This window comes from Sorex fumeus, unplaced genomic scaffold (assembly GCF_029834395.1).
Source record: "Sorex fumeus unplaced genomic scaffold, SorFum_2.1 ptg000047l, whole genome shotgun sequence".
NCBI classification, from domain to species: domain Eukaryota; kingdom Metazoa; phylum Chordata; class Mammalia; order Eulipotyphla; family Soricidae; genus Sorex; species Sorex fumeus.
The window spans coordinates 42,744,026-42,887,568 of NW_026606104.1; the positions used below are offsets into that span (position 1 = coordinate 42,744,026).

The 143,543-nt window shown below is 48.3% G+C and overlaps 1 protein-coding gene and 1 non-coding gene across 2 annotated transcripts; both read left to right on the top strand.

The window, feature by feature from the left end:
• The first annotated feature begins 39,562 nt into the window (after positions 1-39,562).
• On the top strand, positions 39,563-80,613 carry RPS6KA1 (ribosomal protein S6 kinase A1). Its single transcript, XM_056122666.1, has 22 exons — positions 39,563-39,811; positions 48,724-48,768; positions 56,066-56,182; positions 56,443-56,524; positions 57,494-57,574; positions 57,933-58,012; positions 60,094-60,200; positions 60,964-61,001; positions 61,354-61,496; positions 62,071-62,141; positions 62,454-62,542; positions 63,437-63,501; positions 63,660-63,762; positions 65,201-65,331; positions 66,384-66,509; positions 67,150-67,239; positions 67,622-67,780; positions 77,672-77,833; positions 78,013-78,089; positions 78,237-78,354; positions 78,993-79,130; positions 79,602-80,613. Exons 1-22 carry the CDS (start codon positions 39,749-39,751, stop codon positions 79,722-79,724), a joined length of 2,208 nt encoding a protein of 735 aa, XP_055978641.1. The 5' UTR covers positions 39,563-39,748; the 3' UTR covers positions 79,725-80,613.
• On the top strand, positions 69,121-69,259 carry LOC130032240 (small nucleolar RNA SNORA29). The gene has a single exon (XR_008793790.1). It is a non-coding gene; the product is annotated as a small nucleolar RNA SNORA29 (small nucleolar RNA).
• Positions 80,614-143,543: the final 62,930 nt, after the last annotated feature.

Sequence of the window (143,543 nt, forward strand, 5' to 3'; positions counted from 1 at the left end):
ATTAAGCAATTTTTTTAATGTTTATCTGAGGGGCTGGAGCAATAGCACAGCAGGTAGGGCATTTGCCTTGCACACGGCCGACCCAGGTTTGATTCCCAGCATCCCGTATGGTCCCCCGAGCACCGCCAGGAGTGATTCCTGAGTGTATGAACCAGGAGTAACGCCTGTGCATTGCTGGGTGTGACCCAAAAATGCAAAAAAAAAAGTATCTGAAAGGCTGTAGGGAAAACAATGAATACTGAATGGTCTTGATAGTGAGATTCATTTGTCAAGCTGTAATCCTGAAAAGTAAACCAATGGTACCTCAAAAAACAATGAGTGGTACCAGAAGGGCTGGAGAGCTAGTGCAGCGGGAAAAGTTGGAGTAACTCTTAGCACCACCAAGGTGACACCCCAAAAGGATGACACCTGACATCTCAGAGGGCTAGTGTTCGTGACTTGTTTGTGAAGGGCCTGGGTTTACCCCAGCCCCCAAGGTTCTCCCTGCCAATGCCCCAGCACTGTTAGGAGCAGCACCAAGGCAGCATGCCTGGAGTAGCCTCTGAGCACTGCGAGCTGTGACCACCACTTAGCTTCTCCCCCAAATGATAAGGACAGATAATATGCTTAGTGTCATTGCTGACATGAACATAAAAGAACGTAGAATAATAGAACAATGGGCTTCCTACCCACAAGCTTTTTTCTACCTCAGCTCAAAGAGTCTCCAGTAAAGTATAAGATACTTCAGCTTTTTATAGACTTATTTTTGCCTTTTGGACTACACTTGAGTATGCGAAAGAGCTCTCCCAACCTTGGTGCTCAGGCGGCTGATGTGGTGCTGATATCAAACTCAAGCCTATGTGCAAAGCCTGTCCTTCAGTCTGTTGAGTTCTTGTTTGCTGTTTTGTTTTGGGGCTACAGCCAGTAATGCTCAGGGGTAGCTCCTTGCTCTGCACTCAGGAATTACTTATGGTGCTCAGGGAACCATATGGGGTGCTGGGAAACGAGCCTCAGTTGGCTGCATTCAAGGCAAGCATCCTACCCACTGTACTATTGCTCCAGCTCCTAGAGAGCTTTTTTTTTTTAAATGGGAGTGGGAGACAATGTTCATACAGAGGATTTTTCTCCTTGAGAAGTCCTGGGTTAAGATGGTTCTAAGAACCATGGTGGTTCTTTCTAAACTAGCTTTGCTGACGGCTTGCCTCCAAGTCAGTTTGATGTATTCATAATGTTCAGAAACAAAAGATATACTTCTCTCTTTTTTCCCCCTTTGAAGAATAATGAATCTTCCCAGCAGCCCTCAGTAGCTGGACTTTGGCAGAAATGCACTCCCTGACAATCATGGCAGAGAGAACCACAATTTAGTATTCTTAGTATTCTGCCAAAATGATTGAAGTTAAATGGAGCAATGGTGACAGAGGAAAGGGGCAGTTGAGTGGACAGTCTCAGTACCACCTAAACTCCATGTCTCCATGACTCACCTGGTTCCAGCAAGGAGTTTGGTGCTGGAAGCTCTGTTGTTTGAGATCCCAATGTCAGAGTGGGCAGTCAATGATTTAAAGCATGTGGATGCAAGCACCAAAATACAAGTGTGAAGTCCCCTGCAAGCACTGCAGTGATAAGATGTACCAACACTGAGGCCAAAAGTGTGACTCCCAGTGAGCACATGTGAGCAACACTTCGACACACCCCCCTCCCTCCCAGCAAACAATACAACCATAATATTCCAGGAGTACCACAACCAAAGGATTGTCAGGGATGGAGAGATTGTACAGCAGTTAGGGTATTTGCCTTGCAAGGAATCAACCTGGGTTTGATCCCCAGTACCCCTTTATGGTCCTCTGGGCCCCTGCAGGTGTGATCCCTGAGCATAGAATCAGGAATAAGACCCAAACACTATCAGGTGTGGCCCCCATCAAATTAAGCATATAATTCAGTGGTTTCTAGTATATTCACATTGTGTATTTCACTGCTAATTCGAGAATGATCATTCCAAAATGAAAGCCTAAACCTTTTATCCTGTCTCCCTATCCGTCTTCCCAGATCACCTGCTTCTTGTCTCTGGGCAGTTAATCGTGGAAGTGGCTATCTAAAGGGCATTTCACTTAGCACATTTTCAAGTCATGTGTTGAGTATCTCACTCCTTTTATTGCCAAGTATCTATAGACGGAGCATCCCACATTTTATTCATCATTTGATGAATGTTGGGCTGTTTCCACTGATTGATGTAAATAGTGCTACCACTGGACAAGAGAGAGAGCTCAAAGGGCTGAGTACATTCACATTTGATGCCAGAGATTAAAAACAGGGTTGCTGCATGCACTCCAGCTCTCTGAGCAATATCCCTGGTCCCCCTTCCCACTCCCCCACCTTTTTTTTAATGGACAAATACCAAATTGCCCGAATCGTATTTGCTATGCTTTTTTTTTTCACCTCAGTGCTAATAAAGTGTTTATAAGATCTCAATCAGTATGAATCACTGTGGGTAAAGGAAGCAGAAACTCCCTAGAAATGTATTTTTGTTTTTCGCTTTTTATGATCTGGGGGCCACACTCAATGGTTCTTGGTGGCTATTCATGTTTGATGCTCAGAAGTTTCTCCTGATGGCTTTTGAGTGACCATATGATGCCAGAGATCAAACCTTGAACTCCCACATGCAAAGCACATACTCCAACCTTTTGATCTCCTCCTCAAACACCCGGAAATAATTTTTCTCCAAATCAATACATTTAGAAACTTCATAAAATTTCTTAGAATGAGGGCTGGAAAGATAGTGGACAGGGCACTTGTCTTACATTCAACTGACTTGGTTTCAAGCACCCTATGTGGGTCCCAGACTTCCACCTGGAGTGATTCCTGAGCACAGAGCCAGGATTAAACCCTGAGCACCACTGGGTGTGACCCCAAAACAAAAAAATTAGCACTATTTACCTCAGGGGCTACTCCTGATTCTGTGCTCAGAGGGTCACTGGTGGTGCTGGGGAACGAGATACAGTACCCAGACTGAACGGGAGTAGCCCTCACACAAAACAAGTGCTGTAAACCTGTCCAGTCTCTCCGGCACTGTCAAATTCTTAAGAATTTTCAGCACTGGGGCTGGAGCAATAGCACAGCGGGTAGGGCGTCTACCTTGCACGCGGCCGACTCGGGTTTGATTCCCAGCATCCCTTATGGTCCCCTGAGCACCACCAGGGATAATTCCTGAGTGCAGAGCCAGGAGTAACCCCTGTGCATCGCCAGGTGTGACCCAAAAAGAAAGAAAAAAAAAAAGAAGAAGAATTTTCAGCACTGAAGAGATAACAGGATGAACACATGCTTTGCATGCAAGAGGTCCAGATTTGATCCCAGGTTTCATTAAGAAACTGCATGCTTCCCTGAGCACCACCAGGAGCAACCTCTGAATACAGAGCCAAGGATAGCCCCTGAGCAATGCTGTGTTTGTCCAAAATATAATAGTACAAATTCTCTTGTTTTTGGGCTACACAATGTGCAGGGTTTACTCCTGGATCTGCACTCAGGAATTATTCAGTGCTTGAAGGACCACATGGAATGCCAGGAATTGAGTCCAGATCAAGTGTGTGTGAAGCAAATGCTCTACCCGCTGTACTATCCCTCTAGCCCTTTGTTCACTTTTTTTATTGGGTATAATTGACAGTGTATAATGATCTTATATTAGTATCCATTGCCAAATGTTCACAATAAGTAGTTCTTTGCCACAGAATTATAAGAAATTTTTTTACAAGGAGAATTTGGGTGGAACTTGGGAGAGCTGAACCTAATAATGCTTGGCAGTCACTCCCAGAGGTGATGGGGGCCATGAGGCACCAGGAATTAAACACAGAGCTTCACACATTCAAGGCAAGTGTTCTGCCACTGAGGTACATCCCCATCCCGGCCACAGTGAGATCTTGTAAGAATACTCTCTTGGCAACGTTCTAGTATACAATATAGTACTATCAACTGGTCACCATCTTGTACATTACATCCCCATGACATTTATTTTAACTGGGGCTTATAAAATGACTTCTACGTCTTATGTGTTCCACCTATGCTTAACTTTCTATTTGATGGGACAAGGGATTTGGGCCACAATCAGAGATGCTCAGGGATTACTCCTGATTCTGTGCTCAGAGGTCACTCCTGGAGGAGCTTGGGAAATAATATATGTTGCCAAAAATTCAAACTGGGGGTTTGAAGCAATATTACAGTGGGTAGGGCGTTTGTCTTGCACACAGCCGACCCTGGTTTAATGCCTGGATACCCATCAGTAGTAATTCCTGAGTGCAGAGCCAGAAGTAATCTCTGAGCATCACTGGGTTTTACCCCCTTCAAAAAAAAAAAAGATTCAAACTGGGGTTGGCTATCTACCAGGCAAGTATCTTACCTTCAGTATTATCTCTATTCCTCTTCATTTATTTAATAGTTTCCTTTGACTCATCAACTTTTTTATTTGGGATGTTCAATTTTTTGGGAGGGTTCACACCTGGCAATGCACAGGGGTTACTCCTGGCTCTGCACTCAGCAATTACTCCTGGCGGTGCTCAGGGGACCATATGGGATGCTGGGATTTGAACCCAGGTCGGCCGCGTGCAAGGCAAACGCTCTACCTGCTGTGCTATCACTCCAGCCCCAGATGTTCAATTTTTAAACTTCATGTTACATATGCTTTTGGAATTACATCTTTTTAAAAAAAATTTTTGTTTGGTTTTATTTTGGGGGTTAAACCCATTTGTGCTCCAGAGCCATTCCTGGCTTTGTGGACTCAATGCTTGGGGGATCATGCAGTGCCAGGGATTGGGATTTGAGCCAGGGTCAGCAGGATGCAAGAAGAGCCTTAAGGGGCTGGAGTGATAGCACAGCGGGTAGGGAGTTTGCCTTGCACGTGGCCAACCCGGGTTTAATTCCCAGCATCCCATGTGGTCTCCCGAGCACCACCAGGAGTAATACCTGAGTGCCTGAACCAGGAACAACCCCTGTACAACGCTGGGTATGACCCAAAAAAACGAAAAAAGAAGAGCCTTAAGTTCTACTAGCTCTCGAGCCTCAATACATTCCCAACAAGTGTCAAAATCTTGGTAACTTTACTTAAAAAGAAGTATTTTTCATTTTTTGTTATGGAGAATTTAAAATATGTGCAAAAGTAGAATAATGTAACAATTGCAATGCACGGGACATATGCTTCAGCAATTATCAGACTCCTGGCTAGTCTTGCTTCATCTTTGCCACTGTCTACTTAATTCCAACCCATAATCCATGTGGGATCATTTTACTCAGAAACATTTTGGTATAGATTTTCAATGATACCCTCCTTTCCCCCCAAAGTTATCTGATTTTGTTGCTTTTTATTTTTTTCTGGTGGAGAAGGAACACCCAGCAATACTCAGGGGTCACTCCTGACTCTGCATTCAGGAACCACTGCTGGTGGTGCTCAGGGGACCATATAAGATACAAACGTGAGTCGGCCGCATGCAAGGCAAGTGCCTTACCTGCTGGACTATTGCTCTGGCCCCCAACGTTATCTGATTGAATGAGAACTCACAGAGGGTCCATGTGTGCAGTTTGACTGCATATGTCTTTGAGCGTATAGTTCCTCTTTACCTGATACCTAGTCCGCCTTTGGCTCTGGCTTGGTAGACTGGAGTTTAACAGGTTAGTCACAGGAGAAATGGGGCCCTTTAGGGTTGGTCTTCTAGCACATGTTCTCCCTTGAACGTGTATGTCACTGTGTATATATATATATTTTTTTCTTTGGGTCACACCCAGCAATGCTCGGGGATTATTCCTGGCTCTGAGCTCAGGAATTACTCCTGGCGGTGCTTGGGGGACCATATAGGATGCCGGGGATGAACCCAGGTCAGCTGCGTGCAAGGCAAACACCCTACCCTCTGTACTATTGCTCCGGCCCCACTGCTTATTTCTTTTTGTTTGCTTATTTCCATTCTGTAGAAGCCTGTATTCTTTCTTGAACACATATTTTCTTTCTTTTTCTTCTATCCCATTTTCCTAAGCAAGTTTTGTTCAATAAATGCTATCTTGCAGCGGTTAAAGCATTTGCCTTGCAGCTGACCTGGTTCAATCCCCGGCATCCCATATGGTTCACCAACCATTGCCAGGAGTGATTCCCGAGTGCAGAACCAGGAGGAGAAATCCTTGAGGGTCGCCAGTGTGGCCCCAAAACCCCAAAAAAAGCTATCTTGTATAAAAAACAAAAAGTGCCTTTTCATTTCCAGATAAAACCTGTAGAGATAGTGGGCGGATTGATAATACAGAACTTAGGGTGCTTGCCTTACACGTGGCCAACCAGTCTGATCTCCCACATCCCTTATGTCTCCTGAGTACTGCCAGAGTAATTCCTGAGTGCAGAGTCAGGAGTAATCCCTAATTAGGAATCTCTGGGTATGGCCCCAAAACAAAACACAAAAACTGCAGGGCATAGGACCCAGGGATATGGTTCAGTGGGTTCAATCTCTTATATCACATATCTCCACCTCCCCGGCAACAGCAGGTCTGTTCCTGTTGACCCCTTGAGCATTGTTACAGAGAACCTATCCTTCCCCCCCAACAGAGATAAGTTCTGGTTTTTTTTTTTTTTTGTCTTTTTGGGTCACACCCAGGCGATGCTCATGGGTTACTCCTGGCTCTGCACTCAGGAACTACTCCTGGTGGTGCTTGGGGGACCATATGGCATATGGGATGCTGGGAATTGAACCTGGGTCAGCTGCGTACAAGGCAAATGCCCTACCTGCTGTACTATCACTCCAGCTCCCAAAGATAAGTTCTTGGGCTAGGAAGATAGAGTTCAACAAGTTGGAGAGCATTCTTTGCTTGCAGGAGGCCAAGGCTTGATTCCCAGCACTGCAAGGTTCTCCCAAACATTAATAAGAATGACTTGAAGTATAGAGCCAGGTAACAGCCACTGGCATTGCCTAGTGTGTTCTAAAAAACAACCAAAAAAAAAAGTCTAGTTCTTTGAATTTTTAGTGCTAAGATTGCTTTGTGCTAAGTGCATGATATATATCATATCATTTATAACAATACACAAGCCACTGAGAGGGACTCGAGAGATAGTACAGTGGGTAGGGTTCTGTGTTGCATGCAGCCAACCCAGGTTTGGTCCCTGGCATCCCATGTTTCCCCAAGCACTGCCAGGGGTAATACCCAAATGCAGGAATAACTCCTGAGAATTGCCAGGTATGGCCCAAAACCTAAAATAAAATAAAAAGGAAGGGCCGGAGTGATAGTATAGCAGGTAGGGCATTTGCCTTGCACACTGCTGACCTGGGTTCGATCCCCAGCATCCCATATGGTCCCCCAAGCACCGCCAGGAGTAGTTCCTAAGTGCAGAGCCAGGAGTAATCCCTGAGCATCACTGGGTGTGACCCAAAATTTTTTAAAAGATTGAAAAAATAAAAGGAATGCCAAGGGGTGAGAGAGATAGTACAGCGGGTAGGGCGCTTACTTTGCATGGGGCCCACCTAGGTTGGATTCCTGGAACCCCATATGTTCCCCAAGCACAGCAGGTATCACTCCTTCACAGAGTATGGAGTAAGCCTTGAGAACTACCAGTGGTGGCCCGAAAACAAACAAGTCATTCAAACATGCAAACAAGTAGTCCAACAGGCTTCATGAAAGTTTTGGGGGTTCCTTGAAATGTTTATATTGTACCTCAAATTTTTGTTGTTGTTGTTTTTTAGGGGGAGTGTTACGCCTGGCAATGCTCAGGAGTTACTTCTGGCTCTGCACTCAGGAATCACTCCCGGTGGTGCTCAGGGGACCATACGGGATGCCAGGGATTGAACCCGGGTCTCCAGCATGCAAGGTATTACTCATTGTACTATTGCTCCAACCTCAACTTTGTACTTCAATCTTAAGCAGCATCTTTGCTGTGATGGGCTCAAAGTCCTTTTAGCTCACTGGTCAGTTTTTGTCCTAGGCCGCCTACGAAGCTCTTATCCCTCGCTAGTATTTCTCCATTTTAATTTTGTTTTGTTTTGGCCACGCCCAGCAGTGCATAGGGCTTATTTCTGGCTCTGCTCTCAGGGATCACTCCTGGCAGGGCTCAATGGGACCATATGTAGTGGTGGGATTCAAACTTACAAGTACCTTACCCACTGTACTCAGCAACCAGTACTCCCCAGTTTGAAATTCAAATTCTATGTCAGTTCCCTAAGTCAGACTCATCGCTAACAGTAGGGCCTTTGCTGTGCAGGGCCCACATGCAGGGTGGCAGCTGAGCTACGATAAAGGCCGCAGACAGCTCAGTTACAGGCAACAAATATGGTTTGGGGGCGGGGTTTCTCTCTGCATAAGTGAAACCATGTTTAGTCCTGCTTGTTTTACTCCCTCTCCAGCACAGACATCTTCCAGATCACCAGGAAAAACAGCTAAATCTTGCTGACAACTGAACTTGGGCTGCACAATATGCTGGCCCAAACTCATGTAACTCAACTACTAAGAAGTGACTGGTACTGATCAACTGAAACTTTCTATTGAAAAAATTAGATAGATTTAGGGGCTGGATGATAGCACAGTGGGTAGAGTGCTTGCCTTGCATCTGGGTGACCCGGATTTGATCACTAGCACTATGGTCTCCTACGCCTGCCAGGGATGATCCCTGAGCACCCCTGGGTGTTCAAACAAACAAAAGGATGTTTTGGATAGATTTAAACTTAAAAATAAAAATATCTAAAAAATAAATAAATAAATAAAAATATCTGTAAGAACAACTTTGAATTTATTTTTTGTTGGTTTGGTTTGGTTTTTGAGTCATATTGATGGTACTCAGGGCTTATTCCTGATTCTGCTACTCAGGGGATCACTCCTGGTGGTGCTGGACCCTACAAAACTGGAACCTCCATCTGCCACGTGCGAGACAAGTGCCTACCTGCTGAACTATCTCTCTAGCCCCAGCCCCTTTTTTTTTTTTGTTAAATTTATTTATTGAATCACCATGAGAAATGTTACAAAGATTTCAGGTTTAAGTCTAGGTCATACAATAATCAAACACCCTTCCCTTCGCCAGTAATTATTTTTCAATACCAAGAACCCCAGTATACCCTCTCCACCCCTCCTGATGCCTGTGAGGTAGATGATTTCTACTTAACTCTCTTTCTACATTGGTTACATTCATTGTTTTGACAAAAGATGCACCAGTGTTATTTGGAATTTCCCCCCCAACAATCAGAACTGCTGAAAAGGCATTGTGAACTAATTTGTTTTCTATTGCTGGTTATGAAAACCATATGAGGTTGCATGGCCGCTATTGCGGCCGTGCGATTTTGGATTTCTGATATTTTACTAATTAAGTCTGGAGGGATTTCTGACAAGAGCCGGATAATTACGAGATTGATTTCTGTACCTCTGGTACCATGGCCGTGCCAGAGAGCCACTTGTGGGGGGCAACTCATGGCCTTGGCATGTCGTGAAGGACCAGCTGGTTCCGACCCCCATCCCATGAGGCTGCAGTTGTCCTGTCACCGCCAGCTCATACCTGGCTTTCCAATAAGCTCTGAGGCGGCAGCCACCATGCTGCTGGGGGAGCAACCTTAATTTTTGATAGAACTGAACATTTTTGTTTTCATTTTCTTCCCTTCCCGTTTTTTGGGCTATTGTTGCAATTACAAGAGTCTCACTTGGTGGTGCTCCCCAGGGTGGCTAGGAGATAATACTAGCTGGGCTCCCACACATTTGGTTGTGGTGTGCAGGAGACACACCTTTGTAGTGGTGTTGATCTCAAATGGCCGTAGTGCTGGCATTGTGCTCAGATATGCCCGGATCAGATCAGAGCCTCATGCCTGTAACGCAAGTGCTGCCGGCAGACAGGTCAGTGACCCAGAGCTAGCAGGCTACACCTGTCCATGCTGGGGTGTAACCATGTAGTGCTAGGGCTTGAACTCCCTACATGAACTCCTACATGCTAGGCATGTGCTCTATCACTAGAGCTATCTCCCTGGCACCTAAGTTTTTTTCAAGGCAGGGGCATTGGGGCTGAAGACCCAAGAGAGTTCAGGGCCTACTCCTGACTCTGTATTCAAGACTCACTCCTAGTGGTACTTAGGGGACCATATAGGATGCTGGAGATCGAATCCAGAATGGCTACACACAATTTCTACTGTACTATCTCTCTGGTCTCCTAATAATTTGTTTTTTTCTTTTTGAGTCACACCCAGCAATGCTCATGGGTCACTCTGCACTCAGAAATCTCTCCTGGCTTTGCTTGGGGGACCATATGGAATTCTGGGGATCAAACCTGGGTTGGCCATGTGCAAGGCAAATGCCCTACCTGCTATACTATCTCTCTAGCTCCTAAGAATTTATTTTTAACTCAGGTGTAATTCCTGAGTGAAGAGCCAGGAGCAAGCTCTGAGCACTGCTGTGTGTGGCCACCACCTTCAAAAGTAATTATTATTTTTTTAAATTCTCTGTGCCTACCTCTCTGGAGATGATTTTGGAAGCTGAAGTGACCATGGCTAGGAGGGAAGCAGTAGTTTAGGGTCATCAAGGTTCTGAGCCTTGGTGAGTGGATGAATGGTGGGGGGGGCGGGGGGAGGCGTGGTTTGAGCTTAGATAAAGTGATCAGTGTTGACAGTCCGAGAGGCCGTCAGGTCCCTGTGAGGGGGCCTAGGGGAAAGAATGGAACATCAGCTCTGTTTCAGGCTCACCCCTCCTCCTGCATGACCCTCCTTGATACCTGGCTTCAGCCTCATCCAGTGTCGGGGCTAGAGTGATAGTACAGCAGGTAGGACACTTGCCTTGCACAGCTGACCTGGGTTCAATCCTCAGGATCCCATAATGGTCCCGAGCTCACCAGGAGTGACTCTTGAGCACAGAGCCAGGAGTAACCCCTGAGTATCATCGGGTGTGACCTAAAAACTGAAAAACAAAAGATAACTTCACCCAGTATTGCCAGGTTCCCACCAGACACCCCAGCCTGCAAGGCTGAGCAAGGCAGGCAAGGCCTGCCCACTGCCATCCAGGAACCTCTTCCTCTCACTTCCCCAGGAGTCCTTGAGGATATTTGTGAGGATAGTTGTGTGTGTGGCAGGCACTTCTCTCTTACCTCCTCACATTTGGTGACAGAGCCCAGATTTTAAAGTCATGGGTTCACATGACTCCCTGCAAGGAGCTGATCAGGGAGCTAGGGCTGAGTCTGCTCTAACTCTGAAATCGACTCTGCACTGCACCCCAAAGCTAAACAGGCAGGCAGGGGTGGGTGTGTTGGGGGAGAATGAGTGCCATGAGTAAGCCCTGAGCATTGCCAGGTGTGGCCAAAACAAAACAAAAACAAGAAACAAAAGCCCATCTCCAGGGCAACACCTCCAGGAAGCCTTCCCAGATACGCTCACCAGGTGTGATCAGCCCCCTGGCACAGGACAGAATGTACCTCCTTAGCTAAAGTTACAGATATTGCCAAGGTCACAGCCAGCCAGGGTTCAGCACTAAGCAAAGGCCAGGGCTGGTTTACTTGACGAAGTTAACAATACTGAGACCCCTGAGAAGGTCCTCCTGCCTCTCAGAACCTTTTGTCCTCGCCTTTCTGCACCAGCTACTCCCTCCCAAGTTGCTGCCACACCACAAACCACAGCCCCAAGACCCCTTTCAAGGCCCTCTCTGTCCCACCGTCTCTGTGAGATGTGCACTCACTTTAATTTAGTTCGTTTAACAGTTACTGTAAAAGTGACTATTATGAAAAAGATCACTGCTTGTGAGTTGCTAAAAGAGCTGATTATATAACTTCTCATCAAGAACTTTTGTGGGTGGGGGCTGGAGCTATAGTACAGCGGGTAGGGCGTTTGCCTTGCATGTGGCCGACCTGGGTTCAATTCTCAGCATCTCATATGGTTCCCCGAGCATCGCCAGGAGTAATTCCTGAGTGCATGAGCCAGGAGTAACCCTGTGCATCACTGGGTGTGACCCAAAAAGAAAAAGAAAAACAAAACAAAAAAAACTTTTGCGGGGTAACCCCCGAGCATCGCTGGGTGTGGCCCCCACAAAAAAAAAAAGAAATAAAATGCAATCACAACTGATGGATGTTAACTAAGCTTGCCACTGTGTTTGCTGCACAATGTGCATACATAATACATGATTAGGTTGTACATTAAAATGCACTGGAATGCATATGTTAGTTATCCACGTAGATATACAGTGCTAAATTTCAGTCAAAACCAAATTATTACGTTTTAGAGATTAGAAAGGTAGCTCAAATAGCTGAACATATCCTTCATATGTGGAGGTCCAGGTTTGATCCACAGTACTGAGTACCACAGGGAATGACCTGGTGTGAACAATAAACAAAATATTCAAGCTTGTTCTTGAACCCTTTTCTGTCTGGTAGTCCTGGGCCAGGTGCTAGGAAAACCATGGCAAACAGCCTCCACCCCTGGCATGAAGCACTTGCTCTCTGGGGTAACTGGACACTAAAGGGGGCTCTCCTAATGTCTGCCCACCTGCAGAGTGAGCTAAGAGTTCTGCAAAGGAGACAGAGCATAAGGCCGGGAGATAGCCCAAGGGCTGGAGCACATGCTTTATAGATTGGAACCCAGGACTGAGCCCCTCTACCACATGGTCCCCAGAGAGCTGCCAGGAATAGCTCCTAAGCACTGCTGGGTATCCCTCCACCACTAAATAAAAAGACCAGGATGCAAGAACTAGACTGTGGCTTCCTGAAACTGAGGAGGGGGTGAGGTGGAGCGGGGTGAGGCAGAGGGAACTTATGGAGCAGTGGAGAGCAGAGAGAGAGCAGAGTTGGGTGTGAGCAAGAAAAGACAGAAGGGTGCAGTGAAGACCTGCTCATTCTCTTCCCAGACCCACATTCCCTGTCTCCCACTCCCAGCCCAGCCTCTGAGATTTACCCTGTGAGAAGAAACCTGAAGATATGCTCCTGGCCTCTTCCTCCCACTCCACATTCATTCACAAACACTGGCAGTGTCTCTGCAAGTCTCTGGCATTCAGCTGTAAACATACTGACATGCAGCATGGAACAGAGCGGGCCTGTGCTCTTCCGTGGTGTCTCTAATCGCTGGGTGTCCTAATGGCTCCCTCTCGCTCTACATTCGTCACCTGCCAATCCCCCACATACGCCTTGACCTTTAAGGGGCTTTCCTCAACTCTGGCTTGTTTTTCTCTCATCTCTCTTCTATACATCCGGGGTCAAGGTAATAGCAAAACGGGTGGAGCATGTGCTCTGCATGAGGGAGTCCTGGGTGTGGTCCCCAGTACTGCCAGGAGTGACCCCAGCACCCACTTAGGGGTAACCCCAAGTACCCCAAACCAAAACCAAACAAGGACACATCTCTCTGTCTCTGTTTCTCTCTCTCTCTCTCTGCAATACCAGGAATCAAATCCAAAGGCACATATGAACAAGGCAGGTACTCTACTGCTCAGTCCTATCCCCAGCCCCAAAACTGAATTTCTTAAGTGTGAGTCATGAGGACTGTTCTAGTTTTGGCCTCAGGTTCCCTCCATGGTAGCTCTTGGCATTCTGAAATGATTCATCAGCACTCTGCTTCAGGTAAAAATGAAAGCTCTGAATGTATGGCCAATTGCACATCCATAGTCCTTCCTCAAACCACCGGAATTACAGTCTAGATATTTTGTTTAAGCACTCTAAGATGAGGACCATGAGGCATGAGATGAGATTTTGGAAACAGGAAAGCACATGATCACACAGTGACTCTAGTAGTCTCAGGCTACAAAACTGTAGCCTGAGCTGGATGTGAGGAGGAACAGAACCAAACCATAATCATCAAAGACACCCCCAAACACCCAATCACTTGGGTTTTTCTGGAGGGGGCCACACCCAACATGCTCAGGGCTTATTCCTGACTCTGTGTTCAGGAATCGCTCCTCAAGGGGTTTGGGGGATCATGTTCACATGGTGCTAGGGGTCAAATCTCAGTCAGTCACATGCAAGGCAGGAACTCTACTTGCTGAATTATCTTTCCAGGCTCTCAATTACCTGCAAGTGGGAGTGGGATGTGAAATGAGGCAGTATTGGAAGCTGTTTCAAGAGCAGAAATGTTAGGTCCATGAATTCCTTCTTGACCCCGTAGGAGACTGAGAGACTGAAGTTTAGTCCTGCACCAGGGTCACTGTTACAGGAAGCACAGGAACTATGTGAGGAGAGATTTCCCCCAAACCCAGGAGACAAAATGCCTTCAACAAAATGGGGGCTGTGTTGAGGACAGATCCTACCCCCAACTCTGCTTCCCAATTTTGTACTCCCAGAAAGTAAGTTGGCATGTAGGCAGCAGGGATTCTCTCTCTCTCTCTCTCTCTCTCTCTCTCTCTCTCTCTCTCTCTCTCTCTCTCTTTCTCTTTCTCTCCTTCTCTCTGTTTTTTGGGGCTATACCTGGCAAAGCTCAGAGATTACTCCTGACTCTCTTCAGGGAACACTCCTGGAGGTGCTCAGAGGATGATATGGAATGCTGGGGATAAACACAGGTTGGCTGTATTCAGGGTATGTGCCTTACTTGCTGTACTATCTCTCCAGCCCCTGGGCAGCAACTTTCTTGATGGGAACCTGAGTGAGAAGAGGAAAGGCCTGCCACGGGCAACTTCAGAGTGGTTAGTAATCACAGTGCATCTGTGCTGCAAGAACAGGATGTCACTGGGAAAAGAAACTGCAACAACAACAAAAGCCCTGTGGATGAAAACTCAGTGGAGAGTTTTGAAGACATAGTACAGCCGATAAGGTGCTTGCCTCCCACGTAGCCATCCTAGATTCGATCCTTGGCACCCCATAGGTATCTCTGAGCCATGCTAGGAGTGATCCCTGAACACAGAGTCAGGAGTAAGCCCTGAGCACTGCCAGGTGTGGCCCATAAATGAGGGGGGGGGGGGAGGGGTTTAATGTAAGGATTGAGGGAAAGACAAATTTGTTTTTATTTTTGCTTTTTGGGTCACACCCAGTGATGCTCAGAGGTTACTCCTGGTTCTGCATTCAGTAATTACTCCTGGCAGCACTGGGGGACCATATGGGATGCTGGGAATCGAACCTGGGTTGGCCGCGTGCAAGGCAAACACCCTACCTGCTGTGCTATCGTTCCAGCCCCAGAAAGACAAATTTGTTTTGGGGTCTTCTGAGTTATGACAAATGGGGTCTTCTCTAGCCCATGACTACCAAGTGTATGCAAACTCTAGATCTGAAGTGTGATCCTCAAGCATGTGTGCAGGCATCACAACTGAGTGTGTGGGCATTGCCACCAAGAGTATGTGATCTCTTGTTAATGCAACAAAGGAGAAAAGCAAGGGAAAGGGAAATGGATATAAAAGAAAAAGGATGGAGGTAGGGCGAGAATAGGATGGAGGGCCATTGGGAATGAGATGGCAGTGGGAGGGGTCACTGTAGAGGGATGTGGACACGCTGGTGGAAGCTGTAGTGCTGAAACATTTAATGCATGAAACAATATACCATTAACGGTACTGTAAACCATGGCACTTAAAATAAATTTTCTTTTTAATTTTTCGCCCACACCCAGCAGTGCTCAGGTATTACTACTGGCTCTGTGCTCAGAGGTCATTACTGGCGGGCTCAGGGGACTATATAGGATGCCAGGGATTGAACCTGGCTGGCTGTGTATTTGGGAAGCACCCTACCTCTGTACTATCGCTGCCCTTTTGCTGAGGTGAAACCGTGGGACAGGCAGCGGCGGGAGAGGGCAGTGTGGCCCCCATAGTGGCTTAGATTTGTTTCTCTGTCCTAAATCCTTACACGATATAGAGCCTTAGGAATGGTTCTCAAATGTGGATGAACTACCTAAAGAAACTTCGCTAATGTTGGATCAGCTAAAGCCACAGATGACTGTGAGATAGCCTTGGAAAATAAGACTTGGATTCCAAAAATCTATGTCTATAAATAAGGGCCTGCGGGAAAGGGCTAGAACTACCTTGCTTGCCTTGCTTCTGTGAGGCCAAGGGTTCAATCTAAAAAAGGTATGAAAAGAAGAAAGAAAAGAAGGGAGGGGAGAGGAAAGAAAGACAGGAAGGAGGAGGAGAAGGGAAGAAAGAGGAGATTAGATTCCCAGTCCAGAGGAGAGGGATTCCCAGTGTTGCTCAGAGTTTATTCCTGGCTCTGAGCCTGGGGAGTCACTCCTGGCAGCCTCGAGGGACCATATGAGGTGCCACAGATCAAACCCGGGTCAGCTACATGCAAGGCAAACTCTACCCCCTATACGATCACTTTGGTCCTAGAGATTTCTTTCTATTTGTTTTGGAGCTACATTCAGCAGTGCTCAGGGATTACTCCTGGCTCTGCACTAAAGAATTACTCTTGATGGGCTTGGGGAACCATATAGGATGCTGGAGGCCAACCTGGGTTGGCCACATGCAAGGCAAACACCCTACCCAAGGTACTATTGCTCCGGCCCTATTTTTAATGTTTTAAGGAAATCTCTAGGGTCAGAGGCCAGAACAATAGTAGAGTGAGTAGGACATTTGCCTTGAACATGGCCGACCCAGGTTCGATCCCTGGCATCCCAATCGAGCCTGCCAGTCCTGAGTCCAGAGTCAGGAGTAAGCCCTGAGCATCGCCAGGTGTGGTCCCCTAAACCCAAATAAATAAATAATAGACAGGGCAGGAGGCAACAAGAGAATATAACAGGTAAAGTCCTTCTTTGCATATGGCAGGGAGACTTAGGTTCAAGCCCCAGTACTCCATAGGATCTCCCGGGCATCATGAGGAATAAATCCTGAGCACTACTGGGTGTGCCCCCCACCAAAACCAAACAACACCAAAACCAAACAAACTTCTTGGATCCTAACACAGAACTGATTTGAAAGTACCTTCGGAACAGAGAAAGGGATGGAAAATGGTGGGGGGTTGAAGTTGGGAAGTGTTCAAAGGACTGTGGTTGAAGGGTACTGGTACTTCACTGATGGATATGGTATGTAACATATTTCTGAAGAAGTGTGAAATTGTACCACTAAAACATATACAGTCTTGTAAATCAACATTACCTCAATTTGAAAATTAAGATACTGGGCTGGAGAGGCAGTATGTAGATCCTCAAGCACTGCCAGTGGTCACATCTGAGCATAGAGCCAGGAATAGCTACTGAGCACTGCCAGTTATGCCTGGCACAACACATTCCCCCCTCTCTGCCAAGAAAGCAAAAAATGAAGGGGCCAAAGAGGTGGTATAGAAGTTAACTCACTTGTCTTGCATGTACCAACCTCGGCTGGACCCAACACACCACAGGAGTGATTCCTGAGTATAGAATCAGGAATAAGCCCTGCCCTGAGCACTTCCACTTGTGGATTAAAACCATTCACCAAAAACAATTCTGTTATTTAGATATTGTGGAGATGCATATAAACATAGTGGCCAAAAGAAATGGATGGGAGGGCCAGAGTGGATCCCTGCATCACATCTGGTCCCTGGAGCCCACCAGGATGATCACTGAGTGCAGAGACAGGAGTCAATCCTGAGCACTGCTGGGTGTGGCCCTCCAAAACACAAAAGAAATGCATGGGAATAGTCCAGGATGGACTCAAAAGGCTAAGTATATGCTTTGTATACAGGAGGCCTATGTTTGATCCCTGGCTTTGCATGGTTCCTTGAGCACCAGTAGGTGTGGTTCCCCACCCCCCAAAAAGACTTGGAGGAGTCAGGATATGCAATAAGGATGCCTGCCTGCTTCCAAACTAAATTTCCTTTTTTTTTTTTTTTAACTTTTGGGAGTCACAGTTGCTCAGTTTACTTCTGGCTTTGAACTTAGGGATCATTCTTGCATTCTTGGCAGCTCAAGGGACTGACTAGATTGGGGTGTCGGGGATAGAACCAAAGCAGCCCTAAACATGAACTTTTAATTAAAAACCTAGCATATAGTAAGCTCTTTTTAATACTATGTTATTTTAGCCAACAGGATCCTTGGATAAGAGAGGACCTACACTGCTTGTTATTTTCCATCTTAGTATGCGTTTCATGTAGTAGATGCTTAGAAACCATGTTGGAGGCCTAGTTTTTCTGGGAGGGATCATCCTGGGGGGAGGGGCCCTGCAGGGTGGTACCACACCCCACAGCAGGGAGTGCTCAGGAACTTGGGAGGGAGTACTTTTTTTGCTGGCTTTTTTTTTTTCTAATTTTGGGTCCACACCCGCGTGTCTGTGGACCACACCATGCAGGGCACGGAACCAGGTCTCCTGATTGTACAATATGCACTCTAGCCCGTTGAGCTATGTTTCCGGTACCCTGTCTTTCTTCTCACATGACTCCTTGAACAAGATGGGGGTGGAGGCAGGGTGTGTTCAGGCCCAGGTTCCACGCGGTCCAGAACAGGAGTCACGAGGGCCAGAGGAAGCCCCGGCCACCGGTCCGCCGTCTCCATGGCAATCGCAACCCTACACTGAGAGCCTAGTTGGCTAGGAAACCAGGTCCCACCCCCAGCCCTAATGTCTCCGGGCGCTGCTCCTTCCGGTCACACGGTGGCTACGCAGAGCCGAGCTCCGCGCCACCTGGAGGCGCAGGGAGCTCCGGGGAGGCTGCACCTCTCAGGGCTGGGCCTTCTGAGTCCCGCTCCCCACTCCCCGCAGGGCAGCTCACAGCATCCAGGGCGGAGATTGGTCGCTCCTACAGGCCCACCTCACTACCTCCAGCTGCGCCATGATTCCCGGCTCACATGACCCGTTCTCCACCCGCTACTCAAGAGGTGGCAAACATGCCGTCAATCCATCTTACTGCACATGGCAGGTGCCCCGCCCGGCCGCACTCGGACTCAGGCCACAGTCGCCCCGGTTCTCACGGAGCTTCTGCTCTCGGGAGAGCCGGCCTGTGGGAGAGGGGGTCGGGTCAGCGGCCCTCGCCGTCTCGACCCCAGGCCTTCTCTGTTCTTCGCTTACGCCTGCAGGCCCGCGCCTCACTCCAGCTACGCCGAGCGCAGCCCCGACCCGCGTCCCTAACACTCGGTGCACGCGCCCCAGGGGCTGCCGCGCGGGAGGGCGAGCGCGCGCAGAAGGGGGTGCCTGGAAGGCCCCCGGGGGGCGACGGAGCACGCGCGGGCACGTGCCGGGGGCGGGGCCGGGCGGGCCGGGGCGGGGTCGGCGGGCCTCTGAGGTACGCGCGGCGCGCGCGGGCTGCCGGGAGCGGGGACTACGCGGAAATGAGGCTGGGGCGGCGCGGGACGGGGAGTGGGGGGTGACAGGGGGGGTGCGCCGGCAACTTGGGACCCAGAGTTGAGAGGGCTGCCGCCTGCTGGGGGTTGAACTCGAGGCTCGAAAGCCTGAAAAGGCCGCCGCGGGTTGGGGAAAACGAGGCAGCATCCCCGCCCACTTTGCGGGCCCGGCTTCTTGGAATCGGCCCGGAAGTCCCGGGACTATCTGGGCTCGATCTGAAGGCGAAGGATTTTTCTAGAGATGCGCAGATAGGGACTGCGAGGGGGGCATTTGCTCATTTCCCCCCACAATCCAGAAGCTGCTCAGGCTTGTCCCGCAAATGTTTGGGCAGTCCGCCGGGCCCCACCCGGTGGACCCGGCTCGACCCTGCCGTTTCCTCAGTCTTCCTTCAGCTTCACCTCAGCAAGGCTGGCGGAGGAGTGTCTCGGGGATTTGCAGGGCTGCTCTTGTTTTGATTCTACTTCTCTGGGTGTTAGAGGCCGCCCCTCACTGTTGCATGTTTGTGGGAGAGGACACTTGGAGAGGATGGGGGAGCTGGAAGCCCCTCAGATCTGGGTGTAACGCCCAGCCCTGTTCCCCATAAGCCTGCAGTGCGCCGCCGGCTGAAGCGCACTGCTCTGTGGTATTGAGGTGCAGCCCGCTGGAAGCTTTTGCTTCCTGCTAAACTGTGTTCTGCTGTTGAGCCTGAACACAATGGTTGACCCTTGTTACCTCCGCGCCATTATTATTTTTATTTATTTATTTATTTTGTGGTGCCAGTGATGAATCCAGGGCCTCACACTTGAAAGACAAGTGTTGTTCTTGCCTTAACTACATCTCTGTCCCCATAACATTTTCCTTTATGTCAAAAGTGAGGGATCCCTCATTTTTAATGAGTTCCTAGTGTGAACATTCTTTTCTCTGTAAAAAAGAGGGATACCTCATTTTTTAATAGTTCATAGTATTCCAGAATATAGTGCCCTCTTTATTTAGTTCTCTACTTATAGTTTATGCCTATATTTGTAAGACTAAGGGTTTTTTAAACATTTTTTTGAAGTAAAAATCAGGTTTTATTTGGAAGTTATGAGGAAGAGAGGGAAAGAGAGAACAAGAACATGGGCTTCACCAGAGTGGAGAGGTAGTCCCAGTACACATCACAGCATTAAAGTATGATGGTGGGCTGGAGCGATAGCACAGCGGTTGGGCGTTTGCCTTGCACGTGGTGGACCCGGGTTCAATTCCCAGCATCCCATATGGTCCCCCAAGCTGGGTTCGATCCCCAGCAGCCCATATAGTCCCCTGAGCACCTCCAGGAGTAATAGTAATTCCTGAGTGCATGAGCCAGGAATAATCCCTGTGCAATGCCGGATGTGACCCAAAAAGCAAAAAATTATATATATATATATATATATATAAAGGTATGAAAGTGCATATCTCAAGAGGGGAGACACATGTACTCAGACACCACATGCATTCTGCAGCAACAGATAGGCACAGGGAGCGCATTGGCTTAGGCAGTATATCCACTGGTATTTTAATTTTTATTTAAATTTATTTTGCCTTTTGGGTCACACCCAGTAATGGTCAGGGCTTACTCCCGGGTCTAAACTCAGAAATCACTCCTGGTGGTGCTCTGAGACCATATGGGATGCTGGGTATGGAAACTGGGTCATACGCGTGCAAGACAACCACCCAACCTGTTGTACTATTGCTTTGACCCCTGTGCTTTTTATTTAAAATGATAAGTAGTCTATGTATTTTATTGTTGTTGTTGTTGTTCTGTGGCCACATGCAGCAGTGCTCAGAGCAGACTCCTGACTCTTATGCCCAGAGATCACTCCTGGTGCGTCTTGGAGGACCTTATGGGGTGTTGGGGATTGAAACTGGGAAAGCTGTGTGCAAGTGCCCTTCCTACTGTACCGTTGATCTGCCTCAAGTGGTATGTGTTTATTGTTAAAATTTTAAAAATAAGATACTGACTAAGGCAAAATAAAGTTCATGTTTGAGATTGGAGAGAATTCAAAGGGCTGAACTCTGTTTTGTATGCAAGAGGACTGGATTCAAACTTTGGCACTTCCTGGAGTGACCCCAGAGCACTGTCAGGTGTGGCTCAAACCCTTGGACAAAAAAAAAATTACCATATTCCTACTACTAGCTAAAGATTGCTCCTTTATTTTATAAACTATGTTTCTTTCATGGAATGCTTACTGTATGCCAGATACTGTCACTGTCCTGTCCTCCCGTTGTTCATCGATTTGCTCAAGCGGGCCCAGTAACATCTCCATTGGAGACTTTGTTGTCACTGTGTTTGGCATATCGAATACATCACGGGTAGCTTGCCAGGCTCTCCGAGAGGGGCGGAGGAACTGAACTCAGGTCGACCATGTTGGCTGCATGCAAGGCAAACGCCCTACCGCTGTGCTATCACTCTAGCCCAGATACTATGCAAGTAATTCAAAGAACAGCAATCTGAGGTTTATAGAAATCTTTCCAGTGAAGTTTGCCCAAGGTTGCATAGCTCAGAAGCTGCAGGACCAGGACCTAGTCTTTCTCTGATGCCAAGGGCTCTGCTGGCCTCTTACTGTTAACATTAGAGAGTATTTTCTTCCAATCTTTTTTTTTCTATGCAACAGGACAAATACTCCCATGTGAATATTTATGGGCATGCCTCCACCCCACATCCCATACTAAGGAGTCTTTGTATTGAGGGCAGAGGGAAAGGAATTGATCTAAGCAAAAGTGTGGTAGGACCCAGAAGAATTTCCTCCCAGGCCCACTCAGGAAAGCTGCCCCTAGGGAGAGGGAGAGGCGTGAGCTAGCAAATTGATTTGGGGTGGTGAGGAATATTGGGAAAAAAGAAAAAGAAGCCAGGAATCTGGCTCTGTGGTGAAGTACATGCCTCACATGTGCAAGATCCTTGGTTCAGTCCCTGTGCCACAAAGTGAGAAAGAGAGGAAGAGAGATTTGGGGAGCTTTGGGGAAGAGAAAATTTAGGAGAATTTTGGTATAATGTTCTGCAGCCATGAGGTGAGCTATATGGACCTTTGGTAGCGGCCTCCACCAGACCTTTGGAAATATTTATTTTTTGGGGCTGGAGAGTTAGGAAGCTGTTAAGACACTTGCATCCCAATTTGAATCCCTGGAACCACATGTGGTTCTCTTAGCACCTCCAGGAGGGACCCCTGAGCACAAAACCAGGACTAAGTCCTGAGCACAATTGTGTGTAAACCCCAAACAAAAACAAATAAGGCTTGTTTCCTGTCAGTGCATTTTGAAGCTGAATCAATTCTTTTGGATGAGTAGAATTGTTTAAAAAAAGACCAACTTGTTTTAGGTTCATATAATTTTTAAAATATTTATCTCAGAATCATATAATATTTTTCCTTCTGGGAGAATAGAATCATTCTCTGCCCAACTCACTAGGTTCTCCTCCAACTTGAATACGTTTTCCCTCTTTCTTCATACCCCCATCTATGAGCTCTACCCCTCTGCCTCTTTCCCCACCTTCTGTTGGCCCCTATTCTTTGCTAGAGCTATATTAGAGCCCAGATCAGAACAGAGGACCTAGTAGGCCATATTTCAATTTGAATTTGTACTATAAGAATCTATTTGAGGGCGGTGCTCAGGGAACCATATGGGATGCTGGAAATCGAACCCAGGTCAGCCTGTGTGCAAGGCAAACGCCCTACCTGCTGTGCTATTGCTCCAGCCCCCAGTTCATTTATTCTTGTAGGTCATTTATTCTTGAGTGTCCTGTCCAGTCTGATCATTTTATTCAGTTTCAAGAACGAGAGGGAAACCACTCCCAGCCCTTTCGGCTGGCCTTTGGGGTAGAGTTCATTGAGCAGTTCTCAAGGCCTCGATTTCGAGGCGCTGATCTCTGCCAATTCCCCGTGAACAGACACACATGGGGGGCCCCAGTAAAATGTGGGGGGCTCCTGCCCAGGGCTTCAGTCAGACGGTGTTGGGATTGTGTGTGCTCGTCCGCACGGTGTCCCTATAACCATCGGCTCCATTTCTTGGACACAGCACAATGCTGCATTTCGTTTTTGTTCAGCCTCCTCTGGATTACCACGTCTACAGTTGGAGGTCCAGAAGGTCACGTCAGCCTAAGAGGAATCTTTGAGGAAAAAAAGCCTAGTGAGGGAAATTCAAGATACTTAATCTCCTTGGCTATAAAAGTTCACTTTTTAAAATTCATTTATTTATTTATTTATTAGCTTTTTGTGTCATACCTGGCAACGCTCAGGAATTACTCCTGGCTCTGCACTCAGGAATTTCCCTGGCGGTGCTCAGGGGACGATATGGGATGCTGGGAATCGAACCTAAGTCAGCCACCTGCAAGGCAAATGCCCTTCTTGCTTTACTACTGCTCCAGCTCAAAAGTAATAATGTTCTTACAGGCATTTGTGTGTGTGTGTGTGTGTGTGTGTGTGTGTGTGTTCATGTAGAATCCAAGTTTTCTTAATAAAAGTGCTTAAAAAAAAAAAAAGAATCTATTTGATTCAAGAAACTGCAGGTTTGTTGGTTTTATAAATCTCTTGGAGTCAAACAGAGCACTGTGCATCAGTGATCAATCCCAAAGGAGGGAGAAGCTTGCACCAATTACCCGACCCAGGGGAAGACATGAAACCCTTCTCCCCATGCAGAATCTGAGTCACCCAGGAAAATATTGTAAACCCAACAATCAGCTTATATACCAAAGACCTAGCAGGTCAGCACCAGTTATAGGTAGGGGTCTCTAGGGCATGGCCCCATAGTTCTCTTATTGACTGCCTTAGGCCTTTCAACTCTGCTCACTCTCCTTGTGTACCAGTGGACCCTATTTCCTCTGGGAGCCAGCAGTTGACTTGGCCAGAGGCCATATGACATACACTTTCAGCAGAGATAAAAAAGGCCTTTTTGGACTTGAAACAAGGAAAGCATTTGCAGACAAGGTGAGGAGCCTAGGCCTAGGAGTTCTTTATCTCTTTATCTCTTGGTCAGGAAGTGGTACAGGCCTGGGGCCACTCTTGTTTGTTAAGTGAGGGTCAGACACAGGCTTGAGACTGCCTTTCTAAATACTTAGTAACTTTTTTTGTTGTTGTTGTCGTTGTTTGGGGGCTAAACTGGGTGGTAGGTGGTGATGGGGGCCATCCCCAGCTCTGTTTTGGGTGGTCCTCCTAGATGCTCTCAGGGGACCAAGCAGTTCTGGAAATCCAACCAGAGTTGGTCCCAAAGCAAGTACCTTGTCCTCTGTCTTATCTTTCCAGCCCTAGCTATCATAACTTATATTCCTCTTTTCTTTGCTAAGTAACTCAGACCTTCCTATTTTTTTGAACTGTATTTTCTTCTTGTTTCAATTTTCTAAATTTCAAAGTTACATAATTTTAGTTTTAAAATCCTCATGGGGCCAGAGAGAGAACAGAGTTTGTTAAGGCGCTTGTCTTATATTCTACCCACCCAAATTTGATCCTCTACACCACATATGGTCCCCCAACACTGTCAGAAGTGATCTCTGAGCACTGCCAGGTTTGATCTACAAACCAAACATATAACTTTATATTATGGAAAATTTAAAACTTAACTAAGAGTAAAGAGAATGTAATAAATTGCTTGAGAAATTATCAACATATGCCAGTCTTATTTCATTTACCTCCTCACTTTCTCTCTTTGGAGCAGAGGTTCACAAACTTATTTGGCTTATTTTCTCCTATTCAGAAAAAAAAAAGATCACTCAGCACTCCCTTGAAAATCTACCTCCTCCACCTCCTCTTTTTTTTAGCTTTTGGGCCAGGTCCTGCATGCTCCCATCTGGAAGGCATGGTCACTCTTGATACTGCTGGGGTGGTGCTGTGATCAAAATAGGGACTCCTACATGCTAAGCATGCGCTCAGCCTGTGGAGCCAACTCACAGGCCTGAAATCCACCTTCTTTATGCAAACAATATGCACTGTTGCACTGTCCTCCCTTTGTTCATGATTTGCTCGATTGGGCACAGTAACATCTCCATTGTGAGACTTGTTACCGTGTTTGGCATATTGAATATGTCACGGGTAGTTTGCCAGGCTTTGCCATGCGGACGAGATACTCTCAGCAGCTTGCCAGGCTCTCTAAGAGGGGCGAAGAAATCAAACCTGGGTTGGCCAGGTCAGCCTTGTGCAAGGCAAATACACTACCTGTTGTGCTATCGCTCCAGCCCGCAAACAATATACCCCCCCCAATTATACTTGTGACTAATATCATCTGCCTGGATTCCTGTCACCCGGTGGTCAGGACTGCACACTTGGGAAACACTTGAAGTCTGGACTATTGGAAAGAATGTAATTTCAGCATGCAACTTTTTGTTGTTGTTGTTAGTGAAACACCATGAGGTGCAGTTGTAGACTTACAAACTTTCGTGCTTGGGTTTCAGTTATACAACGATTGAGTACCCATCCCTCCATCAGTGCCCATTCTCCACCACCAATGATCCTAGTAGCCCTCCCACCCCCACACCCATCCCCCCCACCCCACCCCATCTCTGTGGCAGGGTATTTCCTTTTGCTCACTCTTTCCTTCAGGGTCTTGTAGTTTGCGTTAGAGGTATTGAGTGGCCATCGTGTTCCGTCTATAGTCTACTTTCAGCAAGCGTCTTGCTTGCATCCCGAGCGAGTCCTCCAAACATCTTTTACTTGGACAGCACACAACTTTTTAAAAAATGTTTGTTTGTTTGTTTTTAAAATTAAGGCACCATGGTTTACAAAGTTTTTCCTAATAGAGTTGTTTTAGGAATACAATTTTCCAACACCAATCCCACCACTGCTGTCTCTCTTCCTCCACCAATGTACCCAGCTTCTCCCCCACTTCCCAGTTTGCCCCCTTGGCATTACTTGCTCCAACAAAACTTGAAGAAATAGCAAATGTAATTATCAGAAGAATAAATCAAATAAAGTCAATTTGTGGAGTCAGAGCAATAGCACAGTGGATAGGGCCTTTTCCTTGCATGTGACCAACCCGGGTTCTATCACTAGCATCCCGTATGGTCCCCTGAGCAATGCCAGGAGTAATTCCTGAGTGCAGAGCCAGATGATTGATTACTAAGTGATTTAAACAATATAAACAAGATGTTAATTTATTATTGAAAATCTATAAAATCTCTTAGCAAACTAGGAGTAAACACAACATCTCAATCTAGAACAAGCAAGTATGCACCATTAGTAAATGTCATACTCAATGCCACATGTCGGGAAGCTTGTCCTGTTCTTTACAGAAGCTCTTTTTTTGTGGGGGAAGGGGGCTCAGCCAATGGAGCTCAGGGATTACTCCTTACTGTGTGCTCAGGAGTCACTCCTGGTGGGTTTGGGGGGACCATATGGTGTGCTGAGGATCAAACCCTGGTTGCTGCCTGTAACACAAGTGCCCTATCTGCTATACTATCTCCAATTCAACTCATATGTTTTTGTGCTTTGCTGATGATCTCTGCTATTTCTTCTTTGAACTCACTGAACACCCTCATCACGGTGTCACTACAAACATTATCTGAGCATTTACAGGTGGTTGTTTTGTGTCTTCAGTGATTTTGTTTTCACTCATTGAGCTTGGTGAGCTTCTGCATGTTTTCCCTATTGGTTTTCTAGTGTTCTTGCTGTGCTGGCAGTGAGTATTTGTAGTTAAATCCCCTGGAAGATGCTGAGGGATTAGGCTGGGGTTGTTCTCTTTCTTCTCTGCCCGGCTTCATCAAATGACAGGAAGAATGACTGTGAGCAGCCTGTTATCTGTTGAATAGATCTGTCATGCAGCTCCATCAGTGGCCTTGTGCTTCAGGAGATGTGGTGTGGTCTCGTTTACATGGTGCAGGTTGAGTGTGGAGGCTACTAGGACCTAGCCAGTAGGGAGGGGCTCTGCCTTCCGGTCTAGATTAGGTCTAGTGATATCAGCTGAAGGCAGCCTCACCTGGAATGGAGGAGCAACAAGCAGAAGGAACAAGTGAAATACAGAGTTATTATTTATTTGAAAGGGGGGTGTTGAAGTACACCCAGCAATGCTCAGGAACTATTCCTGGTTCTGTGCTTAGGAGTGACCCATGGTGGTGCTCAGGAAACCGTATGTGAATTTGAACCAAGGTTGTCTGCATGCAAGTCAAGTGCCTCACTTCCAGTACTATCTCTCCAGCTCTATTATTTATATATTTTATTATTTTTCAATGGGCTGGAGCGATAGCACAGCGGGTAGGGCGTTTGCCTTGCATGCGGCCGACCCGGGCGACCCAGGTTTGATTCCTCCAGCCCTCTCAGAGAGCCTGGCAAGCTACCGAGAGTATCTCCCCTGCACAGCAATGACTGGCAAGCTAGCTGTGACGTATTCAATATGTCAAACACAGTAACAAGTCTCACAATGGAGACATTACTGGGCCTGCTTGAGCAAATCAATGAACAATGGGAGTACAGTGCTACAGTGCTATTATTTTTCAAACAGAACCACAACAGTTTGTTTTTGTTTGTTTGATTTTTGGGCCACATTTGGTGTGCTCAGGGCTTACTCTTGGCTCTGTGCTCAAGGACCTCTCCTGGTGGGGCTCAGGTGACCATATAGGGTAACAGGGATCAAACCTGGATCAATTGTGTTCAAGGCAAGCTCCCTACCAGCTGTTCTATCTCTCTAATACTCAGAACCACAATTGTACTATCATACCTAACACAAAATTAATGCAACTTTCTTAAAATCTAGTTCATATTTAGATTCCTTTAATCATTAGTTTGTTTAAATCAGGATGCATGTAAGGTGACACTTTCAATTGGTTGATAGGATTCATTAATATTTGGCAGGGGGTGAGGGGGCTCCTCCAATGCTGTGAGGAGTCCTGAGGGACCACTCCTGGTGATACTAGGTCAATAGACCAGACAGTTCAATTCTTAGTCCAGGATGTGGTGTTGCCTGACCCTGCAGGCTGGAGGCCACCATGGCACCCCAGTGGTGCTCAGAGGTCTTGAGTAAGTTTATCTTGAACAGTCGCACTTTCTTTTTTTCTGTTATTTATTCTAAATGAAAATATTTGTCCTATAAAATTTCTGTATTCCAGATTTGACTGTTTTTCTAGGTATATAGCTTAACTCAGTGGCCATAAACCATGGGTCTACAGAGTGACATTGGTCCACAGGTCGAGGAAGGTTGAAAAACACTGGTCTTGGGTCAGAGCAATAATATAGTGGATAGGGCCCTTGCCTTATTCTCGGAACCCCAAATGGTCCTCTGACCACTGACAGGAGTGATCCCTGAGCATAGAGCCAGGAGTAAGCCCTAAGCACACTGGGGTGGCCCAAAAAACAAAGCAAAAAAGAAAGAGGGGGTAGAGAGAGGAATAGGGAGAGGGGGGAGAGGGTGAGAGAGGAGAGAGAGAGAGAGAGAGAGACAGAGAGAGAGAAAGACAGAGAGAGAGAGAACAGAACAGTGGTGTATTGCCTTGGTTATAACTGCTGGTCATTGTGCAGGACAGGTGACAGTCCATAGAGTTAAAAGGTTGAAGAATGCTGATTTCTCTTTCTTTCTGTTTCCAGTATCTTGAAGCTCATTTTGAGTCAGGTTCAGCATTTTTGGAGGAATTCCTTCCTGGCAGTGGTGCTGGGTACTAATTTATAGGTCACATCTGCGGCTTATAACATTGAGTTGTGACATTTTCATTGGTTCACCTAAGAGTTAAGGGCTCTTAGTCCTCTCTCCTCACTATAAAATTCCATGTTGACTTTTTATCTATTTGCTTTAGCATTCACTATGATCCATTGCTTTATTAGATGTCACAAAAACAATGACTTTGTAATTCTTTCATTGTGTTCGCATTCATTAGCTGCAATTTTTCCACAAAAAACTTTCCTCATTTGCAACTTGATTTTCCTAGAATACAGTTTATACAGGAAAGACAGGGTAAATGCTTAATATTCAGCTTATATTATTGTTTTTGTGGTATTAGGGGTTGAACCCAGGGCTACACGCATCTGTGACATGTGCTTTTGCCATTGAGTTATGTCCCTGGTCCTCATTAATATATGTTTATAATCCTTCCTGGAACAAAGTCTTAAATAAAGAGGGGGTGGAGTGATAGTACAGCAGATAGTGCACTTGCCTGCTAGTCAGCTACTTCTGGTTCAATCCCCAGCACTCCATACCATCCCCATAGTCTCACCAGGAGTGATCCCTGAGTGCAGTGTCAGGAATAAACCCTGAGCATAGTCAGGTGTGGCTCCCAAACCAAGACAATAAAAATAAATTAAAATATTGCAGACTGAGCAGTGGAAAGCAAAGACCATAGGTCTTGGACTCAGACAGAATCCTTACTCTGCATTAGCTGTGTGATCTGGTGGGATCCTTCTGATCTTCCTTAACTGCAAACTGGGGTTACTGATGACTAGCTTCCCCAATTTCAAGGAGTTCCTCCAATAGGAAGTTGTAGAGTATCTGGAGAATGCAGATATGTGCAAAGAAGAGAATCGAAGCCTTTTGAAAAGCACCTAATGCAAGGCTGGCATGGAGCAGGTATTTCTGACAACCTGAGCTCAGCTCTTGGGGAGCCTGAGGTCAGCATTACCCTTAATGAAAATAATTTTAGAGCTGGAGCAATAGTTCAATAAGCCAAGTGCTTACTGAGCATTCAGGGGGTCTGGATTCCATCCCTGGCATACTGTGTAGTTTCCCCAAGCACCACACGAAGTAACTTGGGATCCTGAACTGGGAGTAGCATTTCCCCTACCCCCCCCCACCCCCGCCACACACACACACACACTAGATGAATTTAACCAGGGATAGATAACTCTGTCCTCACCCCAAGCAAGTCCCAAGGAGTAAGTGAGTGAGGGGCTCTAGGGAGGAAGCAATGCTGGCTGGATTTCTCTGCTCTCAGGTCAGGAGTGGTGAACTGAAGATGGACACACCTGTCAGGTGAACGACATCAGCTCCCAAGCTCCAGCTTCTCAGCTGGAAGATGGAGTTCTCAAGGCTCTTGGGAGGACCGCGGGAGTCAGGAACGTGGACATGTCCACTGTCAGGCCTGTCATCAAGATGTGCTTAGAAAGTGAGAGGGAACTTAGGTCTGTATCTGGGGACTCCCTGAGTTCTTATTAGAAGTAAGGTCACAACCAATTATCTTTATTGGTGAGGGGATTTTTGAGACTTGGTTTGAAGCCTGTCTTTTTTACAAAGGGGCCATGTGGTTTTATTTTATTTTATTTTATTTTATTTTATATTTTGTGGGAGGTGGGGTGGTTTGGGCCACATCCAGCAGTTTTTGGGGGTTACTTCTGACTCTTTGCTCAGGGATCACTCTTGGCAGGCTCTGGGGAACCAATGAGGTGCCTAGGGTCCAACCCAGGTCATCTGCCTGTAAGGCAAGTACTTTACCTGCAAAGGGGCCATGTAGACTGGGTAAGGCTTTTCCTCTTTGGGACTTCAAATGAGAGGTCCTATTGGAATGTCCTAGTAGACAGGGAGTGAGATGGGCAAGAAGTTTAATAATAGAAGTTGTTGGGGACTGTGGTCAGCTCTACCACTAATAACTATTCAAATAATACATTTAGTCTCTGTGCTTACAAATTTTTTGAAGGGTGAAGGATTTGGGCCAGACCCAGCAGTGTTCAGGGCTTATTCCTGGCGCTATGCTAAAAAATCACTCCTAGTGTTGTTCAGGGGAGCATATGTGGGGCTAAGGATTGAACCTGGATCAGCTGCCTGCAAAGCAGGCGCCTTTCTCACAGTAATTTCTCTCTAGCCTCTGTGCTTTATTACTTAAAGTATTAAGGACCGCACCCAGCAGTGCCCAGCAATGACACTCAGGGCTACACCAGCAAGTGCTCTGAGTGCCATATGGTGCCAGGGATCAAACATAGGGTCCTACACATGGCAGGCATGTGCCCTACTGTTTGTGCTATCATTCTGATTGTGTGCTTACTTTTCTTATCTGTAAAATGGGGGTAATTATTGCACTTAACTATTGTATTTAATTATTGCAATTAACTTATGAGTTAAATGAGTGAGGACGGCACCAGATGTTAACAAAGGATTGTTTTCAGTGTATAAAAGGGGCACCAAAAATCACAAGATATTTTTTTTGGTGCTGAGGATTGAACACCAAGCCTTATATATGTAAAGCAGGTGATAATATTTTAATGTATAATTTCAAAAAGTTGCTAAAATATCTAGGCTGAAACACAATGTCAAGAGTTTTTATTTATTAAAATTAGTTATCCATTACAGTGGGTAGGGCATTTGCCTTGTACGTGATTGACCCTGGTTTGATCCCCAGCATCCCATATGGTACCCCAAGTAATGCCAGGAGTAATTCCTCAATACAGAGGCAGGGGTAACCCCTGAGTATCACTAGGTGTGATTCAAAATCACAAAGAAAACACACACACACACACACACAAAATTTATCCAGTGGGCTGGAGCAATAATAAAGTGGGCAAGGTGTTGGCTTACACATGGCTGAATCAGGTTTGATTCCCAACACCCCAATGCCCACCAGGTGTGATCCCTGAGCACCACCGGGTATCACCCGCAACAAAACAAAAATATTTATCCAAAGGTTTGGTCTCTTGAGCACTGCCAGAAGTCACTCCTGGGCACAGAGTCCCCAAACCTTTTTTGTCTTTTTGGAATTGAACCAGGATTAGTCAAAGGGGCCTCATGTAGGGCAAGTGCCCTCCCTTTTCCTGGCTCTGTGCTTGGATTCCGTGAACCCAGAGGCAGGGGCTGATCTTAATGCTCTTTTCATCTCTGTTGCTCTGTTGCTCTGTTGCCTGCTTCAAGGAGCACCCCACCCCTTCCCCCAGCTGGGGAAAATGGCTGAAGCAGGAGCAGGGTGTGAGGACATGTGACGCGCCAGCTGGCTGCTGCCCTCAGAAGCACCGTGAAATCACCTTCCCTGCTTTTTAACCTCCCCCAAAGAGAATGTCAGTCCTCTCAAGCCAGGATTGACAAACAGTTTCCCTAAAGAGCCAGCAAGCAGGGCTAGAGAAGTGGCTTAGTGGTAGAGCACATGCCCCCTATGTGTGAGGCCCAGGGTTGGATCCCCTGCACCGGAGTGAAAAAGAGAAAAGCAAACAGAGTCAGCTAGGGAATATTTTAGGCTTGGCAGGCCATATGGTCTCTGTTGCACTGCCTCGGTTCGGCTGTTGGAGTGCGAAAGCAGCCCTAGACCATACGTAAACGGAGTGTGGCCGTGTTCCAATAAAACTTTATTTATGGATACAGAACTATGAATCCAATATTTTCATTTTCATATGTCATAAAATAGTCTTTTGAGTTTTTCAATTAATCAAACATATGAAAACCATTCTCCAATCCCCAAGAGCTAGTTTGTCTTACGGGCTGCAGTTCTCCTTCCTTACCCTAGAGGGCAGAATTTCTCTCTCTCTCTCTCTCTCTCTCTCTCTCTCTCTCTCTCTCTCTCTCTCTCTCTCTCTCTCTCTCTCTCCCTCCCTCTCTCTCTCTGCCTCTCTCTCTGTCTCTCTCTCTCTCTTCCCCCCTCATCTCCTCTCTCTCTCTGTCTCTCTGTCTCTGTCTGTCTCTGTCTCTCTGTCTCTCTGTCTCTCTCTCTTCCCCCCTCCTCTTCTCTCTCTCTCTCTCTCTCTCTCTCTCTCTCTCTCTCTCTCTCTCTGTCACCTGCCCTGCCAGCCTCCAGGTTCATGGAAGACACCAATTCTCTAGTAGCCCCGACACTGTTCCCTGCACATTCCTGCTCTTCTTCTCCCAGACCACATCCTTAGAAGCCCTTGTTCTTTTCCAGCATTGGTTGGATCACATGACCACACGCAGGAGTGCTCCGGGGGCTCTGCAGGGCCAGGGATTGAACTAAGGGACTTGAATGTGCTCTAGCACTTGACACTTGAACTATTTCCCTGGACCTTCTTTGCCCTCATTTTTACAGTTTTTGTTTTAGGTTCACACCAGTGCTGCCCGGGGACTAAGCGGTGCTGGGGATCAAACCTGGGCTTCTGGCATGCAAAGCACGTATCAGCCCTTTGAGCTATCTGGCCTCATTCTTTGCTGACCTTGTGATCACTCTCATGGGAATTCCTTGAAACCACAACCTCTTCACACATCTCACACCAATGGAAAGTCACCATGACCGCTTTCCCCCAGCTGTCTCCTGTCCACCCCCTCCTTGACAAGAGGAAGAGTGTGGAAGGAAGAGTTTATGACTGTTGCTGCTGATTTTACTGAACACCTATCATGTGCTAAGTTTTATTGCCTGATCTCACTTAATCTCTTTTTGTTGTTGTTTTGTGCTTATTCTTTAAAAAATTTTTTTTTAGTTTAATCACTGTGAGATATACAGTTACAAAATTGTCCATGATTGGGTTTCAGTCATATAATGTTCCAACATCCATCCCTTCACCAGTGTACATTTCCCACCACAACCAATGTCCCAAATTTCCTCTGACCCCTCAAAACCCCTTTTGGGTTGATGCTTGTTTTGTTGATTTGTTTTGGAGCCACACCCAGTGATGCTTAGGAGCTTGAGGGTCACTCCTATCAATGTTTGGGGGGCCATATGGTGGCAGGAGTTGAACACATACCTCCTGAATGCAAAGCATGCATTCCAGGGTGTTGAGCTATCTCTCTGGCCCCACGTTTAATAATCCTAATCACCTCTTATTTATGGATGTGTAAACTGAGGCTCAGTGTTAACTGACATGCTCTTCTAGAAGTGGCAGAGCTGAGGATGGAGCCCAGACTGCTGCGGTTCCATTCATAAGCATATCTTGGAGTTCTGAAATAGGCTAGATGTGTCTATGTCTGTGTCTAGGAGCACAAGAACCTATCATGGAGCTTTGTCCCAGTCAAGAAACAAACAACAGGGGCCAGAACGGTAGTACAGTGGTTAGGGCATTTTTCTTGCACACAGCCAACCTGGGTTCGATACCTGGCATCTCATATGTCCCCTGAGCACTGTTAGGAGTAATTCCTGAGTACAGAGCCAGGAGTAACTCCTGAGCATCACCAGGTGTGGGAAAAAAAAAAGGAAAAAAATCAAAAAATAGCGGGGTGGAGAGAGTACAGTGAGTAAGGTGCTTACCTGACATGCAGCTGATCTGGGTTCAATTCCCAGCAGCCCTTAAGGTTCTCTTTGAGCCCTGCCAGGAGTGATCCCTGAGTCCAGAGCCAGGAGTACGCCCTGAGCACAGCCAGACATTGCCCCAAAACAAAACAAAAAGATTCCAGAGGTGACTGCATTGAGGGGGAACTCTTTTAGGTAGGGACAGTCCTTTCCAAGAGGAGAATTTGTCTGAGCAGATGTGTGTTGGTTGCCCTTATCCTGTTCCACATGTTACCTGGAGATATGTGTACCAAGATCCTCTCCTACTGAAAAGCCAAGAAAGAATCACAGATTCTTTGGGGGCAAAGACAGTAGAGGGATGATGTTGGACAAATCGCTTAGTCTCTTTGGGTACCTACTCTGTGCCAGGCAGGGGTCAGCTTCCAGGAAGACAGTGAAGAGACAAGGTCCAGCTGATGCCTTTGCAGGGCTTACCATCTAAGTAAAGAACATGTTTATTTATGTTCATCAGTTACATAAACTGGTAAAGGTAACCTTGAGAGGTGCATATACAGTATGAGCATATAAAATAGGAGGTAAAGGAAAGTGTCCTGGAGGAAGTAATTATGGAGATCTGCTGACCTGAGGAAGAGGGAACACAGACCATAGAAGGTGCAAAAAAGGCCCTTGGCTGATGGAGGAGACCTAGTGTGGCTGGATTTTAGAGAGAAATGGAAAAGCCTTAGTTCCAGCAGTACTCAGTGCTTTACACTCTGGGACCACTCCTTCCAGATTCAGGGGATCATAGGTGGTCCTGGGAAGGCTGAGTGTAAGGCAGGAGCTCTACCTGCTATACTATGGCTCCTGCCCAGGAAAGGGAAAAAGCTTTGAACTGAGGCTGCAGCAGTAGCAGACAGAATTTTATTTTATTTTATTTTACTTTATTTTATTTTCCTTTTTGGGTCACACCCAGTGGTGCTCAGTGCTAACTCCTAGCTCTGCATTCAGGGTTCACTCTTGGCAGGATTTGGGGAACAATATGTGGTGCTGGGGATCAAATCACGGTCAGCTGAGTGCAAGTCAAGCGCTCTAACCATTGTACTATCACTCTGACCCCTCAAACAGAAGTTTGAAGGCTGTGGTTTGTTGTCTAAATCTCTCTTTTGAGTAATTGCTATCCTAGACTGACAGGCAAGCTGACCGCCCGTATCCTGTCTCCCCCCACATCCCCACCCAGTTCCTTGTACCCTTTTCTAGCATGACCCACTGCCATTCTAATGTTCCAGGGAGAGAGGATACAGGAAGTGAGGCATTCACAGAACAGCACAATCACTACTCAGTCCTTCAGTTCAGATGATGCACTTCAGAGGGAATCCTTTCCTGTCTGAGCGGAAGGAAGAGGACAAGGGGCCCTGGGGAGGGGGCAGGCTGAAGGCCAACTCACTCCTGAGTTCTCCTCACCTCCTGTGCCCCTCCCCCACCCCTCCCCCTCCCTCCCTGGTTCTTTGCTTTCATTCTCTGCATTCTCTGGGTCTCAGAGTCCCTTCCTAAATCTGACTTCAGTCTGGCTTGCAGCCAGATATTTGGCATTAGTGTGCAATGTTTTCTCAGCTTGAGTGGGATTAATTAGCAAATCAAACCATAACATACCAGAGGGCAGGCCAGAGAGATAGTGCTTGCCTGTGGCTGACCCAGTTCTCTATACTACATATGGTCCCCTGAGCACCACCAGGAATGAACACTGAACACAGAGCCAGGAGTAAGCCCTGAGCATAGCTGGGTGTGGCCCAAATGCAGCATTCCCAGTTAAATGGTGGTGTTAGGGAGGTGGGGGTGGTGGTGGTGCTTTTCAAGCAGTTTCAGGGGACCCCCCCTCCCGGCCAATTCTCAGTCTAGTTAATGTAAAGCCTCAAAGATGCGATGCTGCTCAGGCCTGGTGGTGGCAGGGATTACCTGGACAACCTCAGCGGTGCTTAATGAGCTCCAGGGTCACACCCAGTGATGTTTGGAAGCCTCTAGTGCTTTGCCCAGCGACTCTCTGGAGAATATGTAGTGCAGGGATTGAACTGGTGTCAGCCATATGGAAAGCATGCACGTGGACTTCTGTACTATTTTTCTGGTCCTCTAGTTATTTTGTGGATTTGGAGTGATTCCTAGGCCGGCTCAGTGGGTGCTTGTGGTACTAGGGGTGGGACCCTGGCCTCATACAAAGCACATGTTCCAGACCATGGAACTATCGTTCTGGCTCCCCATATAACTTTGAATTTCAGAGAAAGAGTTTTTTTGTTTTCTTATCTATGTCCACATATATGATAGCCCTGAGCTCCATTTATGTGGACACCACAGACTGGTTCTAGGCAACTAAAGTGGGATATTCTAATGCTGATCTTAATACAGGCTGTCAATTTCGATCAAAGATGCCTTGGGTTTAGCCCTCATCAGAGAGGGGCAGAGCAGTGGTTTTCAATATTTTTACACTGGTTTACAGTGTAAAATCCGGGCCTGACTGTGAAGGTTGTCTTTCATCTCTGCCATTTTCTAGCTGTGACCCTCAAGGAACCTAGAGAATGTGATGCTTAACTTCTCAGACTTTGGTTTCCTCATCTGTGAACTGCAGCTAACTGTACCTACATCGTCAGCTGGTATGAGGACGAAATAAGATGATGCAGGTAATTCATTTGTGGGGTATAAAACAACAACAACAAAATATGAGACTAATAGTCAAAGACAATAAAAATGAGGGCCAGGAGAATTGGTCCAAGATAGGAAGCTTGTCACAAGTGAGGGGAGAAGGGAGTGCAGTTAAGACAGAGAAGGGACCACTATAACAATGAGAGTTGGAAATGGCCACTCTGGACAAGAACTGTTGCTGAAAGGAAGTGATATGATAACCCTTCAGTAACAGTATTGCAAACCACAGTGCCTAAGAGGGAAAAAAAGGAGGGAGGAAGGCGGGAGGGGGGGTGAGGAGAGAGAGAGAGACAGAGAGAGACAGAGAGAGAGATTGCTATAGAGGCATAGAGACAGGCTGGGGTGGGAGTATGGGGCAGAAGAGAAACTGGGGACCTTGGTGGGAAATGTACACTGGTGAATGGACGGGTGTTGGAACATTGTATGCTTGAAACCCAATCATGAACAACTTTGTAATTGTATGTCTCAAGGTGATTCAATTAAAAAAAAATAGATGATGTAGGTTAAGTGCCTAGCACAGCACCTGGCCCACAGTGTTAGGTTAATGTTCAATCACTTAATCACATCAAACTCCGCATGGGCAGGAGCTTTAATCTGTTGCTCTATCCTCTATGTTTAAAGTCTGATTTATAGTACATGCTTAGGAAGAGAACCTGGCATGTAATAACTAGTCAAACATTGTTTTTCTTTTAGCTTTTTGGGTCATACCTGACAATGCTCAAGGGTTACTCCTGGCTCTACACTTAGCAATTACTCTTGGCGGTGCTCAGGGAACCATATGGGATATCAGGATTGTACTCTGGTTGGCCATGTGCAAGGCAAGCACCCTACCCACTTTACTTTCTCTCCAGCCCCCCGACATTTATTGAATTAAAATAAATTTAGTCCTTGGCATAAGTCTGATTTATCATATTGTAATTCCTTCTGTAGGGGAATTATAGTAGTGTGAGAGCTACTCCTGGCCCAGTGCTGGGATATCCTCCTGGTGGTTCTCTGGGGTTCGTGCTGTGCCAGGGATTCAAAGCAGAGACTCCTGGGAAAAATGGCTTAGTCCACTGTGCTATCTCAGATCCTGTAATTCCTCTTTTACTGATAAGAAAACAGGTTTAGAGACTTTACATGAATTTCCAAATATTATGGAAATGGCATTGCTTCTATTTAAATCCAGATTTGCTGGCTTCCTAGTCTTTCCCATTCAAAACTCAATCCATTTCTTCAGCTGCAGTGCTACACTGGAAAATCATAAAACAAGGGGAGCACTTAGCTTTAGAAGAATGCTTATCTACTGTTTTTCTCCCCCTTGGTTTTTGGCTATGCTCAGCACTTACTCATGTCTCTGCACCAGGGATCACTCTTGGTGGGCTCAGGGAAGCATATGGGGTACTGGGATTGAACCTGGGTTGACCACGTGCAAGGCAAGTGCCTTACTCAGTGTGCTATCTCTCCAGCTCCCCACTGTGATTTTTAATTTTATTTTTTGTTTGTATTTTTGGACCATACCGGGCAGTGCTAAGGGTTATTCCTGGCTTTGCATGCGGGAATTATGCCTGGCGCTGCTCAGGGGACCATATGGGATGCTGGGGATTGAACCCTGGTCAGCCAGGTGCAAGGCAAATGCCCTGCCTGCTCTACTAGCTCTCTCCAGTCCCTCAACTTTTTTTGCTGTTTGTGGGCCACACCCAGTGCTGCTCAAGGGTAACTTCTAGCTCTGCTCTCAGGGATTACTCCTGGCAGGCTTGAACCACCTTATGTGTTTCTTGGGATTGAAACTAGGTTGCCTGTGTGCAAGGCAAACACCCTACCAGCTGTACTATCACTCCAGCCCCTCTTGAGGCTGTTTTATGATTTGTAAACAAGTTGGTGGTGATTCAAGGAAATCAGTTATTGATGGAACAGAGACCTTGCCTTAAGAACAGCTTTGCAATAACTTTGCAAAGGTTATTCTTTGGCCATTCTTCCCCACCCATGAAACTCACAGTTCATCTTTCCCCTCCTCCATGTGTGAGGGGAAAGATGGACCACACCTGAATCTCCTGAAGCCTCTTTAGATGGAGGCTAAATCTCGGAGTGGGTGGGAAGAGTCTCGGGCTTTTACTCCAAGTGCAACCCAAGCTTTGTCCATCATGGAAGCTTGGCTCAGAGGGGGGCACAACCCCCAACTGAGCCTATAGCTGAGAATTCGCTTAAAAGGACAGACAGCAAAAATTTGGTATTAGGACACCACTGGGGCTGGCGATGGGGAAATGGGTTCTTACGGGGGTCACAGCATCATCGTACCTGGGACTGGGACATCGAGATTGTACCTGGGGTCTTATGATGGGACTGAGCTACTGAGATCTCCAAGAGAATCCCTGTGTTCACTCCCCTAGGGGAGATCCCTCGGTCCTAGAGAGATGTGGGTCCGAGGAGAGTGAGGCCCAGGCTCCTTTCAAGCCTTGGCTTGGGTCAGGCAGGCCCTTGGGCAGCCTGTGTATGGTTGAGGGTGGATGGAGGATGGAAATTGGGGAGTGGATAAGGGGAACCGGGGGCTACCCTCCCACTGGCGGTAGAAGGAAGGTCTGGTCAGGATTCCGAACAAGCTGAATGGGGGAGAAGGGTGGTTCTGGCGTGATCCGTCGTAGTCGGGGACCAGCACTGGGAGAAGCAGCCCAGAGGACTTCTGCGCGGAGCGAGAGGTGGGGCCAGGGATTCGCAGGGGAGGCGGCGCCTGCGCTCCCCGCGCCGCGGGGCCGGGGGTCCGCGCCGGGAAAGCCGCGCCGCGGGGGCTGGGGCGGGGCCTAGGCGGGTCCGCCCCCGCGCAGGTAGCCAATGGGCGCGGCGGCGCCGGGTGACGGAGGGAGCCGGAGTGCTAGTGCCGCGGCGGCGGCGGACGGCCCAGCCCGAGCCCGAGGGTCTGGGGGTGGCGTGGGGGCGCGGCGACGCGGAGCCGGGGACCCCGGGATCTGCAAGGCGGCGCGGCCCGGGTCGCCGGAGCAGTGCGGGCGGCCCGGCGGCGGCGCGATGCCTCTCGCCCAGCTCAACGAGCCCTGGCCGCTCATGGAGCTGGTGCCACTGGACCCGGAGGTGAGTGAGCGGGGCGGGGGCCGGACGCCGGAGAACCCGGGTCCCCACCGGCGCGGGGCGGGGCGGCCCGCGGGGCTGCAGTAGCCGGGGCGGGCGCCCTCCAGGGCGCGAGTGTCCTCCGATCTCTCGCCAGATCTCCGGCTCCACCCCCCTCTGCCCGGGTGTATGCGCGCGAGGGACAGTTCCGCCAGGCGTCCAGAATCCCCCCTCCCTTGGCTGGGAAGAGAGGGTCCCGCGGGGCGCTCACATCTGGCCCCCCCTTAGCCTGTCCACCTAGGACCCTTACCGGCGGCGGTCGGAGCTTCCTCCATTAGCACAGACGGGCAGAGCTGGGGTGCCCAGCTCCTGGGACTCTACGGAAGATTGGATCCCGGGGATCCTGGGATCCCCCTTCTCCATGATGTCTCGCAATGCCCAACCTCAGCAACTCTCCTCTTGCCGCGGACCCTGGAAGGACTGATCCTCTCGACCTTTAGCAGTTGTGGAATGTGGGGTGACACCTCCCAGTCTGGATTGGAAGCTCTTGGTTTTTCTTTGGCCTGAGGCTAGGGCCAGAGGAAACCTGTGTCCCCTGACTGTAGACTTGGAAGAGCGGGTAGGGAGAAGATCCTTGGATTTGGGGAAGAGAATTACTCCCAGGGAGGGAAGACCGGGAACGACCTCTTTGCTGCTTCCCTTCTGTACAGGCTCCCATAGGAAGGACTGGAGGCCCCTGCGGAGTTTGGCCTCTGCCAGCCTAGTGGCTCCCAGAGCAGCGCCTGCCCTCCTCTGAGGATTTCTGTGGTGCCCAGTCCTTAGTTAGCTTACAGTAGACCAGCCCTTCCTGTGCCCTTTGATCCCCAGGGTCAAGGTCAGGTCCCAGAACCCTTAGGTTGAAAACTTTCCCTTTCAGTTCATGCAAGTAAGGAGGCAGGTAATGCCCGCGTGCACAGGGGCGTGTGTGTCTGTGTGTGCACCAGTGCTGCAGGGAAGAGAGGTATTCAGGGAGGTTATTCAGGGAGGCTCTCAGTTGGCCTGGGGGCCAGGGTGGTTTTCCCCAGCCTTAGCCCCCAGCTCCTGCCTAGGGTGCCCTCCTTTACCTTCTCTTACCTGGGCAGTCATCAGGGTCCTGCCTCCCAGGCCACAGGTTGAGCTATTAGAGAACCTGGGTCCCCGGCAGCCAGGTCATGCTTCCCCTTTAAAGGATTGGCCAGTGCTGGCTATTGGAGGGTGGGCACGGTAGGATTAGGTAACCAACCTGAAGGCACAATTTGGAGTAAATTGCTCTGGGATCCCTGCCATGGGGTTTTTACAGTCTCTGCTCAGCTTGGAGGTTCTCTCGCTGACTCACCCTGGAGGTGAGGAACACTGCCCCCTGCAGCCCCAGCCCTCCCCCCCCCTCCCCAAGAATGGGGGCACTAGGCTGGAGTGAGCAAGCTCGGAGGTGGAGTTCTTGCCCTTCCACACCCCTACCACTTCCACCTCCACTTGACTCAGACCTTACCTTGGGCTGGGTTAGTGAGAACAGAGCAGGCGCTTGGTGCCCAGTCCAAGGCATGCTACCACTTCCTGCTTCCCTTTGGGCCACCTGAGGCCGGGGCCTGCTTAACCAGAGGCTCTGGGAATGGAAAAACTCAGTTTGGTTTGGAGTGCTGTGCACCTGAACTCTGAGAGGGGAAAGCTGGCTTCTCTAAGATGAAGGTAGGAGGCTGAATTTCTCTAGGCGCATCTCCTGGGAAGTCCTGTGTGACCCACAGTCAGCCCTCAGCCTCTCTGATTATGTTTCTCTGGTGACCAGGACTAGGTTTTAGCTTCATGGGCCTGGGTACTGCAGCCATACTCTTCCTCTCTGTGAGGGTGCCAGGCGACTGGGTGTTATTGTTTGGGTAACAGGAGCCACAGGGCAGCCAGGGTGCCGGTTGGGCTGTTCTCACTGGAGAACAGGGCCTCGCTGTTCTTAGCCCAGGTGACATGTAAGTGATACAGCAGCCTGACCTGCAGGTACAGGCACTGCCGCTGGCTCCTGGTTGGGCAGGAGGCAGGCCAGAGGCTGCTAGGGACATTTGGCAGAGACCTGGGATCTGGACTGCCCTGTCCTCCCCATGACACCCCTGAAAATGGACTGCTGGGAGGCAGGGCCTGGCCTGGCCCAGGGTGGGGCCAGGTAGAGTAAACCCGTTGGGACTGTGGGAAAGGCAGAGGGTTCTGCAATGGACCTTCCTTGGCACTGCTAGAGCATAATCGTGTGCCAGGCCCAGCCCTCCGGGTATAGTACTTTATTCTCTGCCAGCCACCTTGCTTCACCTGTGGCACCATATCAGAATAAAATTCTCCAATTTCTTAAAGGAGGAATTATTACCCCCATTTTTAGCAGGGACAGCCTTTTTCAGAGAGAGCTGACCCATGAGGTAACTCCAGGATGGGGACCAGATCACTTCCTGAGAGTCTTCCACTAAGTGAGAAAGAGGAGGCTGGGTCAGATGGGCCCTGGTGGAAGGTACTCCAAGAGAGGCTCCGGATATTGGCACTCTCCTCAGCCCGCAGGGCCCCTGTCCAGCCGTTGCTGAGGGCCGGTGGTGCCAACTGACACTGGCACCTGTCCCCAGCCTCCAGCAGTGTGGCGCTGCCAATGCTGGGCTCCAAACCCAGCTCCTGGGGCTGCTTCCTGCCTTCAGGGCATGTGTCATCTTGTCCATCTGTGGCCCTTCCTGGGACAGAGCTGCTTGGGTGGGAAGGCAGGTTGCCTGTTAGAACCCAACACTGACCTCTGAGTGACAGACACAGAGGTCCCTGTCTGGGGGCAGCAAGGAGGGTGTGGTTCTTCCATCATCACTCTGTAGGAGCATCAGTGTCCTCTTTTGTTCATTCACTTCTTAGCTAACGTGTGTGGTGCATTTATTGTATGATAAGTACAGTTCCCAGCAACAGGGTGCAGCTGTGAACAAGACAGACCTTATGATATCCAGGAGAAAAACTGAGCATCAGAGGGGATGGGGCAGACCCAAGTCTGAATGAGTGACTGGAGAGTGAAAGTGAAATCTTTTGTCATGGCTCCACAGCTCTTGTCCTACTGCGTGTGCCCCAGGCAGGCTTGAGCAGGGCCTCTTAGACTCTTCCCACTCAAGACATTTTTTGTGTGAAATTTTTTTTTTCGGTCACATCTGGCGATGCACAGAGGTTACTCCTGGCTCATGCACTCAGGAATTACTCCTGGCGGTGCTCGAGGGACCATATGGGATGCTGGGAATCAAACCTGGGTTGGCCTTGTGCAAATGCCCTACCCGCTGTGCTGTCGCTCCAGTCCCTGTGCAAAAAATTTTTAATGCAACCCTAGGTGTATACAATAGGTATATAGAGGCCAGAGAGATAGTACAGCAGGTAAGGTGCTTACCTTGCATATCGCAGACCTGGGTTTGATCCTTGGCACCATGTATGGTCCTGTAGTACTGCTAGGAGTGATCCCTGAGCACCACTGGGTATGGTCCAATCCCCTTTCTTCCAAAAAATATAATAGGTATACAGGTCCAGGGAGATCACTCAACAATTTGGAGCACATGATTTGATGCAAGATTTTATCCCTGCACACAGCCTCTGTGTATATGCTGGAGCAATAGCAGAGCAGGTAAGGCGTTTGTCTTGCAAGTGGCCGACATGGCCGACCTGGTTTCGATTCCTCCACTCCCCTTGGAGAGCCTGGCAAGCTACTGAGAGTATCTCTCCTGCATTGCAAAGCTGGCAAGCTCCCTGTGACATATACAATATGCTAAAAACAGTAACAACAAGTCTAGCAATTTGTTGAGACGTTACTGGAGCAAATTGATGAGCAGCGGGAGGACAATGCTACAGTGCAGTGCTACATGGTCTCCTGAGTACCACCAGGAGCAGCCCCAAGCACCACTAAGTGTGCACCTCCCAAAAAGTATACAAATTAAGTGTTAACAAAAGTTATACTTTTATCTTATTTTTGTTGTTGCTGTTTGGGTTTTAGGCTATCTATAAGCCTTACTCCTGGCTCTGTGAACTTCTGGCTGTGTTTAGAGGATCCTGTGCCAGGGATCAGATTAGCCCATACGTTTATTTTATTAAGAAATTAAAAATTCTGGGACTCGAACGATAGTACAGTGAGTAGGGCATTTGCCTTGCATGTGACTGACCTAGATTTGAACCCTGCCATCCTGTATGATCCCCTGAATACTGCCAGAAGTAATTCTTGAGTGCAGAACCAGGAGTAAGCCTTGAGCATTGCTGGGTGTCACCCCAAAATAAACAAAACAAACAAAAAAAGAAATGAAAAATTCTATGGCTTGGGTGATAGTTCAGCGGGTAGGGCACTTGCCTCACATGCGGCCAATCTGGGTTCAATCCCTGGCATCCTATATGGTTCTCCAAGCCTGTTAGGAATGATCCCTGAGCGGAGAGCCAGGAATAAGCCCTAAGCACTGCTAGGTGTGGCCCCAAAACAAAAACAAAACAAGAAATTTTTAAAAATTTGTTTTATTAAAAATTTTCCCATACAAAAAAAATTCCTACACATTTATTTGCAAGCATATTTTTTGCAGCTCCCACATTCAGTCATTGAACCCGATATGGGTCATGACCCCACTCTTAAAGAAGCTAGGGGCTAAAGGGCAGGCAGTTCTGTCTCTACAGGAGACTTAATTGTTCTTTCTTTTTATTTTTAATTTCTTTTGTTGTTTGGCTCAAACCCAGCAGTGCTTACTCCTGGCTCAGTGCTCAGGACTTACTCCTGGCAGGGATTAGGGGACTGTATGTGGTGCCAGGGATTGAACCCAGATCTGCGTTCAAGATAAGCATCCTATATCTTGTACTGTTTCTCTAGCCTGTAACTCTGGCGGGGGCACTCTGTAGTGTTTATGCATTCCAGATCTTTCTCCAGGGTTCCTCTGCACTTTAGAGACCTTATGTATCAGTTCTTAAGAAGTGTGGGCTTGGGTCAGAGCAATAGCACAGCGGGTAGGGCGTTTGCCTTGCATGTGGCCGACCCGGGTTCAATCCCCAGCATCCCATATGGTCCCCCAAGCATGGCCAGGAGTAATTCCTGAGTGCAGAGGCAGGAGTGACCCCTGAGCATCGCTGGGTGTGACCCAAAAAGAAAAAAAAAGTGTGGGCTTCTGGGAGGATGACACCCAAGCTGGAGCCCCTGGGACTGGAAGTAGCGAGACGGTCCTGCAGGGTCACTGTGAATTATCCAGTCTCTTCACCAGTACACTCCCCTCTCTGGGTGCTCTGCTGTTCACCTCCACTCCTTAGGGATTTAAGCTTGAAGCCTTTTGACTTTGGGGTGATGGCACATATCTGTCATCTGCTGAGGGACCTCAGGTATCCCTTTACTCCCAGAGCCTCACCTGGACATCTGAAATGATAAGACTTGCTCTGGCATCCCTGCCCTTTGCTGGGTTGAACTTTCTTTCTTTCTTTCTTTCTTTCTTTCTTTCTTTCTTTCTTTCTTTCTTCCTTCCTTCCTTCCTTCCTTCCTTCCTTCCTTTCTTTCTCTCCCTCTCTCTTTCTTTCTTTCTTTTGTTTTTTTTGGGTCACACCCAGCAATGCACAGGAGTTATTCCTGGCTTTGCACTCAGGAATATGGGAGGCTGGGAATTGAACCCGGGTCAGCTACGTGCAAGGCAAATGCCCTACCCCGTGTACTATCGTTCCAGCCCCTGGGTTGAACTTTCTTTTTTTTTTTTTTGCTTTTTGGGTCACACCCGGCAATGCTCAGGGGTTACTCCTGGCTCATGCACTCAGGAATCACTCCTGGCGGTGCTCGGGGGACCATATGGGATGCTGGGAATCGAACCTGTATCGGCCATGTTGGCTGCATGCAAGGCAAATGCCCTACCCGCTGTGCTATCGCTCCAGCCCCCTGGGTTGAACTTTCTTTTGCCAAACTCTCTGTAGGGCCCTGAGCTGGCCCTGGCCCAAGGACATGATGAAGGACAAGTCACGGCCTGTGGTTGGCTCAATGCTGTAGGGGCCAGAAGGAAGAAATAGACTTGAGACTGTTTGGACCAAGGAGGGAACATTTGGGATTGAGTCCTGCAAGATGACCAAGAGTTTGCCAGAGGACCAAGACCAAAAGGACTTTCTGGGTTGAAAGACAATACACATGCCTAGGGATACGAATATGTTTTCCGTTCAGGGTCTCTGGGGTTTCAGAGGAACTCAAGAATAGGACCTGAAAACCAGAGAGATAGTATTGTAGACAAGACCCTTGCCTTGCACGCAGGGGGGTCCAGTTAGATCCCCGTTTCTGCATATGGCTCCCTGAATAACTCCAGGATACTAGATAGGGCAGGAATAGGCCTTGAGCACTCCTCCTCCCAGAAGAATAGGGTCTAGTAACAGTAATGGCCACTGTTTGTGGATCAGTTACCTGTGGGTAACAGCTTTGTAACTGTGTGTCTCACGATGATTCAATTTAAAGAACTTAACTGCAGGTCTCAATTTTTATTTTCTGTTTATATTTTTATTTTATTATTATTATATCATTTGGTTTGGGGCCACCCTAGAGGGCCTTATCCTGGCTCTGTGCTCAAGGACCTCTGTGGGGTTGGGCACCCACAAGTGATTTCTGGAATCAAATACAGTTTGGATTTGCATGCTTTTTAATTGCCCTACACAATGTACTATCACTCCAACCCTTATTTTATTATTCTTTAAAAGTTTATTTATTGGGGTCAGAGAGATAGCACAGAGGGTAAGGCACTTGTGTGTGGCTGATTTGGGCTCAGTCCCCAGCACCTCATTTTGTTCCCCTGAGCTTGCCTGAGTGATCCTTGAGTGCAGAGCCAGGAGTAAGCCCTAAAACAAACAAGTTTATTTACAAATTTACTTATTTGGAATCTAGGACTTCACTTTCAGGGTTTACTCCTGGCTCTGTGCCTAGGGTCACTCCTGGTGGGGCTTGGGGGACCATGTTTGGGGACTCTACCAGAACTAGCCACATTCAAGTCAAGCACCTTAACCCTGGTACTACCTTTCCAGCCCCTGACTGTATATTTTTTTAGAGATCTTATTTTATTTTTTTCCTTGGAACCCTCTCCAGAGTTACATTGCTTTTATCCCATCTCACAGTGAGAAAACTGAGACTCAGAAATGAAGTTACCTTCTCAGGGTCATGTAGTGGTAGAAGCTAGAATCAGAAGCTACATGGTCAAGTTCCATAAGCCTCATTCTTAATCATCTGGGCAGAGGGAGGTGGCAGTCTTGTGTGCGATGCCCAGTTCCTCGGTTCTGCAGTGGGAATCCATGGCCATATCTGGGGTCTGGGACCTAGAAAGTTCTCATGGAGGAGCATATGAGTATGGGCAGAGAGAGTCAATTACTCAAGTGCAAGGATCACAGTTGAATGTGAGGAGGATAAGGCTGGGTTGGGGGGTTGGGGTGTGAGTTACTGTGACTGTGATGAGAATGTTGAGTCTAGAATGGGGCTGGAGCAATAGCATAGTAAGGCATTTGCCTTGCATGTGGCTGACCTGGGTTCGATCTCAGGCACTCCATATGGTCCCCCAAGCCCCTCTAGGAGTGATCCCTGAGCACAGAACAAGTAAGTCTTGAGCACGGCTGGGTGTGGCCCAAATACAAACAGAAAAAAAAGAGTCTGGAATGCTGGAGGTGGACCTCAAATCTACAGATGCATACCGCCTGTGTTCCCCAACTTAGCCCAACTTACCTCCAGGCCTGATCCTCTTGGCCCTGACTGGTGTGTGTGCCCACAGAACACTGGTCCTGGTGCAGGATTAGGGGCATTAAAGGGGGCAGGATGTCCTGGGGACATGTCCAGGGGCAGGGAGGTTATGTAATGGACAGAGCACAGCTGTGTCTGCTGCTGCCAGCAAAGCCACAGCTGCCCTGTGGACCCAGAGCCTGCTCCAAAGTTCAGCCCTGCCCTAGGCTGGCTCGTCCTGCTCACTGCAAACCTGCTGTGTGCCTCACACACCCCTGCTTCAGTTTCCCCGGGCCTAGTTTGGCCACCTTCTGTTACCCTGAAAGGCCCAGAGCTGGGCAGCCCTCAGTTTCCCCGGGGGAATATATTCCAGTGCCCACTGGAGGGTGCAGTCTGGAGCTGGAGAAAGCAGGATGCCCAGAGGCGGATCCGGAGCCATCTTCCCCTTTGCACACAGTTGGGGTGTGGGTTTCTCAGCAGTCTCTGGGAGCATCTCCTGGGTGTCACATACCAGAATTTGAGTCTCTGATATCAGTTGCATGATCTCAGGGACTATGGACACAGCCTTTCTGACCCTCAGTTTCCTTTTCAGCCAGTGGGGCCGGAGCTTACCTCCTGGCTCAGGAGGGTTTAATGGGACCACAAGTGTGAGTCACTGATTCCAGCACTTGGCATGTGGCAGGGGCTCAGGGGAGGACACCTGCTAGCCCCAGCCCTAAGCTTTGTCCTCCTGTGCTCCCCATAGAGGAAGGACAGGCTCATTTGGAAATGTCCTGCAAAGGTGACTCGTGGCTCTGTGAAGGAGAGCAGTGATTCTGCATAGCATGGGTAAGGGAGGGTCCCAGAGAGGGCAGAGCAGAGCAAGAGACTTCCCTGGTCCTGGTTCCTTCCACCCATGCAGCAGCTCTGGGAGGTGAGTGTAGCCTCCCTTTTTACTGTTCAGTATACTGAGTCCTCCTGCAGTTGACCAGTCGGCACAAAGTCGAGCAGTTTGTTTAGCCCTTCCCCCTGGGATGAAGTGGGCATTTGAACTGACTCTTTGGAGAGGAGGTGCTTGCCTGCAGAGAGCAGGGTGGGAGGGCTGGGAGATGCTGTGGCTGGAGGTTGAGGGGACACACCTAATCTTCCTGCCTCCAGGGCCTCCCTGCTGTTGGGTACAGCCATGACTGGGTTCCCAGGGGTTTGTCTTTGCTCTGTCCCGTGCTGGTGAGTTCTGACAGTGCTCCCCAAACCCTCTTCTCTTTTCCAGAATGGACAGGCCTCAGGAGAAGAGGCTGGACTTCAGCAAGACAAGGTGAGGAGCTGGACCAACTTCCCGGGTTGGGGCTGTTTTTCTGGGCCTGGAGGAGGGAGGCATGACCTTGTCTGCATATGAGGGCCCTGGCCTCCTGCCCCTTTGCCCAGCCTAGCCTTCCTCCTCCTCACCGGCCAGGCAGCCCTGCCTAGAGGTGACTTGTTCCAGTCTTCCTGTGTTTTGTTGTTTGTGGTGCTGGTGATCAATCCCAGGGCCTCACTTGTGCCAGGAGCATGCTCTACTGTGAACCTCCTCCCTGGCTCCAGCCTTCCCGTTTCTTAGTTGTGAAAATGATAGGGACCCCCCACCCCCGAATGGGAATTCTGTCACCCGGTCCCCCAGGCCAGGTCACTTCCCTGTGCTTTTTTTGTTTATTTTGGGGTCACATGTGGCAGTGCTCACAGCTTACTCCTGATTCTGTGTTCAGAAATCATGTATGGTGGGGCCCTGGGATCATATGAGATGCCAGGGATCGAACCTGGGTTGCCCACGTGCAGGGCAAGCGCCCTGCCATTGTACTTTCTGTCCACACACCCCCTCCCCCCATCACAAATTTTCCTGTTCTTACCGCCTGACTGTGGGGCCAGTGAAGGAGGCTGGCGGCATGAGGGAGCCCAGGCCCTCCCTGCTGCTTCCCCCGCAGACCTGGGCTGGGGCCCTAGGAGCATGTGTGCACACAACTCCAGGGAGCACCTGGGGGCTTCTCAGGTCCAAGCAGGGTCCTGTGCACACTGGGATCCGCCAGCTGATCCCCGTCCTCCCATCTCTGCTCCCCTGGGGCTCCTCCAGCCAGCCCCTCAGCTCCTTGCCCGTGGTGTGTGCTGACTGACTGTGTGTACCCCTGGGCAAGCCGTTGTCAAGCCCTTGTCTCCTCTGGGCCTGGGCTTTGTCATCTTTGGGGTTAGGAGACCACACTCCATTCTTTGTGAGAACTTGGGGGACAGAGCTACCGGCAGTGTAGGTAGAGAGCGAGCTGGTTCTGTCCTACACGTCTCACCTCTCGGGGTCTGCCTTTGCTGGCAGGGACCGCTGCAGTGAAGTACCAGGGAAGCTGCCGTAGCTTGGCATGGAGTTTGTAGCATAGGGACACTATGCCACTGCGTGGCTCCACTTCCTGCGGGGACCTCCCCCAGGCCTGGGCCCACCTGGTCCCGAGCAGCCATCAGTGTGACCTTTGAGACAAACACAGGCTGCTCCTCTGGGTGCCTTGACTCCGCCTTGGGAGATAAGGGCGGGGAGTCGCTCCTGCCCTTTCTCTCCCTAGAGACTCTGGTGCCTTGTGGGTGTCCTGTCCTGTGACCAGAGAATTTCTCCAAGACTCCGCCCTGAGTTGCCTAGTTAACTTGGTGTGTCTGTGTGTGTGTGCGCGCGTGCACCTCTTGGCAATCTCTCGGGGGGGGGGGGAACAATGTGTTGGGGATTGTATTAGGCACCCCGACCTCTGTACTCTCCCTCTGCCCTCCCAATCCCCAGTTGCCTCGTAATGCAATGAAGAGCTGTAGGTCCCCAAGGAAGAGCAGGTGCTTCAGATCTCGGGGCTGAGGTTCTGAGGAACAGGATGGTGAGTGGGCAGGGCTTGAGGTAGGAACTTACCCTGCAGTGGAAAGGGCTGGGCGGGGTGGGGGGGGACGGGCAATTAGCCTCGGCCATGTTGGACTCTTGGTGCGCCCTGTTGTAGCACCAGGCGGCCCCAGAATGATCCACATCAACCAATCCACATCAGAGAGCTTTCAGACTTAGGGGGAGGCTGGGAAATGGAGAGCTGCATGGGAGCACCGTTACCAGGAGGATAGGATCGTGGGCACAGGAAGCCTGGTCTGTTCCACAATGGGCACATCCCTCCCCCAGGTACCCGCCTTTCTCTGTGGCAGGAGGCATGCATCCTGGGACTATCGACCTCTGAGCTCCGAGACCACTCCCAGGGTCACCGCTATGGAGCTGCAGTGGGCTGCGGAGAGAAAGGGAGTGGCAGGGAGGGAGGGAAGTGGGAGCTGGGAGGCTTTATTCTTGTTGGCCATGTCACTGTGTGCCCAGGACCTGATTCTCCACCGTGCACGAAGACTTGGTGCCTCCGGCAGTGGGGCGAGGGCATGTGGAGCCTTGCGGTGCAAGATTCCCAACAGGGTTTGAAACACAGTGTTGGCTTCTGAGGCTTGTTTACTTCATTCATTTAAGGCTGAAAGTGGGTTTGGCTTCAACAACCTTAACGTGGGCATCCTGGGAAGAGCTCCCCTGGAGTGCACCTGGTATCCCCAGGATGGGGGCACTGCCCCCCCCACCCCTCAGGGACTGGGCAGCCAGGCCCCCTCCCCCGGCTGTCTCGGGAGCTGGACCCCTTTGAAGCTCCTGCAGGTCTATTTTGAGAGCTGAGCGTCTCCCCCCTCCCCTCCTCTCTTCCTGTTTATGAAACCCTGATCCCTCCCGGATCCCTCATGCTCCCCTGGCTGGGGCTCAGGCAGGATGTGACTGTGGACTTTGGGGAGCCTTGGGCAGCCTCAGGTGTTGGGGGGAGCTTCCCTCAGATTGGCCAGTGCAGGCCAAGCCATCGTTCTAGCCCCAAGAACCCTCTGGCCCCGCTCGGCCCTCCCGCCTGAGCAGAGAGACCCAGTAAGGAGCAGCTCTGCTCCTGATGTTCCCGCCATGCGGCTCTTTGACCCCCCCCAGAAGCCTTTCCAGAGTGGGGCATCTGATTGGAACCTGTTTCACAGGGAGGAAGCGGAGGCTCTGCCCGGGATGGCATTTGGTCTGGGAGCACGCAGCTAGTAAGTTGATGCTTCTTAACTTCCCTCCTGGAATTCCAACCTTAAGCCTGTTGCTTGCACTGCTTTGTCCCCAGACCAAGTCTTTGCCTCCTTTCCACTAGGCCAATTTCAACTCATCCTCAGGGTCCAACTGGACAACTCCCCTCTTTCCCTTGCTGGAAGATCTTCCCTGACACACGCCAGGCACTCCCCTCTGGGCAGCTGCACCTTCTGGATTGTCAACGACAGTTGTGCTTGGGAGGTGGTGTGGGTTGCACCCAGGTGCTGCTCCTGTTTTGGTGCTCGAGGTTTGCTCCTGGCAGTGCTTAGGGAACCATATACTATGCCAGGGATTGAATCCAGGACCCTTAGGTTTCAAAGCATGTTTCCCTGGCCCAGACAGTTGGATTTAGTTAGCATCTATTCTTTTTTTTTTTTTTTTGCATTTTGGGGCACACCCAACGATGCTCAGGGGAATCACTCCTGGCGGTACTGGGTACCATATGGGATGCCGAGGATCGAACCTGGGTTTGCCATGTGCAAAGAAAACACCCTAACTGCTGTGCTGTCGCTCTTGCCCCAGCATCTATTTCTTTTTAGTAAGACTAGGCCACAGTCTGTGTTGCATGGGCACCTCCTAGTGTCTGGCTTATGTATGGGGACAAAGCCAGGCGGGCCACTGGGAAGGACGTCTGAAAGGCCTGCAGGGAATGCAGGAAGGAGTTTTAGACTCCAGCAGTCTGTGATTTTGGTCCTTATTCCTTTCTAGCCATATGGCCTCAGGCAAGTCACTTTCCTGAGTCTAGTTTCCTCCTCACTAAAAATTGGATCTTACCTTACTAAGAGCAAAGTCCCAGGGGCCACCACGCTATGGTTGGAGGAGGAGAGCCTGGCTGGAGGCACAGCCTCATCCCTCCATATCGGCCCTTCTTGGTGCTCCCTCTCAGGATGCCTGTGAACTGGGGCCCCCTCCTCTGCTCCCAGCACTGAGAGAGGCTTCTGGATACCCCTGTTCCATGAGAAGGCAGTGCGTGGGAGGTCTGCAGATGCCAAGGGAGGGGGAAGTTGGTGTCCTTGAGGGCCCAGGGTGGGCAGTGGGCTTGTCCTGCAGCTTGAGGAGGAAAACCCAGAGTGGGGAGGCCAGTGATGAGTCTGGGGGAACTCTGGGTTTTTCTCTCAGTTGCCCTGTGGGAGGAAGTAAATAAAGAGGAAGTCTCTATGTGGGGGATGGGACAGGGATGAAGGGATATGGGCTGCTGCCTGGCCTTCCCCCCTCTTGCCACCAGAGGCCTCCAGGCCCTCTCCATACCCTTCCACAAAGGCACTTCTAAGCGTTTCCTTCCTGTTGTCCCTTCCTGTACCCCTGCCTGCACGGTCTTCCTGTGCTCCTGTGGGACTCAAGGGTTGAGGGGCGGAGCCGGCACTGGACCTAAGGGCTCTGGGGCTTCCAGGGCTCCCCAACCCCAGAGTCTAAGGAGATCTTTCTCACAACCACTGGTGGGCCATGGTCAGGCTGATTCGCAGGCCTTGTACGGACTGGAAGGGGAAGTCTATGTGCTGGGGGCGTGTTTCCACATCGGGCATGTCTGTGGAAACCGTTTCCGATGGTCTGCTTGCTTGTGTCTGTATGCGGGTGACTTCCTGTGGTGGCGCTGGGGTGAGCACTAGCCTGGGCCATGTGCAAGGGGTTGTGGGGCATCCGCCTCTCTGCCCAGCCTTTAGGAGGGCCTCCCAGGACCTCAGGCCCCTCTCCCCTCTGGGTGACAGTGGGCAGGTTCTACACTGGGTTGTAGGGTGGCAGCTCCCAAGGCTGCCATATCGGGTGCTGCAGGGGAGAGAGATTTACCTCTAGGCTGGGACGGCTGGAGATTGCTCCCAGTGTCCCGAGGGGACGTTTGTAGTTGCTGGATGCCCCCTTGTGACTTGTCTCATTCCTGTCTCCCCTTGTTAGGGTCTGGGGAGACAAAGGTGACATCTCCCTCTGTTCTGCCCCCTGAGATATGATCTTGGGGTCCAGCATAGCCCATCTCTGCCCTTCCGCCCTGCAGAGGGGAAGTGAGAAAGGGGGGGGGGGTTAGAGACCCTGCCCTCTGGGCCAGGAAGGCTGAAAAAGCAGAAGTCAGGGGAGCAGCAGGGCCCACTGACTACCGGCTCGAGCCCCACCATGCAGACCCCGGCAGATTTCCCTGGGGGTATGAGAGACTCGGTTCCTTGTCCCAGAAAGGTGAGCAGAGAGTGGGGCCTGCTGCCAGCAGGACTCACCACCTCTGTGCAAGGCATGGGCTGGGGGCGGTGCCATCCCCCGGGCTTTGTCCCCAAGAGTGTCCTTGTCAGGGGCAGACACACAGGTGGGGTTCAGACCTGGACCAGGTGGGGGAGCTCAGCCATGGTCCCCCTTAGAGGCAGGCTTTTAGCCTGTTCTGCCCAGAGGTAATACGCAGGGCCCTGATTGGCCTGTGGCTTTGGGGGCTGTGACACCGACTCCCCAGTTAGGAGGGTTCCCTGAAGGTGGGGTGAGGCATGGAATGGGCCTCCCACTGAGGGAGGCTTGGTGGATGGCAGGAAGTGGCTCAGACCTGCCTCCACCCCTTGGTGCTCTGGTGCTGACCCCAGTCAGGCAGTAACCAGAGTTTGGATCATCTCAACCGTGGGCTTGCTTGGAGCCTGGTGATTCCCATTTCTGGAAATGGGGAGCTCTGGGGGCTTTGGGATCCGCATCAGTCTTCAGATTATACCTGGGAGCCTTCCCCTCAGCCTGCCATCCTCGGACCCGACCAGGAGGTGGTTCCCATGTGTGAACACTGCACTGCCTTCCCAGGGCTGGGGGTGCAGGTGGTGTCTTCCCCCTTCATCCCCAGAACTCTGCCCTATGTCTGGGCCTGACCCTGCGCCAGCCCCGGGCCCAGTTGCCTCTTGGGCTTCTCTGGCGGTGGTGGTGGTGGTGGTGGGGTGCTGTGCCTGTTTTCACCTGTTGGGGTGTGTTCTCCGGCTCCGCCTGTTGAGAACTTCCCATCTGTCTGCCTGTTGGGTGCCCGTCTGTCCCCTTGTGTTTCTGCCTGTTGGCTTCAGGTCTCCGTCCATCTCTGCCTGTGTGGATGTGTTCCCTGGCCTCAGTGTTGGGTGTGTCTCAGGCCTGCTCTGTCTGCAAGTGCCCCGCTGGGTACCTGTCACCTCTGTCTCCCCTCTTTGTGGGTGTGGTGCCCACCTGTATCTGCCTGTGGGTGCCCCGCTCTCTCTGTCCTCACCTGCAGTGGGGCAGGGGCAGGCTTCGGCCTGCTGGTGGTCAGGCACCGTCGCTCTTGGTACCTGTCAACTCCTCAGCAGCTGGATTGTGCGGGGCTTTCCCTTGGCTGCCCACAGGGAGGATGGGGGGAGGGCCCCAGGGCAGTCCTCAGGCAATGGGGGAGAGAGAGAGAGAGGAAGGGAACGCCGAGAGGCTGTCAGCCTGGAGCAGGGAAACCACAGGCCCTGAGTGATTGGCGGGCCCCAGGCTGGGCCCAGCCCCCACCCTCACCCTGCACATCCGCCTTAGGCCTGGCCACCTCCGCGCAGCCCCTGAGCCGCTGCTCCTGCCATGGTGCCTCGGCCCTGGAGGGCGGATGGAGCAGGATCCCAAGCCTCCCCGTCTGTGGCTCTGGGCTCTGCTCCCCTGGCTGCCCAGGAAGCAGCGGCCCAGGATCAGCCAGACCTCTGTGCCTGCCCCTGCCCCTGGCCCTGGCCCCAGGCGGGGCTCGGTGAGTGTCCCAGCTGTCGGGGGCCCTGGAACAGGTGCCCAGGCAGCTAGTTGGCCTAGGCTGGTTGGGGGCTGTCCGGGCCCAGCCCAGGCCATCCTGGGTGACTGACCTTGGCTCAGTCTTCCTTCTTGGGGCATGAGAACCTCCAGTCCTTCAGGGCAATAGTGGCAGGTTGAATGCAGGGCAGAGGGGTCCGTCCTAAAACGGGCTAGGGGCTTTAAGTATGTAGACTTGTAGGAGGGAACTTCCGGTGGGTGGAGTGTAGGTTTTCTGACCTGAACTCCTCGCCACCCCAGGCTGGCACTTAACTGGGTTGGTAGGTGATTCTTGTGTCCCTGTGCAACTCAACCCCATCCTATTGACCAGAGGACCATCCTGTCCTCATCCTGATCAGGAACAGAAGGCCAGCTTTGCCTTTCAGTATAAGAACAAACCCTACTTCCTATTGTGGCAAACCCAAACCTTTTGCAGTGGGGGTGGGGACCAGGCAGATACCCAGAGGAGTTCACCACCTTCCTGGGATAGGTCTGTGGGCCAGAGCCAGAGTTTGGGACTGGCCTGGCCTGGCCTACTTGTGCTTGTGCCTCACTGGGACTGGTTAGGCTGGGGCAGGAGGAGCAGCAGGAGCAGGGTCTTATCCTCCTACCCCCCCACACCGGTACTGTGCTCCTCCTGGCCTTGGAGGCCGTTTTGGCGTCTGCTGATTGGAGGCAGGTCTGGTCAGGGGTACTCTCTGACTGGACCGGGGGTGGAGGCTGTCTGTGGAGGTTCGGTACGGAGGGCCCCGATCCCATCCCCATCATCTCTCTCTCTCCCCCTCAGGATGAGGGCGTCCTCAAGGAGATCTCCATCACTCACCATGTCAAGGCTGGCTCCGAGAAGGCAGACCCGTCCCAGTTTGAACTCCTCAAGGTTCTGGGCCAGGGATCCTTTGGCAAAGTGAGTCCTAAGCTCATAGCAGGAGAGCAGTGCTAGGTATATCAGAGGGGGAGGTCAGGGGTTACCTTGGGGCTCCGAGACCAGCTGGTTAGGGTAGGAGGGTCTGGAGGGAGGATGAAAAGTCAGCTGGTGCCCTAGAAGGGAAGGAGGTTAACTTGGGGCTCAGGGAAAAGAGAGGTGGAGCCTGGGTCTTGGAGGGTGGATGCTCCCAGATTCAGCCTTGCCAACTCTACGTCGTGTTCCTGCTGCGACCTTCCCAGGTGTTCCTGGTGCGGAAAGTCACCCGGCCAGACAATGGACACCTGTATGCCATGAAGGTACTCAAGAAGGCGACACTGAAAGGTTAGTGGGGGCCACTTCTGTGCAGGGCCCAGCTGGGCCAGGATTGCTTGCAGGGGTCTTAGGGCTGAGTGGGATGGCAGTGTATGTCCAGGGCACGTGATCTGAAGAAAAAGAGCCCAACACCTTGCCTGGATCCTACATTTTTAAGAAAAGTCAAAGGGGGGGGGGGGTGGGCTATGGCTCACAGCGGGGGGTCTCACATAAGGATGACCCATTTGGGTTATTCCTTGGAGCATGAGTAGGGGAAGGAGGAACAGTTTACCAAGCAAATGTGTGGGGGTGTTTTGAGGATATTAGGGGTATTTGGGAACTCATGATCCAGATAGTTAACTGCAGCAGGGCCACAGCATGGAGGGAAGCAGACAATTAAAGCCAAGAGTAAAAGGCGTTCTGAAGGGGGAAGCACCAAAACTATAGAGGTACAGAGGGGCTACTCCGGTTAGCCCATTAAGGCAGACTCCTGGAGGAGGTGAGTCCTGAACTTAGTCAAAGATGAACCTTCTGATCATCAGCATTGCCCAAGGATTTTTTTTAATTCTTTGAAGTTGAAGTGTCATGATTTGCTATAGGATTAATATTAATGTCTTAGGCACACGCCCACAGCAGCATGTTCTTGTCCCCAGGGTTGTGTGTGTGTGTGTCTTGCTCAGATGCATGTGTATGAATTATGGCCTCAGGATATGCCTTTTCAGACAGCTCCCCCTGAGCCCAGGCCAGGTGAAGAGGGTGCTCAGGGTTCACAGGGCCAAGGCTGAGGGTCATAAAAGGGTAGGTTGGTCGAACTGACCCAGTTGAGGTTGCTTAGTGGGACATGGTAGGAAGTTACTCTGAGGAGTGTCAGGGTGCCAAAGGTCCAGCCCAGGCACCACCGTGAGAGGGGAAGAGACAAGAGAAAGCGAACTCTTCTTAGTCAAGCCTGGGCTGCCTGTTTGCCACGAGACCAGTGGTGACTGCCTTTCTTCCGGCCAGTGCGCGATCGTGTTCGGACCAAGATGGAAAGAGACATCCTGGCCGACGTAAACCATCCCTTTGTGGTGAAGCTACACTATGGTGAGACAGCAACCCCTCCCCATGTTCCCACTCCCACCCTGTTTTTTTTTTATTTGTGTGTTTGTTTTTGGGCCACACCCAGCTGTGCTCATGGCTTAATACTGCCTCTGCACTCAGATCACTTCTGGCGGGCTTGGGAAACCATATGGGGTACTGGGGATCACACCCAGGTTAGCCACATGCAAGGCCAGTGCCCTCCCCACTGTACTATTGCTCAAGTCCCCTCCCACCATATCTGCCAGTCTGGCCTGGCCTGTGGGCTGCAGCCCCACTTCCTACCTGACTGACCAAGGTCCCTAGGGCCAGAGGGCCAGGGTTCACGACCCAGCTAACTCCTGGCCTTGTCCCCTTCCCCCAGCCTTCCAGACAGAGGGAAAACTCTACCTGATTCTGGATTTTCTGCGTGGCGGGGACCTCTTCACACGACTCTCTAAAGAGGTGAGCTACACCTTACTGCAGAGGGCCCCAGGAAGGAGCTGAGTCCATGAGATCTTTCCTCAAAAGGCCTGGGAAGGGGTGGGATAGGTGTGCCTGGACTTGGTGTCTAGGCCTACCCAGCAGTTCCTGACCCAGAACCACCTCCTACCCCCTGAAAAAGCCTCAGAGATCCCCTAAGATGGACTGAGGAGGATGAGACTCTGGATCTGGTGTTGCCTTAATTCTGGGGAGCTAAGATTGGCTCCCACTTCAGTCTTTCAAATCCATCCAGAAAGCTTGATGCTTTTTTTGTTTTTGGCCATACCCAGCTGTGTTCAGGACTTATTCCTGGCTCTATTCCCAGGGATGGCTCCTGGTGGGCTCGGGGAACTATAAGGGGTACCAGGGATCGAACCTGGGTCATCTACATGCATGGCAAGTGTCCTACCTGTCGTACTACTATCACATTGGCCTGGAAGCTTAATACTTTGGCATCTTATGACAACACTAGCTGTTGAATTGGTGTAAGGTTTGGAGCCAGGTCAATACATGGGACTGTTAATACATCCTGACTTTGGAAGAGAGCCAAAGTTATTTCTGTTGTTTTAGGGCCACACCTGGCAGTGTTCAGAGGCTATTCCTGGTCTTGTGCTCAGGAGTGATCCCTAGTGGTGCTTGGGGGCATTTGTGGTGCTGGGGATTTGAATGGGGATAAGCAGAACTTTTAAGTATTTATTTATTTTGGTTTGGGGGTCACGCTTGGCATTGTTCAGGGCTTATTCCTAGCTTCATGCTCAGGCATCACTTCTGATGGGCTGGGTGACCATATGTGATGCTGGAGATTGAACTCAGGTATGCTGCGTGCAAGGCAGGCTCTGTATCCACTGTACTACCTCTGGCCCAGAAGTTATCACTGTCACTGTCACTATCCTTCCCGTTGCTCATCGATTTGCTTGAGCGGGCCCAGTAACGTCTCCATTGGAGACTTTGTTGTTACTGTGTTTGGCATATTGAATACATCACGGGTAGCTTGCCAGGCTCTGCCATGCAGGCGAGATACTCTCAGTAGCTTGCTGGGCTCTCTGAGAGGGGCAGAGGAATCGAACTTGGGTCGGCCATGTTGGCTGCATGCAAGGCAAACGCCCTACCGCAGTGCTATCACTCCAGCCCCCAGAAGTTATATCTAATTTTATTTATTTATTTATTTAGATTTCTTTTTGCCACATCCATTTTTTAATACTCAGGGGTTACTTCTGGCTCTGCACTCAGGAATCACTCCTGGAAGTGCTCAAGGGACTATATGGGATGCCAGTGTTCAAACCTGGGTCTGCCATGTGCAAGACCCACTGTACTATCTCTCTAGCTCCCAAATTTTATTTTTTTAATGTTTGACTAAATCATATATTTATATGATTTAAAAAATCCAACATATGTATTGAGCAGTCTCCCTCCCACGCTTTGTCTAGATAAACATTTTTACTGGTTTCTTATTTAAGCTCGATTCCATTTATAAATACAAGTCAGTCCAATTAGTGGCCTGAATCTTGTCTCATACTTGCTTATGTAAAAATATGATTCTGTCTGGCTTGTTCTGGACTGTACTTTTCTCAAGAAAGTATATCTTAGAGATTGGTTCATACTAGAGCGGTAGTACAGCAGGTGGGGTGTTTGCCTTGCTTGTGCCTGGCCTGTGTTTGATCTACTTATTGTCCCTGAGCCTCACCAGGGGTGATCCCCCAGCACAGAAGCAAGAGTATGGCATGAGCACCACTGTGTGTGGCCCCCTCACCTAAAAATGTCTCCTACTGGAATCTGGAGAAAGTCCTCGTTCCATTTTACTATGGAGCATTGATTAGCAGGCAAATATCCTTATCTTTGTCTTCTGCTGCCGCTTCTGGACCATCCTGATGGCGGCATTTTCTCATAATTTGCTGTTTATGAACACTGCCTTGTAATATGGACTTTCCACATGTTAGACTCCTGTATAAAGAGAAGAATGTTGGACATGGGTGTCTGAGGGTCTGCCCAGGAAGCTGCTGACACCCAGTGGCCCAGCTCCTGAGGCAGAAGCTCCCCAGCTGACTCTCTCCACTCTGCTGCAGGTTATGTTCACAGAGGAGGATGTAAAATTTTACTTAGCCGAGCTGGCTTTGGGCCTGGACCACCTCCACAGCTTGGGCATCATTTACAGAGACCTGAAGCCTGAAAAGTGAGTGAAGGCCCCCGCCTGCCTCCCCGGAGAGCAGAGATAGACCCTGAGGCCCCCCCGGACTCCCCATCCACCCACTCTCATGGATGTGGGCGTAGCAGCACTACCTGAGAAAGCCCCCCTCTCTTGGACTGTCCCAGGGTGGGGGGAGCCGAATGGGGGTGCAGCAGGCAGTAGGTGGGGGGCTGATGATGCACTAGTATGGCCCTAAGTAAAGTCCAAGTGCCCCACCTGCCCCATGCCCAAGGCTTTGCCTACCTTTCTTGCTAATCCAGTGTGCCTCTCAAGAAGTTGCCAGTAAAAACTGTTTCTTGATATGGCCTTCTTAAATGTTCTAGAATTTTCTTTAGCATCTCCATATCCTTGGTTGGTACCTTAGAAGCCAGGGGTGGCAGTGAGTGGAATGAGATCTGCTTTTAAAATTAGACAGACCTGAATTCAAATCTTATCTCCCCACCTACTAGCTTTCATCATGAGGGGGGATATTAATTTCCCTGAGCCTTGGTTTCCCCACTGTTAAAATCGCCCCATTTAACATACCTCTACCCATTTCAGAGGTACCAAGCTCACAGTTTTCTCAGGATTAGCAAAGAAAGTAGGCAACACACCTGTGAGGCATTGTCCCCCCACCCAGTCTTCCTCCATCAGGTGGACCGGAATGAAACACCTTCTCTGGGCTGGGTTAACCCCCATCCCCCTTAGCGCTACCACAACCCATGGAGGGGCCACAACTGAAGGATGCTGACCCATCTCTCCCTTACAGCATCCTTCTGGATGAGGAGGGCCATATCAAGCTCACTGGTGAGTGGGGAGTCCTGTCCCTTCTAGCCCTGTCTCTACCACTAACTAGCTGTGATCATGGATGGGGCTGGTCATGGGGCTGGGCTGAGCGCTTGGATCTCATTCTTCCCATGTCTGTACCAGACCCTGTAAGGGCTTTAAAGCCATGGCTTCCCAGAATTGTCTAGGTTGGAATCACTGCTTCCCTCTTGTGACTTTGAGCAAGTTACTGCACTTTTCTGGGCCTCAGCTTCCCCCGGGTGTTGGGGGTCATCCCTGAGAGCCTTGGTGAGGGGACAGGCTGGGGATGCAAGGTGGCAGTGGGGCAGGTAGGACTTCCTGAAAACGTGTCCTCTTGCACTTCCGGCTATAGACTTTGGCCTGAGCAAGGAAGCCATTGACCACGAGAAGAAGGCCTATTCCTTCTGCGGGACGGTGGAGTACATGGCCCCTGAGGTTGTCAGCCGCCAGGGCCACACCCACAGTGCTGACTGGTGGTCCTATGGGGTGCTGATGGTGAGTGCTCAGGCAGGGCTGAAGCTGCCAACTCAGTTGTGGGCCTTAGTTTCTCTATTTGTACATGGGGATTGATGGTCTGTGTGGCTTTCCTTTCCCTCAGCCTAGCTGAACACACCTTTCAACACACCTAAGCTTCATTTCATTTCCTTCTTTTTTGGGCCCCCCCTTTTTATTTGCCACATGCTGTGGTGTTCAGGGACTACTCCTGGCACTGTGCTCATCCCTTCTGGTGCTGCTGGTGGGACCATACATGGTGCTGGAGATTGAACTGGGATCAGCTGCATATATGACACGCGCCTTACTGTCTCTTTAGCCTCCCTTCTTTAGAAGGGTCCTGGGCTTGGGCTTAGCCCGGAGCCCACCCCTTAGCCATGGACAGAGCCACTCCCTGTTTCTGGCTCCTAGAGCTGCCCCCAGGGGTCTAGATGACAGTGAGGTGAGGGGCTGATAGTCTGGGCCCAGGTGGACTTGGGCTTCTATATGTCAAGCCTGCTAGACTCCTGGGACTGAAGCTGAGTGGCCTGGGCAGAGGAGCCCAGGACAGAGCTAACTGAACTCTTGTTCTCTGCAGTTCGAGATGCTGACAGGCTCCCTGCCCTTCCAGGGGAAGGACCGGAAGGAGACTATGACACTGATTTTGAAGTATGCACCCTCCCCTCCCTGACACCTTTGGGTCCCTCCCACCCGCAGTCCCCCCACTTTGGGGGCCAGAGTAATACCCTGTGGCTGCCTCAGATTCCCCCACTCATGAGCTGGTCCTCTGGGGGTGAGCATTGCGCTTCCCAGGGTCTCCCTTTCTTTCCCTGGGCCTGTGGGAGGGGTCCCCGAAACCCTCAGGAGGTGAGTTAGTAGGTGGCTTGTCTGGACTGAGCTAGAAACCAGACCTGGCCAGAGGGAGGAGGGGAGACAGGTCTGGGGCGGGGCTCCCCCTGATGACGCCCGGGGCTGTTTCAGGGCGAAGCTAGGCATGCCCCAGTTTCTGAGCACAGAAGCCCAGAGCCTCCTGCGGGCTCTCTTCAAGCGGAATCCTGCCAACCGGCTTGGTAAGCAGCTCCGGCCGCAGAGGGAGTGGGGTAGAGCCGCAGCGGGCCACGAGGCCACATCTGGGGTTGAAAGGGTCTGTTGTCCTTTGTGTGGGCAGACAATGCCACTGGCCCCCCTCCTTTCTGGCTCTGTGTGTGGCGTTTGGGAGGGGGGACCTGTGTGTGGGGGTAGGCAGGAACTGAGTCATTCCCACCCCCTGGGACAAGGACAGAGGCCCCACACAGCTCACAGCCCAGGCTGCTGGCACAGGCTTGAGCACGTGAGTGTGTGAGCACAGGCTCCTATGTCAGGTCTTTGCTGCAGACCCACGGAGGCTGTCCAGGAATGTTGGGTACAGGGATGAGGGCCCCATGGGTGCTAAGCAGCTCTGGACACTGGCCCTTGTCCCAGGGGTGGTGAGGTTCCGGCTGGCTCCCCTGGCTCTGGAGTGGGTGAGGCCCATGGTCCCACAGAGCGCATGTGCTGTTTAGCTCCTGGGTTCACCTAGATCTCGACCTGCTTTAAAAGGTCCAGGCCAGGCCCTGAGAGCGAATAGGGTGATCCTGGCCCATGGCAGACGTGGGCCATGGATAAGAACCCCAGGACGTGGGGTGGCGGTGGGGTAGGGCCCTCTCTGTGGCTCTCAGAATGTGCCCCGCTTCCAAGCCGACTCTGTAGCCTTGGGTGGGTCGCCTGGCCCCCACCCTGGGCCTTCCTCCTCATAAAGGGCTCTAGCGAATGGAAAATGCTGAGTGGGGTGTAGGGTGATGGCTGGACAGATTGGGGGCAGCCTGAGTCCTTCCCCCAACTCTGCTCTCAGTGGACGGCTCCAGCCGCTGGTCCTAGATGGCAGGCATGTGAGGGGGTTCCGGGGGTGCCTCCTCAGGAGCTGACTGTCTCTTGGGTTCTTCCAGGCTCTGGTCCTGATGGGGCAGAGGAGATCAAGCGGCATGTCTTCTACTCCACCATCGACTGGAACGTGAGTGTGCACCCACCCCGTGGGGGGGTATGGACACACCCACCCAGTCCCCCCCAGGCTTCTTCGGCAGGTGGTGGGGAGGGGCTCTGCCTTACCACCTCTCCTGCCTGGGAGCTCCTGGGCTGGTTCAGGTAACCTCATGCTTCCCCACCTTGCAGAAGCTGTACCGTCGGGAGATCAAACCCCCCTTTAAGCCAGCTGTGGCTCAGCCCGACGACACCTTCTACTTTGACACTGAGTTCACGTCCCGCACCCCCAGGGGTATGTCTTTTGTCTGGATTGTTTGGGGCTGGCCCGGGAGGGGAGCAGATTTCAGGGCACCTTGGGCTGGGGCTCAGTGACTGGCGGTCACTGGGGGCTGTCAGTGGGGGAGTCTCTCACTCTGTCCTGCATCTCTGCAGTGTCTCTGTGTCAGGCTGAGGGTGGGGCTGTGGGAAGCTAAGGCCACATGGAGACATCAGGACCCCTGCCCAAGGCATTTTCCAGCCCACTGTCAGCCCTAGACATCAGCTTCATGCTGGCGTCAGGGCTAAAATATCTGACCTGGCAGAAAGGTGAGGTGGAGCTATGTGGTGGCAGTGCTAAGGTGTCATGCCTGTGTGTCAGGAGCAAGTGTGGGGATTGGCTTTGGCTATGCTGCCCACCAGGCCTCAGGATATCCATGTGGACCGGGGCTCAGTCACAGACCTCCTGGGTCCCCAGGTTTTCTGTGAGAACTCAAGGTCTAGGGGGGAGGTTGGTCAGTCCTAACCTCTGGCTGGGTAACTGGGAGTTGACAACGCACCCACAGGGACAGGTTTTGGCAGACAGGCGGTCAGGATGTGTGTGTGGGCATTCTCACGATGGCTTGCACATCTCTGAGCACATGGAACAGTCTGTCCTATTTTTTTTTTCTTTTTTCTTTTTGGCCACACATGGTGGTGTGCTCAGGGCTTATTCCTGGCTCTGTTCTCAGGAATTACTCCTGGTACTCAGGGGACAGTATGGGATGTTGGGAGCCAAACCTGGGTCAGCCACATGTAAGGCAAGCGCCCTACCTGCTGTACTCTTGCTCCAGCCCTGATTTCTGTTCTTATATTGGGTGACTGCACCGGACCCCCCATGTGAAGATGGGGAGACCCAGGCACAGGCTTTCTGTGGGGAGAGAGATGTGAAAATAGGCACCGGGTGCAGTCTGACTAGCAGTGCTCCCTAGCTACCAGGAGGCACGCGTGGGCAAGGAATAGGTTACCTAGCTGGCGGGAACAGCCTAGAAGGTGGCTCAGAGACTAAGGCCCCAAGAAGTTTGGCAACAAGGAATGGGTGGGGAGAGAGTGGCTAAGATCTCACCTGCCTGGCCAAGGGGTGTTTTCCTGTGGAAAGAAGGGAGCAGCCGGATGACAAGCACAGGTAGGGCAGCAGATTGGTGGGGCCACTCTCTGACTAGCTGCTGTGCTGAGGGGGCAAACCAAGTTAGGGAGGCTGGGGAGAAGCATCTAGAAGGAATGAAGTGTTTGGGCATAGACCAGACCCTGATCTGGGGCCTTTTCTGTTCCCACCAGGCTGGGCTGGTCTAAACACATGCTGGAATTGGGCAAGCAGAGGCCTAGGACAAATGGTCCCCCATGCTGCTACCTTGATGCCCTTCCTTTGTTTTTTGTGGGGCTACCTTGGGGTCAGGGATGCCACTCAGACTCATGCCCCTTCTCTGCCCCTCCAGACTCCCCAGGCATTCCCCCCAGTGCGGGCGCCCATCAACTGTTCCGTGGCTTCAGCTTCGTGGCCACTGGCCTGATGGATGATGATGGCAAACCTCGCTCCACGCAGGCACCATTGCACTCGGTGGTTCAGGTAAGGGACAGAGCTGGCTGCTCAGTTACCCTTTACCACCTGCTAGCCACATGGCATGGGGATGTAGGTTCTCACCCTGTGCCACCCTGGAGGCCACTGCCATTCAGCTTCTTCGGGATCCATTTGTACAGCAGAGATGACAGATACTTGTTCACCAGCGCAGAGCCCAGACAGTGGGGCCTGCGTTGATGCAAGGACGTGGTGGGGGTGGGCTGTGGGGGTGGTGATCCTGGAGGTGGCTATCAGGTTCCCGACAGGGACGGGAGGTGACTCATGTCTGCCCCTAGTCTGCCATCTGTCCACCTTCCTGGCTCCCGAGCAAACTTAGATTCTGAAGTGAGAATGTCAACTTGAGCTGGTTGCTTGGGTTCCAGGGTCACAAGCCGAGGGGGCTGAGCTGACCTCAATTTCTCCGTCTTTCAGGAGTGAGGGGTGAGAGAACCTTCCTCCGCAGGGTCCTTGAGAGGATGACATGAGCTAGCATTTGTGGTGATTGTGTCATTTCTCCAACTAGCACTTCTATGTCCAAAAGAGAGGCTGGACGAGAAGACTGTGGCAGTTGCTAGGGCCATCCCCAACATGTGAGATCTCCTGATGAAAGGAGAGATAAGGGTCTACTGTGCCCAGCACCACAAGAGGCATTGCTGCGATTAGTGTCTCAAACCCTGATAACCCGTGAGATGGATCTGTCACCCAGAAAAGGAGCCAGCTTGTCAGCTCAGGGCCCTTCACCCGCTGAGGCCTGTCAGTCCTCTCAGAGCCCCTGCACAACCCCTCTATCCCTGCCAAGGGCTCCTACTGAGACCTGTGTGGGTTGCTGCTTTGTTGCCTGCTCCCCCGCCCCCCCCCCCCCCCCCCACATACACACCCTGTATACTGCAACCGAGCAGTCCAGGAACCTGCTGTGTACCTATCATGGAACATAGAAAACTGAGCCCCAAAGAGGGGTAGATTCCTGGCCAGCTCCCTGTCCTTGCCCGGTGCCATCTCTCTGACCCTGGGACCCTGGTGTGAGACTGGCACGTCAGCCCCACCCCCCTCATTTCCTGCAGCAACTACACGGGAAGAACTTGGTGTTCAGCGATGGCTACGTGGTAAAGGAGACCATCGGTGTGGGCTCCTACTCTGTGTGTAAGCGCTGTGTCCACAAAGCCACCAACACAGAGTATGCTGTCAAGGTGAGTCTCTGACCTTTCTTTTCGGTGGGAGTCGGGAGACCCTCCCTAGCAGTGCTCAGAGGAGCTCCCTCCTGGCAGTTCTTGGCCACCTACTAGAAGGTTGCATTCAGGTCCTGAGGATCCGGTGCTGTTCAAACACAATCAGCTTGCGGCCTAGGGGGGCTAAACCTGATGACTCTTGGGGGCCTTGTGGTGCCAGAGATCAAACTGAGATCGGGCACCTGCAGGACTAGTATCACTCTTTTTTTTTTTCTTTTTGGGTCACACCCAGTGATGCACAGAGGTAACTCCTGGCTCTGCACTCAGGAATTACTCCTGCCAGTGCTCAGGGGGACCATATGGGATGCTGGGGATCGAACCTAGGTTGGCCGTGCGCAAGGCAAATGCCCTACCCACTGTACTATAGCTCCAGCCCTGCCTCATCACTCTTTCCTGTCCCCTAACCCTAATCCCGGCCCTGACTGACCCCATTCTGAAGAGGCTGTGGGAGGCGCCCCTGTAGTTGTAGCTGGATGGGGGAGAAGATTTCTGCTTGAGGCTCCAGATGGGAACAGGACATTTGGGTGAAAGACAGGGACCCTGCCCTGTGGCCTCTGGAGCAGGGAGAGACCTAACACTGCACATGCACCCCTTTCCTTAGGTCATTGACAAGAGCAAGCGGGATCCCTCAGAAGAGATTGAGATTCTTCTGCGGTACGGGCAGCACCCCAACATCATCACTCTCAAAGATGTGAGTGGGGAGTGCTTTGAGACTATGGTGGGCACTGGGGCACTCTGCTTTTGGAGGGGCTCAGTGGGAATGCCTAATCTTTGTCACTGAGTCTCTCCACTGCTTATGGCATGGGATGAAGGGCCCTTGTTGCTTCCTGTCTGGCTACACCCCCAGGACTGTCCATTTCCAACTTGAAATCTCTCCCGTCCACCAGGGGACATTCCCGCATTGTCCTATCTGGGGAGGACAGGGGTCCAGAGTGACAACCCTTTCAGGACCCCTAAAAGTCCTGGCTGTGTGTCCTGCATGCATGTACCTCTGTCCTGGTCTTATGAATGGGCAGGTCCCCTGGGGTCCCACGCTGGCATCCAGGAAGGGCCCACAGTGAAGTCTCTGGCAGGTGTATGATGACGGCAAACACGTGTACCTGGTGACCGAGCTGATGCGGGGTGGCGAGCTACTGGACAAGATCCTCAGGCAGAAATTCTTCTCGGAGCGGGAGGCTAGCTGCGTTCTATACACCATCAGCAAGACCGTGGAGTATCTGCACTCCCAGGGGGTATGTCTGAGTGGGTTACGTCGTGGGGTTGAGGCTGCTGGAGGTCCTATTGCCACAGAGTATAGCCCCGAGGCCTGGCAGAGCAGCCAGGTACAGGAAACAGGGTGAGTAGAAGAGGGAGGGAGAGCCAAGAACAAGTTGTGAAAATGCATTTCTTCAGTGTTTCTAGATACCAGGCACCACACTGAGTTCTTCCCTTACATGATCTCAGTTGATTTTGTTTTTTTAGTTTGAGGCCACACCTAGAGATGTCCAGGGGGTTGCTCTGAGCTCAGAAATTACTCCTGGCAGTGCTGTGGGACCATATGGGATGCCAGGGAATTGAACTGGGGTGGCTGCGTGCAGGGAAAAATGCTCTACCTGCTTTATTATTGCTCTGACCCCTCAGTTGATTTTTAATTTTAATTAAAATTAATTTTTAAAATTGTTCACAATAACTTATTACATTCAATATTCCAACACCAACTCCACCACATTACCACCATTACACCCTCCCACCTGCCAGCCACCACCCAAGCCTGCCCCAACAGCAGGTCCTAAATAATTTATTTTGTATTGTTTGTTATGCTTAATTTGCTAAAAATGATCAAAAACAATTTTCTTACAAGAAAGTGTGTAAAGATTGTTGTTTCTCACCCTGGAGCCATTAAGCCCTTGTATAAGAGATTACTAGCCTGTTGTTACAGGTTGAGCCTGTGTGCTAATATCTTTTTAATCGAGGTTGGTTGCCTTCTACTTTCCATTTCATCTAAGGTGGTGCGCTACTCCTCTACACCAGTGGTGTCGAGTGTGAGATATAGCGCAGCCGCATTGCAGCCACGTGCTAGGCTGATTTTTTGCAGCCACTCTATTAAGTAGGTGCTGTCGGGGGCCTCCTTTGCTGGGGAGAAGAGAAGACTCAGAGCTGTGAGTTCAGAGCCTGTGGCAGTGGAGCCAGATTGTCGAATAGAGGCAGCTGGACACGAGGGAGAGTGTTTTCCAACTCTGGAGGTGGCTGGTCATTGTGGGAAGCTGCCAGGGTCCACGATGGAGCTGGAGGAAGCACTGCTGGAGGCACGGGGTGCGGGGAGGGCAAAGGCGTGGCTTGATCATTGCACAAGGTGGGGAGAAAAGTGCCTTCTGGCACATCGGAGCTGGAAAGAGCCTGAGTTTCTCTCCCAAACAGGATGTGTGAGGGTGCTTTCTGCCCCAGGGTGGGGTGAAGGATGCATGCTCTGGAATCTGACTGGCTGTGTTCGAGTCTCGTGTGTGAGTGGGGAAAGCTCAGAGCCTCTTCCCTGTCTGCAAACTCCTGAGCTGCTCCTCCAGGACCTGTATGAGAAAAAGAAAGATGCTGGGTCTCTTCCATCTCACTCCCACAGTCTCTACTGCTAATAGATTTTAGTGGCTGTGCTTGTGGGATAGAGTAAAATTGCCATGATCGGGAGAGGGAGGATTTCTTTGTGTCCTTCTCTAACATGAAATGGTGAACATAAAAACAAAGAGGACTGGAGCCATAGTAGAGTGGGTAAGGTGGGTATAGGCCTTGCACAGAGCTGAGCCTGGCACCACATATGGTTCCCTGAGCCCACCGGGAGTAAGACCCGAGGACTGCCAGATGTGGCCCCAAAACCAGAAAGAATAAAGAACAGGAAAAAGAGTTGCTGGGCTGGGAAAGCGGCAGGGGTCAGAGCCAGCCCCTGGGAAAACCACAGACACTCAGGGGCAGAAGAAGAAACTGGACTGCGTTGTGGACTCGTGTGTGCATGATGTTGGGGCCAACCCGACCTCACACATGCAAGGCCTTTGCCCTACTGCTGAGCCATACCCCAGCCTATGTCCTTTTTCTTTCTTTCTTTTTGTCTTTCTGGGGCCACACCCAGTGATGCTCACGGGTTACTCCTGATTCAATGCTCAGGAATTATTCTTGGTGGTACTTGGAGGACCATATGGATGCCAGGGATTGAATCCAGGTTGGCTGCATGCAAGGCGAATGTCCTACCTGCTGTACTATCTCTCCAGCCTCCTCCCATGTCTTTTTTTTTAATTAAATTATTATAGTTTTGTTTATTTTTGTTTTGAGGCCACACCTGTTATCTCAGGGCTTACTCTTGGCTCTGTGTTCAGGGATCACTCCTGACATGCTCAGGATGCCGGAGATTAGACCTGGGTCAGCTGTGTGCAAGGCAAGTGCCCTACCCACTGTACTATTGCTCTGGCCCCCTATTGTTTTACTTTTTTACACACAGCTTATACAGTATTGTTTTTTACAGTGGTGTTAATATGGTCTTGGTATAGACTTCCCTCACCTCACCACCACCAGTGTGCCCAAGACACTGCCCCAGCCCATGCGTCTGTTTAAAATAAACTCTTAAAATAAACTTTTAAAAATACCAGGTGGTGCTCAGGACTTCCTACTGGCAGGGTTGGGGCAATTACATGGGGCTCTGGGATCAAACTGAGGTCAACTGTGTGCAAGGCAAGTGTCCTACCCACTGTACTATCTCTCTGACCCCTAAAAGGAAGTTTTTGTTATGAAAAACTTCGAGCAATTCCCATATAAACATCATCCAGGTTCAAGAATTGTTAAGATACTGTAAAATTTTAATTTGTTTTGATTTTGGGGCCTCCCTCACTTGGAGCGCTCAGGGTTTACTCCTAGCTCTGTGCTCGGGGATCCTCCTGGCGGTACTCAGGGGACCATATGGGGTGCCAGGGATCGAACCCGGTTTGGCAGCTTCCTAGGCAAGAGCCATGCCTGTTGTATGTTCTGCGGTCCCAAGGACTGTTAAGATTTTTATAGCTGCCTCTCTCCTTTCTTCCATCCCTTCTTTTTTTGTTGTTATGGATTTCCCAAAGCTTTTTTTTTTTTTAACTTTTTTCAGTCATACCCTTGTTTGGGAGACTATATGGGACCATATGGGATGCCTGGGATCAAAGCTGGGTTGCGTGTGCAAGGCAAACACCCTACCCACTATGCTCTCACTCTTTCCCCTTGGCCCCTTTTCACTATGGCCCCTTTCCATAGCTTTTTATTAAGGAAAACATTCAAATATATAGAAAGCTCAAGGAATTAATACAAGGCCAATTTTCCTTTTAGATTCACCAATTCCTAACAGTTTGCCACATTTGACTTCTCTTTTATATGTGTCTTTGTCTCTATCTTGTTATATAATACATTTTTTTTTGTTGTTGGTATTTGAGCCATATTCAGTGGTCCTTAGGGCTCACCCTTAGCTCTCTGTGTAGGATTCATTCCTGGAAGTACTCAGGGGGTTCCATGTAGTTCTGGGGATTGAACCCAGGTCAGCCATGTGCAAGGAAAGCGCTCTGCGTGCTGTACTTGTTTTTCTAGATCTTGGTTGTACATTGTGCTACAATGAACATAATGCACGTACATCTTTCCAAATTCATGTTTTGTGTTCTTGGGATAGATACTAAGGAATGGAATTTGTGTGTGTGTGTGTGTGTGTTACTGAGGATTGAACCCCTCTTTCATATGTGCACGGCATGTACTTTGCCACTGAACCACATCCTGGTCCCATTATTCTATTAATTATTTGAGAAATCTCCTTACTGTTTTTCATAGACACTTGACCCATTTACGTTCCCACCAACAGTCATTATATGAGAGTTGCTTTTTCTCCAGAATCCTACTAACACCCTTTTCTGGACATTTTCACAGGTGTGAGGTGATAATCTCATTGTTTGGATTTGCATTTCCCTGAGATCAGTGATAATGAGCACCTTGTCATATGCAGTTAGCTTCATACAGTGACTTTTTTTTTTTTTGGCTTTTTTGGGTCACACTCGGCTATGCACAGGGGTTACTCCTGGTTTTGCACTCAGGAATTGCTCCTGGCGGTGCTCAAAGGACCACATGGGATGCTGGGAATCGAACCCGGGTTGGCTGCATGCAAGGCAAACACCCTACCCACTATCCTATCACTCCAGCTCCAGCTTTTTTTTTTTTTTTTTTTTGGTTTTTAGACCACACCTGGTGATGGTGCTCCAGTGTTGTTTGGGGGACCTGGTGGTGTCAGGGATCAAATCCAGGGCTCCTGCAAGCTTTGCATATGCACAAGCCCTTTGAATCCTTTCCCTAGGTCTGTTTTAATGTTGTCCTCTGAGGTTTATTTGTGAGTTTCTGGATCATGGCTGTTAATGCACTTATATGGTGCCGAGAGGCAGTTCGTGCATGTGACTGCTAGGGACCCAGAAGCACAGGGAGATGGGAGAAGGGGACCCATTCCCAACTCCTTGCCAGCCTGGAGATTTTAGTCAGAAGTTGCGCATACCTGGGTTTTTCAGGGGATTCATTCTCATGCATGTGTGTGTGGGGGGGGGGGGGGAGGGTTGGCTGTGAGTGTGGTGGCGATTCTGTTTTAATGTTGTCATCTTTTTTTTTGTTTCATTTGGGGGCTACACCTGGCAGTGCTCAGGGCTTACTCCTGGCTCTGTGCCCTGGTATCACTCCTGGTGATGCTAGGGGACCATACTTGTTACCAGGGATTGAAGTGGGGTCAACTCTTCAGCCCTTAGTGTTACCTCTTACTAAAGGATTGCAGAGACATAAATCATATAAGTCCTGGGGTCAGGGAGGTGGCTCCAAGGGCCAGTGCTCTGCAAGTGGGAGGCCTGAGTTTGATCACAGGTGCCACATGGTCTCCAAACACACTGCCTGAACACTGCTGGGTAAGACCCAAAATCTTCAAAAACAATTGGGAAGTTGAGGCCAGAGCAATAGTGCACAATTTTGCAATGAGGTTCTATCCCTGGCATCCCACCTGGTCCCCCCAAACTTGAGTAATTCTTGAGTGCAGAGCCAGGAGTAAGTCCCCAAACAAGACAACACAATAGAAAAATTAAAAATGGGGAGGGACAAAGAGTTTAGAACCATCCCCAGTGATACTCTCTGTGCTCAGGGATCCCTCCTAAGCACTGCTGAGGGGACCGTGTGTAGTGCTGGGGATCTAATGGGGTTGGACTATGTGCAGAGCAAGTGCCTTAACCCCTGTATTAGCTCTCCATCCCACCCTTCAGTTTTTCAAAACCCCATGCAGGTCTGTGAATTTTTTAAAAAAGTAGATACACCCATGAAATCAGCACTTATAATCAAGAAATGAAGCATTTCTAATTCCCTCAAAGTCCTCTCATGCCCTTCCCAGCCCCTCTCCTCTCCCTAAGGTTACCAGTTCTAAACTAACTTCTCATAGCCGTGAACTGGTTTGACCCCTCTTTGAATTCTCTGAATCAACACTCATATCTGGCTTTTGATTCAGATTCATGTACGTTTTAGGGAGGCTGTCCTTCCTTCATCCTCATGGCCCTATCCATTTGCTGTGTGATCAGACCACATTGTAGTGATCTGTTCCCTTGTTACTGGGCATTGAGTCATCGCTGTTCTCGACCTTTAACAAGTTATGCTGCTTTGGCCTGGGATACGCATCATTTGGTGACTGTACCTTTTCAGCGTTGGTGTGTACCTAGCTGTGGAATGGTGTGGGTGCCTGTGTTTTTCCTTTGTGAACGTTGTCAAAGTTGATTTTACCAACTTAGAAGCATAGTAGAGGTGTGTGAGATTTGTCCCTGCCAGCCCCTGGTGTTTTCCACTTTTCAGTCATCGCCTCTCCAGCACATGTGGCATGTTCTTTCATGCTTTTCTCTTGGGTTGTCCTCAAACTCATGAGACTGCCTGTGGCCATTTGGATGCTTCAGTTATATTCAGATTTCTAGGCCAGAGAGGTGAAGTGATGTGTCCCTGGCCTCATAACTCCGCACTGCAGTGGAGGCAGGACTGAAATCACGACTCGGCCAGAGGCTGTGGTCTGTTGGCGCAGGGCTGTCTTGGACCTGCACATTTTGTTTGATCTGTGTGGTGCAGGGTGTGTTTTGGTTTTGTTTTTGAGGCTACACTGGGTAGTGCTCTGGACTCACTTGCAGCAGTACTCAAAGGACCAGGCCTGCACTCTGGCCCTTTGAACCCTCTCCCTGTGGGTGTGTTTGGTTGGGGGATTGGTGGCTGTGATATCACGTGGTGACTGTCGGCAGGGTGAGCCAAAGCTGTTCCTTTTCAGCCTTGCTCATGGCTTGCCCAGTTCAGGGCAATGAGAAATGAGAATTTGCCCCTTGTCCCCCAAAATACACACCTGGGGGCAGGTAGCAGAAGTCTCAAGGGCCCCTGCCTCATTGGGCCACAGTTGCTTGTCATGCAAGGTGAGATCTAGATGGACCACTTCCGTCTCCCTGGTTCTCAGATCTCAGAGCTGCACTAAGACTGTGAAACTAAGGTCACCGCTGGCTCCCACTCTCACCTCCGCTTCTGCTGACACACCCAGTGGATTCCCGCATAGCCTCAGTTCCCTCTTCTGTAAAACAGAGCCCCTGCCCCAGCCTTCCCTGCTCACCAGGGAGCAGCGAGCAGTGCTTTGTTGTAAAATATATACTCTCACACGGAAGGAAGGGATGATGTGTGATGTGTTCTCGCGGGCTCTCCAGGCAGCTCTCTCTTGCCGCCCACGTTCAGTGCTCTCAAGCCGCTAGGTATGGACTGGATTGGACGGCTGTTGGCGATGGGCAGGCAAAGGAAGGAATGAGGGCCAGGCTGGTCGGTCTCAATTGCAGTTTATTCCAATCTCCTCTCCATTCTCCTCTGATTCCCCTTCTGCTTCTCTCTCTGGAGCTCCCTCGCCTACTTCTTGCTCCGACGACTCCCTCTCTTTTTCTTTTTTTTCTTTTTCTTTTTGGGTCACAGCCGGAGATGCACAGGGTTACTTCTGGCTCATGCACTCAGGAATTACTCCTGGCAATGCTCGGGGAACCATATGGGATGCTGGGAATCAAACCTGGGTCAGCCACATGCAAAGCAAATGCCCTACCTCCTGTGCTATCACTCCAGCCCTCCTGACTCTCTTTTTCTGCCTCTGACTCTGACCCGTGATTCCCACTCCCCTGATTCTCACTCTCTTTCTGCCTCCGACTCTGACCCCTGATTCTCACTAGCCTCTGACCCTGTCACTCTTATAGTCTTAGTTTATATAGCAATCACATAAGGTAGTGACACAAAGGTGGGTTGGACATTAACAGATCAAAAAAGAGGATTAAGACCACTCCTCCAGGAGATTAAAACTCAAGGATAAAATCTCATCTAAGGAGATTACTCCAGATTACTATGAGATCCGCTTTAGGGCAGGATCCCATCCAGGGTGTGTCGCTTTCTTCTTTCCTCAGCTAGTTGTAGTAAATCTACTTCTAATATTTCTAGCAATGTCATGCTGTATGAGCACAGTAAGAGATATAAACTTACAGTTTGGTTCTTCCTGAGGACATCTCACTATTTTATATTCCAGACCACAGTCCTCAGGCCAGGTTAGTCTTCCTAACCCCAGCAGGGTCCTAATCTCGTTGTTACTTCTGGATCATGACAGCATTTGTCCATGATCATGCTCTCAATTTATAGTTGAGTATTGTGGTGCTTTGGCCTGGCCCATTTTGATACCAGGGTAGCTCACAGCTTGGCCTGGGTCCATTCAGTCCCTCGTCGGGACCCTGCTTTTGGGATGCTAGGAACTAAGGGCAGCTGAGTTGAGAAAGCCGATGCCCAGGAGTAAATATTATTCGGAGTCAGTCAACTCCCAAGTTACAAAGGCATAATATTAACTGTCTTCCTGTGTCCATACAGTAAGGACATTGCTTTAAGATAAACTAAGTTTCCTGAGACAAGGCTGAAAGGACAAACAGTGTTATCCTACACTTTATGAAAGGGAAGATCTTTACAGTGATTGGCTCCTCAACCAAGCGGAGCATCCCTGACCTCTGGGCAGCTTGACTGGGGCACTGCAGGAGAAGGAGATGAGGTGCCAGGCCCGGCTTGTCCTCTGGGCCTTGTGATTATACTGGGAAGGAGAGAGATATAGTACAGGCAGGCCAAGAGGGCAGGTGCCTCCACCGGGCAGCCTACAGTGCTGTTCCTCCTCTCCTGTCTACCTGCTCTTCTTCCCTCTGGGGAGGCCTATCTGGGCCGCTGCTGCCCTGGGTCGGCCTGCCCCATGGGCTCAGCTGCAGGGCTGATACTCTGACCCTGACAGGCCGTGCGGGTTCAGGGTATGACGTGCCCTTTGCACAGAACTCACTCAGCCTGCTCTGTGCCATGTGGGAAGCTGAGGCGGGCAGGTGCTCAGACAAGGGACAGTCCTTTATGGCCGAAATCACCCCATCAGCTGGGGCTCTGGGCACTTGAGGGATTTTGCAGGTGAATGGATGACAGGGTGAGTAGGTAGCAAGTAGCGGGGAGTTACTGAAGGGCTTCACCCATGACCCTAGGGGGAACCAGGAACTCTGGGAGCAGGAGCAGTAAGCTGTGACTCTGGAACATAGAGGCTACCCTCTGTCAGCAGCCCCTAGGGCTTGTTGCAGGGAGGTCAGGGTGAATAGGGTCGGAGGCTGGAAGTTGTGAAGGAAGGTGATGGTTAGAGCAGTGATAGCAAGTAGAAATATGCAGAGACAGTGGGTGAGGTTGAAAGCAAATTGTTCAGCCCCTTAGATTCTATGTGAGCAAAGGGAGTTGAGAGGAATCCCATTTGCTTAAGCCTACCAGGGTTAGCAGTTCACTTATTTGACAGATATTGAATTATTTTGGGTTGCGGGGGCTCATACCCCTTGCTGCTTGGGGGCTACTTCTAGATCTGTGCTTGGGGGTGACTTCTGACTGAGCTTGGGGAACCAGGGCTCCTAGCCAGGTACAAAGCATGTATTCCATCCTGTTGAGCTGTCTCTCTGGGCTGATGGATATTTATTGAATATCTACTACGTGCTGGTACCTTCTTTTCTCTTTTTTGTTTTTTGGGCTACACCTGGCTGTGTTCAGGGGGCTATTCCTGGCCCTGTGTTCAGGAGTGAGCCCTGGCAGTGCTTGGGGTACCAAATGTGTTGCCAGGGATTCACACCGGGGTTGACTGCTTGCAAGGCAAGCACCTTCTACCCTGTGTTATTTCGCCCACCCCACAGAACTTTTCTAAATGGAAAGATCCAGTTATGAGCAAAATAATGGTAGAGCTTATATGTCAGCGGGCAGATTCAGAAAACAAAGAAGTGCATGTTATGTCAAATTGTTGTTAATGTTATAGATGAAAATCAAATAGGGTAAGGAGCCTGAGGAAGAAAGGTTGGTGATTGCTGTATCACGTAGAATAATCCTGGGGAAATCTCACTGATATATAAGGTGACATTTGAACTAAGACCTGAAAAAAACAAGCAAACAAGCAAAGGAGCCAGGCAGGTGTATAAGGGAGAAATGTCCAGAAAGTGGAAAAAGCAAGTGCAAAGTCACCGAGGCAGGAATGTGTTTGGCCTGTTGAAGGACTAGCCAAGAGGCAGGTGTAGCTGCAAGCCCATGGAGGACCGAGTAGAGTGGCAGAAGTCCCGGAAGGGCCAGAGACAGACCGAGGGTCAAGAGTACAGTCGCGTAGGACCCTGTGAACTCATCCTCTTGTCTCCCACGAACCAGGAACTTTTCTGTCTGCTTTCCAAGACCAGGGTTTCTTAGGCTCTGGGTCGAAACAAAGTGGGAGGCGAGGGAAAGCAGGCAGAGTTAGGAGGTGGCTGCGGTAAGGCAGATGACCTGAACTGGGATGAGAGCAGAGCAGTGGCTGTGCTCCGGAAACAGGTGTCGGCTGGGGGGAGTACCCTGCGGGAAACTGAGGCATGGGAATGTCTCTGAAGAGTGTGCCATAGGCACCGCCTAGAGAGGTTCATGCCACAGCGTTAGCGGCACTCGGCCCAGTCCAGCCCTTTCCCCTCCTTGCAGGTTCTGGGCCCTTCTGTCCTCTCTGGGCCTGTCTGTCCCGCTCCCCCTGCCCCGGCAGTTGCTGGGCCGTGGCAGCCTTCCACAGTGGACCCTGCCCTCGCCTCCAGGTTGTGCACAGGGACCTGAAGCCCAGCAACATCCTGTATGTGGACGAGTCGGGGAACCCTGAGTGCCTGCGCATCTGTGACTTTGGTTTTGCCAAGCAGTTGCGGGCGGAGAATGGACTCCTCATGACCCCTTGCTACACCGCCAACTTCGTGGCCCCCGAGGTGAGTGGCCCAGCCTTCCTGACTGGCAGAGGAAGGAGACCTGGAGGAAGGGGCCGTGGCCCACTCCCAGAGCCCCCACTATGTCCAGGGCTCCCAGCGTACCCTGGGAGAATCTCACCTGTGGGGAACTGGCTGCTGGCCCCCTACACTGTCCGCTTTCCCTGCCTCCCTCCTGCCAGGTGCTGAAGCGCCAGGGCTACGACGAAGGCTGTGACATCTGGAGCCTCGGCATCCTGCTCTATACCATGCTGGCAGGGTGAGTGCCCTGGGGTCAGGCCCAGGGGGTGCCACTGGAGGGGAGGCGTGGCCCTGGCTTGGAAGCCGAAAGAGGAGGAGGAAGAAGCTTCCCTCAGGAGACCCCAGAGGACAGGGGCACCTCAGGGGCTTGGGTTTTCTTCTCCAGGTACACTCCATTTGCCAACGGGCCCAGCGACACTCCAGAGGAGATCCTGACCCGGATTGGCAGCGGGAAGTTCACCCTCAGTGGGGGGAATTGGAATACAGTTTCAGAGACAGCCAAGGTGAGTGCAAGGCCTGGTCTGGCCTGTTTGGGATGGAGAGGTGGGACCCCCTTCCAGGGTGCCCCACAGCCTGGCTTCTTCTGCTCATGTTCCACAGAGGCCTTTGACTGAGGCAGCCTGCCCCCCACTCTCAGGCCATTGGGCAACTCAGTTAGTTGTTCACTGACCTTTCCTGTGTCCCGGGCCCTGAGACAGAGCGGTGCTGTAGGATTAGGAGCCCTGCTCGTGGGATCGCAACCCGGCCTGAGTCCCCCCAGTGAAGGCTAGCACTTCACATTGGCTTCAAAAGACAGGTGTTATCTGCTTCTCAGAGGAGAAACTGAGGCTCAGAGCGTTGAAGTTACTTGCCCAGAGAAACTCAGCAGAAGAGAGAGGCTTTAAGTCTGAATCAGTACAGCTGTACAGCTCCAACCTTACATTCTTTTCACCATCCTGTGTGGCTTCTAGAAGGTGAAGGGGAGAGGGAAAGGTGTTTCTGGAAGAAACTACAGAGGGCCCCTGGTGGGCTCTGAGCAGGCAGAGCAGGGTGGAGAAGGGCCACAGCGCTGCTGCCTTAGTTTCGGCGGTGCCTGGCCCTTTCCTGCTTACTGGGACCCAGCTGTCTGCTCCCTCAACCTCATTTCCTGCTCTCACCCCAGGACCTGGTGTCCAAGATGCTGCACGTGGACCCCCACCAACGCCTCACAGCTAAGCAGGTTCTGCAGCACCCGTGGATCACCCAGAAAGACAAGCTTCCCCAGAGCCAGCTGTCCCACCAGGACCCGCAGCTGGTGAAGGTACGGTCATCTGGGGTCCAGGCCAGGGATCCATGGAGAAGGACTTGGGGTGGCTGAGCCAGGCCTGCCATGTCTGTGTGATGACGGGGAGCCCCGGTCGAACATGTAGGTGTCAGCAGTTCACTCCAGGCCCCTGGGCCTCCGAAGCTGCGACTCCTGTTATTTTTGTTTGTGTTTGTTTGAGCCACTCAGGATCACTCCTAGCAGTGTACAAGAGGCTGTGAGGAGCCAGGGATGGAACCCGAGGCCCCCACATGCACAGCTCAGCATGTACTCTAGCCCTTTGCACCCTCGCCCCTGCCCCTGATGCTTCCATTCTGCAGGAGGAGGCAGAACGTTGCCTGGTATAGGACCGTCAAGGCTGGATTCAGAGGGGTGTCAGTGGACTGGGAACCTTGAGAGGGGCTGTCCTGGTCCCCTCCCTTGGACCCCTCCCCACCATTGGGTGCTTACTCCCCACCTTTTCTCCAGGGAGCCATGGCGGCCACCTACTCCGCTCTCAACAGCTCCAAGCCCACTCCCCAGCTGAAGCCCATCGAGTCTTCCATCCTGGCCCAGCGGCGGGTGAGGAAGCTGCCATCCACCACCCTGTGAGGGGCCCCGGCGTCCAGGCCGCAGGGCGGCGCTAGCTTGATGGAGAAAGCTCTTTCCCAGAGAAGAGCAGGGCCTTGGCACAGGGCCGGGAGGAGCTGTCGCCCCTTTCTGCGAGGGGCCCCGGAGGCAGCCGGCCCAGACCACCCCTCTAAGGTGTGAGAAGTGCCTTCTTCCCCAGGATGGACTCTTCTCAGCTCAGGCTCTGCTGGTTGAAACCGAATCACTGTACAAACTCTTTTTTGTTGTTTTTGTGTGTGTGTTTTGTCGTTGGTGTGGGGGGAGGGGTGTCACACCCGGCGGTGGTCAGGGGCCTACGGAAAGAAAAATGGCATCAACCTCCGCACATTTTCAGAGGATCCATTTGCCTTTCTGGGAGCAGAAAAGCCCAGGAAGGGCAGTCACGGGAGGGCTCTCTGTGGCTGAGACTCTTTAAAATAGCTTTGTGGGCCTGCCCTGGGACCCCCACGATCAGCCGCCTGTAGCCATCTGCACACTCCAAGGCTGGCCAGCACCTTCCAGACTCGCAGCTGTTAAGAAGAACTTGCTCTACCCCTCGCCAGCCCCTTTTCCCGGCCATTCTGCTAAGGGGGTCCGGAACCACTCCCTGCTAGAGGGGAGGACCAAGACCCCATGGCTCCCCACTCCAGGCACCAGCATCCAGACAGGCCCCCAGAGGGCCCCCCTGCATTCAGGTGGGGCGGCCCCAGAGGAGGCCCCAGAAAGCACTTTCTGGCTGACTTTGTGTTAGAGTCTGCCACAGGACCGAGCTCATGGGAGGCCGGGGCCGGCCAACGCGGACAGGGGCTTTTGTTCATTTCTTTCTTCAGCTGGTAACTCAGGGTTCATCTGTCCATGGCCTTTCTAATAAACTTACAGTTGAGTTGAAGCCCATTTGTCTCTACTTTGCCTCCCTGAATTTGTCCTTTCTCTGTTATCTGGCATGCGAGACCTTGGCAGCAACAAGAATTGGAGCAGGGCCAGTTATTCCAGCTGCTTGGAGCTCAGGTCATTTGGGGAGCAGATGGGAGTCCTGCCAGTCCTGCCCCCCGCGCCCCTGCTAGGAGAACCCATCCTATAGGTAACAGCAACGATACTGGCCACCGTTGACTGCCAACGCATCCTAGATTGGCACCTTCCTTTGATGTAACCCCTCTGGGCACTCAGCATCAGTTCAATTCCCCTTTTTTTGGTGGGGTTGGGGGCACTCAGAAACAGTGTTCCGGCAGTCTGGGGGCCACTCATGACAATACTTGGACAGTTAGGCCAGTTTATTCAGTGATAGGTTCCAGAAATGTGCTGCTGCTCATGTCCAGTCCTGGGGGCCAAAAGGACACTTGACTCCAGGGCTACACCCTGTAGTACCCAGAGCCTTGTGGGGCTGGGGATCACCCCAGGGCTCCGCATGTGCAGCACAAGCTCAGTCTCTCTCTGAACTGCTCTTAGCCCCCAGCCTGTTTCCAAGACGCCTTCATTGCAGCCGGTGCCTCCTTAACCTCCATTCACCCTTTAGGAAAATTCAAATGACACCTCCAGGGAGCCAACTAAGACACCTCCAGTGGGGTTTACTGCCCTCCTTGGGGACACTCTAGGCACTCTCCTGCTCCATTTCATTATACTGCCTGCTGTTTGGGAAGCAGCTAATGATGGGTATCTCCCACCCATCCGTGAACTCAAGTGTGTGGGTTGTAGGTTGTGTTTGGCTCATTCTCTATCACAGGAGACACCTGCCCCAGTGTACAATATTTTGGTCCTCAGCTTGTGCTTGTTATCGGGTGAGCAATCCATGAGGCCGGAGCAGAGGAGACCAGGTGCTGTGGGGAAGGAAGAAATTACACGGACAGCTAGGAGGCAGGGGATTGGGTACTTAGGCTCAGGAGTTAAAAGTCTAGTCTCAGGCATCTGACAGAACTTTCAAGAACCAGGAACTGGTGATGGGTGAATAGGCGTCCATAGGTAACTTTCCCCACAACCAAAGCTCCAAACCCGAATATTTTTTCTCTCTGAGCCTCAGCTTCCCCCACTTGCTCAATAGGCATCATAACATGTGATCACAAGTGTGTACAACAGTCAGGAGCGGGTGAGCGCCACCTCTAGAGTGTGGCCCTCCCCCTCCTGTACTTCCGGCAGCCACACACATGGCCCACTATGCTGCCATGTCAGCTCATGCCGGCCCTGCTCCAGAAGCTCATAATTCAACCGCTTTTGTTTGTTTTGAGGCCACAGCAGATAATGCTCAGAGTTACTCCTGGCTCTGCACTCAGGAATCACTCCTGGTGATGCTCAAGGGGACCACATGAGATGATGCGGATCGAACCCTGGGGGGCTGTGGGCAAGGCAGGTACCTTTCCAGCAGTACTATCACTCTGGCCTCAATTCAATCTTGAAAGAGAATAACTAGCTGCAAAAATTTCTCGGTTACACTGGCCCCTGACTGTGACTTCCAGGGTGACCTCGGGAAGGGGACAAGCCAAATTCCTGCCTTACCAAAGCCCCAGCAGCCACACTCACATCCCAACAGTTGCTACCATGCCTACGGCTACACTCCACTGTGGAGGTCTGAGTTCCTCAGAGATGCCAACTGCTGAAAATTTCAGGTTCACCTTTTTTTGTTTTGGTCCACACCTGGTGATGCTCAGAGGTTACTCCTGGCTTTGCACTCAGGAATTACTCCTGGCAGTGCTCAGTGGACCATATGGACTGCCGAGTAAACCCTCGGACAAGAACTTAATGTCCCCATGGTAAGATGCAGCAATTTTCACAAATTTTCTTTTATCAAAGTAGTTTTTGATCGTTCCATTAGCCATTTAGTGGTAACAAGCAATATAAAATTTGGGGCCAGCTATCGGGGCAGGCTTGAGGAGTGGTTGGGAAAATGGCGACAGTGGTGGAGGAAAGGTGGTAGTGGTGATGGGATTGGTGTTGGAATATGAATGCCTGTAGCAAATGCATCATGAACAACTTTATAAAACCTCTTGTCTGAGGGTTTACTAAACTATTGTTGCTACTTGAGCCTCTGTGTTAATGTTTTTGCTAACTGAGCTTAGTTGGCTTCTATGTTACATTGCCATCCATTGCAATCCATGGCTGTGTTTAAATAAAGTTAAAAAAAAAAGAGTCTGGTCCCCAATGTCCTTGTGCAAGCACTGACAAATGTGTGACCCGCTATAACCAATGTTCAAGACCACAGCTAAGTCTGTGCATGAACCAGTAATTGCGACAGCTAAACGGAGAGAAAGGAGCAAATAAATGAAAATAAATAGCCCAGTTTGGAAAAACATGTTTTTAATTCTGATGTCTCCAAGTGCCCGAGTCCCTTTTTGTTCTGATGAGCCATGGTCATCCCTGAGATCCCAGGACGAGGGCCTTTCCTCTGACTGCAACTCCCATCAGCCCAGAGCACTGGAAACCCAGATGCCAAGGGCTCCCTGTCCTTTTTTTTTGGTTTGGCCCTCATGTGAAGACAGTGTGACTCATTCCAGCTCACACATGAGAAATCTGAGGCTTGGAAATGAAGTGATTTGCCCCAGGACACAGGGCAGCAGAAGGCAAATCAGACTTGGAGAGGACTCAGTGGGCTGAGCACATGCTTTGCCTGTGGGAGCCCTGGGTTTGATCCTGGCACTGCTTTGTGCTTCAGTACTGCTGGGAGCAGCTGAACCCAGAGTAGTCCCCCACCCCAGTCTCAGGATAGTACAGGATGGCCCAAAAAAACCCAAACCCAAAGCTAAAACCAAATCAAACTCCATGATTCTATGCACTCTGACGCTTTTCACTGTAGCACTGTCCTGCCGTTGTTCATCAATTTGCTCAAGCAGGCACCAGTAACATCTCCATTGTGAGTCTTGTTGTTACTGTGTTTGGCGTATCGAATACATCATGGGTAGCTCGCCAGGCTTTGCTGGGCAAGCGAGATACTCTCGGTAGCTTGCCGGACTCTCTGAGAGGGGCAGAGGAATCGAACCCAGGTCGCCCAGGTCAGCTGCATGCAAGGAAAACACCCTACCTGCTGAAGCTTTTAACTAAAGACACTAATTCAGAATAGACTTTTTTCCTGCATTTTTTTGGAATAACTGTGAATTACAAAATTACAAATATATTATGATTGAGTTTTAGGCACCAATCCCTTCACTAGTGCCCAGTACCCTCCATCAATGTTCCCGGTTTTGCCCCCCTGACCCCATCCCCCCGCCTGCCTCTGTGGAAAGCACTTTCCACCATTGTCCTAGTGTTCCCTTTCCTAACTTCAAAATGGATTATTTGTACCCTAGGTAGATTACAGCATTACTCACAATAGCCAAAACATGGAATCAATGTTAATGCCCATCAATCTTGCCATGGAAAGGAGGAAATCATGCCATTTGAGACAAAATGGAGGTAACTTGAGATATGCTTCTAAGTGAAATAAATGATGAAGTGGAAAACAATTACCAGATGGTTTCAGGTGGAATATAAATAACCAAAGCAAAAAAGAAATGGCAAAAAATATTTAGCAAATTATCTCCTAGTCTTGGTGAAAAATACAGTGGTTACTGGAGGGGATAGGGGCCGGGGATTGGGGGAGGGAATGGGCAGAGGGGCCTTTTTGGTAGTGAGGTGGCAATGGGAATTTGGTGGAGGACGTGGTGCATCCTATAGACACATAGAAGTGCTAAGTTAGGGGCTGGAGCGATAGCACAGCGGGTAGGGCATTTGCCTGGCAAGCAGTCGACCAGGTTCGATTCCCAGCATCCCATATGGACCCCCAAGCACCGCCAGGAGTAACTCCTGAGTGCAGAGCCAGGAGTAACCCCTGTGCATTGCCAGGTGTGACCCAAAAATTAAAAAAAAAAGTGCTAAGATATATCCCTGAAATTCTATAATATCGTAAACTCATGTCAAAGCAAGAAAAAGGAAAAGGGTCTAGAGAGAGTTCAGGAAGGAGATTTGGCACTCATCTGGCACATGGCTGACCCGTTCACAGCACTGCATATAGTCATATAGTCCCCTAAACACTGCCAGGGGTCATTTAAAACAATTTTTTGAGTTATAACTGGCGATGCTTAGGGGTTATTTTTGGCTTTGCACTCAGAAATTACTCCTGGCGATGCTCAGGGGACCATATGGGATACCAGGGATCAAACCTAGATCTAGCATGTGCAAGATGTACTATCTCTACACTATCTCTCCAGCCCCAGAGGATCACTTCTCGTTCTGTTTTTTTTTTTTTTTCTGGAATAAAGCATTTTACAGTTCTACACGTTCTGCAGAAGGCCATCTTCTGAGTCTTCCTCGACCAGGATTGCCTGTGTCAGACCTCATGCTGTTAGGGCCACATCACAAACCTGCCCTTGAAGAAGCCCAGGTAGAGGGGACCCTCCCCCAGCTACAGGACTGAGGGCCCCCAGCAAGGATCACTTGTGAGCATAGAGCAACACCCGAACACAGCAGATATGGCCCGCAATGCCCTCAGCAAAAAATGAAAAATGGGGGAAAGGTCTATATGATTCAGAAGTCACAGCCACCCACTGTGCTGACCCAGCTCGCTATTGTCTCCGCATCAGCCTGGCTCACGCTGTGCCACCTTTGTAGTCTGAGCCTGGTCCCATTAGAGGACAGAGTTGTTACAAAGTTCTGTCCCCAATGGCAAACGGCAGAGAACAGGCCTGGAGCCGTAGGGGGTTTCCTGCGGGCAGAGGGAATGTGTTCTGTTCCTGTCACGCTGACACGGCTGGAACTTGTCGTGTCTTTGAGGCACCGCAACTGGAGAGACCCGTTAGAGGCTCACACGGTCCTGTATGAGTCAGATTCACATTCTCAATTGTTGGCACAGGCACCAACGTCCCTGAGCATTTCTGGCATTTTACCCACTTCAGCATCGTGTTTTCCAGGATTATTTCTGAAGCAGGCACCCTCCGAGAAAAGGCTGGTTCCCTACATATGTTAACTATCCAAACATTTGGTGCTTCAGTTTACACATGGATTTCGCTCTCTCACTCAGCCCAGCAAGCAAAGGCCACCAGAGACGCTGTCCGCCTGTGATATGGCATTGCCAAGGACACAACTGTCACATGATTTATCGACTTTCAGCTTCATGAGGCTAATACTAAAGCAATCTCATGAGGTAGGTGATTTTTGCAGGAAACTGAGGCTGACAGAAAAAAGTAACCCACAGTCCCCTAGCCTGGAGGCAGCTGAGGCAGGTTTTTGAACCAAGGTCTGTCTGCCTCCGCCTCTCATTCTGTGCCACCCTGATACCCGGGCAACACTTTATCCCACAGTTACTTGGCAAGTCTCATAGTCAGAGGCTCAGAAACCTCCACCTCATCTCTGCCCACAGCAGGAATCTCCCCTGAGTGCTTCCGGTTTCTGTTCAAATACCACGAAACCCTGGAGAATCCACCACATCACAAGGTCAGCCCCCACACAGCTGGAAAGTTCTTCCACTTTGAATTGAGGTCTTCTGAGTAACTTCCATTTCTTGAAGGGGTTCCCACAAACTCCAAGGGTGTTGAGAGAAATGACTCCACAATAGCAGGAGGGAACTCAAAATGAGGACACCCACCCCCAGGTAAGATTGCTGTGTGATGCCAAAGGGGAGGGAAGAAAGATCCTGTGAAGTGAGCTGGAGTCCGCACAGACCATCACCCCACAGCGATGAGAGCCTCACAGCAAGCCCCCCACATTCCTACTCCCTTGATCCAGGTCCACCTCAATCTGTGAGTACAGCAGGTACGGGAATAGTGAGAGTCATGGAGTAGGAGGTCTGCCTCACACCTCAGCCCCACACTGATCCCCTGTGTGACCCTGGTCGAGTCATTTCTCAGCTATGACGTTTTAACTACCAAAGGGCTCTTCTGAGCATGAAAGAGAAGGTGGGAGTGAGGAGGTCCTGGTTCTGCTCTTTTCCTGGGCCAGTAAGCCAGTCAGAATCCATGCACTCGTCCTTAGAATCTGAGCACGTCATTTAGCTTCTCTCCCTCAGTCCCCCCACACCCCCTTTAAATGGAAGCTTGTGGAGGGTCTGCTTTTGGATGAAGGTAAAACAAGGAGATGATTCAGAAACACAAAGACAGGAATTAACATCCCTTTCCTACATGGGAGCCTCTGCCCAGCTCCAGAGGTCAGCTCACTCCAGCCTCTCCTCTCTCTCTCTCTCTCTCTCTCTCTCTCTCTCTCTCTCTCTCTCTCTCTCTCTGTCTCTTTTTCTCTTCCCCTTCTCCCCCGTCCCTCTCTTTCTTCCTCTTCCTCTCCTTCTCTCCCCCCCACACACACATAACCTAAGCTCTGAACCAAGACTTTAGCCCCTTGAAGAGAAGCGGGGCCCAATCTTAAACGGGGCCCTCCTACCTGGAGACTCTGAGTTTCAAACTCATGTTTGTGACTCAATCTGAAACTTCTTTTTACAAGTAATTTCCTCTGTTTCTCCTCTCTTCTGTTCCACACCCACACCCCGCTGGCCTGTGGGCTGAAGAGAGAAACTGAAGGGTAAATGCCCCTGTTTGAACTAGGACAAGCCTGGAGTCAATTTCCCATCACAATCATCTCAGGTGGCCTCAGGGGCTGGAGAATCAAATAACTTTTCTATAGGTGTGGGACTTGGCTGTCACCCACCCCTCTCAGAGTGCAGCTAAAGAGGACTCACTGCAGCTCTGGGGGAATGAGTACAGACTAGAATCAGAAGCTTCAGAGAGGTAGGGTGATCTAGCCAATGACACACAGCCCTAAGGGGACCCACTGCTAGGAGTGGGCCTTGAATCTCTGCTGAGCTGGATCAATTCTGTGGCTTGGCCATGTCCTTTCTAGTTTACCAAGACCAGCTATCAACCAGGGATCAACAGTCCATAACCCTGGGATCGGGATCGGGGATGAGGGGGGAGAGAGAGGGGGGGGGGGAGAGAGAGAAAGAGAGAGAGAGAGAGAGAGAGAGAGAGAGAGAGAGAGAGAGAGAGAGAGAGAAAGAGAGTTCAGGGCTTAAGGCTTTTGAAAGTTTGACAGCTGGGTGTGGCCCAAACCCCCACACTGCCCCCTGAGAGGCCCTCATGCCCCCGAGAGACACCTTTCCTGGCGACACTGCTAAAGTGACTGCAGGTGGCTGTCCTGGGCTGGCTCAGAGCGGGGCCTTCCCTCATCATCTCCAACACAGCTGACGCCCAGGAAGGGGTTGCACGGGGACTGATACAGTTACGTCAACTATATACAGGCTGGATTTACATACAACAAAATGCAGAGACTTGAGGAATAGCCTTGGACAAGTTTTGACAAAGGTTGGCATTCATGATCTCCACACTATTTTCAGACAGGACACGTTTTTGTTTCCTGGAGCAGATCTGTGTGTCCATTCTTAAACCCCACCCCCTCTCCACCCTGTCAGAGGTCACCACTATTCTAATTGTTGTCATCATAAATCAGTGTTGCCTATTTTAGAACTTGTACCAATGAGATCTTACAATGTGTACTCATCAGTGTCTGAGGGATTTTTTTTTTTAGTGGGGGCAAGAGGGAAGGGGTAAACCCTGAGATGCTCAGAGTTTCTCCTGGCTCTGCATTCAGCAATTACTCCTGGCAGTGCTCAGGGGACAATATGGGATGCCAGGAATCGAACCCAGCTCAGCCGTATGCAAAGCAAATGCCCTCCCCACTGTACTATCACTTTGGCCCTGAGTTTGCTCATTTAATTTTTGGGTTTGGCTTTGGGGTCACATATGGAGATGTTTAGGGGTTACTCCTGGCTCTGCACTCAAATTACTTCTAGCAGTGCTTAGTGGACCATGTGGGGCACTGAGGATTGAACGCAGGAAGTGCAAGGCAAGTGCTCGACTTACTGTTCTATCACTCCAGCCCGTGTCTGAGTTATTAGCTTAGTATAATGTCATGAGTCTTCATCCTCATCTTGCATGTATCAGAAGTTTATTTTTTTGTTACTGAGTGGGAACCTATGGAGTGAATCTGCTCCAATTTGCTTCATCCATTCATTTGTTAGTGGACTTTTGTGTGTGTGTGTGCATGTGTGCGTGTGCATGATTATTATGAACGCTTTTTTTGTTGTTGTTGTTGTTTTTTTTTTTTTTGCGCCACACCTGGAGTTTCTCAGAACTTACTCCTGGCTCTACACTCAGGAATCACTCCTGGTGGGATCTGGAGACCAAGTGGGTTGCTAAGGATCAAATCCAGACCGGATGCACACAAGGCAAATGCCTTACCCTTTGTGTTGTCTCTCCAGCCTCTAACATGAACTTCTATGTAGGAATCAGATGAGAAATGCTCTTTGGAACATATGTAAATGTGACATTGCTGCATAATAGAGTCACTGTCATTGTCCTCCCGTTGTTCATTGTTTTTCTCGAGCAGGCCCAGTAACGTCTCCATTGGAGACTTTGTTGTTACTGTGTCTGGCATATCGAATACGTCACGGGGAGCTTGCCAGGCTCTGCCGTGCGGGCGAGATACTCTCGGTAGCTTGCTGGGCTCTCCGAGAGGGGCGGAGGAATCGAACTCGGGTCGGCCATGTTGACTGCATGCAAGTCAAACGCCCTACCCGCTGTGCTATCGCTCCAGAGTGATAGCATAATAGAGTATGTCTAATTATATAAATAATTATTGAAAAAAATTAACTTTACTTAAATTTATTTATTTTCTTTTTGGGTCACACCTGGCAATGCTCAGAGGTTACCCCTGGCTCTGCACACAGGGATTGCTCCTAGTGGTGCTCAGGGAACCATATGAAATGCTGGGAATCAAATCTGGGTTGGCCACATGCAAGGCAAATGCCCTACCCATTGTATTATCACTCCTGTCCCAAAAATTATTTTCTTTCTTTCTTTCTTTCTTTCTTTCTTTCTTTCTTTCTTTTTTTTAATTTTTGCTTTTTGGGTCATACCCGGTGATGCTCAGGGGTTACTCCTGGCTCATATACTCAGGAATTACTCCTGGTAGTGCTCGGGGGACCATATGGGATGCTGGGAATCAAACCTGGGTCGGCCGCGTGCAAGGCAAATGCCCTACCTGCTGTGCTATTGCTCCAGCCCCCCAAGAATTATTTTCCAAGATGTCGTTTACATTCGGGGCAGCAACATATGAGTCTTCATACCCTTGTCAATATTTGGCAATCTTGTCTTTTGTGTGTGTTGCAGGGGGCAAGGGGGTTTGGGGTCATACTCAGTGGTCCTCAGGGTACTTTCAGTTCTGTGCTCAAGGGTCATTCCAGCAGTATGAGGGTGGGGTGAGGGGGGCATAACCTGCAGTGCCGGGAATCAAACTTGGGCCTCCAGCATGCAAAGCAAGCACTCAGTCCTTTGAGCCACTTCTCTGCCCACTATTAATTTTTTTAGTCTTAGTAATTCTAGTGGTTTTCCTTTGTGGTTTAAATTTGCATTTCCCTAATGACTAATGGTGCTGAACATCTCTTCATTTACTTATTGGTTTGTATATACATTTGTCTGTTCAAACCTTTTGTCCCGTTGTTTAAAGTCAGTCAATTATCTTATTGATCTGCCGGGCTACTCCTGGTTCAATGCTTGGGGATGACTCCCAGTGGTGCTTGGGGGCCATACAGAGCTGGGAGTGGAACTCTGAACTCCTGCATGCACAGCACCTGCTCCCAGGACCAGAGAGTTAGTACGGGAGGTTTGTCTTGCATGTGGCTTACCTCAGCTGCAACCCTAGTTTGAATCCACAGTACTATTTATGGTTCCCTGAGCACTGCCTAGTCACTCCCGAGCACAGGGCCAGGAATAGCCCCTCAGCACTTCTAGGTTGTGGCCCAAACTACTCCCTCCTGCCTCTAAAAAGCTTGTACTCCAAACAGTTGACCTATGTCTTTGGTGCCAAAAAGAATTTTCTGTAGGTACCTGAGAGAATTTAGTAGATTAGTATGACTGCCTGGAAAGCATAAGGCCCTGGGTGCAGCCCTAGTGTAGCCACCGGTGTTGAACATGGCTGGTTTGGTCAGTGGTTTGTGCTCAGCACTGCTGCCTCTGACCTCTTGCACCAGACAATTTTTCTTCCTTCCTTCCTTCCTTCCTTCCTTCCTTCCTTCCTTCCTTCCTTCCTTCCTTCCTTCCTTCCCTCCCTCCTTCCCTCTCTTCCTTCTCTCTTCCATTCATTCATTCTTTCTTTTTTCCTTTCTCTCTCTCTCTCTCTTCCTTCCTTCCTTCCTTCCTTTCATTCTCTCTCTCTCTCTCTCTCTCTCTCTCTCTCTCTCTCTCTTTCTGCACCCGGCAGTGTTCAGGGCTTACTCTTGACTCTGCACTCAGATATCACTTCTGGTGGGCTTGAGGAACCATATGGAATGCCAGGGATCAAACCTACCTGTCCCGTCCCGTGGGATTAGTCAACATGGGTAACAGGGAGTGAAAGACAGACAGCAGGATTAGAGTACAGTGAGCTGAAACTGCTTTATTGTAAATTCAACAGCACTTACATACATTGAGCTTAAGCTTTTTCCCTCAAAGTTTTGGGACAAAGGCAGATAAGGGTAGTCATGGGACAGATGGGGAGATAACAGACTATCAGAGGCTCTTCAGAAGGCTACTCTTTAAATCATAGGCTGACATCAAGAATGTCACGTACTGCTTTTTAGTTCCTGTTGGCCAACCATCCTGTTTTTGTTAAATGCCTTTCTTGGCACTGTAAATATTTTATAGGCAATGTCTTGCGAAAGCTATGTACCCAAGAGCCCGCTCACTTCACCTACCTGCTGTACTATCACTCACAGGCAAAATAGCCCACAGATAATTTTCAGTCAGACCCAAGCAGGAGTGTGCAAGCACGGCAGCTCTAAAGGGATGGGATCTCCTCTAAGCACCAAAAGTAGAAGTATGCAAGCACCACAGTGAGGAAGTTGATCCCTAGTGAGCACCTCCCAAAAAGATGTGAGCAGTGGAGCACGATCATGGACACTATCCAGGTAAGGTATTTGCCTTGCATGTGGCCGACCCAGGTTCAATCCCTGGCATTCCATATGGTCCCCCAAGCTCACCAGAAGTGATATCTGAATGCAGGGTCAAGAGTAAGTCCTGAGCACTGACGGATGTAGAAAGAAAGAAAGACAGCGAGATAGAGAGAGAAAGAATGTGTGTGAGCACTGAAACTAGAGTGTGACTCCAGCGAGCACTTTGCCAAGAGCCCCACTCTCTGATTCCTGACCCTCGGTAAGCACCACAACTTCATGTGCACACATCACAGCTAGGTGTGTGTGTGTGTGTGTGTGTGTGTGTGTGTGTGTGTGTTTGTATGTGTATTTGGTCATGGCATCTACAACAGCAAGGGAAGTAAGGGAAAGAATTCCTTGATATTCTAGGTATAAAACTTCTGTTATTTCTATGCATGGCAATTTATTGTTGTTGATTTTTTTTTGAGCGACACCTGGCAGTGCTCAGGGCTTACTCCTGGCTCTGCACTCAAGGTTCACATTTGGCAGGGCTTGGAGGTCTAAATGCAGTGCTGGGGATCAAACCCAGGAACATGCAAAGCAAGTGCCTTACCCATTGTAATATCTCTTCATCCCCTATGGTGAGTATTTTCATCCAATTTGTAGCTTGCCATCCCATTTGATGAGCAAGATTTTTGAATTTTAATGAAGTTCAGTGCATTTCTCATATCTTAATTTTTTGTTTGCTTTTCTATCTAAAAAGTGTTTATGTAATGCTAACAAAAACATTCTTCTGAGGGAAATTTAAAATTTTAATGAAAATTATGCTAACCACCACTGAGTCCTTGGCACTGAGCACTGTGCTAAATTAACTTAATCATTGAATGATCTCTGTGAGGCAGATTATTGTCTCCACTTAAAAGATGAACACACCTGGGGCCAGAGGAAACCTGAGGCCAACGCAATAGCTTCGAGCAAAGCATATGGTCACAACCTTGCAAGCATATGGTCATGAGGCCAAATCCCTGGTGTCCCACATGGATCAAGCATGATCCTGGCATCACAGCCCTCTGTGACCCTCAGCACCACAGTAACTTATGGCCACAACACAACCAAGTGTTTGTAAGCACCATAGAAAGGTTTTGTATCTTTGTTTTTTGGCCCCACACATCATTGCTCAGGGATTACTTCTGCTCTGTGCTCAGGAATGGAGCAGGAAGATGGAACCAGGGTGGGTGGGATACCAGGCAAGTAAGTCTATCTCTCCAGCCGCAGTGCCACATGGAAGAATGCTTGAGTGCCTTGATCAGGAAGCATGACCTTCTGCGAGCACCTCTGTGAACACTCCAGCAACCTCAATATGCTCCACAACTCAAACTTGTGCCTCAACTAAGAGTATGAGCCCCGGACCAGGAAGAGAGCTCAATGGGTAGAGCAAGTTGGAGGCCTGGGAGCAACTTGATGGGAGCAACACCTGGGGCCCCTTAGGTGTGGACTGAAACCCAGAAAAGAAAAACAAAAGTCTGAGCCCTGGTGAGCTCAGCAAGTGCAGACTTCAGTGAGCGCTGTGGTCAAATGTGTGAGCGCCACAATCAGCTGTGTGACCCTCAGTGAACTCCACAGTGTGACAGCCCCAGATCCTGTGGCAGAAATGTCAACACAGACGGGAAGGGAGTGAAAAAGAAAAAGTCAAAAATGATTTACAAGTGGACCTCGTAGTGTTATTTGGTCAAACTTAATGTCTACCAGTGAAGTAACAAGTTCATTATGGTGACACGGATATAAAGATGTGAATAAAATCTTGCCTGGGAAGATTATTGAGAATCTGGGGAGATAGTCACAACGTGATATTATTATATTTACATTTTCATTTTTGGGTCATAGAAAACATTGCTCAGGGTTCACTCCTGGCGGGGCTTAGGAGACCATATGGGGTTCCAGGGATCAAACCTGGGTTGGCTGCTTGCAAGGCAAGTACCCTGCTGGATGTAATGTCACTCCAGCCCTGTGTGTGATATCTTAAAGAAGCAAATGTGGAGCAGAGATAGTACAGGAGTTAAGGCCTTGCAAGCAGTTATATGAAGGTTCAATCCCTGATGTATCTGCCTATGGTTCCCCAAGGACTGCCAGATGTGATCCCTGAGCACTGCTAGGTGTGGCCCATCCCTCTCCATCGTCCCTCCCTCCTGTCCACTGCCAAGGCAAATGTAGGGTCAGGGAGATGACTCCAAGGGTTGAATCACAAGCTCTGCATGTGGGATCTCAGATTTCACCCCCAATACTACACATGGTCTTCTGAGCACCACCAAGAGTGCCCCCAAATTAATTAAATAAAAAAAATTCCAATTTATAAAAAAGCAAATATGGTCTGGAATGCCACAATAAGCTGTTTGACCCTCAGGTAGGTGGTGGAGCACATGCTCTGCTTATATGTGTGTGAGGCCCTGGGCGCAAATCACAATGCTACAATTAAAAAAAATCTAAAAAATAGGGCTGGGGCGATAGTTCAGTGGGGAGGGCATTCGCCTTGCATGCGGCTGATCCGGGTTCGATCCCCAGCATCCCATATGGTTCCCCGAGCAACACCAGGAGTAATTCCTGTGCGTAGAGCCAGGACTAACTCCTGATCATCACCAGGTGTGACACAAAAAGCCACAAAAATGTTTATTTTTGAAATTTATTTTTTATTTGTGGGGACTTGCAGGCTCACAGGTCCGGGAGCTCAGGAGGTCCAGGAGCCTCGTTTGTGTTTCTCGGTTCTTGGCATACTAGGTATGCCTTAGTATGCCTTAATCCTTGCACTGTTTCCTGATCCCCATTTGTTTTTCAAATATTCTTTTTTTGCAGGGGAGGGCACACCCAGTGGTTCTTGGGGCTTACTCCTGACTGTGTGCTCAAGAATCACTTTGGGTGGTGCTTGGGGGACCATTTGGGATGCTGGGGATTGAACTTGAGTTGGCCAACTCAGGTTCAACCCCGTATGCAAGGCAAGAGCCCTACCTGCTGTATTCTCGCTCTGGTCCTATTTTTCAAATATTCTGTTTAAGAAAAAAAAAAACGGAGCTGGATAGATAGCACAGCGGTAGGGCGTTTGCCTTGCACGCGGCCGACCTGGGTTCGATTCCCAGCATCCCATATGGTCCCCTGAGCACCACCAGGAGTAACTCCTGAGTGCAGAGCCAGGAGTAATCCCTGTGCATCACCAAGTGTGACCCAAAAAGAAAAAAAAAAGAAAAAACCCTCAAATGATAAGATGACAAATATTTGTCCTTTTTATATTTGACAAGCTTTTCAAAATTTTATACTTGACACACTTTCTGAAAATTAAGCTATAAATTTAGGGGGAGAAAAACCACCAATAAGTACATACATAATAAATTTGTGTATGCATACTACCTTTTACTTTGTAATAATCACAGTTTTAGTTTTAGGCTCTTTTTTTTTTGCACAGTGGAATGTGACTATTGGGTGCTGCTTTTGAAGGGTTGGGTCACACCTGGCACTGCTACCCCAGCCCAAAGCTTCTCCTGGCTCTGTGCTCAGGTGTCACTCGGCAGGTCTCTTCAGGAGGTGCTGCGGGAACCGTGTAGTTTCGGGGATGGAACTGGGGTTGGCCACATGCAAGGTAATACCTGTACTACCTCTCCATTCTGGAAGGTGTGTGTGTGTGTGTGTGTGTGTGTGTGTGTGTGTGTGTGTGTGTGTAATGGAGAAACCAGTTTGAATGCAGGAGGCCTGAATGAGTTTCTGGCACCCAGGCCAGGATTCCCAAACCCCATTAGGAATGACCCCATAACCCAGAGTTGGGAATGGTACCTGAACACTGGCAAGTGTAGCCCCAAACAAACAATAGTAAGAAAAATAAATTTTGTTTCTGATTTTTGGGCCATACCTGGTGATGCTCAAGGGCTACTCCTGGCTCTATACTCAGAGCTCACTCCTGGAGGTGCTCACGGGACCATATGGGTTGCTGGGGATCGAATCCAGGATATTCATGTGCAAGGAAAATGTGCAAGCTCTGGATCCAATAAAAATTAATTTTTTAAGTTGTGCCACTGGGCTGGAGTGATAGCACAGCGGGTAGGGCCTTGCACACAGCTGACCTGGGTTCAATTCCTTTGCTCCTCTCGGAGAGCCCGGCAAGCTACCGAGAGTATTTCACCTGCATGGCAAAGCCTGGCAAGCTACCCGTGACGTATTCAATATGCCAAAACAGTAACAACAAGTCTCACAATTTGTTGTGAGACGTTACTGGTGCCCGCTTGAGTAAATCAATGAACAATGGGAGGACAGTGCAGTGCAGTGTCTCATTCCAAGTAGTACTTAAAAACAGGTTGTGGGGCTGGAGTGATAGCACAGCGGGTAGGGCGTTTGCCTTGCACACGGCCAACTGGGGGTTCAATTTCCAGCATCCCATATGGTCCCCCAAGCAACGCCAGGAGTAACTCCTGACAGTGGAGACAGGAGTCAGCCCTGAGCATCGCTAGGGGTGACCCAAAAGAAAGCCAAAAAAATAAATAAATTAAAAAACCAACAGGTTGATATGGATATGCAGAGAAATACAGTGATGTTTTCAGAACACAGTCCTGCCTCAGCCACAAGTCTTAAGAACAACTGAAGAAATGAGATTCAGGAGCGAGTGACTGTGCCCTGGATATTTTGTCTCCACTGAGCCATCTTCCTACCTTCAGAATCTCCAAGGAGAGTCTTCACTAGCCTCAGAGTCTTTGCAGGGACACAGCAGAAAGAAAATGATTTTCTGATTTTTAATCTGAGAAGCTAGAAAGCCTGGTTAGGGACAGATGAGTGTTTGTTTTGATTCTCTAAAAAGCAACATGTTTTAGAAAGATATATTACACTATACACTGCAGAGATGTTGGCATCTGCTCATTTGTCAGTCAACAAACATTTCCTGGGCCCCCCACACAGCAGCTACTTTTTTGGAGGGAAAAATTATGACTTTGATTTGGTATTTGTTAAAAGGCAATCTTAGTCCCTTCCTCCCATTTCCACACCCTGAGCACGAGATGAGAGCTTTGAAATGCTTCTGTTCGTTTAATTATCCCAAACCCCAGAAAGTTGATAGCATTGTTTACATTTGCACATGAGAAAAATGAATGTCACAGAGCTGAAATCAAATGGAATGTCACAGAGCTGAAATCCAGTGGAATACTGAAGAACTAAAAGCCTCTGATCAGAGGATAGGGAGATAGTACAGCAGGTAAGACGCTTACCTTGCTCGCGGCCAACCTGGATTTGATCCCTGGCATCTTATATGGTCCCCTGAGCCCCGCCAGGAGTGATTTCTGAGTGCAAAGCCAGGAGTAAGCCCTGAACATCGCCAGGTGCGGTCCAAAGACAAACAAACAACAAAAATAAGCCCTTCATCAATAAAGAGTTTTTCTTTCTTGGGGATTTTATCCAGTATCAGTCATTGTACTAAACGTTTTTAAAATATGATTACTTTTGTTTACTTACCCGTGAAGTGAGCTTTGACTTTTATTCATCTTACCTATGTGTATGGATTAAATTATTTATGAGGTTAAATATCCTACCCCATTAAAAAGTGGTGGAGGGAGGCTAGAGCGATAGTAGAGTGGATAGGATGCTTGTCTTGTGCACTGCTGACCCAGGTTCTATCCCCAGCACCCCGTTTCTGAGCTCTGCCAGGAGAGATTCCTAAGCATAGAGCCAGGAGCAAGCCCTGAGCACAGCTGGTGTGGCTCCCTACTACAAAATACTTTAAATATCCAATCAATGGAACCAGAGATATATCTTAGTTGTAGAACACATGCTTAACCTATATGAAGTTCCAGCAGCCCCTGACCTCCCTCAAAACCCAAATAATGGTTATTTAAAAGCCACTAAAACCCCTTTATGTTAGCAAATCCCTTCCCTTTTTTGAACCAGCTAAAGCCCTCTTCTAAAGCCTGTCACCTCTTTGTTATCCTCCCTTTTATTTTTAAAACAAATAGAATAATGTGATGAAGGCTGAAGAGATATTATAACAGGCAAGGTGCTTGCCTAGCACAAGGCCAACTCAGGTTTGATTCCTGCCAACCCATATAATCCCCCAAGTCCTGCCAGGAGTGAGCCCTGAGCATCACCAGGCATGGCCAAACAACAACAAAATGTACCCAACTGGAGAGATAATATAGGAGTTAATGTGCTTGCCTTGCAGTGACCGGCTCACTCCTCGGCACCGCATTTGGTTTCCTAAGCATCACGGGGAGTGACCCCTGCTGATCCCTGACTGTGGAGCCAGGAGTCAACCAGAGCACTGCCAGATGTGGCCCAAATCCCCTCCACAAACTGAAACAAAAACTAACAAAAACTATTTGTTGGGTTTCTTTTTTTTTCTCATTGGGTTTCTTTTCCTTTTGTTTCTGATTTTGGGCCATTCGTGGTGGTATGGCCCCATGAAATTAAGCCAAACAATATTGATCCAGGAACAGAAATACTGGGACATAAGGTATAGCCCAAATTCACTAGATTCTGTGCTTGTTTTGTGAATTGCAGAGTACCTGCACTGGTCTGCCCTGCCACTAGTTTCCTGCCTCCATTTTGGTTCACACTTATCCAGTCTTTTTCACTTTAGTCAGTCTGTGTGACATCACCATGTTATTTTTAAAAACAGTCTTGTGAGGGCTGGAGAAATAACACAACGGATATAGTGTACATGTTGCATGTGAGAAGCCTGAGTTTGATCCCCAGCACTGCACATTCCCCTAACTACCACTGGGACTGGGGCACAGAGCTAGGAGTAGCTCCCAAGTACCACCAGGTATAATCCAAAGACAAAACTAAACATCTTTTAATTGATACCAATTGAAGAAGAATTGACTGTTCAGGTCCGAGCTGATGAGATGTGCCTGTGAGACTGCAGGCACGATAAAGTTGAGAAATGTGTCATTGAACCCAAAAAGCTTCCTTCTGCCCCTAAAGGGCTGAGCGTTATCATTTGCAAGGTGCAGTGCAGTTGCGGTAATAGATGGATGTTTAGCTTGGGCCTGGTGTAGAGAAGGCACTGGGGAAACGGAACTAGTGTTACTACAGCCACATAACAGGGTAGGTAAGAGGACAGGTCGAGTGGAGCAGCGGGGAACAGTAGGCTGGAAGTCATGCTTTGCTTGAAGGAGCCCTGGGTTTGATCCCCAGCACCGTATGGTCCCTTGAGCATCATAGGGCGACACCTCCCTTCCCCCTCAGCCCTGAGTCCTCAAGCACTGCTGGGTATGACCCTACCCCCAAAACAAAACAATTGAAAAAAAAAAGAGTACATGCCTTGAAGCTAAAGTGAAACTGCCTGGTGCAAATCCACTCTACAGCTTGTTTCCAACTCATTCATTCCTCACTCAGTGAATTAACATATCTATCTGTGAAATGGGAATCATAATATAGTTCCTATCTCAAAGATTTATTTATTTATTTTCAGGTGGCACACCCAGCTGTTCTTAGGACTTACTCCTGGATCTGTGCTCAGGGATATGGTGAACTTGGGCGAACTTTTATGGGATGCTTGGGATCAAACCCAGGTCGGCCTTTGTGCAAGGTAAGCGCCCTAACCACTGTGGTCCTGTATCTCAAAGAATTGTTATGAGGAATTTTAAAAAGTTAATATAGGGGACCAGTGAAACAGCACAGGAGTTGAGGCACTTGCCTTGCATCTTGCCAACCCTAGTTCAGTCCCTGGCATCTTATTCGTGAACACAGAGACAGGAACAGACCCTGAGCACTGGCAGATGTGACCTCTAACCCCCAGTCTCTTGCCCCAGTTAGTTAATATAGGGACTAGAAAGATAGTTCAATGAACTAAACATATGCTTTGCCTGCCTGAGGCTCTGCTTTGGTCCCAGTATGGCAGTTTCCCAGCACAGAGCTAGGAATAGGCCCTGAGCACTGTCAGGGGTGACCCCACAACAAAACAAAGAAGTTAATAGATATTTCCCCTGTGTTATCCCGGTCACGGTCACAGTCCTCCCGTTGTTCATCGATTTGCTCAAGCGGGCCCAGTAACGTCTCCATTGGAGACTTTGTTGTTATTGTGTTTGGCATATCGAATACATCACGGGTAGCTTGCCAGGCTCTGCCATGCGGGCGAGATACTCTCAGTAGCTTGCCGGGCTCTCGAGAGGGGCGGAGGAATCGAACTCGGGTCGGCCATGTTGGCTGCTTGTAAGGCAAACGCCCTACTGCTGTGCTATCGCTCCCCTGTGTCATAGGTAATTTAATGGTTTCAGCTGTTTTGAAATTTTGAAAATATTCAGTGGTACCTTCTCTGACTTACCTGAAACCTCTGAGCTCTCTCCTGCGCGGGGAGTGATTGTACAGTGGGTAGGGTGTTTGCCTTGCACACAGCAGGCCTGGGTTCGATTCCCAGAATCCCATATGGTTCCCCGAGCTGTACCAGGAGTAATTTCTCAGTGCAAAGCCAGAAATAGCTCCTGTGCACCGCTGGGTGTGACCCAAAAGGCAAAAATAAATAAATAAATAAATAAATAAAGAGCTCTCTCCGTGTTTTAAGTGATAATGGTAATTCTAGGAGTCACCACAAGAGGACAGCATAATTTATTCTCGTGCTTTTGAGACCAATTCTATCACATTTTTTAATCTTCCCTGTTGGAAATAACAATCAATATCTTTCTTAGTATGTCTTTCTTACTATATCACACTCAAAGACATTCTTAGTTCTTGGTATATCACAGTCAGAGCTTCTATGAGTGTCAGAGTTCTGTTCAACTTAAATTTCTGTGATTGAGCACTGAAATGCACACATAAGCAACAGAACTCACACAAGTCTTGAAGAATAATTTGCTTTTATGCGGAGATCCTGGCAAGCTACCGAGAGTATTCAATATGCCAAACACAGTAACAAGAAGTCTCACAATGGAGACGTTACTGGGCCAGCTCGAGCAAATTGATGTGTAATTTAGCAATAATAATAATAATACTTGTAATAGTAATATCCAGCATTTATTAACTATATATTTTATGATCCCAAAAAAAAACAATTATCAAATACAGATGCTTTAAGCATAGAGAGTTTGTGTGGTACGAATAAGCTAACTTAGAAAACGCTCTTACCTTGGGGCTGGAGAGATAGCACAGTAGGTAGGGCGTTTGCCTTGCACGCGGCCGACCTGGGTTCAATCCCCAGCATCCCATATGGTCCCCTGAGCACCGCCAGGGGTAATTCCTGAGTGCAGTGCCAGGAGTAACTCTGTGCACTGCCAGGTGTGACCCCCCCCAAAAAAAAAAGCATTTCCATCAGGCAGGTAAAGAATTCAGAATTCAGAGAGATAGGACAGTGGGTAGGACGTTCGCCTTGCAAACGTCCAACACGGGTTCAATCCAATCCCCGGCATCCATAAGGTCCCCCAAGCACCACCAGGAGTAATTCCTGAGTGCAGAGCCAGGACTAAGCCCTAAAGCATTGCTGAGTGTGACCCAAAAAGAAAAAAAAGATTCAGAGCTGGAGAATGGCTTGACCACCTTACCAATCTACTTTATTGTATCCTCCCTGCCCCCCTTCCCTTCCTCTGTCAAAGCTGATGTTGCTGTGACCAGGGTCACACAAATACTCTCTTGTAGTATTAGCACAGTTAGTTATGATGCTGCTGGGGGTTAAACACCAGGTTTTGGAGCTCTCATACTCATACTGCTATTCACTAGGGGCTGCACACTTTAGCTGGGGTGCTCTCAAACACTGGTGGTTGTGCTCACCAAGGGTTCAGAGTGTTCAAACGTGTCTTTAGCTGCAGTGCTTGCTGTGAATTGCACACTTTAGTTGCAGTTCTCACATACACCTGGCTGCAGTGTGATTAGAAATCACTTGTGGAGGGGGTCAGAGAGATAGTACAGCAGACAGGGCATTTGCCTTGCACAGGTCAACCCTGGGTTCCATTCCCGGCACCCCATGTGGTCCCCTGAGCTCCACCAAGAGTGATTCTTGAGTACAGAGCCAGGAGTACTGGGTACTGCCATGTGTGCCCTCCCCTCTTCCCCTTAAATGCACAAAAAGAAATCACTTGTGGAATGCGGAGTAGAGCTGTCAGGGTCATGCTCAGAGTATGAAGCAGCAGCAACGGAGATTGAACTCAGGGCCTCAGGCTTGCAGACTGGCACTTTAGTCTCTGAACCATCTCCTAGCCCCATGACATAGCATTTATTTTTTCTTTTCGGGTCACACCCGGAGATGCACAGGGGCTACTCCTGGCTCTGCATGCGGGAATTACTCCTGGCGGCGCTCAGGGGACCATATGGGATGCTGGGGATCGAACCCGAATCAGCCGCGTGCAAGGCAAAGGCCCTACCCGCTGTGCTATCGCTCCAGTCCCGAAGTAGCATTTTAGAATGATCACTCTGGCTGACAATTGTATATGCAATGAGCCTGTGGAAAAGAGGCCAGTTCTCAGATGCTGAGAGTGAGTGAATCAAGAGCTCACTGGGGGACCCAGGGGACTGGATTAGTGAGTAAAAAGTATTACCTCTTGGCTAGTGGGAGAGCACAGAGGCTAATGCACTTGCTTTACAGGCTGCCGGCCTGGATGATACCCAGCACCCCATACAGTCCCCTAAACCTGCCAGGAGTTACTCTTGAGTACCAAGCCAGGAGTAATCCTTGAGCACAGCCAGGTGTGGCCACCCTGCCACCCCGATCAAGGCTATAAATTATTATTTTGTGAAAAGTAAAGACAAACAAAAGATCTTATATTTTCCCTGGAAAGCCCCGCAAGCTACCGAGAGTATCCTGCCCACACAGCAAAAGCCTGGCAAGCTACCCATGATGTATTCGATATGCCAAAAACAGTAACAAGAAGCCTCACGATGGAGACATTACTGCTACCTGCTCGAGCAAATCGATGAACAACAGGAGGACAGTGACAGTGACAGTGACCCCAGATAAGAAAATCCAATTTCTTATGTAATTGATGAATCTTAGGAATACTATACTTTAAAAAATACTTTCACATTCATTATTGAGCTGTCCCATTAGTCACTTAAAATTATTTGTTTCGGGGCCGGAGTGATAGCACAGCGGGTAGGGTGTTTGCCTTGCACACAGCCGACCTGGGTTCAATCCCCGGCATCCCGTATGGTCCCCCAAGCACTGCCAGGAGTAATTCCTGAGTGCAGAGCCAGGAATAACCTCTGAGCATCGCTGGGTGTGACCCAAAAAGAAAAAAAATTTATTTGTTTGGAGGCTGGAGCAATAGTGGAGCAGCCTTGCATATGGCTGAACTGGAGAAACTGAACACTTACAGACCCAGAATAAGCCCCGAGCAATACTGGGTGTGACTCAAAAACAAACAAAAATTATTGGTTTCTTTGATATTTTTTAGTAACCCAGATATCCTTTAGGATATACGTTTTTCTTTTATTGTATAAGTTCAATGCTTATTAAAGACAATTTGGAAAAAAATGAAAAGAAAACTTTAGTTTGCCTGGCTTCGTAAGAAGGAACTTCCGGCAATATTTTGATATTGGTTTTATTTTCCCCCAATTAAATTTTTTGTTTGTTTATTTTTAGGCCACACTCCACATGCTGGGGGGTTACTCCTTGCTTGGCACTCAGAAATCACTGCTGGCAATGCTCAGGGGAACTAGTGGGATGCCAGGGATCATGCCTAGGATTGGCTGGTTCAAGGCAAGTACATTACATGCTATACTATCGCTCGGACCCATCAATCTTATTTTTATATGCTTAGGTTTTAATCTGCTTTAAATTTTTTATTTTTGTGAGCCAGGGAAATAGCACAGGCGTTAAGGTATTTTGTTGCACGTGGTTGACACCGATTCGATCTCCTGCATCACAGATGGTACCCCACTGTGGTGTCCCCCACTATCTTCAGGAGCAATCCCTAAGCACAATTGAGCATCACTGGGGGTGGGTGGCCCCAAAATAAAAAATAAACACAAAAACAAAGAAAATTTTATTCTCACGTTGCTTTATATTTATATTGCTTCATGTCACAAATTTATATATGCATTTTTTTTTTGCTTTGATTTTCAGGGGGAATCAAATCCAGATTGGCCAGACACAAGAAAAGCACCTTATCTTCTGTGTTATTTCTCCAGTTCCTCACAGATTTTTTAGTATATATTTTTAGTACTACTGTGTGTGGGTATATGAGTGTGTGTGTGTGTGTGTGTGTGTGTGTGTGTTGAGTCATACCTGGCAGTATTCTTGTCTTACTCCTGGCTCTCTGTGCTCAGGAATCACTCCTAGCAGGAGTTTGAGGGTTTGGGGGATGACTTGTGATGCTGGGGATTAAACCTGGGTCCGTCATGTTTAGCGTGATTTTTAATGACTTAAAAAATTTCGGTGAATGGTTTCAACCATTTGCTAATTGGTGGTCATTTAAGCTGCTTCTTTTTCATTTTGATTTGGGGCCACACCCAGAGGAGCTCAGGGCTAACTCCTGTTCCATGCTCTGAGATCACTCCTGGTGGACTTGTGGGCATGGGGGGTGGATCATATAGATGCTGGGGATCCAATCCAGGTCTGCCATGTGCAAGGCAAGCACTGTACCCTCGGTACTATCTCTCAGGCCCCACTGAGTTGCTTCTTCTTTCTTTTTGCCAAAATATTGTCATTATGATAAAAATCCCACATGTATATTTTTCTGCCCCTCTCAGAGAGCCCGGCAAGCTACCAAGAGTATCTCGCCCGCACGGCAAAACCTGGCAAGCTACCCATGACGTATTCAATATGCCAAACACAGCAACAAGTGTCACAATGAAGATTTTACTGGGCCCACTTGAACAAATCGATGAACAACAGGAGGACAGTGACAGTGACAGCATATTTTTAGAACAGGTTTCTAAGAGTGGTATGACTAGGTCAAGGGAAAGAATATTCTGGCTATCAAAACAATATTGCTGGGGCTGGAACAATAGCACAGCACGTAGGGCGTTTGCCTTGCAAATGGCCGACCCGGATTCGATTCCCAGCATCCTATATGGTCCCCTGAGCACTGCCAGGAGTAATTCCTGAGTGCAGAGCCAGGAGTAAACCCCGTGCATTGCCAGATGTGACCCCCCCCCAAAAAAGAAGCAAAAAACCCCACAGTATTGCTAATTGTTTAAAAAAATTGTACTCTTAATTTCTTTGGTGCTCTGCCATAATTTTTGCTATGAATATCAGTTACTGTAATTCACATACAGAGACCCTAAAGAGAAGGAAAATTTAAACTGAAACCCTCCATCAACTGAATTGTCCATTATCTAGGTTAAGCTGTTGCTGTTTCTCCTTTGGACAGCAGATGGCAGAACAACCCCACAACAGGTGGCTCTGACTTAATTTAATTGAAATGAGAAGAAAATTGCTTCTTTTCCCACATGTATTTCTTTCCTGAGATAAACAGCATGCAGGGCATCTGCCTCTTTATTGGAAGTAAGATATGTAAGAAGGTGGCTTTACAGCAAGGAATTTCAAGGTAACCAACATAAATTCTGCACCTTAGGCAGTGTGAAAACAAATTTCTCAGAAAGCAGGAAAATGCCGGTTGAAAGCCAATTGTTAAAATTCCACATATTCTAGATCTCCCCAGTTAATAATCATAAAAAGTTTATAGCCAGAAAGTCACAGAAGCCCTTCTGTTGTAATTGTTCAGAGTTTAGAGTCGGTGGGAACACCCTTCTCACCCGGGGGTTTTAAAAGCCAATCCCACCACCCCCTCCCCACGGTCCTCTCCCCCAGCACTCATTACCATCCCTCCACAAAATTGCCAGGGTAATTGACTCTTAGATGAGATGAGTTTGACGGTTTCTCCCCTGATTTTGTAACAGAAGTTCTTTTGGTGGAGCTCTTTGTTTGAAAATGCACAATAAAAATGGCTTTAGAATGACTTCAGAGGACCCTTTCTTTTTCTGGTACCAACAACAGATTCCAAAGCAGCTATTATTCGAGGTGGGTGATAGGATCCCTTGAGATTGTTGAAGTATCGGTTTTCAAAGTGCTTAGGAACCTGAAATGTCCTGGATGGTATATTTGCAGGTGCACAATTGGCCAAGTGCTCCAGGGGTTATAAAGACTGCCTTCCTGTAGTTGGAATAGACAGATTTAGACTCTTACTGAAATTGAAGGCTGCAATGTCGATAACAAATCTGATTGTAACTCTCCCGTGTCACTTCAGCCCAAAGGTGCCTTTGTCTCCCAGGAGAAAGAGGTTGGAAGTAAGTGAATGGCCCTTAACCAGAGCCATGTAGAAAACATTGCTAAGGAAAACTTTTGTCCTGAGAGTGTAGGTTTAGGGCTGTTGTGTGAGAAGCAAATTTGCTTTGTTCACAGCTAACCTGCCTGCATGCAAGTATTGCGAGGTGCCGGGAACCACGGAGCAGCAAGCTGCCTTAAAAGCAGGCTTTCAGCGGGAAACCGTAAGCACACAATGGCTTTATTTTTGTTAGACATAATTCTCCTACTGTTTTTTTTTTTTTTACTGCACTAACCAAAATAAATCTGGATAAACTTAAAAGGCTGCCTTGATGTCAGAAGGAAATGGATATTGTCTCTCCCAAGTGTGTTTGACTGTTAGTACATAATCCTAGCGCCATCCAGATAAGAACACACCTCCTCCCATGGAAAGCTTTCCTGGAATGGAATAGCACTGAGAGTATTCACTTTGGGGGTTGATGGTGCCAGCCGGTATTACTCCCACATCTAAGAAGTTTGTCTGCTTGTTCACTCATCCATTTAGCTGGTACTCCTGGATGCTTAGTGACCTTCTGATTTCTTTTTATTTCTCAAGGCTGGGGGCATTTTATGCTACCTGGTCGCTTGGAGCTTCCATCACACCAAATACAGGGCACTACTTCAAGAATTAAGAGGCCAGAAAAAAAGGGTCAAAACAGATGCTTCTGGGAGCCAGAGAGATAGTACAGCAGGGAGGCTGTTTGCCTTACATGCTGCTGACCTGGGTTCAATCCCCAGCACCACATATGGGCCCCTGAACACCACCAGGAGTGATCCCTGAGTACAGAGCCAGGAGTAAACCCTGAACGTGGCTGGGTGTGGCCCAAAAACCAAAAAGAAAACAAACAAATGAGCTGGAGTGATAACACAGCGTTGGGGTGTTTGCCTTGCAAGAGGGTTTGATTCCCAGCATCTCATATGGTCCCCTGAGCACCACCAGGAGTAATTCCTGAGTGCGAAGCCAGGAATAACCGGGTGTGACCTGAAAAACAAAACAAAACAAAACAAAAAACCAACCAAACAAAAAACAAACAGTTGCATCTAAGACATTTTACATAGGAAACACTGGAACCGGTCTATCTTTGCTACCAGGAACTACTGTTAGGAAAGAGGAAAAATTTCATCTGTTGCCTTCCCAAGCTCAGCTGCCAGTTCTGAGCATTCACTTGTTCATGCTCCACACTGCTAATTGTGGGCACAGTTCCCATGGACGTGGAGGACTGGCTGAGCTGGGGTGTCAAAGCTTCGATCAAGAAGCTGGGAAGACCCCTTGATGGCTCGGTGGCCGCCATTTGCCAGAGGCCACTGGACAGTCAGGTTTCGGCCCGCAGTGACGAGATGCGCAGGGCCTCACAGGATGGGGTGGAGCAGGCCCTTTCCTCCCCAATCCAATGAGACAGCAAGTCACCGCCCACGAGCAGCCTCTCTGGCTCCTGATCAAGCTGCTCAATGGCCATGATCCCAGAGACTCAGGAACAAATCTCGGAACCTAGCAGTTTTTTGCAAGAAATCCCTCCAGATCTAATTGTTGAAATTTTGGAATTTCAAAATCGTGCGGCCACTACTGCAGCCACGTGACATCATATGTTATTCATAACCAGTAGTAGAAAACAAATTTTCTACTGTTGCCTTTTCGGCAGATCTGAGTGTTGGGGTAAAATCCCAAATAATAATGGTGGGTGTGGTGTTGAAATGTTGATTGTAATCAAAGTATCTGGAGCGATAGCACAGCGGTAGGGCGTTTGCCCTGCACGCAGCCAACGTGGCCGACCCGAGTCCGATTTCTCCGCCCCTCTCGGAGAGCCCGGCAAGCTACCGAGAGAATCTCGCCCACACGGCAGAGCCTGGCAAGCCACCCGTGATGTATTTGATATGTCAAACACAGTAACAACAAAATCTCCAATGGAGACGTTACTGGGCCCTCTCGAGCAAATCGATGAACAACGGGAGGGCCTTTTAAATCAAAGTATAGCGAGAGTAATTTGGAAATCATCTGCCCCACAGTAGGGGGAGGGTTAGGGATGGGGGTATACTGGGGATTTTGGTGGTGGATAGTGGGCACTGGTGAAGGTACAGGTGTTTCATTGTATGACTGAGATTTAAACCTGAAAGCTTTGTAACTGCTCTCATGGTGATTCAATAAATAAAATTATAAAAAATCGGGAAAAAAAGGTAAGGCGGAGTTCATGCACGATTCAATCAGCCTAATCAGTGGCTGAATAAATAGCAGTACTCATATATATATATATATATATATATATATATATATATATATAGGAGCTGGAAAGAAAAATGGGCCAGTGTGCTTAGATATTCGAAGTGGTCAGAGGCCAGGCCTCTCCGCAGAGGCCTCTGAGCACTGGGAAACACACTTAACTTCATGTTCCTAACTCATGTGTTGAGAGATCTTTTGTTTAGGACATGGAATTTAAACATTTGTTTCTTTGGTTCAAACATCATCTTATAAAGTTCTCTTAAAATACTCTAGTCCAGAGACCGGAGTGATAGTATAACTGGTAGGGTGCTTATCTTGCACTGGGCTCACCTAGATTGGAGTCCTGGCATCCCATGTGGTCCCTCAAGCTCCCTAGGAATGATTCCTGATTGCAGAACCAGGAGTAAGTCCTGAGCACCACAGGGTATGGCCCAAAAAACTAGCAAAGAAAACAAACAAAATCTCATAAAAACAACTCCAGTTTTACCAAGAGATTCTTACAAATGACAGAATTTGAGGGCTTGGTGCTGGCGGTATGGCTCAGTGATAGAGCACTTGCCTTGAAAGTCTGATGCGCTGGGTTCCATCTCTGGCAATGAGAAGGAAAAAAAATAAGCCAGACCTGAAAGAGGTTGATGTGGCTAGCACGGCAGCCAAAGCAGCACACACATTTGGAACCTGTTGCCTAATTTTTGGTAAAGACATTATTGGATCTTTAATGGTGTATCTAAATGGTGATAAAAGTTCTCTCTCTTGTGGGACAAAATCTAGACTCACGAACGAGCTTCTCCGCCGTCAGTTTGAATTCATATTCTGCCCCTCTTCTTTCTCCATTACACTGAACACCTGCTCTCCATCCCTCCCCCACTCCTCCAGCTGTCTGTCTGTCTCATTTGTGTCAATTAAGAATTCAATACTGCTTGATTTAATTGAATGATTTTCCCTGTGTAGAATCCCAACCACAAATAGGGCACTAACCATCACTTCCATTGCCCAGAATTAAAAATGTAAACAGGGACTGGGGAGATGGCTCAAAGTGCTGGGATGCAGGCGTGGCATGTGGGAGAACCAGTTCAATCCCCAGTACCAAATGGTCTCCCAGAACCAGGGGAGCATCCCCTGAGCATTGTGCCTAGCTCCGTAACACAGTCAGGTGTGTCCCCAAAACAAAAACAAGAACTGTAAACAACTGAAGGCAAAAACATTTTTTAAGGCAAGGGTGCCTTAAAAAGTGAAGGGGGGAGCTGGAGAGAGCACAGGGTTAATGTGCCTGCCTCACATGCAGCCTATCCTGATTCCCCCAAATACTGAGCTACCAGGAGTGAGCCCAAGAACTGCTAGTGTGACCCCCCCAAAAAAACCAAAGCAAAACTACCTGTTGCCATGGAACTTCCATTCTGAAGGAGGTTGGGACAAACAATATGAAAATGAGCAGTTAGTAGACCAATTGGCAGTGGGCTAAGGTTTAATAAGCACATGGGGTATTGAGGATCAATAGTATAAGGGTTATGGGGAATCAAAGTAGAGAGGGGGATTATGGCTCAGGCCACAACTGACTGGCAGTATTCAGGAGTTACTCCTGGCTCTGTACTCAGGAATTACACCTGGCAAAATTAGGGGACTGTATGGATACCAGGGATCAAACCTGAGTCAGCTGCATGCTCTCTCTGCAGTGCTATCACCCCAACCCTGAAGTCAAATAGTCTTAATTTTAAGAAATTTACGTTGAAGAGTATGAGGGGAGAGAAAAAGAGAGACATGCTCAAGAGAGAACAGGGCTTCTCCACAGAGGAAAAATTCAAGATTATACATCTCAGGTCAAGATATGACCAATGTCCTGGGTGAAAAATGAGCCTCGGTCAAAAGTTTTTAAGACTATAAATGTGGTCAGAAAGAAAGGACTCCCTGAACTGGGACATGAGAGACAGTAAGTCAAATAAATAACAGAAACATGGGGGGCATTCTAAATGGGGTACAGAAGCTACAAAGTTCCTGAGCAGAACTTTCCTTCCCTTGCTTTTTTGGGTGGTAGGAAGAGAGTTGGCTCACATTGGCAGTGCATTGGGGTCACTCCCCATAGTGCTCAGGGAACCATGTATTGATGGAGATTGAACCCAGGCTTCTGATACGTAAAGTGCACACTCAGCCTTTATTTCCTTTCAATTTATTTTTTATTATTTAGTTTTGGGGGGCCACCTAGAAGTGCTCTCGAACTACTCTTGGCTCTGTGCATAGGGGCACTCCTGGCAGTGCTTGAGGGATTGTGTGCAGTGCTGGGAATCAAACAGGGGTGGCTACAAACAAGACAAGTGCTTTAACACTGCGGATTAGCTCCACCCTGCCCTCAGTACCTTCCTGGCTTTTGGGGCGCTAGGAGCTGAACCCAGGGCTGGATACCTGGGAGGCAAGCACTCTACCACTGAGCCACTTCGTGGACCCCAGAAATTTCCTGTGGAAGGAGCCAAGGGAGAGACACCTGTGTTAGTCTGGGACTGGGAGTGGAAGTGGCTGGCTCTGTAAGGCCTTGTAATCATGACAGGCTTTAATTCTGCATTAGATGGGAAACCATTGGGGGTGAAATGTGGTTAGTATAGGAATAGTTTATGTTTTATGATAGAACTTCTGCTTTTAAAGGCTAGTTCTGGCTGTTTGTGTGTGTGTGTGTGTGTGTGTGTGTGCTTTTTTTTTTTTTTTTAAGACAATGAGAAGAAGGTAGTTGTTGAAGGGAAGAAAGAGGAAATCACTTAGGAGATAATTGCAGGAATCCAGGGAAGAAACAATGGTGGCTTAGGTCAAGTGGCAGCAGTACAGGTAACAAGTGGTTCTAATTCGGAGAGACAGTACATCATGATTTGCAGATGAACTTGAGGAATGCATGAGAGGTAAAGTGAAGTCAGGAATAACACGAGTGTTTGAGCAACTGTTAGATGATTTTGTGGGAAAACAGAGATCTTGAATCAGAGGCTGTGAGACTAAATCTCAAATTCATGGTTCTAGGTCATGTAATTTTGGGCAAGTTATTGAATTTCTCTGAGCATCAGTTTTAACATCAGTAAAAGAATGATATAGAGATAGTACAGTGGGTAGAGTGCTTGTCTTGCATGTGCCTAACCCAAGCTTGATTCCTGAGGCCCAATATGGTTCCCTGAGCCTGCTAGGAGTGATCCAGTAACCCCTCAGTGCACAGTCAGGAATAACCCTGAGCGCCACCAGGTGTGGCTCCAAAACAACAACAAAAAGTGGTAAGATGGGATAGAGAGATAGTACAGGGGTTAAGGAACTTGCCTTGCATGTAGTTGACCCTGGTTCCATTCCCAGCACTGCATATGGTCCCCTGAGCATAGCCAGCAACACTGCTGAACACAGAGCCAGGAATAGCCTGAGCACCACCAGATATGACCATAATATCCCCCGACCCCAAGTGATTTAATAATAGTACTTCTCTCTATGCTGAGAATTTAATGGATGTGAAAATACTTAGAAGAGTTACCTGGCACAGAGATACTCAATAAATGTTAATTGAATATGGAAGCAAATAATGTCTTTTGAAATATTATGGCTCTGGGGACTACTCAATTCTCTCTTATTAACTTATCTTGCAATGGCTTTTCACTGCATTTAAAATAAAATCCAAACTTCTTTGCAACACAAGAAGGCTTCTCATGACTGGTTTGCCATGTGTTGAATGCACCAGCCACACTGACCTTCTGTCTGGCTTTTAGCAAAAGCTGACAACTTGCCAATTTCAGAAGATCACATTTTCTCTGCCTCAAATGGCCCTCATTTTGGGTATATCTTTTCTCCTCCTGCAAGAAACTGGACCTTATGTCCTTTCCTGTCCTTTCTCAATTTTAAAATTGGTTCCTGGGGGCTGGAGAGATAGTACAGAGGGTTGGATGCTGGCCTTGCATATAGCCAACCCGGGTGGGATTTGTGCGTGTCTATATTGCATTTAACTATTGATTGGAAATACTTCTGTTGGATCAGAAAATAATTTGACTATACTTTTATGTACCCTGTATAGAGTTTTATATACCCCAAATAGGGTACTGAAACCAATTTAGTCTTTTTTTGTTTGTTTTATGGTTTTTACTTTGGTGTGTGTAGAGGGCTGGGGGGGGGGGGACTATGCCCAGCAATCCTCAGGGATTATTCCTGGTTCTACACAGGAATTATTCCTGGCAGTGCTTGGTGAACCATATGCAATGCTGGGGATATAACCCAGGTTGGCTGCATACAAGGAAAGAGCCCTACCTGCTGTACTATTGCTCTGGCCCCCTTTTTGGTTGTTATTGGGGGGCCTCACTGGTAGTGCTCAGGAGCCACCCCTGGCTTGATGTTCAGGAACCATGTGGTGCAGGAGTTCAAACCTAATCCTCCCAAGTATGAACCACAATGGGCTGGGCTGTCTCTGTGGACCCTTGTTCTATGTTTTGTGCTCACTTATTTGTCTATACTTGTCTTTGCAGTCAAGTAACAAAGAATAGGACCACTGTAAGCTTCACACCATCCAATCATCTTTACTTTTCCATCCAAAGTATTTGTATTGGCAAAGGGACCCAAACGTGCAACATGTTCTCTGGAGAATAATGAATAAACACATAGTTTCTTGTTTTTGCTTTTTGGGTAACACCCAGCGACGCACAGGGGTTACTCCAGGCTTTGCACTCAGGAATTACTCCTGGCAGTGCTCAGAGGACCATATGGGATGCTGGGAATCGAACCCGGGTCGGCTGCATGCAAGGCAAATGTCCTACCCACTGTACTGTTGTTCCAGCCCCTAGTTTTTGATGGTGGGGGTAGGAGTTTCAAAGATAGGGTGATGAAGGTTTACTGAATTGGAAACGTTCCCTTTTTTATTTTCTGAAAGAATTTGTGTAAGAGTGGGGTCACTTCTTTAAGAGACAAACACATAGCTCAGTGGTAACATATATGCTTCAACTTACAGGGCTCTGGATTTGATTTTCAATAATACTGTACTACACTGTCCTCCCGTTGTTTATCGATTTGCTCGAGCGGGCCCAGTAACGTCTCCATTGTGAGTCTTTGTTGTTATTGTGTTTGGCATATCGAATACATCATGGGTAGTTTGCCAGGCTTTGCCAAGAGGCCGAGATACTCTCGGTAACTTGCTGGGCTCTCCAAGAGGGGTGAAGGAATCAAACTCGGGTTGGCTATGTTGGCCGAGTGCAAGGCAAATGCCCTACCTGCTGTGCTCTCGCTCCAGCCCTGATTTTCAATATGATAGAAAAAAAAAAGTTTGATAGAGCACCAGAAAGATAGTACAGGAGGTAAGGTGTTTACATTGGTTTGGCCCTTGGCACCACATTTGGTCCCCTGAACATTGTCAGACATGGATGTGGCCCCCAAACAAAAAACCAGACTAGTGAAAAAATGCATTTTCAGAATTTACCAGTGAGATCATTTGACCCTAGAGCTTTTCTTAGAATTTTTTTTTGTAGTAATACTGCTATTTATTCAGCCACTGATTAGCTGATTGAATTGTGCATGAACTCCACCTTACTTTTTTTTCCATTTTTTATAATTTTATTTATTGAATCACCGTGAGAGCAGTTACAAAGCTTTTGGGTCTAAGTCTCAGTCATACAATGAAAGACCCGTACCTTCACCAGTGCCCATTCTCCACCACCAAAAATCCCAGTATACCCCCATCCCACACCCTCCCCCTGCCTGTGGGGCAGATGATTTCCACATTACTCTCTCTCTACTTTGATCACATTCACTATTTCATCACCAAACCCACCATTATTTGAGATTTTACCCCAACACTCAGATCTGCTGAAAAGGCAACAATAGACAATTTGTGTTCTATTGCTGGTTATGAATAACATATGATGTCGTGTGGCTGCAGTAGGGCCATGTGGTTTTGAAATTCTGAAATTTTACCACTTAAATCTGGAGGGATTTCTGCCAAAAGCCACTGGGTTTAGAGATCTGCTCCTGAGTCTCTGGGATCATGGCCATTGAGCAGCTTGATGAGGAGCCAGAGAGGCTGTTCGTGGGCGATGACTTGGGGTCTCGTTGGGGTGGGGAGGACAGGCCCGGCTCCACCCCCCCCCATCCCGTGAGGCCCAACAAGTTTCATCACTGCGGGCCCAAGCCTGACTGTCCAATGGCCTCTGGAGGATAACAGCCACCAAGTCGCCAAGAGGGAGCAGGTGGAGTGACAACACCCTTTCCTCCCTGGGGTGGCCCGGCGACAGTAACGTACTGTGGAGTCCGGATGCATTTCTGCCAAAAGCCACTGGGTTTTGAGATTTGTTTCTGAGTCTCTGGGATCATGGCCGTTAAGCAGCTTGATCAGGAGCCAGAGAGGCCATTCGTGGGCGATGACTTGGGGTCTCGCTGGGGTGGGGAGGACAAGCCCGGCTCCACCCCCATCTTGTGAGGCCCTGTGTGTCTCGTCACTGGGGGCCCAAACCTGACTATCCAGTGGCCTCTGAAGGATGGCGGCCATTGGGCCGCCAGGGGGAACAGGACAAGGCACAAAACCTATTCCCACCTGGGTTGGCCCAGCACCGGTAACCTACTACAGGAACCGGATGCATTTCTACCTAAAGCCGCAGGTTTCCAAGATTCGTTTCTGAGTCTCTGGGATCATGGCCATTAAGCAGTTCAATCAGGAACCAGAGAGGCCTTGCCTCCAATTATATAGCTGAGCCGGAGGTGGTTTGTGGGTGTGTTTCCCACATACCTAACTTTTGGCCGTTTACTTTCTTGGTAAACTTTGCCCCAAGTTTTTGGGGTCTGGCCAAAGGCACAGCAGCAATTTTGGGGTATCTGGAAGTCTGGAGGCGCCATGAGGCTGCTGATGCACTCGCCTCACAGGTACAGACTGACCTGCTGGCGGCACCATACCCCCGAGAATTTTTTTTTTAACAGCATATTTGATTTTTCTTTTTTGCAGAACTGAATCTAACCCAGGTTTCCTGTGTTCAAGGTATGTGCTTTACTAATGAGCTACATTCTTGAAATTTTATCCCCAAATATAATTTTTATTTGTTTTTTAGTTTTGGGGCCATGCTGACAGTGGTTTGAGAGTTATTCTTACCTAGTAGTTGGGGGACCAATCATGCAGTGCTGGAGTTCAAACTGGGGCCTTTTGCATGCAAAATATACACTCTACCTGCTGAGCTACCTCTCCAGAAATTCTGTCCTGTATTGGACTACTTTATTTATTTAATTTTTTTCTTTTTGGGTCACACCCGGCGATGCTCGGGGGTTATTCCTGGCTCATGCACTCAGGAATCACTCCTGGTGGTGCTCGGGGGACCATATGGGATGCTGGGAATCGAACCTGTGTCGGCCATGTTGGCTGTGTGCAAGGCAAACGCCCTACCCGCTGTGCTATCGCTCTAGCCCTGTATTGGACTACTTTAATAGAGATAGGGAAACTCCATTTTCCATTGCATCTCAGTTGTAATAAGTTGTATTAGAGAAGATTTTGATTTTTTTTTTTTTTTTAGGAAGCATACCTGGCCATGTTCAGGGCTTACTCCTGGCTCTGTGCTCAGGATGTACACTACCGGCAGAGTTTAGGAGACCATAGGAAGAGCCAGAGATCAAATCCATGTTGTTTTGCTACATGCAAAGCAAGTATCTTTTTTGTGTGTTCGGGGAGGGACACACCTGGCGCTCAGGGCTCAGGAATCACTCCTGGCTCTGTTTGGGGGACCGTATGTGGTGTCAGTGATAGAAACCAGATTAGCTACATGGAAGGCAAGCACCTGACCCTCTGAACTATATCTCTGGCCCCTGATTTTATTTATTTTGGTACTAAGGATCACACCCAGGGATCCTCAAACAAGCAAAGTATGTACTTTACTACTGAGTGAGCTACATCCCCTCTTATTTCCTTAAAATTTCTGGAGTCTGGGCCCAAAATGATAGTACAGCAGGTAGGGTATATGCCTTGCATGTGGCTCACTCGTAGTCAGTCTCCAGCACCCCTTATGTTTTCTTTTTAAATGAATCACTGTGAGGTACAGTTACAGACTTACAAACTTTCGTGCTTACGTTTCAGTCGTACAATGACTGAGTACCCATCCCTCCACCAGTGCCCGTTCTTCACCACCAATGGTCCCAGCATCCCTCCCACCACCCCCAACCCAGCCCCACCCCCACCCACCCCGCCTCTGTGTCAGGGCATTCCCTTTTGCTCTCTCTCTCCTTTTGGGTGTTGTGGTTTGCAATATAGATATTGAATGGCCATCATGTTCGGTCTATAGTCTACTTTCAGCTCACCAGCACTCCTTATGATCCCCAAGTTTTCCAGGAGTGATCCCTGAGAGCAGAGCCAGAAGTAAGCCCTGAGCACTACTTAGTGTGGTCCCAGTTTTTTTTTTTTAAATGTCTGGAGTCATTCAAGATTTGTTTTGTTTTTTAGTTTGGGCACCACACCTGATTGCTCAGTGGGCTACTCCTGGTTTCAGACTTAGGTGTTGCTCCTGGCCATGCTGAAAGGCCAACAAGTGCTAGGGTTAAAACTAGGCTTCCTGCAAGCAAAGCATCTGGACCCGCCCATAAAGTCATCTCCCGGGCCCCTCGCTCAAGGTTTTTATGTTAAGAGGAAGGTTGAATAACGTACACTAGTAAGGGCTTGGGGAAGAGGTCAGGGAAAGGAGAAGAGGCAGGAGAATCAGATAGAAGGTTTTTGCAGACATTTTAGAAATAGGTGACATGGGCCCCAAGTAGATTGGTTTTGAAAATAGAGGAAAAGAACTAAATTCCAGAAATATAACCACTTCTTTATCTCTCCTTTTGCCTGAGCCAGCGTATTGATAAATTTTAAAACTTAATGGAACATTGTGCTATTTCTCAGCATCTCTTCTGCCCAAGGTGGAAAGCATTCCTGTACCAGAGCCAGTGGTAGGAAGGTATAATATTTCTGCTGTGATTTAGACTTCCAGCCTTTAAGACTTGTTCCTCAGGACTGGTGCCAGCAGTCTGTCCTTTTGGTTTTAGGTTTAACTTCATAACTAGCTTTTCCAATATACTGTTGATATTTCTCTTTTTAATATGACAGATGTGGTTTCACAGGGCATCTAGAGGTTGCTTAAATTCTGTAAGTAAATACTGTGGTGTAGCTGTTTTCCTAATTTGGGAACTGAAATGGCAGCATGATAGAGGGAAGTAACATAGATTGAGAGCTAAAAGACCGGGAGTTTTAACACTGACTCAACCGCTTATTAGCTGTGTGACCTAAGGCAAGACACTTAATCCGATCCTTGGTGTCTTCATATGTAAACTTAGCATAATATCAGTCTTGCATATTTTACAATATTTCTGAGAAGTAAGAAACTATTTTTCTTTCCTTCTCATTTTTTTGGTGCTGGGAATCAAACCAGGGCCTTTTACATTCTACCACTGAGCTATGTTCCTAAGCCATATTTGCCTTTTGTTAAATATACCCCATTTAAGGGATCAGAGGAGTAAAAACCCAAATGGTGAGGCATTGACTTGCACATGGCCAACCCAAGTTCAATCCCCAGCATCCCATATGGCCCTCCAAGCACCACCATTCCTGAGCACAGAGCCAACCCTGAGCATTGTGGGCCCCAAAGAAACAAACAAAAAATAAATATATAATATATTTAAAATCCAATATCTATTTAAATAAATATTTATATATATATATATATATATATATATATATATGCCCAAAACAGTAACAATAATGGGTTTCATTCCCCTCACTCTGAAAGAGCCTCCAATACGGCAGCATTGGGAAAGATAGGAGAGGCTGCTAAAATCTCAGGGCTGGGATGAATGGAGACGTTACTAGTACCTGCTCAAGTAAATCGATGAACAACAGGAGGACGGTGATACAGTGATACAGTAAAAGTAAAGTAAAAGTAAAGGCCCTCCCGTTGATCATCGATTTGCTCGAGCGGGCCCAGTAACGTCTCCATTGGAGACTTTGTTGTTACTGTGTCTGGCATATCGAATACTCTCGGTAGCTTGCCGGGCTCTCCGAGAGGGGCGGAGGAATCGAACTCGGGTCGGCCATGTTGGCTGCCTACAAGGCAAACGCCCTACCGCTGTCCGATGGTAGTGGGTTATCAGATCTTATTAACGCTAGGATACAGTAATATGGTATATAAATATATATGTGTATATATATAATATATATTATATATATATATATATATGCTGGAGTGATAGCACAGCAGGTAGGGCTTGCATGCAGCCAACATGGCCGACCGGAGTTTGTTTCCTCCGCCCCTCTCAGAGAGCCCGGCAAGCTACCAAGAGTATTTCACCTGCACGGCAAGGCCTGGCAAGCTACCCGTGACATATTCGATATGCCAAACACAGTAACAAGTTTCACAATGTTACTGGGCCCGCTTGAGCAAATCGATGAACAACGAGAGGACACTGTCAGGAGGAACCGAACTCGGGTCGGCCATGTTGGCTGGAGCAATAGCACAGCGAGTAGGGCGTTTGCCTTTGAACCTGGGCAACCCAGGTTCGATTCCTTCGCCCCTCTCGAAGAGCCCAGCAAGCAACCGAGAGTATCTCGCCCTCACAGCAAAGCCTGGCAAGCTACCCATGATGTATTCAATATGCCAAAAACAGTAACAAGTCTCATAATTTGTTGTGAGACATTACTAGTGCCCACTCAAGAAATATTATAAGAAGTAAATTTACTATGACTGTTTAAATGGATTACTAGCTGAGGAAAGAAGAAAGCAAAACACCCTGGATGAAATCCTGCCCTTGAGCAGATCTCCTAGTAATCTGGAGTGTTGAACCCTCAGATGAGATTTTGTCCTTGAGTTAATCTTCTGAAGGAATGGCTTTACCTCTGTTTGCTGTTATGACAATGTTCAATTCCACCTTTGTGTATCCCCACGCTTCATGATTTCTATATAACTATGCTGTAAGGGGTAGGAGAGACTAAACATTGAAGACTAGAGGAGAAGAATGGGAATTTAGGGACTTTGAGGTCTTTGAGTACTTAAACGTCAAAGACTAGTAAATCGACGAGACATTGAAGACGAAGAGGAGAACTGAGACTTTGGGACTTTGAGGACAAGAAGTCGAGGACTATGAGAGGACTATGAGATTATAATGAGACTAGGAAGAAGATAATGAAGGAGAGGACTTTGAGGTCTACGAGGAGACTAGGATGATAAATTATGATGACTGAGACTACGACCAGAACTGACTACGCTTGCACTGTAAGGGAGAGATCAGGCTACGCTGGAAAGGAGAGAGAAATAAACTGACTGCCGACCTGCCTGGGGTCTGGTTCTTGTTTCTCTGTTTCCCTGGGCCTTTGTCCATCACCGTTGTCCGGCCTGGGGAGGTGGCTCTCGGCCACAGAATGTTTGAGTCCCCTGTGTGTCCACGCCTTTTTTTGAAACTCACACTCATCTTTGGTCTTTTTTTTATTTGGGGGCCACTCTTGATATGCTTGGGGATGACTCCCTCTCTGCATGGGTGGGTGCTCTACACAAACAGGGGGATCCCACAGTGCCGAGGTGTAACCCAAGGCCAGCTTATCAGCCACTACTGTTTATCCTTTTTAAAAAAAAGTGTTCATTATCAGGGGCTGGAGGAAGTTGATTTTTGTTTGTTTTGTGATGCCAGGATCGAACCCTGGGCCTCATGCAAGTGGAGCATGTGCCATCCCGCTGAGCTACATACAACCCTAGGCTAGCAGGCTTCGTTAAAATAATTGTTTTTCCTTTGATATCCCGTTCTCCCTTGAACACATATCTTGCTTGCTTGTCTCCATCTTTCTTTGCTGATTTCTACCCTCGGGAAGTCAGGGTTCTCTCTCAAACATGTCCTTCCCCTCTCCGGTCCTTCACATCTTTCTAAATAAGTTAAAAAAAAACTTTCTGGCTTCATAAAAAAAAAATTGTTTAATAGGAACAAGAATCTAAAATTCTCAAGAAATTATGTTAGTGGATAAACTTCCAAATCTCTAACTGAACATGATGGTACTATTTGACTTTCAAGATAAAGATTTTTTAAAAAATTGTTATTGTTGTTTTGGTCACACCTGGCCATGTTAGGGATGAGGGCCTGTTCTTGGCTCCGTCCTGGCTCCCTCCCTGTGGTACTGAGAACTGAGCCTGCTGTTGTCTGCACGCAATGCCAGAGCCTTAACCCCTGTACTGACTCTTAAGCCCAGGAGTAATTTTTATTATTCACATATGTTTGAGTTTGGGAACTCAACTGGGAACTCTTTGGTACTATTGCGGCAACATGGGAAGATGCCATTGTTGACAACATTGACGAGGAATACGATCGACTGGTTCAGCACCTCCATGAATGTGCGAGGAACGCCAAGAGAGAGATAGCCACAAAAAATCGCCTATCTTCGAAAACTCTTGAACTAATTCGCCAGCGTGGTTTGGCGCATGCCTCAGGCAACCGCAAGCTAACGTCCGAGCTCGCAAAGCAGTGCAGAGATGCGATCAAGGAAGACCTCAAAGAGAGAAGAGCAGAAGTACTGGTAGATGCGGCAGAAGCCGGGAAAAGTATTCGTAATGCCCGCCTGTCCTTCGCCAACTACAAGACCAAGATGACTGTCCTCCGACGTCCTGATGGATCCATCACACCCTCCAGAACGGCAATGGAGAAGATTATCCATGACTTCTACTCAAATCTCTTCGATAGCCATGTCCACTTGCCGACATACCAAATTCCACAGGATGGATATGTCGTTCCCAACGTTCTCCCTTCCGAAATCCGACACGCCATTTCGTCGGTAAAGAAACAAACAGCACCTGGCCCAGACAAGGTCAGACCTGAACACCTGAAGAACCTGCCGTCAGTACTCATCAATACACTGGCTCGGCTTTTCACTCGCTACCTGTCTGAATGCAAGGTTCCGTCCCAATGGAAAACCAGCAGGACCATACTACTGTTCAAGAAGGGAGACATCCATGACATTGGCAACTATCGCCCGATCTGCCTATTGTCTGTCATCTACAAGTTGTTCACTCGAGTCATCCTAAATAGGATTGGCAGAACACTAGATGAAGGACAACCATGCGAGCAAGCCGGGTTCCGCAAAGGATTCAGCACCATCGACCATATCCACACGATAACCAAGCTCATTGAGGTTTCTCGGGAGTTCAAGATGCCGCTCTGTTTAACGTTCATTGATTTAAAGAAGGCCTTTGATTCTGTTGAGACGGAAGCGGTCATTGAAGCCCTAGCCAATCAGGGCTTTCAAGCCCAATACATCAGGATCCTCCGTGAGCTGTATTGCGGATTCACTACCAGGATCTCACCATTCTACAAAGAAGTGATCGTTGATGTCAAGAGAGGGGTGCGGCAGGGTGATACCATTTCACCGAAACTCTTCAGTGCCACCCTCGAGAACATCATGCAACGACTGGAATGGGAAGGAATGGGAGTGAAGATAGATGGTCGGCAACTACACCACCTCTGCTTTGCTGATGACATTATTTTAATAACACCAAACATCAGCCAAGCGGCACAGATGCTGGCCGACTTTGACCGTGAGTGTGGAAAGGTAGGACTATAGCTGAATCTTACGAAGACAATGTTTATGAGAAACAGCCTCGTTCCTGATGCCCCATTCGCTCTCAAAGGAATGACCATCTCCGAATGCAACAGCTATGTGTACCTAGGTCGAGAAGTCAACATGACAAATGACCTGGCACCCGAGCTGCGCAGGAGGAAGAGAGCGGCTTGGAACGCCTTCAAGAACATCGAAGAAATAGCTAAGAGGACGAAGAACCTCCGGCTCCGGGCACATCTCTTTGATCCCACTGTTCTTCCTGCATTAACATATGCCTCAGAGACCTGGGCCCTAAGCAAACAAGATGAGAACGCTATTCAGGTCTCCCAAAGAAGAATAGAAAGAGCTATGCTTGGAATATCACGTTTCACTCAAATGAGAGAAAGAATCCGGAGTTCTGACATCCGTCGACGATCAAGAATCAGGGACGCTGTCTCATTTGCCAAGGTGTCGAAAATCAGATGGGCTGGTCACGTAATGAGATTTAAAGACGACCGCTGGACTAGAGCTGTTACCCACTGGATTCCACGGGATGTCAAAAGACCGCGTGGCCGCCCACCTACCAGATGGTCAGACTTCTTCGTCAAGATCATGAACGATCGGTTTGAGGCCCTTCATGTTCCCGGAGCGAACAGATGCCATTGGGCTACACTAGCACGCAACAGGGACAAATGGAGACGTTACTGGTGCCCGCTTGAGCAAATCGACGACTAACGGGAAGTTAAGTGATTAAGTGATTAAGTTTGAGTTTGGGGCCCCCATCCAGTGGTTCTCTGGGGACATTCCTGTCTCTATGCTCAGAATGACCTCTAGTCATAATCAGGGACTATATGTGGTGTCAGGGATTCAAATGGGAGTTGGAAGGATGAAAGGGAAGCAACTTAACCCCAGTATTATCTCTCCAGCTAACTTTTATTGTTTCCAACAGGTTTTTAAAAAACATTTTATTGATGTCCTTCCTCCTTCCCTTCATTGCTGTTATTTCAGCCATGACCAGAGGTTACACAAATGAGTGGCTAGAGGCTGCAGTGCTCACACACGCAGCACACTTTCACATTTGTTGTCTTTTCATTGTGGTGCTGCCACAAGTGCATGTCAGGGGTTCCACTCTCAGTTGAGACACACATGTTATGATAGAGATAGACCCCAGGTATCACTGTGATTCTGCCACATGTGCTCATCGAAGGTCATATTTCATGGCTATGGGGTTCACACATCCTTTCTTTTTACTTTTTCTCTTTTCCAGATGTGATGCTTGCCAGGGTCGCATACCTCTTTGTGGGGTTGATACATACCTGACTGGCAGAAATTGATTAATGCCACAGTTGGCAGCCCTTTGAGGCTTCCAGGAGTGATCCCTGAGCACTGCCGGTTGTGACCCAAAAACTCAAGAAAAAAGAAGAATTTATAAGTCTTTATTTCTTTTTTGGGGGGCTAGGGGTGCCTCACACTCATCAGAGCTGGGGACTACTCTGACTATGGCCTGGTGTTCAGTACCAGCCATCAAAACCAGGACTCCCACTGACAAAGCACATTCTCCAACCCTTTGAGCCAGCTGCCTGGCCCTCTATGTCTTTACTATTACTCTATTATTGTGAGGTATTAGATCAGTTACAGAAATTCTTTTTTTTTCTTTTTTTTATTAATTTTACTGAATCACCGTGAGATAGTTATAAGCTTTCATGTTTGGGTTACAATCACACAATGATCAAATACCCATCCCTCCATCAGTGCACATTCCCCACCACCAATATCCCTGGTATAACCCCGCTTTCCCACCCTCCCTCTGCCTCCATGTCAGATATGATTCCTCTCTCTACTTTGGGGCATTATGGTTTGCAATACAGACCCTGAGAAGTTATCTTGTTTGGTCTTTTATCTACTTTCTGCACACATATCCCATCCTGACCGATTCCTCCAGTCATCTTTTTCTTAGTGATCCCTTCTCTATTCTAGCTATCTTCTCCCTTTGCTCATGAGGCAGGCTTCCAGCTATGGAGCAATCTATCTGTCCTGTGTATCTACTGACAGAAATTCTTTTCCCATCTTTGTACCTGGCTCACTTGCATCACCTGGTCTTTAGGCCAGTGAACTTTCTTGATATGCTATCCCTGTCTATTCAGCTTAAAACTAATAACCTGAGTCTAGAGCAATAGTACGGAGGCTAAGGTATTGCCTTCCATGCAGCCGACCCAGGTTCAATCCCCAGCACCTCATATGTTTTCTCCAGGTCTGTCAGGAGTGATTCCTGAGTGCAGATCCAGGAGTAAGCCTTGAGCACTGCTGGATATGGCCCCCAAACCAAAGCAAAAAAAACAAAACAAAAAAATAACCTTCCCCCTATACTCTTCATTTTCAATTCTCTGCTTATTTTTTTCTCTGTAGCACTTATCACTTGACATATTACATAATTATTGTTTATATTGGCCCTTCACCATCCCTGCTCCCACCATAACGTAGCCTTCATGAGTTTTATCTGCTCATTGTTGTATCTTTAGCATACAGGATGGTTCTTGTGAAAGAATAAGCACCAATTATTATTTGTTGAATCAATACATTTAGTAATGTAATAATATGGAAACTCCAGAATAAGCTTTTTAACAAATCAGTGGAGAAACTTTGTGACCCCTCTGCTGCTTCTTATACCAGTTATTGCTGGATGAACATGTCTGCATTGAGAAAGGGTCCCATTCTCTCAGCTCTGAGCAGAAATGACTAGAGACTATTTGGTCTCTATTAACTTTTTTGACTCAAATATGCCATAGAAAGAAACACAGGGCCTTTTAAAAATTTTTTTATATTTTTATTTATTTTAAATTCAATTTTATTATTATAAGGTTATTCTCAATAATAATAATAATACACAATAATTTATTATATTCAATACTCCAAAACCAGGCTGGAGCCAAAGTACAGCAGGTAGGGTGTTTGCCTTGCACATGGCTGACTCAAGTTTGATTCCTCCGTCCCTCTTGGAGAGCCTGGCAAGCTACCAAGAGGATCCTGCCCACATGTCAGAGCCTGGAAAGCTCTCTGTGGCGTATTTGATATGCCAAAAACAGTAACAAGAAGTCTCACAATGGAGACATTACTGGTGCCCACTTAAGCAAATCAATAAACAGCAGGAGGACAATGCAGTGCTACTCCAACACCAATCCCACCACCCTTACACCTTCCTACCACCATATGAAATTGAAAACTTTTTTTTTCCTAAATAATGTAGGCTGGAGCAATAGCATAGTGGGTAGGGCCTTTGCCTTGCACGTGGCCGACACTGCCGACCCGAGTTCGATTCCTCCGCCCCTCTTGGAGAGCCGGGCAAGCTACAGAGAGTATCTCACCCACGAGGCAAAGCCTGACAAGCTACCCCTGACATATTCGATACGTCAAACACAGTAACAAGTCTCACAATGTTACTGGGCCCACTCAAGCAAATCAATGAACAATGGGAGGACAGTGACAGTGACAAAAAATAGTGTAGGAGTACTGCTATTTGTTCAGCCATTGATTAAGCTGATTGAATTGGGCTTGAACGCCGCATTACTTTTTTTTTTTTTTCATTGTATCACTGTAAGATACAGTTACAAAGCTTTCATGTTTGAGATTCAGCCATACAATGATGGAACAGAAACACAGGGCCTTTGAAAGAATGTTCTCCCAAATCTTGGGCTCTGGCAGTCTGACTGACATGGAAGGTTGGGAGTCATTAAGATAATCCTCTCCTCTCACTTCCAGAGAAGTGGATTCCCTCTGATACACAAGTACCCCAGGAGGGGATCACAGCTTAATCCATCATTTAACACTTGAGTTGGATTTAGGATATGGGGTGAGCACCAGTTAAGCAGACTCATTTTACCCATTTTGTTGTTGTTCTGGAGGCAGAATCTGACCAGTTTGTTTTCACATGCCAAAGTCCTGTGGGCCCTAAAATTAAATTAACTTCACAAACAAATACTATGGATTGCTACTGATCTACCAATCAAGCCCTGCAATTGTAATTACATACAAACCGTGAAGTGGAGAGATTTGGATTCCAAACATACAGAATAGGTGCTATAGAAGGTGATCCAGACCAGGAAGGATGGCTCAAAGGCTCGAGCACACATGCTTTGGACTTGATTCCTAGTGCTGCATTGTCTCATGTTCTCTTCCCTGCCCCCTTGCCAGAGTAGCCCTCAGCACTGCCAGATGTACCCCCATTCCATTAAAAAAAAAAAGGATATATCAGGTAATCTGCCTCCTAGCTTGTGCCCTGAGATATTGACTGGCAATGAGTGAGCACTTGAGGGCTGGAGTGATAGCACAGTGGGTAGGGCGTTTGCCTTACAAGCGGCCAACATGGCCGACCCGAGTTTGATTCCTCCGCCCCTCTCGGAGAGCCCGGCAAGCTACCGAGAGTATTCGATATGCCAGACACAGTAATACACATAAGTACATATATTGTAGTTGAGTTTGTTTTGTTTTGTTTGGGGACCACACTTAGCTGTGTATAGTACAGACTCCTGGCTCTGTGCTCAGTGCGCAGCCCTGGTAGGGCCTCACGGGCCATATTTGTGCCTGAAGATGGAATCCAAGTCAGCTACATGCATGTCCCATGCCCTAACTGCTATACTCTCTCTTTAGTTCCTATATTATGGTTTGAACCCACACACATATATATATATATATTTTTTTTTTTTCTCAACTTGAGTGTCTTACATGCTGCCTGCTGTTGGCAGTGGTTCTCCAACTCCTTTCTGGAGACTGGCTACACCTTGGCCACTTGCAAGTTCTGTGAATTCCCACACCCCATATTAGAACTTATAAACTTATAAAACTTATAAAACCCAGCTCCCGGAAGCGCACGGCCACATTTGTGGCCGCCCAACATCTTATCTCATTCCTACTTTGGACAAACTGGCAGGCTACCGAATGTAACCTGCCCACACGGCAGAGTCTAGCAAACTCCCCGTGGCATACCCAATATGCCAAATACCAGTAACAATGATGGGTCTCATTCTCCTAACTCTGAAAGAGCCTTGAATTTGGCACTTTTTTAAAAATCTCAGGGCTAGGACGAAGGAGACGTTATTGGGGCCTATTCGAGGCAATCGACGAATAACAGGATGGTCGTGATTGATTGATTGTACATATTAGAACTAACAGAAAGGAATCTCAGGGAGGAAACAACTTGACCATCTGTGTTTTCAAACCAGCATCTGGTCATTATCATGAAAGGCCAGGTTGAGGAAAGTGAAGGATACTAAGGAAGTATATGATATGGACTTTGACTTTAGATATTCTGTAGTAGACTTAGAAAGAACTGAGAGAAGTAAATAAAAATGATTTCACCATAGTGGGCCACTTCTGGTACCCTCTACTAGCAATGTGAAAATGAAGAGAAGCCAGCAGTGGCAAAGATTAAATGAAGGAAATAGTATCTGACGAGTGGGGGAAGCGTTGTGGTTCAGATAAGATTTGAATTAAGGAGAGCAGAACATGTTTGTGGGGCGGGGGAAACCAGTAGGAACACAAGCAAAGGTTTGGAAACAGGAACACAGCAGCATGTTCTCAGAACAATGAATTTGGTCCAATTAGAATGTACACTTGAGGGCTGAAGTCATAGTACAGCAGGTAGGGTGTTTGCTTTGCACGTGGCCAAGTGGGGGTTTAATCCTGGGCACCCCATATGGTCCCCTGAGCCCCATCAGGAGTGATGCTTGAGTAGAGCTGGGTGTGCCCCCCTCCAAAAAAAGAATATATATTTGATGAAGAGTTAGTCATCAGGACTAATAGATAGGGCTGGCTCAAATTACATAAAAGGCCTTGGAAGTCAAATAGAAGCATTCAACCTGCCAAAGATGGGAAGATAGGAAGAAAAATTAATCAACTGAGCAAAATCTACTCTGAATGGCAGAAAAGGTATGGGTTTTTGGTGCTCAGTTAAAGGTAAAGTCTTAGTTCTGATACTCCAGCAAGAGACAGCTGTCAAAATGACTGGTGGGAAGAGAACCTGTCTCTCATCACCCAATTCTACTATGAGTCCTTTCCATCTCTCATAGGAACTTGCTTTTTCTTTTTTATTTTTGTGTTTTTTTGTTGTTGTTGTTACTTTACTTATTTTTGCTTCTTCCTTTTGAAATCAGTATAAACATTCCCAAGGAATCTGAAAGTTGCCTCATTATTTAGAGCAATTCTTACCTCTAGAATTCTACCCAGGCTAGAAATCTGTCTGGGTTTACCTGTAACTGTAGGGTAGTTTTCTGAAACCTGAACACATATGGGTCTTGGAATCCCCGTAACTCAGGAAACCATTTATTTACAGTAAATATGAATGTGCTGCTTCCCAATTTTCCTGATAAAAATTTCCTGTGAATTGTGATGTGATAGAAAACCATTTTGAGGGCCAGAGAGATAATACAGGGGATAAATTGCTTGCCTTGCACATGGTCTATTCCAGTTTGATCCCCAGCACCATATGGTCCCCTGAGTACTGCCAGGAGTGATCCCTGAGCACAGAGTCAGGAGTAAGCCCTAAACACTGCCAGGTGTGTCCCCAAAATGGAAACAAATGAGCATTTGGAGGATAGAGGTGCAAGAAATATGGTAATGTACCTAAGTAAGCAAACTTTCTTCCTTTCTCTTCTGTGTCTTTGCTTACTATTGAACAAGGTTTCAGAAGCCAGAAAGCCAAGCTCCTGGGTGATTGAGGATTTTCTGGTTTCAAATTAAACAGAAAACTAAATTAGCAAATTAATTGTTGGATGTGCTTTCCTGGGCTCTTCATCAGCTGCTGCAAGACCAGCAGCCAATCAAAGGAGACTTCTGGCTGCTCTGGAGAGGGGGCAGGGTTCAGAATCAGGTTCTGCCAGCTACCAAGTGTCAGACATGTTAATTTTAAATTACTTTTGTACAGCTTGGTGTCAAAATGATTAAAGCATGAAGAGAAAAACAGAACCAAAGGAGAGAGAAGGGAAATAATTTACCTTGCATTTGGAGCAAGGACATTTGTAATTTCATTTCAGATGGCTTTCTTTTACAAGTTATGAAAGTTCTAAGTTCCCACCTAAAATGGGAGGATTGCTATGTGGCCATACTTTCTGCGACCTTTGTGTAATGCCACCATATCTATAGCACAAATTCTAGATCACAAACACCAATAAAACCACATTTTCTTTCCCTGGCTCCCACTGAAGTTTTATTCTGATAACTATTAGGCATTGTGTCAATGTGACAATGGATGAGGCCCTTTTGTGGGTATATTTTACACATAATAGACCATCTACCCTTCACAACAATGCTATGAGGTGGGTGTTTTTATTCCATTCTTTGGATGAGAAAATCAAGGCCAGAAGTTGCTCTAGTCACTCATCTAATAGAAGCAGAATAGAGATTTTATTCCAGGTTTGTCCTGCTCTACAGTCAAACCGCCACCCTCCTCTTCAGAGTTGAAGGAATCAAAAATTTAGTAAGTGTGATTGCTAAAACAACTTCATTTTTGGATCCCTTTTAACAGTCAAGCCTCTGTTTGAAGATGTTTGAGATGAAGGCAAGCTGTATCCGCCATGAACTAACAAAGTCTTTATAGAATTAATTAGTTTGACAGGGTTTGCAAGAAAGAAGCTTGTTGCTTAGCATCTTTGTTTCTGTACCAAGATTCAATTAGTTTCATAAACTTTATACATTTTTACTTAAAATGAACCATCTCAGGGACCAAGCAATAGTACAGTGGGGAGGGCTTTTGCCTTGCACACAGTCAGCCTGGGTTTGATCCCTGGCATCCCACATGGTCGCCCAAGCACCGCAAGGAGTGGTTCCTGAGCACAGAGCCAGGAGTGACCCTTGAGCATTGCTGGGTGTGGCCCAAAAACTAAAAAAAAAAAAAAAAAAGAACCATCTCATCTGGATCTTTTATATGTGGTGGGAGTTGGGGGGTGGTTGTTTTGAGAGCTAAGGGCTTATTCTTAGCTCTGTGCTCAGGGATTACTCCTGACCTGGTTTTGTGGGTCCATATGTGGTATGGTTGGCTATATGGAACCTGGATTGGCTGAATGCAAGGTAAGAGACTCACCCACTGTTATTTTTCCAGCCCCTCATTTGAATCCTCTGTGTGAAATACAAGGCTGACTTCAGCTGCTGTAGCTTTTCTTTTCTTTACTTTTGTTTGTTTTTGGGCCACAGGGTGATGCTCAGGTCATAGTCCTGGTTCTGCCCTCAAGGATCACTCCTTAAGAGCTTAGGGGACCATATAGGGGCCAGGAATTGAACCCAGGTCAGCCGCATAAAAGACAAGTGCCCTACCCACTGTGCTATTGTTCCCACCTCTGCTATAGCCTTTCAGTCAACAACACGAACCTGAGTTCTCATGGTCGGCTGGACTCTATTTAAAGTTTATTTTATCTACTCCTCATCACTTTTTATACCTTCATTATCTCACTATGTTGTTTGCCTCTGGATTGCAGTGTGATGCCACAATTCAATTTTGGGGGTTTTCTTTTGGGGGGGTCACATTCAACAATGCTCAGGGGTTACTCCTGGCTCTGCGCTCAGGAATCACTCCTGGTGGTGCTCGGGGACCATATGGAATTCTGGGGATTGAATCTGGGTCAGCTATTTGCAAGGCAAACACCTTATCCACTATACTGTCTTCTGGACCCTGCTAATAAATTCTTAAGATCTTAGTGAGGGTAGAATTTATAATAATTGTTCCCTGGGCATTATTAAATAAGTTTTAGTTGTACCAGGATAGTCTAAGGGTATCAAAGAGAAATCCAAACTACCGTTCAGGATAATACTGATATTATCAGTATTATCAGTTTAAAATGTGATCTATAAGCCAGAGAGATAGTGTAGTGGGTAGGGCACTTGCCTAGCACACAGTCAATCTGGGTTTGATCCTTGGCACTGCATATCATCTTTTGAGCACTGTTATTCCTGAGTACAGAGCCAGGAGCAAGCCTTGCACACAGATGGTGTGGCCCCCAAACAAACAAGCAAACAAAAGTGATCTATAGACACACTTTTAAATTTACTTAACTCCTGGGCTGAGAGATAGCATAGGTGTTAGGGAACTTACCTTGAATGTAGTCAACCCTGATATTATCCCTGGCACCACATATGGGGTCTGAGCACTGCCAGGGGTCACTTTTGAGCATAGAGCCAGAAATAGCCCTAATGCACCTCCAGGGTGTGGTCCGAACCACCTTCCCCCAATAACTTAAAATTTACTTCTTAAATAATTCCTCACTGACAGATCTGTCACTGTCACTGTCACTGTCCTGTCCTCCCGTTGTTCATTGATTTGCTCGAGCAGGCCCCAGTAACATTGTGAAACTTGTTATTACTGTGTTTGGCATATCAAATACGTCACGGGTAGCTTGCCAGGCTTTGCTGTTCACGCTAGATACTCTCGGTAGCTTGCCGGGCTAGAAATAGTAAAACTTAAAACATCAGGGGTGTTATCAGCTGATTTTCAATAAGAGCTTTTCACCAACCTAATGATGTTGATTATATTATTTCCCCCTTTCACGGAGTTTAAGCCGAACAAGGGTAAAAGGCACCACCCTGGTGGTGTGTATGGGCTATTTCTGGCTCTATGCTCAAAAGTGATCCCTGGCGGACCCGTGGTGGTGGAAAATGGGCACTGGTGGAGGGATGGATGTTTGATCATTGTACAATTGAAACCCAAGCACAAAAATTTGTAAATCTTCAACTATACCTCATGGTGTTTCACTAACAAAAATTTAAAAAAAAATGTAAATGATGGAGAATGGGCACTGGTGGAGGGACGGGTACTGGATCATTGTATAACTGAAACCCAAGCACAAAAATTTGTAAGTCTACAACTGTACCTCATGGTGTTTCACTAATAAAAAATTTTTAAAAAGTGCTCCCTAGCAATGCTAAGGCCTCATATGTGGTAGCAGGGATAACATCAGGGTTGACTGCATTCAAGGTTAAGTTCCTTAACACCTAAATATTATATAGGTCAGCCACTTTGTACATTTTCTTTGGGGGCGCCATACCCAGAAGTGTTGGGGCTCTTTCTGGCATTGTATTCAGGGTTGCTTCCAAGGCGGAGGGCAACGAAGAGCCTGGGACCCAACCTGGGGCTTCCCCCACATAACCTGTACTTAATTCTTTGAGCCATCTCCTTGACACTACTTTGGGTATTCTAAGTGTTTCCAATGATGAACATGGAACCTGCAACATTCTAAGATAGTCTTTTTTATGTTTACATGATTTCTTCAATATTCTGGGCTAAAATGTGTGTTTTTAATACTCCTGACCACAGTTCTACATCTAGGAGCCTATCAGGACAAGTCTAATTTTATTTTTACACAATAGCCCTTCAGGTATTTCAAGATTTCACTTTGATCACTCACAAATTCTTTAACTCTTCCCCATAAGCCCACCAGGGTTTCAAGTCTCACCATCCTGTTATATCGCTCTAAAAGTGAACACATTACTTAGAATAAAGCGGATCTCTTTCTTTCCTTGTTCCAGATACTGTGTTTCTGTTAGCCCAGTCTAAAATTTATTTCAGGGCCAGAGAGACACTATAGGGTGTTAGGTACTTGCCTTGCATGTAGTTGACCCCAGTTAGATCCCTAGCACCACATGGAACCCTAAGTACCACCAGGAGACCCAAACAGAACAACAGAAAACTTGTATTTAATATATCTGAAGCTCTATATGAAGGAAAACAGAATGAGTGCATGGGCCAGAGAATACATGGGTTAAGGAAGTTACCTTACATGCAGCTGACCCTCGTTTAATCCCTGTCAACACATGGTCCCCTGAGCATTGCCAGAATACTGTCAGGTTAAAAATAAAAGAGTCGGGGCTGGGGTGATAGCATGGTGGGTAGGGTGTTTGCCTTGCACGCAGCCAACCCAGGTTCAATTCCCAGCATCCCATATGGTCCCCTGAGCACCGCCAGGAGTAATTCCTGAGTGCAGAGCCAGGAGTAACCCCTGTGCACTGTTAGGTGTGTCCAAAAAAAGAAAAAAGAAAGAAAAGAAAAAAACGAAGAAGAAAAATGAAAGAGACAAGACTCCACAACCTTCCCTTGCCACATACTTCATTTTCATATTTCATAATCTTTGCAGTATAGTAGTGATCTTTCCATGTGCACAAATTTGTATTTGTTTTCTGTTTCCATCACCTTATCTCTTTCCACTTCACCTCTTGATTTCTACCTTTTGCAACATTAGAGAATTGCAGTTACTTTTTAATCATTCTTGTATAATGTGATGTGGGCAAGTTCTGAATATGGTAAAGTTAGATATGTCCTGGTTAGTACTTAAGAATGCATATGCTGACAGTTTATGGCTGACTCCCAGAAAAGTAATCTAATTTGGAAATGCTTTTCCTAAGTACATCTCAACAGATTCCACTTTATTACAAAGTGGACTAAGAAAGGATGAAGATGGGTCAGAGCAATAATACAGTAGCGAGGGCATTTGCCTTGCAAAAGGCCACCTGGGTTCCATCCCTGCATTCCATATGATTCCCTAAGCACTGCCAGGAGTAATTCTTGAGCACAAAACCAGGAGTAATTCTTGATTTACACCCGAGCATCAATTTTGTATTTGGACCAATTTGATGGTCCAAATTGGAAAAAAAAAAGGGGGGTAGGGGGATAAAGAAAACATGGCTTAGGATTTGGTCATCCAGGGTCAAAGAGATAGTTCAGTGGGGAATTGCACATAGCCCACCCCAGTTTGATTCCCTAGCTTCAAATATAGTCTGCTAATCCTACCCAGGACTAAACCCTGAGCACTGCCCACTGTGGACCAAAAATTAAAAACAAAAAATAAAGAATTTGATTAAGTGGGGGACATCCTGAATGCAAAAGGTAGTAAACTAATGAGACACTTTGAGACAGTTAGCTGGATGATAAACATAATGGCAGGGCTTGGGTTCCAATCCTAATTCCATAGGTCTCCTGTTAGATTAGGTGATTTTGGGCTAATTACATAATCATTTCCCACATCTTTAAAACACAACTGTATCCTCACCTGTTGTGAGGAATTTAAAGAACACAGAGCAGTACCTGGCTCACAAATAATAAAGAATTGCTATTATTTCTGCATGTGGGAAAAAGTAAAATAGGAAGATTATTATTCCCAGGCATCTTTACAAAATTTAAGTCACTGAAACTTGATACTGAGGTATGGGTTTAATAGGGAAGGGAACTTTTGGAACTTTTGGAAGAGTCATTTGTGAATGAATGCCTTCAGTCTGGGGGCAGTGAGGAGCCCCATTGATTGTTATTTAGCAAGAAGAGTAAAGGCTAGTAGAATTAGAATGGGGGTGTGGAGATAGCTGTCTTTTCCTTTTCTCCCTACTTAAAGGATTTTCAGATAAAAGAGTAAATGTGGGACTGGAGAGATAATACAGCGGGTAGGGTGCTTGCCTTGCATGTGGCAAACCCAGTTTAAGCCCCAGCAACCAATATGGTCCCTATGAACTGAGTAAGGAGTAAACCCTGAGTAGAGCCAGGCATAACAGGAGTAAATCCTGAATAGAGCCAGGTGTCTCCCTCCCCGCAAGAAAAAAAAGAGTAAATGTGGTTCTTAATGAGAACCACTGAGCTGCAAGTCTTACCATGAGTTAAGTGCTCTACAGTGACCAATTTAAAAAAAAAAAAACTCTCCTGTGGATGGGGGGGGGAGAGAATAAAACATTCCTGACCCCTCCCCCAACCCCCACTTTTTTGCACTGTTCGTACATAGTATTTTACTATGGGAATTTACAAAATGTCAGGAGTTCCACAAAATCTTGTGTTTGGTTATATTGTATACAGTCTGCATTGCAGACGCTACACTAACACAATAGTTTAGGTTGTGTCAAATCCTGTTAAAATAAAACATTAAATAAATGCAAAGAACCCAGAACAAAGAAAGTGATTAAGCTGGTTTAACTGCATTCAACCCACTGTACTAAATCCCCGTAGGGGGCTCGAGTTAAACAACAAATTTGGTTTCTTGGCCTAAATCCTTTATTTTTTTAAAAAGAAGAAATATTTCTTGCGAGTAATTCTCATAAATTTGTTTTCACCTGCTTTATTCCTTAGTCACAAGGCGAGTTGGGGTAAAAAGAAGCCGGTTCGTCTGCATTTTAGGAAGAGATGGTCTGTGAAGAATGGAGAGAGGGTGATCAATTACACAGTTAAAGAGGCGTTGGACGAACTGTGGCATGGGAGGTGTGTGATTGTTCAGCCACAGAAAAAGGCCAGCTAGTGACACCCGGGAAGAGGATTTTATCCGGCAGTGAATCAAATAAGGCTGCGAGGGAGATAATAAGGTGTAATTATAGCAGTGCTGTTAGTGCCTGTTTATGGGGTCTGGCAGCAATTTGGTTGAACACCCCTCATTTTGAGAAATTTGTAATTTGGCAGTAAGAATCCTTGCCTTAAAATTTGGCACAAACCCTCACAGTTTAATATTGCAAAATCTGGGAAATGTTGAAATGTGGCTGCTATTCTAATTGAACTTTTTCAGGCTCTCTCGCATTGGTTTTTTTCCTGTTGGATTCAGAAACAAACGCCTCTCTTTAAAAAAGTTCACGAAGGTTTTTTTGAAACCACAAACTCGAGTGAGCTTACAAGCAAATGTACTGCTTGTAATAAACTCTCATGACTTAAATCTTTGTGTACGTCCGGCGGGGGTGGGGTGAGTCTTAATTAGAAAAAACTCGAGTTACTCCTGCGGGTCGCCCTTTAAAAATTCCCCACAATCAGTATTTTGTTTAATTTCCTTTGAGTCAGAGCGGTGCAACGTGGTGTAGCTCTTGCTTTTATCAACCGACTGCTTCCCCCAAGATTGTTCCCCGTTGTTTTAAAGTAGAAGGGAGGTCACCGGGCTGTAGTGAAATGTGGCCAACTCCGGCTGGGACCAAATTGGCCCAACGGGCTGCTCTAAAGTAATTGGAAGTTTTCTGACAGGAAACTGGTCAGTTCTTATAAGACTCGGCTCCGGTTCCCACGGCCCCAGCGGCTGTGGCGCCCCCGACGCCCCTCTCGGGGCCGCGCGGGGTGCGGGGCTCTGTGGGCGGCAGGGGGCAGCAGCGGGAACCCGTTGTTCTCTAGGCGGGGGGTGGGGCGGGAAGCGCCCCCCCCCTCCCCGTTTCCGCGTCCTACCCTCTCTCCCCTCCCCCGCTCGCGCCTTTCCTCCCCTCCCCGCGGGCGGGAGGGCGCGGAGCCTCCCCCGGGACTGGGGGCGTGCGCGTCCCCTCCGCTCCCCTCCCCCCGGCCGGGCTCTCCTGGCTCCCCGAGGCGGGAGTTTCCAGGAAGAGCTCAGAGCGCGGCCGCACCACCGAGCGCACGGAGACGTCAAGTAGTCCCTCGGAGCGGCCTTATTAGAGATTTCTAGCTGCCGGGGACGGTCGGAGTGAGAGCTCCGCACACATACGGAGTGGTGGCCCGGCCCGAGGCGCTCTGGGGCCAAAGGACCGAGCTCCACTTTCCGTTCCTGGAGAAAGATGTGGGGGGTAGGCGGCTCGAGTTCCGGCGGAGGGTTCGGACGCGCCCGGTGGAGTGAAGCGCCGCGCGGTCGAAGCGCTGAGAGAGTTAAAGTGGGCGGGAAAACCCGGAGCGGACTCGCCCTCCCCGGCACGCCTAGGACCTCCCGCCCCATTTTTACGTGGGGGAGGGGAACGCAAGAAGCCAGGGAGAGAAATGCGTTCCCTCGGCCTCTTTCTAACTCCCCGCCGAAGAAACAAGTGGGGACGCGCCACCTCGAGGGACGCGCCACAGGACTCAGTCCCGGCGGGGCGGGGAGGGGCCACGTGGCTCCTCCTCCGCCAACGTCCGCGCCGTCGGCTCTGGGCGCGCGGTCAGGAGCCCCGGCCTGCGAGCCGGGGGAGCTGCGCACGCGCATGCGTGCGGTGGGCCGCGCGCTTCCCGCCCCTTTCCTGAGCGCGTTCGCTTCCCTCCCCACCCCTCCCCCCACGTTCCACAGCCGCCACCTAAGAGCCTCCCCCGCACCCAGCCCTCTGTTTTTCGGGGGGAGGTGGCCTGTCTTGCCCATCCACACTGACTAACCCCTGCACCCCAGCTTCGCCCCGCCTTCCCCGAGCTTCGGTACAAACTCCGCAGGCTGGGGCTCGGCTTTCACAATCCCGCCTCCGCCCTCAGCCTCCCCTCCCAGCCCTGAAGCACTTCCTGCAAACTGCCCTGTGCTCGCAGCTCTCGGCGCGCCTCCTCACCGCGCTGCTGGCTAGCGCCCGCCTGCCTGGTGCCTCTCTCCGTGGTGCAGGCGGCCGCCCCATTTTACAGATGGGGAAGTTAAGGTTCGCGGCTCAGGCCGGTTCGATCCTAAAGGCTCCTCAGGTTGTTCCCAGATCCAAGCACCAGAATTAACACTAGAAAGATGCACTCTGAACTTCCTCCATCTGCTGCAGCCGAGGAAAGGCCACCCCCAGCTCTGACATCTTGGGCCCCTTCGTGCTTCAGACCACTGTCCAGGCCAGTTAGCCTCCCCAGACGCTCCCCAGAGTGAGGGTCTCCTTAGAAGAAAGACCCCTAGAAGTGTGCTGGTTAACACGCTGCGTGACGTTTCCTCTCATTTCCTTCTCTCTAGTCCCCACCACATTTTCTGTTGTGAAACGTGTCCCCCTCAATGAAAAACCCTGGCGTTTTCTTCTAAAACAACTTTTTTCCTTTTGCGAACAGGGTTGGCATTACGACCCAGAGCCTTCCACCCAGCCCCTAAGGTCGGTCGGTGCCTAAGCCCCGGCTCCATTTCAGTTTTGCGCAGTCTGCGACGCTCATCGTCTCCCCCAGAGGCGGGAGGGCGGGCACCATCATTAGCAGCTGAGGAGAAGCTGCCAGTTCACTTGAAGCCTCAGTTCACTTTTTGCGTACCACAAACGGAAAAGCTATAGGGAATGAAAGGAAACAGGAGAGCTGAGTGATTTTTGTCTATTTATAGATTCTTTAGTTCAGATTCAATCATTTTGAATCTTTCGTTCCCAGGACTGTGCTTATAAATCTGTTTTGGTCCGGTTTGAGAAGCAGGCTGTTCCTGTTTGAGACGGTTTTATTCTCATTACTCTATTGCAAACATTTCTAAATTATTGATTGGGCTGATATGTTCTAAGTGTAACAGTGGTGTCAAGGCCCCAGTTCAGAAATGGCACAAACCGTTTTTGTTTTAGGTTGCTAAATGATTATGCTAACACGTTTGGTTTTGAACTTTGTTTTTGTAAATGAATGGTTTTTAAGTAGGCAGCACTGTTGGGTCTTCTGTGGAATGTAAAGTTGAACATGACAGGGCTCTTCTTGAGAAGCAATGTAGTAGAGACAACTGTCCATAATAGGCTCAAATCAGAAAAAAGAATTCTTTGTTACTTCCAGATTATTTCATTTCTATTACTTAAATTATGTAGTTGGACTGGAGCGATATCACAGCCGGTAAGGCGGTTGCCTTGGATTCCTCCGCCCCTCTCGGAGATCTCGCCCCACACTGCCGCACTGCAAAGCTACCCTTGACATATCCGATATGCCCAAAACAGTAACAAGGCTCACAAGGTTACTGGGCCCACTTGAGCAAAATCGATGAACAACGGGAGGACAGTGCTATAGAGCTATAGTTAAGATTTCCAAAATGTTTTATTTCCTCCTTGTTTATGTGCAGTTCTCAGTCTTTTTAGCCCAAAGGACGTAGGGGCCAGAGAGATAGTACAACTGGTAAAGCATTTGCCTTGCACACGGCCAATAGACTTTGATCCTTGGCATCCCATAGTCCCCCTAGCCACCCAAGATTGATCCCTGAGCGAGGGGTAAACCCTGAGCAAAACCGGGACCAAAAATAAACATAAAGAGAGATGGGAGCAAGGAAGAGCTAAGAAGCATATAAACAGAAAAGAGGAGTGGGCGGTTATTTGATGGCAATACTAATTTTTGTTTTATTTTCTTGTACGTCCACACCCTGCGGTGCTCAGGGGATCATATGTGGTGATGGAGATTAAGCACGAGTCAGCCTCACATAAGATAAACGCTTTAAACCCCCGTAACTTTATCTCTAGCCTTAACAGCAATACTGAAAAATAAGATTATAAGAATGATAGGAAAGAAAAACTTAAGAGTAAAGAATGTCCAAGTCTTTACATGTTATTTATTTTGTTTTCTTTGACCATACTCAGCAGTGGTCAGGGCTTACCCTGGCTCTGCACTCAGGGATCATTCCTGACAGAACTCAGGGGACTATTTGGTGTACCAGGAATTGAGCACACAAAGTCAACATGCAAGGCAAAAGCACTTTCCACTGTACTCTCTTTCTAGCCGCCAGTTCTTTATATTTTAAATATTGAAAATAGATGGAAAAACTTAGGAATTTTGTGTTGTTTAGCTTCACTTGACTATTCACAGACAACTTTTATTTTGAAAAGATGTAAAACTTTTAAGTATTTGCCTACTGAGGCCAGAGCGATGGTACGCTATGTAGGGTGTTTGCCAAGTACAGCTGACCTGTGTTTGATTCCCCAGCATCCCATATGGTCCCCTGAGCACCGCCAGGAGTACCTCCTGAGTGCAGAGCCAAGAATAATCCCTGAGCATCACTGGTGTGACTCAGAAAGCCAAAATAATAAATAAATATTTGCCTACTACAGGACGCAGAGATAGTACAAGTTACAGGAACTTGCCTTACATTTGTTGGACCCTGGTTAGATTCCGAGGACCACATGGTCCCCCGAGCAGCACTGGGTGTGGTCCTGAAGGCTCCCAGAGCATTTCAGCATTACAGAAGTATCTAGAGTAATCCTTAGCCACCAGGGGTATCTTGAAAACTCACAAGGTGGGGCCCCTGGGACTCCTGAGCATTGCTGGGGAGGCCACCTTCCAAAAAAAGAGAAGTTGGGCTACACTGGGCAGTGCTAAGGGATCATTCTTGGCATTCCCTTAGGGACCGTATGCAGTACTGGGAATCGAACTAGGGTCCTCAAAGTACAAAGCCAGTGCCTTATTCTTGAACTATCTTGTATCTCTTTGCTTCTCCCCTCCCCCCATTTTTTTTTTTTGGTCTGCTACGTAGTCAGTATTGGTGGGGATTAAAACTCAGTTTTAATTTCCAAAAATAGGAGGAGGGGAGTAGTTGATTTTCACTAGACAGATCCAAAATTCTTACCCACCCCTAAAAAACTCTTACAATCAAGATTTTGAGCATTTCTTTTATTATTTTTGTATTTTTTTTTCTTTCTTGGGTCACACCCAGCGATGCACAGGGGTTACTCCTCATTCATGCACTCAGGAATTACTCCTGGCTGTGCTCGGGGGACCATATGGGATGCTGGGAATCGAACCCGGGTTGGGCCGCAATGCAAGGCAAACGCCCTACCCTCTGTGCTATCACTGCAATCCCTGAGCATTTAGTTTAAATCCAAATACTTTTGACCTGTTTATTTAACGTTGTATTTGGCTATACTATTCATACTCACCCTTCTAACAGAATTTTATAAGCTTTAGCATCAGCCACTTTTGAATATTTCTGTTGGACTCCTACTTATGCTTACAGAATTCACTGCACCTTTAACACTGGATAGATTCTGATCTGCTAACCGATTCTTCTCATGGGGTTGGTTCTACAAAATAGCGTAATTGGTTAGCTCAATCATGTTTTTTTGTTTTGTTTGAGGCCAACACCTATAGGTGCCCAGGGAAGTTTGGGATAGAACCCCATTCTCCTGCACATAAACTATGTACTCCAGTTCTTTGAGCCATCTCCCTAGCCCCTCAGTCCTTTTTGTTGGGTAATATTTAAATTGAGATATTAAGCGATGGAGAGATAACTCAATGAGCTAAGCACATGCTTTCACATAAGAGGCCCAGATTCAACCTCCCATACCACATGGTTCCCCTGAGCATGGAGTGGAGAACCACCTGGTGTGGCTCCCAAACAAGTCCAATTGTGGGACTGGAAAGAGAAAAGTGTGTAAAGCACATCCCTTGCATGCAGCTGAGCAAGTTCAATTCCCAGCACTTTCTATGATCCTCTGAGTACCACCAGGAGTCATTCCTGAGCATAAGCCCTGAGCACTACTGGGTGTGGCCCCAGTAACCCCCACCACCTCCCCCAGCAAACGAAAGCAAAAAACCAACACAGAAATCAAATTGTAAGAACCCAATGAACATTTTATTTTATTTTTTTTGTTTTTCTTGTGGGCCACACCCAAGTGATGCTTAGGGGTTACTTCTTGGTTTTGCATTCATGAATCATTCCTGGCAGGCTTGAGGGATCGTATGGGATATGGGGGACTGAACTCTGGTCAGCTATGTGCAAGGCAAGTGCCTTACTCGCTATACAATCTCTCCAACCCCTTTATTTCTTAAGTGAAATAAAAAGATTATCTACGAAAAGATATTGGTAAGGTAAAGGCCCTCCCGTTGATCGTGGATTTGCTCGAGCGGGCCCAGTAACGTCTCCATTGGAGACTTTGTTGTTACTGTGTCTGGCATATCGAATACTCTCGGTAGCTTGCCGGGCTCTCCGAGAGGGGTGGAGGAATCGAACTCGGGTCAGCCATGTTGGCCGCTTGTAAAGCGAACGCCCTACCCGTTGTGCTATATTAAATCTATGAATAATTTTCAGAAGTGCTGTGTGTAATTATTGATATACATAATCTGCAACAGTGACCCAAAGACATTAGAGGAAAGCTGCTGTAGTTTGTTATCACTGAATTGGGAGCATAGTGGCACTGATATCTTAAGGGGAAATCACACTGTAGACCAAACTTAGAGGAAAGTTGGCACAAGTCATCAACTTTATCATGATGGAATTCAGGCCTTGGTTTTCTATTTATTGTCAGCTCTATGTTATATTGCACAAGCAGATTTTTATTCATTGGCCTTCTATCCACACTGAAATTCTTTTTTTGTTTTGTTATTATTTTGGGGCCACACTTGAAAATCATTCCTGGTGGTGCTCAGGGGATCATATGGGATGCTGGGAATCAAACTTGGTTGGCCACATACAAGTGCCCTACCCTCTGTGTCATTGCTCCAGCCACTATTTTGTTTTGTTTTTGAGGAACACCTGGATGGCACTCAGGGACTACTCCTGGCTCTGTGCTGGGATGGCTCCTAGTGGTGCTCAAGAAACCATGTGGTGCTAGGGATCAAACCAGGCTTCCCACATGCAAACCATGTGCTCAGCCCTTTTAGTTATTTCTCTAAATAATTAAATTTCTTCAGATTCTCAAGGTGGTGTTGTAGTTTTGCTGTACCAGCAATCAGATATTTGGGCCACTGCTTCAGGCTGTGAGTGTGTGTGTGTGTGTGTGTGTGTGTGTGTGCGCGCGCGCGCACATGCACCCGCGTGCCCCTGGTATTGCTCCAGGGATCAAACCTGGATTCCACATGCAAAGCATGCATTCCTGCTCTTTGAGCCATCTCTCTGGCCCTGAGTCATTTTTGCTTTGGTGAAGCAAGATAGTTTTTATTAAAATTTAGTTAGAAAGATTTGAAGGGAGAGGAAAAGAGAAGTACGTGTTTAAGAGAAAACATAGTTTTCTCCAGAGTAGCAAAGAAACAGAGACAAGCAAGATACGTATTTAAGGGAGAACATCCGCTTGAAGTGCAATCCTCCTGCCTTGAGTTTTCCTTCATTCTTATACATCAATGTTATGTTTTTAACTGAAGGTTTAAATTTTTGTATTGAAAAGAATGGTTATTCTCTTTCCTCATTGAAAATAAAAAGACGTTAGATGGGGCTTGAAAGAGGTAAGATACGACTAAAGTGATAGTATAGCAGGTATGGATTTTGCCTTGTACACAGCTGACTGGGTTCAATTCCCCTGTATTCTATATGGTCTCCAAAGTACTACCAGAAGTAATTTCTGAGTGCAGAGCTAGGAGCATGGCCTGGTGTGACCCACCCACCCACCTGCCCCCATCCCTCACCTTAAAAAAAGGTAAGAAGCAAAAAGAGTTCATATTAGAGATTATTTTCTGTTTGCCTTTTGTTTTGTTTTTCATCCATGTCTGGCAGTGCATGCAAGTTGTACTGTCTCTTGGCCCTTCATAAGGTATTCTTAATTTTTATCCAGGATAGAATTCACTGGGTCCATAAACATGGATGGGGGATTAAATTACATCTTTATTTTCACTACTTTATAGTAAAAACCTAGCATTTCCTTTTAATTTGAAAGTTGGTGAGGAAACAATAAGTATTTTTTAACAGTACCTTACTTGTAACTGTCATCAATGACAATCATAGGTAATTTTATACCACACTATAATTGTTGTTGTCATATTGGTACTGTTTGCATTCATCATATTAGGCCCTGTTAATTAACAGCATATTTGTTACTGTATCATAAATCTTAATGTTTTGGTAACTCAGGATAATAAGTAGTTTCCTTTGTAAATTTATATAATATTTATCTTGCAAAGATCTTTTTTTTTTTTGCAATTTGAAGATACTCTTCTGAGTTTTGTAATTCATGGCCAAGTGTTTGTCATTGTTTGTTACTGTCTATTCCCTTGTTTCTTTGTTTTGTTTTGGGGCCACACCTGGTTGTGCTTAGAGCTTACTCTTGGCTCTGCACTCAGGGTTCACTCTTGGCAGAGCTCAGGAAACATATGCAGTCCTAGGGGTTGATGTAAGACAAGTGGCCTATCCTCTGTATTATTTTTCTGGTTCTGTTCCGTAGTTTATCTCTCAAAACACCCTGCATGAGTGAGACTATGGAGTACAAATGGTGGGGGAATGAAGAGGTCAACTAGTGGTCACAGCAGGACCCTGGTAAGGGGGTCTTGGGCACTTTAGGTGGTGAAGAGGCAGTAATTTTTACATTAATATAAACAATATTTTTCTCTGTAGAGATCTATAGTATTTTCACAATGCCAAAGGAGTCTCTTTATAAAGAAGAATTAAGAACCTCCTACTTTATTTCTTTATTCATTAGCTTTTGGGTCATACCTGGTGGTGCTCGGGGGATGCTCTTGGTTGCTCGGGGGACCATGCAGTGCTAGGGGTTGAATACAGCCTCTTTTGAGTGGAGAGTTTTTTCCATACTCAGTTTTGCTTGGGGAATACTTCCAGCTCTGT

Excerpts from the sequence above, each read along its gene's own strand:
- RPS6KA1 (XM_056122666.1), top strand. The coding sequence starts at position 39,749 with ATGCCTCTCGCCCAGCTCAACGAGCCCTGGCCGCTCATGGAGCTGGTG. Across the intron at positions 62,142-62,453 it reads ACTATGACACTGATTTTGAA|GGCGAAGCTAGGCATGCCCC; the intron begins GTATGCACCCTC and ends GGGCTGTTTCAG. Across the intron at positions 77,834-78,012 it reads CCAACTTCGTGGCCCCCGAG|GTGCTGAAGCGCCAGGGCTA; the intron begins GTGAGTGGCCCA and ends CCCTCCTGCCAG.